This window comes from Rutilus rutilus (assembly GCF_951802725.1).
Source record: "Rutilus rutilus genome assembly, chromosome: 22".
Lineage (NCBI taxonomy): Eukaryota > Metazoa > Chordata > Actinopteri > Cypriniformes > Leuciscidae > Rutilus > Rutilus rutilus.
This window is the reverse complement of record NC_140227.1, coordinates 3,503,804-3,647,982: the sequence shown is the minus strand read 5'-3', so window position 1 is coordinate 3,647,982 and position 144,179 is coordinate 3,503,804. Positions and strand designations below refer to the sequence as shown.

At 38.5% G+C, this 144,179-nt stretch overlaps 5 protein-coding genes and 3 long non-coding RNA genes across 12 annotated transcripts in view; 1 reads left to right on the top strand and 7 right to left on the bottom strand.

Annotated features, from left to right (window-relative positions):
• Nucleotides 1-8,073, bottom strand: part of ube2v1 (ubiquitin-conjugating enzyme E2 variant 1) — a 12,173-nt gene extending 4,100 nt beyond the window's left edge. The window contains exons 1-3 of the mRNA XM_084394399.1: nucleotides 7,934-8,073; nucleotides 4,912-5,060; nucleotides 1,788-1,913 (exon numbers count right to left, since the gene is read on the bottom strand). Of these exons, the coding sequence (XP_084250525.1) occupies nucleotides 1,788-1,913; nucleotides 4,912-5,060; nucleotides 7,934-7,955 (297 nt within the window). The 5' untranslated portion in view covers nucleotides 7,956-8,073. The remainder of the gene's footprint in view (nucleotides 1-1,787; nucleotides 1,914-4,911; nucleotides 5,061-7,933) is intronic.
• Nucleotides 8,074-9,710: 1,637 nt separating this feature from the next.
• LOC311282016 lies at nucleotides 9,711-14,506 on the top strand. Its single transcript, XR_014625872.1, has 3 exons — nucleotides 9,711-10,844; nucleotides 11,365-11,435; nucleotides 12,449-14,506. It is a non-coding gene; the product is annotated as an uncharacterized lncRNA (long non-coding RNA).
• Nucleotides 14,507-18,195: 3,689 nt separating this feature from the next.
• Nucleotides 18,196-37,772, bottom strand: pip4k2cb (phosphatidylinositol-5-phosphate 4-kinase, type II, gamma b). Its single transcript, XM_084395702.1, has 10 exons — nucleotides 37,239-37,772; nucleotides 36,911-37,008; nucleotides 35,881-35,977; nucleotides 26,828-26,977; nucleotides 22,748-22,894; nucleotides 22,530-22,568; nucleotides 22,137-22,250; nucleotides 19,012-19,276; nucleotides 18,611-18,714; nucleotides 18,196-18,306 (listed from the first exon to the last, which is right to left on the bottom strand). The coding sequence occupies exons 1-10, from the start codon at nucleotides 37,383-37,385 to the stop codon at nucleotides 18,223-18,225; spliced, it is 1,245 nt and encodes a 414-aa protein (XP_084251828.1). The 5' UTR covers nucleotides 37,386-37,772; the 3' UTR covers nucleotides 18,196-18,222.
• A 6,129-nt stretch (nucleotides 37,773-43,901) lies between these two features.
• Nucleotides 43,902-45,255, bottom strand: igfbp6a (insulin-like growth factor binding protein 6a; the record flags this gene model as incomplete). Its single annotated transcript, XM_084394934.1, has 4 exons — nucleotides 43,902-44,015; nucleotides 44,244-44,363; nucleotides 44,497-44,531; nucleotides 44,919-45,255. The coding sequence occupies 4 exons, from the start codon at nucleotides 45,253-45,255 to the stop codon at nucleotides 43,902-43,904; spliced, it is 606 nt and encodes a 201-aa protein (XP_084251060.1).
• A 13,925-nt stretch (nucleotides 45,256-59,180) lies between these two features.
• lima1b (LIM domain and actin binding 1b) lies at nucleotides 59,181-87,670 on the bottom strand. 5 transcript variants are annotated; one of them, XM_084394947.1, is made up of 11 exons: nucleotides 87,505-87,670; nucleotides 80,104-80,221; nucleotides 78,309-78,354; nucleotides 74,799-75,170; nucleotides 68,196-68,253; nucleotides 68,021-68,118; nucleotides 66,021-66,104; nucleotides 65,071-65,107; nucleotides 64,200-64,261; nucleotides 63,408-63,541; nucleotides 59,181-60,514 (listed from the first exon to the last, which is right to left on the bottom strand). In XM_084394947.1, the coding sequence occupies exons 2-11, from the start codon at nucleotides 80,217-80,219 to the stop codon at nucleotides 59,311-59,313; spliced, it is 2,211 nt and encodes a 736-aa protein (XP_084251073.1). In that variant the 5' UTR covers nucleotides 80,220-80,221; nucleotides 87,505-87,670; the 3' UTR covers nucleotides 59,181-59,310. The 5 variants fall into 5 exon arrangements, with proteins under 5 accessions (XP_084251073.1, XP_084251074.1, XP_084251075.1 ...); XM_084394948.1 differs by lacking the exon at nucleotides 87,505-87,670 and adding an exon at nucleotides 85,187-85,229; XM_084394949.1 differs by lacking the exons at nucleotides 78,309-78,354; nucleotides 80,104-80,221; nucleotides 87,505-87,670 and adding an exon at nucleotides 76,548-76,644.
• A 4,574-nt stretch (nucleotides 87,671-92,244) lies between these two features.
• LOC311281456 lies at nucleotides 92,245-96,565 on the bottom strand. Its single transcript, XR_014625802.1, has 2 exons — nucleotides 95,677-96,565; nucleotides 92,245-94,108 (listed from the first exon to the last, which is right to left on the bottom strand). It is a non-coding gene; the product is annotated as an uncharacterized lncRNA (long non-coding RNA).
• A 9,104-nt stretch (nucleotides 96,566-105,669) lies between these two features.
• On the bottom strand, nucleotides 105,670-110,022 carry LOC311282353 (uncharacterized protein). Its single transcript, XM_084396063.1, has 8 exons — nucleotides 109,953-110,022; nucleotides 109,593-109,692; nucleotides 109,422-109,502; nucleotides 109,236-109,295; nucleotides 109,035-109,094; nucleotides 108,818-108,839; nucleotides 108,624-108,730; nucleotides 105,670-108,528 (listed from the first exon to the last, which is right to left on the bottom strand). The coding sequence occupies exons 1-8, from the start codon at nucleotides 109,980-109,982 to the stop codon at nucleotides 108,491-108,493; spliced, it is 498 nt and encodes a 165-aa protein (XP_084252189.1). The 5' UTR covers nucleotides 109,983-110,022; the 3' UTR covers nucleotides 105,670-108,490.
• A 501-nt stretch (nucleotides 110,023-110,523) lies between these two features.
• Nucleotides 110,524-112,768, bottom strand: LOC311282342. The gene is made up of 6 exons (XR_014625921.1): nucleotides 112,618-112,768; nucleotides 112,169-112,220; nucleotides 111,909-111,973; nucleotides 111,747-111,808; nucleotides 111,566-111,663; nucleotides 110,524-111,361 (listed from the first exon to the last, which is right to left on the bottom strand). It is a non-coding gene; the product is annotated as an uncharacterized lncRNA (long non-coding RNA).
• Nucleotides 112,769-144,179: the final 31,411 nt, after the last annotated feature.

Here is a 144,179-nt window from a genome sequence, read left to right as displayed (position 1 = left end):
GAGCTTAGGACCCAAGCAATCCGATTGGTTCAAAGCACGTTTTATGGGTAATCGTAATGCCTGGTTACAAATCATACAAAATCACTTTATTATAGAAGACGTTTGTACTACGTTATAACGAGTCATTAATGTATTTAAACTTATATATAGTTTTTAACCGAAGTGTAGACTGTAAAATTAAACATTTCTCGTTGTTAGTGTGTGTTTTTTTATTTTTTTATAAATGAACAACATATTTGAGCTTCAAACAACTACATTCTCGACTGAGAAACTCTTAAAACTACATTTCATGACACAATAACAGTAGTATTTTTAAATTTCGCGGTCTTTCTCCTCTGCTATTGACGCAACTTGAGATTTTAAATATTAGCTATAGAATATATACAATTTACATATACAATATACAATTTAATTTAATCTTACCTTGCATATAGCAGAGGGATTTTGCATTCTACATAAAGCTACCACATAATAACACTAAAATAGTTCACGTTAGCTACAAGTTGCCGCGAGAACAGATTTAGATCAGGCATACTACTGGCATACTAATGGGGTCCTAAGCTCGGACTCATCTCTTCAATAGGACTCATTTGTTCACCACACCGGTCACACCAACACTATTTAACCGGAGTGAATGAGAGGAGGCATGTGCGCGTCAACCATAGACGGTAAAAAAAAAAAAAACTTATGGACATAGTGTCCGTGACGTCACCCGAGTGTTTTTGAAGCCCAAAGTGGGCGGAGCCGGCCCTCGCCATCTTGGCCGAGGCGGATTAGCTGAGGTGACGTGACGCTAACAGACAGCAGAAAAACGGCTAGTATTGAAAGAAGCGGCAATCCATCTGTCACTCAAGTGGCCACGCCCTTAATTATGCATTTTTTTCTGCTGTAAAGTTGGGCATTTTAACATGGGGGTCTATGGGATTGACTCTTTTGCAGCCTGTCTCTAGTGGCCAGACGATGAATTGCAGTTAAAGCCACTTCCATGTTGGTTTCAAGAGAAATAGGAAGGTTGCTGCTTGGTGTCCACCCGCTGTCGGAGAGGAGAGCAAGAAAGCGCAGCTGGTATCTGTGTGTCGATACTGCAGAGAGGAGTATTGGAATCATTTCTGTATTTTTTGACAACACTAGTTCATATATTGTAATGAAATATTTACCATCTAATATTCTACGTAACTGTAATTTAACATACATGGGTAATACATCTAATATAAAGCAACATGCAATTTATAAAGTCTAAAGTCTCCTGGCCCGCCCTCGACCTATAACCACAGGCTCTACTCTTCACCACAATGGTAATAACCCAAAATGGCACCATAACCACTTTCAACCCAAGCTATAACAGAGATGCCAACAGAACTCATACTATATTCATTTTGAGCAAAACCACACAACAAACACTTAATTCCATCATATCAAAGCATGCTGGGAAAATCAGATTTCCCTCTAATTGTTAATTGTCTAACTTGCTGTTTTTAAAAATCTAAATTATTGATATGGAATGAGTAATAATTGTAGTTTTTGAAATAGAATTCGTTAGTCAAATGCTAAATTATTTTTGTCAAATAAACGGACAATGTCAGTTTTAGACTAAATTACTATTGGGTTTTTTGGCAAACAATTGGTGTTTTGATTTTTCAAAAACAATCACCAAATGATTTTTTTTAGCAATTCAGAATAGCACAATATGATAAACAAGGGAATAATGAAATGCATTCATTATGAAGGTCCCACTGAGACATGCAGATGAGGAAGAACTGAAGTATTCAGTACTCGGTTTTACTTACCACACCATTTGAGTTATGCACTCCATTCAAGTTGATCTTCGTCACAAAGCGAACAAAAGGGGGTGTTTCTGGATATCTTGGTCCACATTCTACTCTGAGGCTGTACATCCTGTTCTCATAGATAGTCTGCAGGAATAAACAAATATAATTATTATAACAGGTTAATTTGAAAACTTTTTAAGACCTAGTAAAGAAAATTGAAGGGAACACAATATGTGTCCTCTAGATATAGGGAGAAACACAATGAGTCTAAAAATACAACTTTCAACAGATATCCATTACTTTTTAAATTAATTTTACAACTGCTCCCAAACGTTTGCCGTACCTCCTGAACACACTGCTGATCATCAGTAGTTTTGTCTTGTTTTCCAGTGCAATTGTGTAGAAATCCTTAAATCAATTTACTCGAGATGCAAAATGATAAAAATATGAAGTCTTGTGAAACTGATTAAAATGAAGTGAGTTTATGATTAAAGCAAGAACAGATATCTGCCAATGGGCTCAGCTTAATTCAAAGGGAACTCATTGGCAGATATTTGTACATGTTTTAAGTATAAACTCAGCTAATTTTGTTACATTTTTCAAGAAGACTTTTCAAAATTTGACATATTTGCATGGAAAGCAGGTCAAAAATACTGAGGAATAATCATTTTTTCCGATGCCATGACTATGCATTTAAGATTTTCTGCTTAGATTTATGACGTTAAGACCTGCAGAAACTCTAAAATGATATCACAATGATGACTGACTTTCATCAGCCTAGCGAACACAAAGAAACAAAAAACAAAGAAATAAACGTTGACCAATGAGGATGCCAGGTTTGGCCCTGTAATGGAGCAGGATTGGACACCCCTGGATTAGGTCTAATTTTATTTCCACCAAGGTCATGATGCCCCAAAAAGACTAAAACACAAGCTCTAGTGCAGTTCATGAACACTACATAGAAGTCAAGCATATGTGGGCCTTCTTCAGTTGATGAGTGTGTTGGATTGCTACTGCTCTGCATAGTAAAACATTTAATGATTCTAGTCCCACTACAATTCTATGAATGATTTATATTATTAGTTAAATACAATACTAGTATTTTAGTAATGTCTTAACAAGTGTATCACATTTATTACAACAAAATGGGATCCTAAGTAATTACTTTGTTATGTGTATGCTTGGGTTTTTTGGGACAACCAAAGTCGGGGTTCTTGGTTTATTTTGAGTTGTATTTGATAGCTTCTGCTAAATGATTAAATGTAAATTGTTTATGATCAAATGTAACAGAAAAAACATTGATAATAATGCACTTGCACACACCCGGTCTGTAAAACATAAACTACTGCTACCAATATGAAGATAAGACTGGCCAAACGTGACATCAGACATAAGCTACAGTCACAATTTCGATTTAATTGCCATAAAATTGGCAGAAAGCCTTCTGTGTGAACGCAAACCAGAGCCAGAACGCTAGAAAACTTTACAGCCGAGAAACATTACCAAGATTAATCCGGAAATGCATCTAGGTGAACAAGAGCCAGAGGAAATGCTAGGAAGTGTGTGTTGTAGCGATGACACCATAGTTAGTTGCCATAATATTAATAATAATAATGGTAGCACTTTAACCTGGTCCCCCTGTATGTACTTATTACAGTAATTAACTGTGTGATAACTAGGTACTAATCCAGAACCTACCCCTAAACTTAACCTTGACCCATATAAGGTAAATATATTATCCAGTACTTTCTTAGGAAAGTACACGTACTGTAAAAAAGTGTAACCATAATTATAATAATAATAATATTTGATAGCACTTTTCCAAAACCCAAGGTCGCTTTACAAAGTTAGATTTCAAGAAGAAAAAAAAAACAGATCATGGACCAAGAGCTGAAGAATAATATACAGAGAATAAATGTGTTTTTAAAAGAAAGAAGCTTTACGGATGTCTTGAGGAAGAGCCTTCACTAACACTAAAGACCAGGCCCCGTAGTGACTAAACTACATTTGAGTCATTAACAATCCAGCACTAGACCTTAAGGAGTGAACAGGGGAGATAAGGTTGAAGTCATTCAGACAGACATGAAGGACCAAGGTTAAGAAGTGCTTTGTAAGAGAGGGTTAGTATCTTGAAGTCGATACATGAGGAAACCGGAAGCCAGTGAAGGTTATGTAGAATCGAAGCGATAGGCTCATTCTTTCTCTTGTGATCAAACGGGATGCAGAGTTTTGAAAATACTGTAGTCGAATGCGAGAGATATTACGTAGATTAAGTATCAGTATCAGAATAGTTTTATTTAAAGCCATGTCAGCATCTGTGGCGCTTACATAGATTAAAAAAGCTGATGTTGAAAAAAAAGTGGCTGTTGGAATTTGAAATGATACAAACTTTCAACAATTACACATGTATAAACCATATTTCACATGAAATGATGTCACCCAATTATAGGAATGGGCGTTTACATTGAAGTCTTAAAAGGACAAAGGAGACACACCCCATTTAAACGAAGTGTTCAAACCAGACAGTCAACAAAACAGGCAAGAAAATGGCCATTTATTTCTAAATTGTGACTGTTTTTGATTAACAAAATTATAAGTGGACTTCAGAGAACATTTTAAAAAGTGTAATTCATGACACATTATAATATTAAATTCTTGTGATAGTGAATTCAATACACATTTGCAATCATGCTACTATTCGAGAAAAACAGCAATCTTGCATTTTGGGCCATTCTCACAGGCTAGATCACGCAGTGAAAGTGTGAGCTCTGAATGCACGCTCGCAGTCGTCTACTCTGAAGGCGTGTTTGGGTTTTTAGAAAATAAGTGACATGCTTGATAATGTCAGCTGGCACATTGTTAAAACAACAATTACCATATTATCATAGATGATGCATATCGCACACCCCTACATCAAAGTGTATTAATGTGCCTTAGTTTTTCCCCTCAGTAATATTGTTATTGGCATATTCGGTTCTTTTCAGAGTCATGCACATTGCATTTTCTAATAGAATAAACAGAGACCTCTTGTTTTTGAGTAGAAAGATCTGAAAGGCTAAAAATATGATAGCCTTATTCATGCACAAGAATATGCATCTAAACATTTGAATTAAATAGAGCCCAGGAAGCTGGTAGAACTGACCCTCGGGGGTCCGATGATCATTCCTCTCCAGCGGGTGAGGGTCATGTCCTCGTCGTCTTCCAGACCCCAGCTCACTGTCCCATCTCCAACACCTTTCTGACCCTCCTCGAGCTCCTCCAGCAGCCGAAAGTTACGGGGGACTTTCACGCCTGTGAAAACACACACAATCGCATGAACATCTGCTGCTGCAATAATGTTCAAAACAGATACGGCTTCTTCTCGCTGATATAGAAACTCTATGGGTCAGAATATTTTACATATGGCTGGAAATGTAATCTTTTTGAAGAGTTTTATATCAAATAGGCCTGGTTTCACAGACAGGGCTCAGATTACACCAGGATTAGGCCATCGAAGTCGCTTTTTTTTATATAAACATGGGTTAGAAAAAACATCTTGAGACAAAACAATGACACTGATATATTTTAAGATATATCAATGCAAGATGCTTTCGGTTAAAACAGCTCAAACATGCATTTTAGTCTGGGACTGGATTAAGTCTTGTCTGTGAAACCAGGCAATAGTTTTCTAAATCAGCCAAAGCAAAAGATAATTCCCTATTATACGGTCTTTTCTCTGTCAATTGTTCAGAGAGTCATGAAACCATAAGGCAAATGGCAAAAGGTAAAGCACAGTTGTGTTTACCCTTAAAGTCAGTGAGCTTGATTTCCTGAAGGTGAGCTTAAAGAATGGCCTGATTTTGACTAACAAACACTGGATTAAGAACAAAGACTCAGTTGAGCATGATACCGATAATGAAACCAGGAAGTGCAGTCCCAAAGATATTTGTTTTTAAATTGGACTGCAAACCAGTAATGTTAGTATATCTATAGAGGATTGGTGAGGACTAGGTGGTAGTTAGAAGCTCAGATTTGATCAACTGTGGTACTTAGCCTGAAATGTATGCCGTTAAAAACACGAGACGCACAAAAGGTCAAGAGATGCGTTTTTTTGTTAAAGGTGCATTGCGCAAGTCTCTGAGTTTTTGCAGAACTATGCCCCCTTCTGGCGACACGCGAAACTGCAACCAGAGTTGTGCACGCGGTTACGTGGCGTTTGCGTTGGGGTTTGGGATGAACTAGAAGCCGGTCTCTTTGAATCCATCTTCTACTTTTGCAAAAGTCGCTTGAGTTGTCTTCGCTGATGCGGATAATGGCGGCGAATACACAAACCTGCCAGACATAGCCAGGTGAGCGTGAACGCGCATGACGTCACGCCCAGTCGATTCCGTCCCGAATCCCTCTTATTTATTTTACTGTACAGGATTATAGAGGCAATCGCAGTGATCATAGAAGGGCTCATTCAGCCCATCAGGCAATTGTTTAAGCATGTATGGGTTAGAAAAACGGGTATTTTTAACATGAAAAGTTGCTTAATGCACCTTTAAAGTTGAACAACTTTTAGGCTAACTTGTGCGCCACGTTTTTTTATTGAATGCCGTGTCATGCGCGAGACGCTGCAAAAGACGCGAGCGCACCGGTTAAAGACGTCCGTCTGGCATGAGTTTACATTGAAAAACAATGGAAAAGTAGAGCAGTGGTGTTCGGCGTTTCTATTTATTTTTCCCGTGTAAAGTGCTTGTGAAAAAGCTATAAGCTACGATGAACCAAAGCAACCGGACCCACAACTTTGATTTGAAGACAAAACGTATTTGAAAATCTGAAAAAAAAAGGAACAATACTGTGTACTTGACGTGGCTTTAGTGAGAGCACTGCACTGCAAATGACAATCAAATAGAAAATGATAGAGAACTATAAAACTATTGATGAAGATATGTTGATCGTGTATATAGGAACAATGTTTTACATTGATTGCAATATACACAAACATTTAAATAGTTTATAGTACAGCATAAGTAGACTATTACATCATTTGCAGTGCTTTATGCGGGCGGGAGGCGCTAAAAAAGGAGCAAGTTATTTTGGTGTAATTTCCTTGACGTAGTTCTCTAATTGGTGGAGATTGATTTAGCAGAATCATTGCAATTTTATCATTGATTAACAACCTGGGGGCTTAGTCTGTCTTTATTGGTTTATCTTTAAAATGTAATTCCCTTATGGAGAAAGTGAATGGCAGTTGAACACATAAACAAATAATACTATTAGCTCCCAATAATAAAAAAAAAAACTGAGTAAAATAACAAGCATATTGTGCATATGCTGTGTCAAAAAAAATTCTCATATGTGTATGTATGTATGTATAATATATATATATAAAGTCAGTTGTGTGCTACAAACCACTGAGCTAAGGGGTGTGACGACTGAGAAAATTATAATTATAGAGAAAAGGTTTTCAACCAGAGGTCTGCAAAGCAACTGACATTTGAATGGACATTAAAACAATTATATAGGCGGATAATTAATGTTAGATATTGTGCTTAAACGGAAGAGGTAATGAAGTGATAGGTTTCCAATTTTGGGTCCCCTGTCTGTAAAGATCACAGAAGTCAATGGCTGTGCCTCAAATGAACGATCTGCCTAACGTTACCTACACCGCACTTTGGTAAACGTATTCTTAAACCTAACGATCTGCCAACCTAGAAAGCACTTATAAAACATCACTGGCGTTCAATAACGTACTCGGAAGGCGTCTTTGATACACAGAACTGCAGTCTAGCTAGGCGGCTCAGCAGGTTTTGTGACACAGCCTGTGTATTGTGTTGTTTCCCTATCATGACGCTGCAGTTGAATAAGCTACATGGCTAACCAACAGAAAAGGCAGATTACATTAAAAACCTGTTGTACTTTCACCCCTATACATCAATAACCATGTATCTGAATCTTAAGCTACTTAAAACTGGCTAAAACATAAACTCCATCGACATTAAACGCGACAAATGCTACGGATTTGACAGGCTAATGCTGTGCAAACACACCCACATGAATGCTGAGACCCTAAACACAGCAACACGAGTGAATACTTCAATGAAAGTATACTTTTTACGCGATTTACCTTATCATAACACTCGCTGTGCATACTAAAGAAAGAAATAATCTAATACAACAGCAGTTTTTCATAAATTTACCTGATCCGGCGGCGGCCGCCATCTTGTTGCTCAGCAGCGGGGACGCGCGCCAACAGTGAACAATCGCCTCATGAATTATGCAAGTGAATAATCACTGAACCTGGATATTGAAGTTCTCTCTGGTGCGTTTATTGCTCGTCATATGCTCCTGAATCTAGTACATTTCTTAAATAATTGCTGATGTAAAATGTATATTTTTATTGTAGGTTTTGTTTTCAATGTATACAGTGAATCAGCAGAGTTTGTTTACATAATAGACTGTATAAAAAAAAAAAAAAAAAAAAAAAAGGTTTACATCATCTGAGCTTAGAAGTAGCCAAGTAGGCCTAACAATGTAGTTTAAGGTCTCGTCAAATCTTTTTTGATATGTCAAGATCTTTGTTCAACATCAGATCCAAAACTAAGGTTCAAAGGAGAGCTAACCTTCAACCCCAGGAAATAATCATATTAAATTATTAGATAATATTATTATGTGTAAACATACATTTACAAATATATATATATATATATATATATATATATATATATATACAGAGGGAATCAGAAATCCATTGCACCGTTCCGATGTAAAATATGGAGAACTTTGAACAAGTGATTTAATTTATTTTATTTTGCTCAAAACTGCTAATCCAAGGGTCTTCAATCGGGGGTCCGCATCGGTACTCCAATTAATGTTTGATCACAAATAATTTTTTGTTAAAATAATTAAAATAAAACATGTGTATAAAACATCACAAAGTCAACTTTAAGCACCCTGAAACGAAAGTAAGAGCACCCTCAGTTGATACTGTAATAATATAATATTGGCGAAACAGATTTGGCAAACACTCCCATTCTATTTTTGAGTTCTGGAGAAATGGCGAAATGTTCCTATTTGCAGCGTGTTTTTACAGCGGTGAGAAATGTAGCCAATCACAGACATGTTTGATGATCTCTTGAACGCAATGTCCAATCAGAGGTGTTTAAGTTAGAATCCACTCACCGCTCAAAACGCCTGAGTTTTTGTTCGGTGACGAGTTTTGGTTACTCTATGGTTTGGTTACAGACACGATGTAAGTAAGATATTCATTATGCAGTAATGGAGACAACATTATTGATTTAAATCGCTTTTTAATTGTTTTTAGTGATTGTAAAGTGTACGCTGTTTCGTGCTTTCATAAAAGTATTGTTTTTATGCTGCAAAGAGGACCGATGACCAATTACACGTTTAAAGTTTTGGAAGTGACATCTACACATAAATACAGAATTCATTCTCGAAACTGACATAGTGATAACTAGCACGGGACAAAAATATTACGTCTGATCAAGGTCTAAATATAGGCTATAGATACGTGCAATGTAAATGCAGACAAATTTTTATAAATTCGCATCAATACATTTTTTAAATTCCATTCCAATTATTTGTAAAACCAATGACTTTTAAATAATCTTAAATTGATTATAAATTGATAATCTCATTGCTATTCTTGTTATGGTGGAGCCGTTGCTACACATTATCTGCTCTTTACTAGAGAACACGCACTCATTTCACATAAGATTTATCTGACAGTCAAATTAAATTGTGCATTTTTAATAAACGTGTTGCTAAAGTTCAGGCAAATGCATAATTGTCCATCTGATTAATAAAAATAAAAAATGTATGACTGCAAATCCAATAAAATAATTTACAACTGCAAACAACAAATGATTGTTTATTATGATGCATACATCTCAATTTATCTCTATAAATCTATCTCAAAACTATAAAAGTCCAAAGATGAAGACGAGTCAAAAGGTTCCGATACGAGCGTATTTAATATTAAATCAAACAGACTACAAATAATCCACAAGGCATAACAGCATGCACGTAACAGTGAACTGAGGAAACACAGGAACTTAAGTATACAATGAGAAGAAGAGACTCAAATATGAACAGCTGTGATGATTAAATGAATATCCAACAAACAAGTGGCAGGAAACATGAACAAAGACAACAGGAAATAATGACAAACAAACTAAAATTCCATGAAAATGAAGTTTGTGACAGATATGTTAATGCATTTTATGTAAGTAGTCTGCTATACTGTTATATAGATCTCACTGATTAACATTTTAGGCCATATAAATAATAACTGCTCCAAATTGCTATTTTTGCTCAGTTTGGGCCTCTGAATAAAATAGTAAGCATATTTTATAAATGAGGCCCCGGGTGCGCACCGAACAAGCGGACTAAGACACATCACATTTTCTATGGGTCTGCTTCCAAACAAACCCTGGTGCAGTTCGACTGAAATATGAATGCAGCACAAACCAGACATCTAAATGAACCAAAAACAGGATATGATTGTATCGATTATGTCCAGTTTTGGTTTCGTTTTCACTTCGTTCTGTTCCTGTTTTGCCTGCCTTATAGGGGCTGTTTACACGACACCGTTTTCAACTAAAAACGGAAAACCTTTTATGCGTTTTGCAACATAAAAGGCAAACCTTTGAAAACGGGTTTCAAAGTGCAACTTCTTGAATACGACTGGACACACTTACAATCTCCGTGTAAACTACAAAAACGTGAATCTGTGAAAGCGGTGACGTCATGCATGTGTATTATGTGTTTAGTCTATAAGCTGTTTTTTTTCCAAAGCAAAGGATACTGATATCAACAGTAAGTAAGGGGGGCATACAGTAACAAGTGAAAAATTACACAAATAACACAATATAACATTTTATCATCATGAAAAATTCAAGGTTCCCTACAACAGACTTAAAGGAACTGTATGTAAGATTGTGGCCAAAACTGGTACTGCAATCACTTTCAAATTACTGTAGAGCAGTGTATCCCCTCCCCCTCCCCCCGACTCGAGGTTGCCAGATAGGCTGCAGGATCCAGCAGGAACGTAGGCTGACACGTTTGTAGCTGCAGCTGTGGTAACTATCCGTGTAAACTACAAAAACGTGAATCTGTGAAAGCGGTGACGTCATGCATGTGTATTATGTGTTTAGTCTATAAGCTGTTTTTTTTTTTCAAAGTAAAGGATACTGATATCAACAGTAAGTAAGGGGGGCATACAGTAACAAGTGAAGCTGTTAAGCTGTGGTAACTAGAGCTGAGCTGGTGTTGCGACCTAGAAGTATAGAAGTATTGTTTTATAATTTTATAATTTCATAATGGGTATATGTTTAGAATTCTGTAAGGGAAAGCATTATAATTTCATTGTAATTTCATTTGATAAATATTCTGGATATTATTCGGGTATATGTTACTGAGAGGTGAAAGTTCAGTTACGATGATGTCATCAGCCAGCGCACGCGCAGAAGGGGGAGAAACAGAGACGAGTGAAGTGATCGTCTAAAATATCACTGATGCATGAAGATTTTGTGTTGCTTTGTGTAAAAAAATAATTCCAACAGAACTGGCAAAATAAAGTTGCAAAAGAGAAGACGGAGTCTGTTTTAAGGGTGCAACACTGGCAACCCGGATGCTGAAACACAATTGACTTCGTGATTGGTAGATAGGTGGAGGGTAGTAGTGATGGGCATTCCGGCTCTTTTTCGTGAGCCGGCTCGTTTGACTCGGCTCACTGAAAAGAGCCGGCTCTTTTTGACTCACAAACGGCTCTTTAAAAATATATGTTTTAACTCGCTGAAAGTCCACCGCACAACTGTGCAACGTGAATATTCACATTTTTAATTGTCCATAACAACCCAAAAACGTGTCTGCTTGCCTTGCACATCTAATTAATGGGCAAAGTTATGACTGACTATTTTTCTTACCTTCTTTTTTTATTTTTTATGTGGATGTTATTGTAGAAGTTTAGCTCTTGCGTTCTTCTGAACATCTTGCCCGATGTCATTTCTGAGTCATATCAGACCATAATCTGTCTCTCTTTTAAATGCCTATTCCATGAGTGGTAGGCTACGACTGGCTGTTTTAAAATATAACTAATATCTAACCAAAATAACAAAATAACCCAGGCAGTCTCATCTAAGAGACGTTTAGGCCTCCTCCAATAGTGCTGACAGCTGGGCTCATAGCTTGCAGGTTTGCTTAGTGGCAAACTTTTTTCATTTGACTGGTTCGATCAACCGCCACCCGCCCGAATTTAATTAAAATATTTTTTTTTTTGTCACGTCATCCGCCCGATCCGCGGTTTATCCGCATCTCTAGTGTGTGTGTGTGTGTGTGTGTGTGAGTTAGCTAGCTCGGCCCTCCCTCATGCAGTTTAATTGGTTGACAACGTCGCGTGTATGATTGACAGGAACAGAATGTGAGGCTGATCAGACAGTCGAAACAAATGTGTGTGCGCCTTTAGGCCTATATAATGATGTTTTTGTTGGTTTTTGAATTAGTCAATTATTTTAAATACAATTAAAATCATTCATTATTTCATTATTAGCCTACATAATAATTGAATTTCTATAGGCTATATTTTTAAAAATAGAGTCGGCTCTTCAGATATGCGAGCCGGCTCCCGTCGTTCACCTACAAGAGCCGGCTCTTAGATCCGACTCATTCGCGAACGACCCATCACTAGAGGGTAGGGCTTCAGGCCAAAACACAAGATGACAACATCAACATCAGTTGAGGGCTGCAACTTCACTTTTTAAGTGACAATATCCTGGCCGGACTACTGTTGTCAGTGATATAAGTATTTGAAATGAACATGATTTCTTAATGTCTAGTGACATATCAGGGCCATTTTATGATTAATTGAAATACATTTCTTACATACAGCTCCTTTAAGGATGTTTTCGAAGCCTTTGTGACATTTTCTTAAAGGAAGTATAAAGGGACTTTATATCACAGGAGAACATTCTAGAATTGGGATTACAGTGAATGTTTCTGGCTTTGTGAAGATGAAATTTACCCAGAAGACAAAGTAATACTGTAGTAAAAGAATGCGTAGGCTATGTGCGCAGGCGCGTAGTGTTTCTTTACAAAGTGACATCGCCAACTACTTGTCTTGACATGCATAATACAGCGTTGTTAGTTGTTTTCACAGATCCGTGTGAACGGGGTTTTTGATAACAAAGATAAAAGATAAAAACGTTTCAGTTTTTAGTACATAGCTGTCGTGTAAACGAACCCTCAGTTCAATTAGTTTCCTTGGCTGTTGAACAGTTTCCACACCTGTTCCATTTGATCCTTGATTACAATCCCCATGAATTTAAAGGTGCAGTATGTGAGATTGACAGCTAGTGGTTGAAATAGGTACTGCAGTCCAAATTCAAAATATCAGAGATCGTTGTTTCCCCCGCCCCCTCCTCAGACTCGACGCTCACGCAAGTTGCCAGACTGAGGACACGCAACAGGAATGAGCGCAATTGACACTATGAAACTTACTTACTCGTAAGTTGATGAGTTGATTTATTGATTTATGAGTTGGATAGATACCGAGGCTTTTTAGGTCGGGTCTGCGATCTCTTACTAAGTTTGTTCGCTGGCTGCAATACGCTGTGGTGGCGAAATACTATTGGGTAAATCGGCAATGTGCGATATCGCACAGACCAAAACAAAAACAGACATTTCAACACGGAAAGTACTTTTCAAAGTAAAATAACTGGCTGTAGAAGTGTTTTTCAGAGAAACGAATATGTGAATTCAGGATGTTTCCTAAATATCTGCAAACACATTATGGTATTTTTATGCTTTAGTACAGTCAAAAACTTACATACAGCACCTTTAAAGGCACACTATGCAGTTTCCGTTTTTCTCAAACAGTGACCCCTAGAGTCGCTGTGGAGTACTTGTATTTAACGTTACTGTCGTAAATACCACTCACGCAGAGCCGTCGTTTTCTTTTCCTTGACTCTTCCGACCGCGCTTTCTTCGTCGACTCTGCCATGATTCACATCTGAAATGCGTGCTAGTGTCTTCCATAGAGGCTGCTTCATGTTGTTGATGTATGTGACGTCGTGCCGTAAAGCAAGTCGAGATTCTCGCAAGATTTGTCGGGGCACCACCTCTCAAACTTGCATGGTTTTGCCAGCGGCGTCCCCGCCATGCTTTGCTATCGGGATGATTCGCCCTACTACGAGTTCGTTTACCATCGAAATGAGTTTGAAGCTGTTATGTTAAGGTACAAATCTTGCATAGTGTGCCTTTAAGCCCTGTGTTTTGTTCAGTTTTTTTGTCTGGTATTGTCTGTGTTAATGTGGTTGTGTTTAAGTTTTCTCCTGCTATCTCCTGAGTGTTTCTGATGTGGATTTATTAAAAACTACTTTTGTTAATCATCTCCTTCGATGTATGCGCTTTACTACAACCACCCATGACAATGATGTCATAAGAGACAACGTTATAAAGACAGCATGCTTAAGCATACCTGTTTTTTTCTCATTATAGGAGCTACATTACAGTTTGGTACAGGCGTCAGAACCGTCGTCTTCTTGCAGCAGATCTTTGTTTGTGTGTGTGTGACGGAGCTCTTTTAACTTTTTCTTCAATACACTGTTATTTTAACACAGTGCTTGAAAAGCAATTTCACACTTTGATTACATTATATACATGTTTATGATTAGCCTATGTTTCACAGTTATGTCTTCACATCCAATTCTTGTACCAAATCAGATGGTTTTATTGTAAAAAAAAAAAATAATAACTATAATTGACATGATTTTTTTTACACATTTATTTTACCTAGAAACTAAAGGATCCATTTACAGGTTTTCTCAATTGCTAAAACACAATTTCTGAAACCTTGCTCCATTTTCTGAAAACATTAAACACAAAACCTCATCTTCAAGCACTATTCACAAAACCTCTGACTCCTCTTGCAAAATTAAACTTAAGCCTCAAAACAGTTTTACCTGTGTTCAAAATCAAACACTGCTCTCAAATCATAAACAAAGTGATCAAAATGATATACACTATATCAAGCAGTCAGAAAACAATACACCAAAAAATAGAAAACACATTGTTCAAAACATATAGTTCTCGAAAGATATCTATGGACTGCTATTCTGTTACACCTTACTGTACCATCAAAAAGTTCAGGGAGAAGTACATTTTTAATCTCAAAACAAATTTCATATGTTTCCGTCATTGTCTTTTGATGAACGAAAACATGTTCTATCATAGTAGCTCAATTTTTTTTTTTTGTTCTTCCTCCTCCTTGTACGTCTATTTTTACAGTTCTGTACCCTGCATCTCACAAACTTGTCCTTTGTCTCTGTGATACTGTAATTCTTGTTCTTTTTGATATGAACCTGCAACCAGTCAAAATCTATTGAGCAGTCAGTACTGTTACAGTTTTTGCCCGTTGCTTGAACACTATAGACACATGCTTAAGCCAAAGTAACATAACTTGAAGTTGTTGTTACTATACCTTAAACAAAGTGTAACCATACCTTAAACAAAAGCGCTGCTTTGCACTTTAGTTGCAATTCTGCAACACACTTGCTCCTAGACACTACACACTATTTCATACATAAGACACTTAGTTGAAAAATGAAATCTCAGGGTACCATTGGGAAAACACATCTATTCAAAATACAACACACATTGGTTAATTGAAAAGACGTAGACACACATCTGAAAATACTTACTTACAAAACTGACCACCAATCAGCCAGCTACAAAAAGGCCTCAGTTAAGCCATTTTGAGAACTTTGCAAGCATGGAGGCCGGGAGAGCTAGAGGCAGAGGAAGAAGACAGACAGACAGACAGACAGACAGAGAGAGAAAGAGAGGAGGACGTGGTCGAAGAGGCCACGCAAGGACCATTATTTCGGATGACATAAGAGCAACTTTGGTGGACCATGTCATAAACCATGGCCTGACTATGAGGGAAGCTGGGCAGAGAGTCTATCCTAATCTAAGCCGTTTCATCCATAATAAGGACATTCCGACTGGAAAATGGGTATGTCTTCAACGCTCTACTCTACTCAGACTGTATCTAGAGTATTTACAGTACTGTACCATATCACGTTACTGTATCACATGTATTGTATTCCAGGGTGGCTAATGCTCCTTTTCCAACAAAAGTGGTAGTTTTGTGAAACATACCGTGATAACGTGTTGAGATGTTTCAGTACTGTGTATGGTAAATACAGTAAAGTTCAGTATACACAGTACTGTAAAAAAGAAGCAAACGAGAACAATTTGTGGTTGCATTTTTCTACAGAATGGCTAGAAGACCTACTGGGGGTGGACGCCAACGCCTGTTCACCCGACGGCAGGAACTTGCCATAGTGAACCTAGTCAGAGCAAACAATGTCTCCACCAGCTACAGCAACAAATACTTGCAGACAGGCAAGTATTCAACAACATAAATCGAGTAAGCATTACAACTATCAGACTCATCTTGGTAAAGCACCATGAAGCATGAAACCTTGGTAAAGCACAACATGACCATGAAGCAATTGTACAGGGTCCCATTTGAGAGGAACAGTGTCAGGGTCAAAGAACTTCGACATGTATATGTACAGGTAAGTGTTTCAGTCCTTTACATTTACAATAAAGAATGGGTGCAGTCCAGTAATAGATGAATGTGTACCACTGGATTAGTACCACATAGATACATTCAGAAAGCTACACAGGTACCTGTGTGGTGGGGTGGGTCGGTTCTGTATGTGTAGTAGTGTAGGTGTGTGCTTTGAGTAAAGCCATCCACAATATGTATTTTTTGTTACAGAGAATCTTGGACATGGATGGAGCTTCCCAGCCGCATGAATGTATTTACATTGACGAGGCTGGATTCAACCTTAGCAGAAACAGATGACGGGGACGTAATATAATTGGCCAAAGGGCACGGAAATATCACATTGTGTGCTGCCATAAGTCTTCGAGGGCTACTGCACCATCATGCCAAACTGGGTCCCTATAATGCGCAACACATAACTTCATGATGCAGTTGTACAGGATGGACCAGAGCAGCCCAGGTTTGATGTTGTCTGGGATAATGTTAGTTTCCATCGGGCTGCTCTGGTCCAGAACTGGTTCACCAACCATGATCAATTTGAAGTTGTGTACTTGCCCCCTCACTCGCCATTTCTAAATCCTATAGAGGATTTTTTTTTCCGCTTGGAGATGGCGCGTATATGACCGCCAACCACATGCCCGTATGCCTCTTCTGCAGGCAATGGAACAGGCCTGCGGAGACATTGAGGTGAGGTCAATCCAGGGATGGATTCGGCACACAAGGGGATATTTTCCCCGATGCTTAGCGAGAGAAGACATTGCTTGTGATGTTGATGAGATCGTGTGGCCAGACCCCAACAGACGGCAGGATCCATAAGCCCACTTGCGCACAATTGTGTTTTTCTGTGTTTACAGTAGTGTATTAACTGAATTTACTGTACTGTAAAATATACTACTGTAATGTAATGATTTTGAATTCAGTATTTCATTTTTTGGTTGTTGTGAAAACATGCCCTCCTTGGAACTGAATAAAAACATTGAAAACAAAAGACTGCAGTTTTTTATATTAAGTAGACTAGTGTGTTGCTGCTGATCTGAAAGTATTCATATGATGCAAGTACGTGGGTATCATTTTGTCATCAGAGTGACATTTTGACAAAGGATTGTTAGGTTTTGATAGCAGAGTTTCAATTTGACAGATGTGAATGGTTTATTTCCCAGTGTTGTGTCTTTTGCTTGTGTGTAGAGTTTTGACACAATGAGCCAAGTTTTGCAAAACGTGTTCAAGCAACGGGCAAAAACTGTAACAAATGGAAAGCACAATGTTCAGGGACATACAATGTGTTCATTGTACAGTATACAGCCTACAATGCACTGTACTACAGTATACAATACTAAAAGGGACAAAAATCAAAGGAGTAAACATGTGATCAGTGTGCCTCTTCTTGTCTTTGGGCATCATTTGAAACAGGTTTGGAGTGGTTGTGTTCAATCAATGACATGTGTTCTCTACTTGTGTTTGATTGTTGCCACTTGTGTTTACCAGTGTGGATGACAAGTGCATTGGACTGCAGAATGTGTTTTGAGAATGACAAATGTGTTTAGAGTTTTGGTGAAAAGTCTAAGTGAGATCTGCAAGTTGTGTTTTACCATGTGAAATGGTTTAAGGTATTGACAACAGACTGCACAATTAGCTAAATGAGTTCAGGCAACTTAGAACTTTGTTCAGACAATGGGTTTTAGTGTTTTAGCAATTGAGAAAAACTGTAAAAGCATTAAAGCCATTCTCTGGTAAATCAGAGCACTAAAACACAATTTCATAACATTTTCCATAATTTATACAGTAAAAGCTAAACATTTTAATAATTAAATAATGATTTTGAAATAATTTAATAATGTGGTAATCGTACAAACCACTCAATCAATGTTCCTTTTGTCCAATAGATTTAAAATGCTCTCAATAGGCAAATATGTTTGCGATGAATTCTCGAAACCGCTTGGCATATTGTTCAGGGTGAACTGTAGAGATCTCAGCCCCAGCCTTTAAATAATAAAATAAAATAAAAAAATTAGAATATTTTGGCTACAGCTCAGTTTAGTCTTTTTACAACACTGTAAAAAAAGAAATACATCCCCAAGTCAAAATTTTCTAGTGACTGGTCACATCTAAATTTTTGAGCCAATGTTAACAGACTATTGCAACAAGAATTGCACTTTGGCCAATGTAAAAATTTAGATGTGACCAGTCACTAGAAAATTTTGACTTGGAGAGGTGAGAATTTCTTTACAGTGAATAAATGCGTAAAGAGCAAATCTCAGTTGTCGATTCATTAAGTTTCACTTACTCCATGCTTGACCGTTTTCGCTGCATGCGCTGCTTTCTTCTTGGTATCATACTGGGTCAAAATGTCTATAAGACCCATGAAGTACACTTCTCTGTGTGGGGCACCTAGATCAAGGACAGACAAACACAAGACTCATAAATGAAATCTGAGGATTGACCTGATCTGAAAAGACAAATTAGGTAAGAGGGGTAACACAAAATGAGTAATGGACAATTATTTTAAGAGAAATGCAAAAGCCATTACCTTCATGAAAAGATTACTCAATGCGTTCAAGATTATAGAAAAGTTGGGTACTGGTACGCTAACCATTTATTTGAGTTTTATTCCATTTGCATTAATTGTCCATTATGTATTTCAGTGTTTTCATGTAGAGTTTGACATGAGACTGAATTGTGACTCACCAACTGCGCTCTGGATGGCATACACGTCAACATAAGGGTCAAACTCTCCTGGACCAAGAGGTTTATAAGAGCTCATGTACCCTGCGATGCCCTCAGGGGACGAGCCGAAAGACCCCACGGCTGTAAGGCACAGGTCATTCTCTGAATCCTCCTCCTCTTCACTTAAAGAGTCTTTCATTTCTACCTCTTCTTCTTGCTCTGCCCTCCCGACATCATGAATGCCCAGCAGCAGGCTGTAGTCCATGATCCTCAAACGCACAAGAAACTGCACACAAACACATACAGATACAAAAACAGAGTATTAGGCCCTGTTTACACCTGGTATTAAGATGCGGTTTGGACGATCGGATCACAAACAGATGAGGGAGACACATTCCCGTTTACACCTGGTGTTTTAAACCGTCTCTTTTGTCCACTTTCAACCATTTCTGTCCTGATTTCTTCGAGGGGAGGGTCTCTGTGCGGAAAAAGATTTTTCAGATCTTTCGATCTAATGGACAAAATAAGCTCGCGCAATTTTCATATGAACGCGACCGGAGATGGAAAAACACATGGAGAGCAGCAGCTTTCGTTTCTGCTCTGAACAGCCACAAGACCAGCCGGACACTGAGTGTGTGTTAGACATCAGGAATGGTGAGAGAACATTGTGCTTGGTACATTTTTCATCTTCAAACCAGACGTTTGCAGAAAACTGTGAAAACGCGAGTAAACCGAGTAGACGTAGAACTATTTTCAGTTTAAACTAAAGGTTGGACTCGATATAGTGTTCCTTAAAACTTACCAAAGATCCAGTGATCCACAGATATTGACAATGCAGCCAGGAATTGTGTTTCCTGACATTTATTTGAGCCTGATTTCACGCCGGGGTAAAACAAAGCAAATTTGCCTGTGAACGCTTTATATAAATTAGGGTGACCATATTCCAGGTCATGTCCGGCCGGGATTTCGAGATCGCCCAAAATATCCGCGATTCGGCTTTTGCTTTCTCGTCGCCATTCATTTTGTTTACATGTACACCTTTTGATTCAGTAGTACTGAATTAATTCCGATTGGTTAATCTGAATGTAGTGTTTACATGAACGCTAAACAAGTGATCGGTTGATGTGCGTGTAAGCATTGCTAAGAAAATTCCTGTGTTTTCGTCTCGATCGGGATCCGTGTGAATCAGAATGCATGACCTGCAAAGCTGGCACGTACGTGTCAGTGTCAAATAACGTAATAATGTAAACATAATGAATGGTCACTGTAGAAAGCAAAAGACGAATCCCGGGCATTTTGGGCGATCTCGAAATCCTGGCCAGATATGTCCTGGTTAAACAGGACGTATGGTCACCCTATATAAATACAATATAGGTCTAAATCCATGTGATCACTTATGTCAATGTTATATATATCAACATATCGTAACATATGCATAAACTTGTATAGTTTTTTGTCAGTGTTTATTTAAAATCATCCAATTATGCAGAATATATGACCGTTAATATTTAATTGATGAGTTGTCAATACAGTAGGCCTATATAGGGTATGATTTTACCCATGAATTCAGCATATTGACAACTGCAAATCCACCTTTCTCTGCCTGGATCCAGTTGTTTCTATGAATTGCAGCGATCCATTTGCTTCTCTGTACTTTAGCTTTCGCCAGTCAGTAAAAATATACCTCCGACTTCTTGTCAAGTCTAGTTGTACAGTCAATCGCAAAGCTCTTTCCCGTTTTAGATGTGTTATTTGTGTTTTTCGAAGAATTCACGCTGAAAACCAATGCTGCCGCTCAGTGTTTCTGCCACTACACACAGTGTGTGTGACCGCAGTCACTCCGGCCGACAGTGACGTCACGCACATACCCTCTACTTGTCACGTTTTGATGTGTTGAGTTCTGTTCTGTGGTCTTGTTTTCCCCTGTCTTTGTGATTTTTGGTTTAATCCTGTTAGTTTTTCCCTGTTTGTTTAATTAGAAATTCCCATCACCTGTGTCTTGTTAATTATCCCGTTAGCCCCAGTACATTTAAGGCCACATTTACACATAGCCGGGTATTTAGAGAAACGAATATTTCTCCCCCTCCGTTTTCAAAAATAACATCGTGCACACAACCCGCATAAATACGCCGTCGAGCAACATCATAACTATGCCAAACCTATGGGCGGCAGTGTAGGGAGAAGGATAAAGCCATGCAAGCCAATCAGAATCCTCAAAATCGACAACAACGAATAGCACGAGCGACTTCCAGTTCCTTTCAAAACAACAGACTTGGCGCGAGGTTTGTTTGTGTGGACAGACAGCGAAGCAAATGCAAACAGGCCAAAAGCGTTTGCACAAAAGTAAAAATGAGTACCACCTTAACAGCATCCATGATCAAATAGTAGCCAAACAAACTCTAAACATAGGGCGCTCACATGACGTAAGCATTTTCTGGTGCATAATGTGACGTTTGAGAACCTAAAACCCTGTTTCTCCCAGTTGACACGGCAACACATAACCGGCGTTTTCAGAAATCTCTACTTTGGCCGAAGTTTTTAGAAATAATCGGTTTCTGGGAAATATCTGCGTTTTCCCATCGTGTAAACGGGGCCTTAAACCCTGTGTTTTCCCTCAGTGTTGGTTGGTCGTTGTCCATGTATGGTTGTGTGTACTGAAGTCCTGGAGTTTTTCCCCTTTGTTCCTGTATGTTTCTGGAAGCTTAGTTTGTAAATAAATCACCTACATTGAAGTTCCTGTGTCCTCGTCTTCAGCATCCTGCAACAACCCTGACACTACTGAGAGACACTTTTACTTAAGTACATTTTTTAGTACTCTTTCCACCACTGCACATTAGGTCAGTGAAGAGAAGAAGGTATTTTGCGGCTGTTCGAACGCGTTTTCCACTCTGAAAGTGGTCGAAAGTAGACAAGCTCAAAATGTTTTTTACACCTGTATTTAGTGCCGTCCACTTGTGATCCGATCGACCAAAACACATCTTAATACCAGGTGCAAACAGGGCCTTAGTTTCAGTAAAACCAGGTTGTTTGGGTCCAAGAAAACTTCTCGGTTTCGCAGTGGGTAAAATCAATCAATCAATCAATCAATCAAATTACATTTGACCCTAATGTAATATTTTGTCAATTTTGTCATTAAATCGTCTCACCTCTACATCCCTGTTCAGTTTATCCAATAGCTTTTCTTTCTCCTCTTCACTGATGTAGACTCGCTGCATGTTGTTTCTGAAATCTACATCCTTGAAGGTAGGCAGCTCTTTTACCTGTGTTTTCAAATTACTTTTAAGCAATTATTTTCAAGAACAAATTTTCAGGTTTGAGAAACTGAAACATCTTTCAAGAACAGCATACAAGAATGCCTTCGTATCAGAATGAAAACAAGAAAAGATATAGTGAAAATGTTTAGGATTTAGGAACCTGTTCTAAAGCAATTCTAAAAATAACCAATACAAATCTTTAATTTGAAGAGGCTATAAAACAAAATGTTTAAGATTCATAAATGTAAATGTTTTGGACAAACTCAACATGGTTGCTTCTCTTACCTTTTCTTTATCAGTTGCTTCTCGAGAAACCAACGAGCCCTATAATATGAAATATCCCTGATAATTTAGATCTTTCCATTTTTCTTTTACTTATTTTGCACTTATTGTTTTGAATAACATACTAAACTTGAGTAGTAACATATTAGTTGCTCACCATTATGGCTCAATAACAAATTCATTAAATAGTAAACAATGATTAAAGAATGAAATTGATCTACCTTGAGGTCATATTTTCGGTGGACAGTTAGTCGGTGGCTGAACATGTTCCTCATGACTAAAATATACGTGTCTTCATTGTCCACAGTGACACGGTACATGCCGAGGAATTGGGGAAGTAGTGTGTTACCATGGCACGTTACAATGTGCTGAGGGGAAAGAAAAGTAGATGTTTTAGTTCGATAGAAAAGGGAATAAAAAGAACTAGCCTTTCTAGGTCCAGGTGAGTGTTGCTTGTCAGTTGAACAATCAAGCTATACATCTCAATGAAACCAGCACAAACATCTTTAAAAAAAGTTTTACTTATGTAATGATATTATATTTTACTCAAATAGCATTGCAGTCAAATGTTACATAGACTTGTTCTCATCTTTTAAATAATAAATCAATGACTAAACACAAATAAGTGACTGTTTACCTCTGTGGCGTAGTAAAATAGACATAAAGCCTAGTTTATGCTTGGTTTGTCTGGGGAAATCTATCCATCCATACAGCATTCAAATACATCTCAATAGCAGTTGCTTGGTTTACGCATCTAGACCAGCTTGGCCAGGCGAGACCATCTCAAACCAGCTAAGACCAGTTAGAGTCTAAGTCATTTTTTAATTCAAAGTAAGCGGGAGAGCTGGTGGACCAGCAAACCAGCTCAGATTGCTTGAGAACAGCATGACTATGCTAGTCCATCAGCTTGACCAGCACTAACCAGCTCTAACCAACATACACCAGCCTGGACCAGCATGCTGGATTTTTCAGCAGGGAAGCCTACCAGCCAGTGCAACAAAGCAACTACATATTATCCAGAATGCATCTGGTCTTCAATCAGTCAAAGACCTCTTCTTCTGATATCACTTCCAATAGCTGGCAGAATCAGGACAGCCACTGGAATACAACAGTTGTATTCAATAAACAAGCAGCACCTTGTTGTTCCTCCACAATGAGATTCAAAGTCACTCTCCAAAACCTTCCCCTCTTTGAAGAAATTAGCTACCAACATTCACTCGATCTGCTGAGACCATCACATATTTCAAGAAGCAACTCATCCGCAAGAACTTAATCAGTCCACAACCTTAAAGGGATACTCCACTTTTTTCGGAAATATGCTCATTTTACATCTCCCCCAGAGTTAAACAGTTGAGTTTTACCGTTTTAAAATCCATTCAGCCGAACTCCGGGTCTGACGGTACCACTTTTAGCATAGCTTAGCACAGATCATTGATTCTGATGAGTCCAGTAGCATTTCTTTTAAAATGACCAAAGAGTTTCAATATTTTTCCTATTTAAAACTTGACACTTCTGTAGTTAAACCGTGTACTAAGATCGACGGAAAATGAAAAGTTGCGATTTTCTAAGCCTATATGGCTAGGAACTACTCTCATTCCGGCATAATAATCAAGGAACTGTGCGGCTGTACCATGAGTGCAGCAGGCGTAATGATATGACGCAGCGCCTGAAAATAGGTCTAATAGGTTAGACAAACTTAGTCCCGGTCACGTTGGAAGAAGTTACCGAGCTGGGGACTATTTTCAGGCGCTGCGTCATATCATTACGCCTGCTGCACTCATGGTACAGCCACACAGTTCCTTGATTATTATGCAGGAATGAGAGTAGTTCCTAGCAGTGTTGTAATGTAACGGAGTACAAATACTTCGTTACTGTACTTAAGTAGAAATTTCACGTATCTGTACTTTACTTCGTTATTTAAATTTATGTCAACTTTTACTTTTACTCCACTACATTTCCTAGATAAAATGTATACTTTTACTCCGCTATATTTCCACTAAGCATCTTCGTTACTCGTTACTACAAAATAAAATCAGAAGAAATGTGTGCGACTACAATAAGGGAGGTTTGGCGAATCACTGCTCCTAGATTGCAGTACGCACGCTCCGCACGGCGCGCGCTCTATTACAGCGTAATGCTTGTTTGTTGCCATGCCAAAGGAGGAGGAAGCACAACTGAAACCGCCATGGAAGCACGAGCACCTGGAGCACGTTTAACCAGAGCTGCCAACTCTCACGCATTCACCGTGAGACACACGCAATTGACATTTTTCACACGCTCTCATGCCACACATGCATTCTCTCACGCACAGAAAAATCGCGAAGCAAAGAGGACACGGAGACCGACAGACTAGACAAAGCAAGTTACTTTATGACAACTTACCAAAATGTATCTAGGCCTATTCCTCTACATAATATCGATCAATAAGTGTTTTTCATCAGCGTGAAGAGGTCAATAACATAGCTGAAGGACAATTATGTCACATTTACCTCAGGGAAGCCATTTAATAAACATAGGCTAGCCTATAGCACAGTTGGCAAGAAAAAAAATAGCTATAGAGAGTATTTTGCTAAATATGTGTTCGATATTACATATTTACTATATTTTTACTTATATCATTAAAGTTTTTATTATAATAATAAAAAACGCATTATATTTAAGTATTATTTATTAACCTTAAATAATAGCCTACTACCAGCTGATAGGGCTCTCTGTATGTTTACAGCATTAGGTGAGTTGTTTTTATTGTTTGGGTTTTTTTGAGAAAAATTAAGGCCTATCTTGTGTAGCCTACCTAATATTTATACAAATGAGTCAATATTAAATCAAATCACAATTGAATTGAAATAATAAAAAAGCGTAGCTTACCAGAAATTGTTCCATCTAAACATTGTAACATGTCACTAAACCTAATAAAATTCAGTTTAATTACAAAAATGTTAGTGACAATCACAATACACTTATTGTGATGCAATTTTTTTTTTACAGCTAAAGGTACATGCAGTGGGAAATAAACGATAACACAAGTAGCCTACAGTACAGGCTACACAGTCCCTCCAGTTTTCCGCGTTTCCGTGATCGCTGAATTCAACGCATTATCCAAAAAATAAATAAATAATTGTTTTTACTTTTACTTCAATTACTTAAGTACATTAAATATCAGAAAATTACTTTTGATACTTAAGTACAGTATATATCAGATACTTTAAGACTTTTACTTAAGTAATATTCTAAAAGATAACTTTCACTTCTACCGAAGTCTTTTTCTAGTACGATACTTGTACTTTTACTCAAGTATTGCTTTCTAGTACTTTATACAACACTGGTTCCTAGCCATATAGGCTTAGAAAATCGCAACTTTTCATTTTCCGTCGATCTTAGTACACGGTTTAACTACAGAAGAGTCAAGTTTTAAATAGGAAAAATATTTAAATTCTTTGGTCATTTTGAAAGAAATGCTACTGGACTCGTCTGAATCAATGATCTGTGCTAAGCTATGCTAAAAGTGGTACCGTCAGACCCGGAGTTCGGCTGAATGGATTCTAAAACGGTAAAACTCAACTGTTTAACTCTGGGGGAGTTGTAAAATGAGCTTATTTCCGAAAAAGTGGAGTATCCCTTTAAACAAAGGCACTTACTTCCAATACAAATAAGCAATCTGCAATCTGTTTTCTAACATCGCCTTCTAATAAACATGGCATTGTATAGTATGGATTTTGTTGACTGCAGTGAAATTCCTTAAGTTCCTCATTAGGAAGTCAGCCTGTCTGCTAAATTTCTAAATGTAAATATCTAGATTTATAGAAGAAAACTGATAGCAGTTGAGAGGCAGTTGAACTCCCTCCCTATCACCAAGACCAGCCAACCTACTTGGACTGGAAATGGGCCGGCATTAGGAATAGGAACAAACAACTAGATAACTGAACAACTATACAGAGCATTGAAGACATGAGTGTGCACCTGATGACTTCCCCTTGTGCATCGGAGAAACAAGCACCATAAAAGATGTGCACTTCTGCACGTCTTCTGAAGCAATACGATAGCTTTGTGTGAGGAACAGACTAAAATGTAACTTGACATCTGTGCTAGCTTTCTGTGATGTTCATGATAGAAGAAACAATATCCAATTTGTGAACCAATAGTTCTTTCACTAGATCTTTTCAATGTATCATAGTACTGTATATGGTAGATAATGACAGAAATTTCTTGTTTGAATGAACTAATCCTTTAAATGTAATCAGGAGACTACATTTTACAAAGGTTAAATTAAACAACTTGACTTATGAAACAGTGCTCTATACCTGGTGGTATTCTGAAAGGATGTTGTGCATGTCCTCCACCTCCTCACTGGAGATTTGCTTGACAATTAATGTGCAGTCATATGATGTCAGCAACAATCCCGCTTCCTGACTCCTGCATTCCTTAACTGGAGGACTACGCGTTAGAGAGACCTAAAAGGACACATGGAAATTTGGAAATGTTGGAAAATTCCACTTTAAATCTCTCTTACCAGCAGGTGTGACCTAAACAGTTACTATAACATATCAAAGTCATTCAATACAAAATCATATGGTAATGGTCTTGGAGGGGGAAACGGGGCAGATGAGAACTGATAAAGGGAAACAGGTGGGGTAAGTGGGAGTTAACAAGGGGTGTGTGTGTGTTTTATATGGCATTTCAAAGTCCATACTGCAAGCAGAATCCAGTAAAAGTGCTATTATAAAGATAAGCATGAATTCATGCAGTTTTTAGAACACAAACCATGACATATACTTTAACCTCAGATTTACTTTCTAAAATGATTGTCTTAAAACTAATCTATACACAATCGTTCATTTGATCATCATCCTTGCTCAAAACCCCCAGGTATGTTAAGTCCAAGAGAGCTTGGATAAGAGATGGATGGCCAGGCCTGAGACTTTGGGACAGGATCCAGCATCACCACAACCCTGGGACAAGCAGTTTGGAAAATAGATGGATGTGAAGTCCACCCCCACAGTCAAGCAACCCTGTTAAAAGACTAAGATAAATGATCGGTTTTCTTGATTTGCTCTCCGCTAAGGGCACAATCCTCTGTGGTGAAGCATGACTCTTTCCATATAGAGACTCTCATTTAATAACATGGACGCTGAAAAAATATGCGCTGCTCGCAGTAAAAATGATTTTGCAACTTTCACAGTTATGTTCTTAATGAAATTCATATCTGTGAAAAGACTTCATCCCAGCCTTTGCCAGCTAGTGAAAACCTTTTGGCTTTGACTAAACAGTGCATGCCATTACTGTTATTAACACTGCCAAATTTCATTTTATTGTCATTTATCATTCACCAGGTAAACTAGGCAATATCCTTGAGGAGCTGTCACGGTTTATGAATTCACTGTCTCCTTTCGTCTCGTCTCGTCTTGCATTGTGTGTGTGTGTGTGTGTGTGTGTGTGTGTGTGCATGTGGGCGGGGTCGCTGATCACTGCAGCTGATCAGCTAACCCTATTTAGTCCCTCTGTTTTCACCTTGTCTTTGTCAGAGCGTTGTGGATGTTCCGGTGTGTGTTCCCGCTTGTCGCTGTCTCCTGTGTTCATCGTTGTTCCTGCACTTCAGTTTTCCACGCCATCCACTTCCTGGTTGCCGGTTCCCGCTCCGTCTCTGTTTCCTATCATCTTCGTCATCATCTTCACCATCTCTTCACCGGAGAGGATCGGGCTGTTCTCAGCATCCCTGTGCTACCAAGTGCCTTCACTGGACTATCACCCATCATCACTCAACCTGCATCTGACCAACACTCTAAATAAACCTTTATTTGACTTGCACTTGAATCCTCGTATCATTTCCTGACACAAGCTAGATAGCCTCCTGTTCTCTTTTCCTGAGGATGGCACACATGGCACATGAGACATGGTAGTCCCGGGGTCCTGGGTTGTGCTGAGTAACAATGCAGTCGGAAAGGAGCCGGAATCCCTTTCAAGCCTTGAACACCTGGAGCACGGAGAGGGTCCTGACCATCTGGAACATGCAGATGAAGGTACCTTGAAGTGAATATTTGTCTTCTGGATGGAGACTCAGAACGTAGTCTGTCTGGTAGTGTCCCTTTCCTCAAAAACCAGAGGCTCAGAAAGTGTAGTTATCTGATGTTAAAGGACAAGTTATGGTTAACAGCTCAATGGATGGCGAAATGATCAGGGAATAACATGCTTTGAGGTGGTGGCCCATTTTAAAGCACACCTGGGGAGGGAGATGATGAATGCTAATTTTGCTCACTGCGTAGGGAATCTGTGGGGCTCTCCATAGTGAGTGTAACAGCGCAGCGCAACGTCAGAACGTAGGCTCACTATTGGCCGACGCTGGTCATGTGTGATGCGTGTGATGCTGGCCAATAGTGAGCCTACGTTCTGACGTTGCGCTGCGCTGTTACACTACGTCAACTCGCGTCAGAGGCCCACACAGAAGAAAATGAATAGTTGAATAAATTCATTATTTTTGTTTGTTTTTTTGCGCACAAAAAGTATTCTCGTTGCTTGATAAACTTATGGCTGAGCCACTGTAGGAACAACATGAGGGTGAGTATTTACTGACAGAATTTTCATTAACCCTTTAAATCTGGATGAAGGAACATCACCTGCAGCTCAACCTGGCAAAGACTGAGCTGCTCGTCCTCCCTGCCAATCCGTCTCTACAGCACGACTTCACCATCCAGCTTGATTCATCATCAATCACCCCATCAAGGTCGGTCAGAAATCTGGGAGTAACGTTTGATGACCAGCTGACCTTCACAGATCACATTTCAAAGACAGCTCGATCATGCAGGTTTGCGCTGCACAACATCAGGAAGATCAGGCCTTTCCTAACTGAGCACGCAACACAACTCCTCGTCCAGGCCCTGGTCATTTCTAGGCTTGACTACTGCAATGCTCTTCTGGCCGGACTTCCAGCATGTGCAACCAAACCTCTTCAGATGATCCAGAATGCTGCAGCTCGTCTTGTCTTCAACGAGCCCAAGAGGGCCCACGTCACTCCTCTGTTAATCTCTCTGCACTGGCTACCTCTCGCTGCTCGCATCAAGTTCAAGGCATTGACGCTTGCTTACAGATCTATCACACGCTCAGCTCCCTCCTACTTTCACTCACTCCTACGAGCCTACATCCCTACCAGACGCCTACGATCAATCAACGAGCGACGTCTCGTGGTTCCATCACAGAAAGCCACAAAATCACTTTCCAGATCATTCTCATTCACAGTTCCATGCTGGTGGAACACTCTCCCCACCCTCATCCGGAATGCAGAATCCCTGACAACATTCAAAAAACAGCTGAAAACCCATCTCTTCCGTGAGCACCTAACAAAAAAAAAAAAACCTTTCCCTTAAAACCCCACTTATCATGCTTATGCTACTCTGAATAATGCCTGAACTTCGTATTCTGAACACTTCTTGCGTTGTTGTTGTTTTTTGCCTCTTCATGATGACTCGCTTAATTTAGTCCTGATTTGTAAGTCGCTTTGGATAAAAGCGTCTGCTAAATGACTAAATGTAAATGTAAATGTAAATCTGTTTCTCCAACTCCTTCATTACCTTTACTTACACAGTGGAGATTTCGCAGGTGGCCTCAACATTTCCTAGTTGGTCTTGCTCATGTTGAGCTCACTGTGCTCTTCAGAATTTCACCATTTAAGAATGCTTTTTGTGTTAAATAAAAAAATGAGAGGCCCTGAAAGAAGCTTGAGTTCAGTTTGCAACTTTCTTACTGGTTTGGTTCAAAATAAATAAAAATGATTGCTGTCTGCTTTCAATTCACTGATGTTACATCCAGAGCTGTAAGGTTTTGTTTGTGTGTGCCCAAGCTGTGCTCTGTTTCTCTCTCCTCCCTGTCTCTCTACGTAGGACAAATGGTTTCCACCTGATGTCAGTAATCAATGCCCTGCTGTGATTGGATGCTGGGAGGGGAAGGAGAGTCTTTAAACTGCAACCATCGTCAGAGCTGTGTTGGGTGAGACTTCTGGAAACGTCGTTTGGCAGCTGCTCCCTTTCTGTAGTGTGATGCACGTGTTAGGACAGTAAAAGAGGTTTATTTTGAACTGATTTATTGGATTAATCATTGGACACTGGACTGAGGACTTTTTTGGACTTGGTAACAGTAGGTCGGTAGTGGAGAGGAGTGTGGGAGTACCAGCCGACGGCCTGTATAGGTCCGGTAGCGGTGCTCCTCCTCTACTTCCCATCGACTAAATAATATACAACTTTTCTGGATGACGGAAAGGGAATCAGGAGATGAAAACATCAACATAGAATTTAGAGATCAAAGTGAATGGGAGGAGGTGATAAGGGGATCCAGAAACAAGAAATTGGCTAGACATAAAAGAAAGAAAAACGCTATAAATGACAAACTATAGACCTATAGCATTAACATCGCATATTTGCAAATGAATGGAAAGAATGGTAAATGAGAGATGAATGTATTTTTTGGGAAAAAAATAGTTTTTTATAATGGAATTTCAAAGTGTGTTTAGGAGAGGAAGGGGCACAATGGATGCAGTGTTGTGTTTAGAGGACGATGTAAGAAAAGCTCAAATAAATAAAGAATATGTGGTAGCAGCATTTTTTGACGTTGAGAAGGCGTGTGATATGTTATGAAGAGAGGGATTAATGATTAAACTACACAAAATGGGAGTAAGAGGTAAAGTTTTTAAATGGATTTTAGATTTCCTAAAAGGATTCAAGTTAAAATAGGAACAGATATTTCAAATAAGCATAAGGTAGAAAATGGAACATCACAAGAGAGTGTTATAAGTCCTACACTTTTTTCCATTATGATAAATGATATATTTAAGAATGTACCTAATGGCATGAATAGATCATTGTTCGCAGATGATGGGGCGCTTTGGAAACGTGCGCTTTGGAAATATATATATATATTTCACTAATAAGATCTAGGTTGGATTATGGGAGTCAGGCATTTGGATCAACAGCAAAATCAGTATTTGCGAGGTTGGACAATCTTTAGGCACAGGCATCAAGATTGTGTCTCGGAGCCATGAGAACATCACCAGTTTGCTCATTGCAGGTAGAGGCAGGAGAAATGCCTTTGAGCCTAAGACAGAAGCAGCTGCTTGTAAATTACTGGATTAGTTTGAGGGGACAAATAGATAGTCACCCAACCAAAAGAGTGTTACAAGACAATTGGGAAAAGGGAAAGAAAAAAAGGTTTAGTTTTGGTTAGACAGAAGATGATGCAGCACGTGACTTGGGAGTATATGGAAAGGAGTTTTGTAAAACTGTGGTATGGCCCAGTATCCCTATGTGGAAGTTTGACACTCCACTAGTGGATTTGGAAGTATTCCAGACCAAAGTGGTAAACAATCAAGTTGATGTGGTGAGTGAATTTTATAGACATGTGAACCAGAAATACATTAATTTTAAGTAGGTTTTTACAGATGGATCTAAAGACCCGATAACAGGAGTTACAGGTGCTGCAATTGTAGTTCCCAGCCAGAAGTGTGAGATGAGCAGGAGAACATCAGATCATTTAAGTGCTGTTGAGATGTTTGCCATTTTGATGGCATTGATAGAAGTTAAACAAAACTTTAATTTGCAGCGACTCTGTCTCTGTACTGCAGAGTCTTAAGAACTGTCATATTTATATGGGTCCAGCACATATGGGTATTATAGGAAATGAAAAGGTAGACAAAATAGCTAAGGAAGCACTGCAAAAAGAGAGTATAGAAGCAGTCATCAGCCTTTCAAGATCAGAAGGAAAGAGTATAGTGTGGGGAAAAATTACTAAAGAATGGCAACAAAGGTGGGACCAAGAATTAAAAGGAAGACATTTATACTCAAACAAAAAAAAGAGTTGACACCGTGGAAAATAAGAGAGGAAACGGGGAGAGAAGAGACTATTGTAACCAGATTAAGAATAGGGCATAATAAATTAAAGGGGTGGTATAATGCCCTTTTCACAAGATGTAAAATAAGCCTCTGATGTCCCCAGTGTGTATGTGAAGTTTTAGCTCAAAATACCCCACAGATATTTTTATATAGCATGTTAAAATGGTCACTTTTTGAGGGTTTTGTGTCTGTTCCTTTAAATGCAAATGAGCTGCTGCTCCCGGCACAGAGGGCGGAGCTTCAAGAGCTTGCACTCACACAGACATGCACTGAACATTTCAAAAACTTTAAGCCTTTTATGTTCAAACCGGATTCAGACAATGATGGAGAGACTCAGGAAGAAGTGACAACATGTAGTTTCTGAATGGTTGATGAATTTATGTAGCTTATGTGTAGTTATCTTCTAGTCATTGATTAGTATATTCTGTCTTGATAATCTATAATCGTGTTCCAGGGGCGGGGTTTATGTAAATTTTAGGGTTGGTGATGTCACTAACCCGGGAGGAATGTCGTGTAGTCTCTACCAGCCGTTTGTTGTAGTCCTTAAAAAGTGATTTCTTTAAAAGCAAATCTCTCCCTTTGCTTTAAACTTTGAGCATCGTAACTTTGCAGATGTTGTTTATGAACAAACAGCAGCATTACACACTAACTAAAGTTAGAAAAGTGAAATCATAATCAACCACCCCTTTAAATAACACTCTTCATATAATGGGGAAGCATCCAACTGGGTTTTGTGATCAGTGCCAAATACCTAAGACTGTGCTTATTAATTGTTCAAAATATATGAGTTACAGAGGATAGATATGATAAAAGACAATGGAAAAAATAGGACTAATAGGACATGGAGTGAAGAGTATAATGGACTGCAGTAGGAGTGAACAAGGAATGAAATATTTGATTTGCTTTCTGACTAAAACGGGACTAATGACAAGAATATGATGACTAAAGTATATGGGAAATAACTAGAGCCAGAAGATGGCAGTAATGCAACATCGAGGATGCAAGCTGCCGTTAAAACCCAAAGAAGAAGAAGACAAGCTGTGTTGGTGGCTTGACTGTGTGCAACCATAGACAGTATATAAACTGGACACATCGACCCCATAGGTTTCAACGGAGAGAAGTGAAGCAAATTAGAAGCCCTCACTTCCTGATGGCTGAGCGTACTGCGCAGACTCAAACTGAGCTTAACGACGTGGATGTGACGTCAGCAGCCTGCCTGACAGTTGTACGTTTTATAGTAGCTGTGCCAACAAAATCTGAACCATTCCCTTCCGAATCTCGCAGAGACGGAGAGCGTGAGTAGGAGCTGTCCATGAGCTAGGAGCAGGAGCAACGTCATGACTCTCTATGGGCTTCTCCCTTGACTTTATCGGACTTTATGCCTCCACATCCCCCCGATTGACTGCGAGCTTCTCCTCCTGTCTATACGGTAATTTCCAGAGAGTCGCGTGGTTATGACGCAATCGTTAGCCTACTTTTACAAAAACTGCTTCTACGGGGCCATAACGTAAGATACAAGGTAATGGAGCCTTTTATACATTGTCGTGTTTCTTTAGAAATAAACAATGGACAAATTGAGCCTCAGATGTAAAGTTATTCGCTGTCAAAGTGACGCCAAAATGAATGGGAGTCAATGGGATGCTAACAGCAGGTGAAGGCTTGTTAGCCAATGGCGGCTCCCGGGGGTGGTACGGAAATCGAGCGCTCGATTACCCCCCCTGTGTGCAACAGCTTTAAGGTCTCATCTTCAACCCCAGACTTGATGTTGTGTTGAAGCAAGTAGTTGGTGGTGTTGTGTATCTTTCTTTACCTCATTTGTGTTCTACTGATTTAAGTAGAGTTTTCTCTCCTAGTCTCTTTTGATCACACTCTATGATTGAGACTTAAAAGGCAGAAGTGAGGGTTAACTTCAATGATTATTCATTGTATGGTTTAATTCATCTTTTTTCTCTTGGTTTACTTGAAGTTTGCTAGTTAATCATTTTATTTCTTTATTTGTGGGGTAAGTAGGGAGGTGGGTGCCATTTATTTTGAACTTGACTTTTTCTCCTGTTCATGTTAGCAAGGGACTTAGCTTATTTTGCTGTACTCTTGTTTTCTTTTCTTTTCTTTTAGTTTAAGTAGTTTGGTTAATAAGGAGTTAGACTGATTATGTTTGTTGTTTTGGCAATACCCCCTTCTGAATCTGATACCCCTCTTTTTCTTTTGGCTTAATTTGTAAATAAAAACTACTTTCTTTCATGAAATGTTATTTGGGTTGTTGTGAAACAATTCTGGGTCTGGAGACGGGTTACATTATTTAATTAATATATTTTATTATTTTTTGTGTTATATGGAATTTTACAATAGCAAATTTTATAATTTCATGCAAGTATTATAAGAAAGGAAAATGTCCTTTCGCGATGTCACGTGTTTTTTAGGCCAAAACATTTTATATCACAAAAAGCAAACATCTCCTCACTATCCGCTAGCTGCCTGTCCCCTGAACACACTGTAAAAAAACGCGGTCTCTGTAGACACCACAGGCTCCACAAACAGCAAGAAAAACAAACTGGCCCAGCCTGGACCACGAAACATAACAAACAGTGTTCCAGCCAATAACCGACAAGAATGATTTGGGGGTGGGGGGTTAGTGCGCGTGCACATGAAGGGGGGTGTGGAGGATAGAGAAGCATGAAGAGGGAAGTTAGCTAGAGGAGAGATGACCTGGACAACGACTAACGTTAAAAATTTATATTCTTGAGAATTTTGATATGGCCGACACACGACCAAAAAGACGACGTTCCGATGAACAAATAACAAAGAAGAGGGAAAAGCGTTAAAAAGGTGGCGAGAACTCCGCCGGCAGAAGCGCTTCCAATCCGACATTCAAGTGGCTCTGTTTTTGCTGGACAGGTGTGTAAATCCAGTTTGGTTTTTCTAAATGGTTCATGACTGTTTCAGGAAGCACGGAAGGGAGGGGGAGGGGACGGGATGAGGAGGAGGGAGGGTCGAGCTAGCCTCCGTTTTGTTTGACAATACTTCGAACGTCAACAAGAAGTGACGTCACCCAACATCGCTTAGAGCACCTTTAAGACTTAAGGATTGAAATAGAGGCTATTTATAAAATATGACCTATGGGCAAATTGTAGGATCCATGTGGGCCACTTGGTGCTCGAAGTGCATCATGACATAAAACTCTACTGTCAGGTAAAGAATTGGCATATTTTGAAGGTTTAAAGCGCACATATGCCGAATACTACATTGGCAAGAGCCTCATGCAAACATAAAAGCAAATGATGGCCACCATTCAAATGAAGTTGAGCACATGTGCTCTGTCGTCAAATAGGCCTGACCCGATCTATGCAAATAATGAAATATTGTCTGGAACAGTTGTGACGTTTAACCATGATTGTGACTGATGCAACTATGCTACAAAACATTACACAGGGAGCTTTCAGCCTTTTATGCTTCCAGTCTTAAACTATACAGAAGTTTCATACCTGATAATCTTGATGTTCAACTCCAAATCTCTCTCTCAGATTCCGGAACACGAGTGGGCAGTACTCCTTAAACTTAAAATGTCCAGGGAGGTTTTCCCTAAATATTTAAACATAAATAAATAAACATTGTGGATTTTAACAGTGTAAGAGCTTAAATAACTAAAGCTAAAACAAGGAAATACGAATGAATATATATTTAACCATTATCCTTACAGTTCAAGCGTTGCTTTACTAACATACCAAAAACATAATTGATTTATTACACAAAACTGGATCATATTTATCATGTGCATTAACTGTAATGCTAGAGTCGGAGAGCTTCTCCAGACTTCCTTTTAAGGTTTTTCCTCTATTAGTAGCTATCTTTTTTTTTTTTTTTTTTTTTTTTTGCTTACGACATTAAGGCACAATTGTTAAAAAATCTAAAATAATTGCAAATACTTTGAGTGCATGCATTTGTGTACGAATAAACACATTTTTTTCTTGTTTTGTTTTTGCTTGACAATTGTGGTGATTGCATGTAATCATAAGAACTGTGTCTAAGGTTGCATTTCATTGAGGTCACAAGTCTGGACTGTTTGCCAGCAACCCCCACCAGCACCAAAAAACAACCCTGTCTCCATACCACAACGGATTATGAGTTTTACAAAAGCTTTGTGCAGTTCATTGTGCACAAAATAGTCTAAAACTGTGACAATGAGAACAAGTATTTTCTAGATATCAATATTTGTATCACTTGTATCTCTTTGAAAATAAGTGGAATTTAAGTTAAATAGAATTGTCTCCATCAAAACTAAAGGAACAGATAGGAGGTGAAAATTAGCACTTTATTTGTATATGTATATTTATATTTATATTTATATTTATATATGGTATATATAAGCAACCTTATCATGTCTTCTCAAACTGTATCCAAATATTCAAACATACTAAAATTGACATTGGCTTTCATCTGTCAGTCAAAAAATCTTTCTGTTGAGTTTTATTGTCCAGAAAGTATTTGTTGCAGAGTGTGTTCGATAGACCATACTTGTTGAATAAATGGTTGTTGACTTTCATTTTTATGTTGGCTTTGAAGTCATCTGGAAGTAGCATTACTGGCATAGGCACTTGAAACAGGTCATTTATCTGTAAAGGTTAAATGCAGGAAGGTTAAAAGTTAAAGGAAGACTGACATCTTTTTTGTTGTTTTATGTTGTTTTTTATATGACAGCATTCTCCCAAGCACATAACAACAAAAATAAACAATATACATTATACTTTAGAAATAGGGCAACATATAATATTTAGGCGTTACAGGAAACTAAATAGATAGTTTTTTTTTTTTAGATTCAGAATAAAGGTCAGTAGTAACATACCGTGTGATTGATGCCCCACATAAACACAGTCAGGACGGGGTCGCTGGCCCAGAATATCTCCACTTTTTGATGCACAAAATGTTTTTTCTTGCTTTTTGTTCGTGAAAGTCTTCTTGAAATAGCCCCTGTTTTACCAGGGGAAGACATAATTGCAGAAATGAACCCAGGTAATCTTAGACCAAAACAACAACTTGCCTCCTCAGTTGTGATGATGAATGTCTTGAAATGCCTGGAGACATTAACGATTGCAATGAACCTATACAGTAGAGGATAAACTACTCCGCTGACTTGCTCCGAAATAGCTTGAGAGAATTAAACTTGTTATAACTTGATCCAAAACAGTCACATGCCTGATCAGCATTTCTGTCGGAGGCGTGTAGTTTTTCTTGTAAATGAAAGCTCCTCCTAAGTCTAGCAATTTTTTAATAAGAGCTTTTCTGATAAGTTCAGTGGTGAAAGAGCAAAATAGATGCATTGTTGCGCATGTGTGTGCTGAGGTGAGGTGGTTAGTTGTGTTGACACAGTCAAATGTGTGCTCGCCATTGCTGCAGTGACCGAGTTTAGCTTACCAACACATTTAAAGGGGTCCTATTATGCTTTTTTACATCTTAAACGTGTAAAAGCGTGTAATGTTTAGAAAATCATAAAGTTCATTTTATAATATTTTCATGATTTATAGTCAAATTTAGAAGATTAGGGGCTAGAATTACTAACAGGGAAAATTAGAGTGAGAGTAAAAAAAAAAAACCCAGATGAGTGGAAAGTTCAGAGCGTGATCTATCAACGGTGCGCACATTTCCATAATGACCAACGCAATCTACCAAGAGCAGTGCAAATTAGTTTGAGACGTGCTTTTTTGGCATAAAATAATGGCGCAAATACCAGTAAACCTTAGTAAATCACCTTGCATGATTCATTTAAATACTCTCCTCCCATAAATTTTGCGTCTGACAGGGAAACTCCTACAAATGCTTATGCAATAAGGTCAACCGCAAAAATAACCCTGTCTAAATCTTTTCAGTGATATTTTTTCACTGCGTGTCTTTTGTAAATCCCGACAGTCGTTTTTAACGGCAAAAGAGGGTTTGCGCTGGCGTAAGCTGTTAGTAAATCTGGCCCTAGAGCTGGGCGATAATATAGTTTGCATTTTGTGATGATATAAACAATCAAGCAGTTGAGATTTGTTTTATAGTATACAGTATATATGATCACTTTACGTGAGTGGATTGTGTATATTGTGTGAGTCAGGGCAGTCGCTAACAGGGTGAAAGGTGGTGACTTAAAGGTGCTCTAAGAGATATTGGGTGACGTCACTTCTTGTTGACGTTCAAAGTATTGTCAAACAAAACGGAGGCTAGCTCGACCCTCCCTCCTCCTCATCCCGTCCCCTCCTCGGGACTTCGCGCGTTCCTTCTCCTTTTCCCCTCTTCTTTGCTATTTGTTCATCGGAACGTCGTCTCTTTGGTTGTGTGTCGGCCATATCAAAATTCAAGAGAATATAATTCTAACGTTAGTCGTTGTCGTTGTCTAGGACATCTCTCCTCTAGCTAACTTCCCTCTTCATGCTTCTCTCTCCTCCACTCCCCACACCCCCCTTCATGTGCACGCGCACAATCCCCCCAAATTATTCTTGTCGGTTATTGGCTGGAACACTGTTTGTTATGTTTCGTGGTCCAGGCTGGGCCAGTTTGTTTTTCTTGCCGTTTGTGGAGCCTGGGCTGTCTACAGAGACCGTGTTTTTTTACAGTGTGTTCAGGGGACAGGCAGCTAGCGGATAGTGAGGAGATGTTTGCTGTATGTGACAAAAATAGTTTTGGCCTCAAAAAACGCGTGACATCGCTTAGAGCACCTTTAAGGGGGCCCACTGCAAAAATCTGCTCTGGGGCCCCAAATACCCCAGCTACGGCCCTAAACTGAGTATACAGTGGGTACGGAAAGTATTCAGACCCCCTTAAATTTTTCACTCTTTGTTATATTGCAGCCATTTGCTAAAATCATTTAAGTTAATTTTTTTTCCTCATTATTGTACACACAGCACCCCATATTGACAGAAAAACACAGAATTGTTGACATGTTTGCACATTTATTAAAAAAGAAAAACTGAAATATGACATGGTCCTAAGTATTCAGACCCTTTGCTCAGTATTTAGTAGAAGCACCCTTTTGATCTAATACAGCCATGAGTCTTTTTGGGAAAGATGCAACAAGTTTTTCACACCTGGATTTGGGTATCCTCTGCCATTCCTCCTTGCAGATCCTCTCCAGTTCTGTCAGGTTGGATGGTAAACGTTGGTGGACAGCCATTTTCAGGTCTCTCCAGAGATGCTCAATTGGGTTTAAGTCAGGGCTCTGGCTGGGCCATTCAGGAACAGTCACGGAGTTGTTGTGAAGCCACTCCTTCGTTATTTTAGCTGTGTGCTTAGGGTCATTGTCTTGTTGGAAGGTGAACCTTCGGCCCAGTCTGAGGTCCAGAGCACTCTGGAGAAGGTTTTCGTCCAGGATATCCCTGTACTTGGCCGCATTCATCTTTCCCTCGATTGCAACCAGTCGTCCTGTCCCTGCAGCTGAAAAACACCCCCACAGCATGATGCTGCCACCACCATGCTTCACTGTTGAGACTGTATTGGACAGGTGATGAGCAGTGCCTGGTTTTCTCCACACATACCGCTTAGAATTAAGGCCAAAAAGTTCTATCTTGGTCTCATCAGACCAGAGAATCTTATTTATCACCATCTTGGAGTCCTTCAGGTGTGCTTTCATGTGTCTTGCACTGAGGAGAGGCTTCCGTCGGGCCACTCTGCCATAAAGCCCCGACTGGTGGATGGCTGCAGTGATGGTTGACTTACTACAACTTTCTCCCATCTCCCGACTGCATCTCTGGAGCTCAGCCACAGTGATCTTTGGGTTCTCCTTTACCTCTCTCACCAAGGCTCTTCTCCCCTGATAGCTCAGTTTGGCCGGACGGCCAGCTCTAGGAAGGGTTCTGGTCGTCCCAAACATCTTCCATTTAAGGATTATGGAGGCCACTGTGCTCTTATGAACCTTAAGTGCAGCAGAATTTTTTTTGTAACCTTGGCCAGATCTGTGCCTTGCCAGAATTCTGTCTCTGAGCTCTTCAGGCAGTTCCTTTGACCTCATGATTCTCATTTGCTCTGACATGCACTGTGAGCTGTAAGGTCTTATATAGAAAGGTGTGTGGCTTTCCTAATCAAGTCCAATCAGTATAATCAAACACAGCTGGACTCAAATGAAGGTGTAGAACCATCTCAAGGATGATCAGAAGAAATGGACAGCACCTGAGTTAAATATATGAGTGTCACAGCAAAGGGTCTGAATACTTAGGACCATGTGATATTTCAGTTTTTCTTTTTTAATAAATGTGCAAAAATGTCAACAATTCTGTGTTTTTCTGTCAATATGGGGTGCTGTGTGTACAATAATGAGGAAAAAAAAAGAACTGAATGATTTTAGCAAATGGCTGCAATATAACAAAGAGTGAAAAATTTAAGGGGGTCTGAATACTTTCCGTACCCACTGTACATGAGTAAACTATGTCCTTTGCAAATCCTGGTGCTGTGTCTAGCCATTTTTTTCCTCTGCCAGCATAAACTCAAGAAGCAGCTGTACGCCAGACGTCAGGAAAGGACAGAACTCCTAAAGAAGCATACTGACCAGGGGTGTGTTTCCCAACATCATCATTATCCAACTATGGTTGCAAGTTCCATCGTTATCAGCACAGTTCAACGAGTCGGTTCATAGTTCTTACAAACATTTGCGAAAAGAATTGCAAAGTTGTGTGTTTGGAACGACAGCTCTCGACCTGTGTTTAGAAGTAGTTTCTTGTTTGCATGACATGTGGACTCAATAAATCCTTATCTTGAGCCAAATAAGCAAGCTGACATGCAGTACAATCTATGTCTTTTATTTAGAATACATACAAATGTCATTTACATCAAGAGATTTAAAGCGTCCTTTTTGCAGAGTGCCCATGTGCGAACGTGCTCTAGTACGTAAGAACAAGCCTATGATTGAATCTGGAAATAAAGCAAAATAACTGAGAAAAATTAGAAATAGTCCTCAGATGCCATGTCCGAAATTTATAGCAAAACATCTAGCGTTAATCCGATCTCAAACAGATTCATTAAAAGAAGTTATTATTCCACCACGTGCGTGACATCATTAACCAGCATGGTTGAACGACCAATTTGCGACAATACGGTTTCGGATGCGTTGATTTCTTCAACGATGCATCGTACTGTGGTTAAGCAGTAGTTCTTTGACATGTTATCTAATTGATGACTAGTCTATTCTTGGGCTATGGTAAGAAGTCTATTACATTTGTACTGACAGCCCAAATTTTGCCTTGTTTTAGCCTAGACGTCTGGGCTGTGTTTGGACAACTATTAGACGTCTTTTAAATGCAATATTGCTTGTGTGTGTAGAAGATTTTATTATTTAGAAAATAAGTAATTTAGCTATATATTTGTACACTATTATTGCCTTTGGGTTGACTTTTGGAAGTCTGAAAAAAGGCGTGGAATGTTGCCATTCTATTCTGAGAAAGTCACATGGTACAAGACCCCAAAAATAATCTATAGGGTGTGTTACCATCTTTGGAAAAAGATGTATATATGTGTAAAGCTGGGCAATGATCGGGAGTGATCTCCTGCAGGAGATGCTCGGCTTTGTTGTACAATAAAGTCTAATATTTCTGGCATCAAAGATCTCTGAGAAGTGATTTCACAAAAGAGAAGAAACCACAACATGTGTCAAAAGACTAAGCTTTTGCCAAACTGTGGCCTTATCCTTTCCTTTATCAAAAACCCATCTGCATTAAATCGATTCTCTCTCTTTCATCAATACAGCTTACAACAAAGATCAACTGGATCTGGGGAAGGCTAGAAAAACTAATTCTGCTGCATTAATAGCATCCAAGAACACCGTGGCCTCTATAATTATTAGATGGAAGAAAGCTGGAACCAGGATTCTTCCTAGAGCTGGCCGCTCAGCAAAATGGAGTAATTAGTGGAGGAGGTACAAAAAAACCTGATGGTCACTCTAGTCAAGCTTCAGAGATCATGTCTGGAGATGAGAGAAATTTGCAGAAGGCCAACCACCATGCCGATTTGGGCCTTACGACAGAGCGTCAAGACGGAAGCCTCTCTTCCGTACAAGACACATGAAAACCTGAATCCAGAAAAATGCAGAGATATCCCTAATGAAAACCCAACCCAGAACTCTCAAGACCTCACGTGTGAAGGATTATTTGAAAATTACAGGAAGGTGTGTTTAAGCAGAGTCTACAAGAATTTGGAGACTCAAGGATAACTCTGTGAATGAGTGAAACGGACCCCCAGTTGGACATATGTGGAGAGACCTGAAATGATGTCCACTGATGGTCCCCATCCAACCTGACAGAGCTTGAGATGATCTGCAGAGAAGCAGAAAATCCTCAAATCCAGGTCATATGCATCATACACAAAATATTTGAGGTTGTAATCTCTGCCAAATTTGCTTCAACTAAGTACTGTTGAATACTTATGTCAATATTTGATGATTTTTGTAGTATAGTGTGTGGAGATGTATCATTTTTGGTTCCATCCATTGCTGTTGCTATGGTCAGAAAATCACCAAGCTTTATTTGGAGGTCTTTAGGAGTTTTATTTTTGCCCTGACCTGAACCTTGGGGTGAGAGTCAGTATGGATGAAAGGGAGTTTGTTCATAAGAATAACCTTTGGACCAATGAAAAATCCACTCCATCCCCGGGTCTAGTACTGGGGTATTAAAGTCAGTGTTTACGTGTTCATTTACATGTAAGGTGATGTGCAGTGGAAGCTAGCGAATTCAGGGGCGAGAGTAAAGAGAAAGAGGGCACTTTTTTATTAATTTATTTACAATACAGTCGCTCAAGTTGTGCTTGTATCTGTTACCCAAAATTATAAGTTCCAACACCTCACAGTCCCTCCCGTGACTACCGTCCCAACTATCTTCAATATTCACAGAAGAACTACCGATATGTTACATATTTGGAGTGACTCCCAGCAGCGCAGAACAGTGATGAATGAGGGATGCAAAACTCAGTTAATCATTTCATGTTCTGAGTTGCATTGTGTTCAACATTTTGTTGATTAAAACAAAGTGTTACAATATCTTGAGCAACATTTATATACATTCTTTAAAATCACACACACAGAGTTTACTTTGTTACATATATATATATATATGTCAAAAGAAAGGACAGTTAATATATATTAATATATAAGAAGTTAATATATAGGCAACATAAATATATTAAGTAATTTGAAAAAAATACATTTTCCACTTTCTGCAAGGCTCTTATTCAATCTAGACATACAGCACATTAATGGGAGATGACATTCACTTGGAGTATATCATCTTTATATCTTTCCATCAAGCATTTAATAAGATTAAAAGGATTTATAACAAACAAAATTATTAATATAAAAGAAAACAAAGGTTTTTAATTCAGTAACTGTAACTGTTCAGACTGTTAAATGAATGCCACATAACGCTGCAAACATATTAGTCACAACCAGAGGGAGATGAAGGATTGTACAGGATTGTGGTCATAGAGTTCTCAGTGTATGTCATCTCTTTCGCCTTCCTAAACACATTTCAGGTCCAGATTTCTGTCACAATTCTCAGACACCGTTACATGAGATAGTTCCATCATTTCTTTTACGGGATGAAATCTTTGATCCTTTGTCATCAACACACCAGCACTGGCCTCTTTGCATTCCCCTTGATGAGCGACACTGTCTCAAGAAGAGCAAACTACATTCTTACAATCATGGCAATGGGGCAAAACATACAGAAAAATTGATTAATTGGAACGGTTTTAAGTAACAATTCAGATTGGACAGTGCAAACATGTTAAATTTGTTACAGTGATGTGCAGCACGTTTATTCATCTGCTTTAACAATCCTGACATGCTTTGCCTTGAATCTGCATTGCTAAAACACCTTCCTTCTTCTCTACACACCTGTTTCCTCCTGAAGGACCCTTGTCTGTCACAGTTGGGGATGTAGATGTCCTGAATTGAATGAATGATTGTGAGTTCAATGCTCTGGAGGACTGTGTTTAACAGTTTGCGACAAGGACCCTATAGAATGAAACAACAACGAAAACATGATTAATGCAAAAGTTTTCATTTATGACTCACAGTCAGACAGTATGAACAGTATATTAATATTCATGCAGAACATCATTTACAGAGCCATAAGAAGATATGTTACCTTTTCATTGTTATCAGTGGTTGATGGTTGATCGTCTGGAACATAAAACTTACAGTTTTAATATGATTACAGTAAGGCTTTTTGGCAATTAAACAGCACTTACTTAAAATACTCAAGAATACCTTGTACTGTATTCTTACCATTTTAGGAAAAAGGTCCTGCTCATTGTACAAAGTACAGATAAGCCTTTTACATTAAGTTTGCTGGTTTCTTTTCCCTCTTAAACACATGCAAAAATAATTAAATAACTTATAAATCATTGTTACACATTTTCATATGAACAACTCAAAATTGAACGTGAATTGGATTTTCATTCTAGTATCTACATGCTCAACTTTTAGGTTTAGTTTGTTTAGGTTAGCCAGTTTTAAACCAGACAAAATCCATATGAGAAAAGATGCCATGAGGCAAGACCATCTTACCTGTAGGTGGAGGAATGTCAGTGAAGGTGCTTTTGATGTTTTTGCAGACCCCTCGTCCCTGAAGCAGTGCCTGAAGGGGGCTTTGCTCCCCGAGAAGAGGGATACACCGAAGACCCTGAGCACACGGTAGGGTGTAAACCCCACAGGGTTCATCTAATGCCAACGTGGATGTGATCTCCTCCCCGGATAAACTTTCAGCTCGGTGGCCCTTGAGGTCCCCTGAGGGCCCGTTGCACAATGAGCAGATCTTCCTCAAGCCTAATACAAGGGAGTTGGAGCCAGATAAGCTGAGTTGAATGGTAACCAAAATGGTTAGTAAAAAAGGAAAAGAAACCATCTTCGTCCAGTACAGAAAAGCTTGTTTTCAGTGAATGCTCTTCTCTCTTCCAGGTCTCTCTGATATTCAATGGAAGTAGTAGTAGTGTGAAATCAGGTATCTAAAGACAGTAATTAGATCAAATTGCCCAGAAATGCAACATGGGCTGCTTTTAAAGAGCTGAGATGCTGTAGGGGTGGGAGACTGAGAGATGCTGGGCGTTAAATAAGAGGTGGAGTTACTGGATAACTCTATCCCTCCCCATTCTGCCACAGCTATCAAATGATGTACAAATTCAGCTGGTTTGAGTTCATGAATTATGTGAACATGCAATATTTTGTTTCCACTGATGCACATAAAGAATAATAGGTATTTCTCCAGGTATTATTAAACTGAAATGAGTCTATCTTCCCAAAGCATTTTGCATATAACTTAGACATTGATATTGTGGGTTTCCCAAAAGCATTATGTGCCAGTGGTTTCTATAATCGACTTATTTTTACGTAAGATATACTTGCAGAAATAGGCAGACCCTGTTTTAAAACGAGAATGATTCTTCATTTACATTAGTTAATTAATTGATGATGAGCCAGACAATAAATCTGATTGTCAGTCTGGTACTTTTAGAGAGGCATCTCTACATATGCCATTATTAAAATGGAGTCATTCTATCAAATCGTATTTATCACTGATACCCTGGAGAGTTTGTTTTGATTATCTTTGAAACCTTTGCTGCCTCACAAATGCTGGACAGTGTTGTGGATAGTTACACATGATGAGAACTGATGAGTAACTACACCGTAAAAAAGCAGTATATGATCAATAAGTTATGACAACATATGTTTTTATATTGCTTTATATTGCAATTTTCATCTTTTTTGGTTAGTTATACAAGATTCAACAATTTCCTTAAGCCAGTGTAATGTAATTTAAGTTGAAATTACTTAAACATCCAAGTTGATTGTACTTATATTACAGTGTATATATATTTTAGCTCTGGATTGGTTTAGAAATTAGATTTAGTCTGCACAAACTTTGTCAAATAAAAGATCATAATCTAAGAGATTTAAATTTCACTCATAACTTAGTTTTGACACAATGTGTAGTTACTACATCTAAGTCTTTTTGCCAAATGGCTTCTTTGTCTGTGTTTCTCCTTTCCTGGATTTTCAGACTTAAGTGCCACTTCCCTTAGGATGTTGTGATGGCGTATTTTATTAGTTGATTTGGCAGCAGGACAAAAATTTCCTACACCCACAGCAACACCCACATGCTGCCAAGACTTGGGCTACTATAACAAATTACTCTATATTGCAGTGTATCACTTTTTTCCAGTTGTCTCCATCTCTTTTCCTCCCAAATCACACACACACACACACACACACAAACACAAATTAGCACAATCCTTTTTCATGAAGTCATGGATGATCGCTTAATGACTTTAAGCCTGTTTTTCAAGAACTTCACCCTTGATCTGTCATTGCACTGATTTCCCCATCGCAATGATGTCATAATTAATCGTCTCAAGTAGGAAAATGAGCACCACATCACAGGTGTTTCTGAGTGACATGGGGAAAAATTAACAAGGGCTTTCCCCTCTAACCAGAAATTTTTTAAACGCTTTACTGATATCCAAGGAAACATTCTGTGTATGTGCTTTGTCAGACAATATCTTCTCACTAAAGTACAGGGGAAATAAGAAACTTCCAGTGCTGCCTCGCTCTCCATCTGCATCTTTGACTTTCCATACATTTACATGTTCATTTAATCATTTAGCAGATGCTTTTATCCAAAGCGACTTACAAATGAGGAGAGCAATAAAAGCAGTTAAATTAACAATAGGACAACAATATGTAAGTGCTGTGACCTTTCCCAGTTTGGTCTAACACAGTATATGTAATGATCTTTTCTTAATAGATATAGTGTGAAATGAAAGTGTTAGTATTAATGGATCAAGTGTTGCCGAAAAAGATGTGACTTCAGCCTGTATATAATCTGTTAGTTCCCAAAGAGACTCTGCTCCTGGGACTGTGCTGTCAACCTGCCTCTGCTCCGGGATGAGTTTATCTAATGCTGCTACCTGAACACAACTTGAAATTACTGTCAAGTTCCTATCGGTATCTTCTCCCTTTGATTACAGCCTCCCTTGAGATCCAGAGTGGTGTGACCGTCTCGATTTAAGTAGTGCATACAAAATTGATTGGTTTGTAATCCTCTATATAGATCAGTGGTTCTCATCTGGTGACCCACAGAACTGCACATGATTTTTTTGTCTCTCTTATTGACACACCTGAGTCAAATCTTCAGCCCAGCAGCAAAAAGGTAAGGGTAAGGGAGAGATCTATACCGTGCAGTGCTATAGGTGGTGAACGTGATTTCACTAAGTACAACAGGTTCCTGGATCAACATCTTTGAAGATCCTGGAACAACATTACAATCAACCAATCAGATTTGAAGGACAAGTTTACAATTTCTGTGAAGTTTAGGGTTACAATCAGGGTTAGGTGCTTCTACATCTGTGTTATTCACCTATCATTTTCCTCTGATTTTAGGGAGAAGTTATGGGTAGGGTTAGGTTTAGGGGTAAGGATAGGGTTAGGACTACATTTTCGAACAGGAATGCTGCTCCAGGATCATTAAAATCCAGGAACATTTCTTACTTGGCAAAATGACAGTGACCATATACACTCACCTAAAGGATTATTAGGAACACCATACTAATACTGTGTTTGACCCCCTTTCGCCTTCAGAACTGCCTTAATTCTACGTGGCATTGATTCAACAAGGTGCTGAAAGCATTCTTTAGAAATGTTGGCCCATATTGATAGGATAGCATCTTGCAGTTGATGGAGATTTGTGGGATGCACATCCAGGGCACGAAGCTCCCGTTCCACCACATCCCAAAGATGCTCTATTGGGTTGAGATCTGGTGACTGTGGGGGCCATTTTAGTACAGTGAACTCATTGTCATGTTCAAGAAACCAATTTGAAATGATTCGAGCTTTGTGACATGGTGCATTATCCTGCTGGAAGTAGCCATCAGAGGATGGGTACATGGTGGTCATAAAGGGATGGACATGGTCAGAAACAATGCTCAGGTAGGCCGTGGCATTTAAACGTTGCCCAATTGGCACTAAGGGGCCTAAAGTGTGCCAAGAAAACATCCCCCACACCATTACACCACCACCACCAGCCTGCACAGTGGTAACAAGGCATGATGGATCCATGTTCTCATTCTGTTTACGCCAAATTCTGACTCTACCATCTGAATGTCTCAACAGAAATCGAGACTCATCAGACCAGGCAACATTTTTCCAGTCTTCAACTGTCCAATTTTGGTGAGCTTGTGCAAATTGTAGCCTCTTTTTCCTATTTGTAGTGGAGATGAGTGGTACCCGGTGGGGTCTTCTGCTGTTGTAGCCCATCCGCCTCAAGGTTGTGCGTGTTGTGGCTTCACAAATGCTTTGCTGCATACCTCGGTTGTAACGAGTGGTTATTTCAGTCAAAGTTGCTCTTCTATCAGCTTGAATCAGTCGGCCCATTCTCCTCTGACCTCTAGCATCAACAAGGCATTTTCGCCCACAGGACTGCCGCATACTGGATGTTTTTCCCTTTTCACACCATTCTTTGTAAACCCTAGAAATGGTTGTGCGTGAAAATCCCTGTAACTGAGCAGATTGTGAAATACTCAGACTGGCACCAACAACCATGCCACGCTCAAAATTGCTTAAATCACCTTTCTTTCCCATTCTGACATTCAGTTTGGAGTTCAGGAGATTGTCTTGACCAGGACCACACCCCTAAATGCATTGAAGCAACTGCCATGTGATTGGTTGATTAGATAATTGCATTAATGAGAAATTGAACAGGTGTTCCTAATAATCCTTTAGGTGAGTGTAGGTCCTCAGAACGAAAGTTGAGAACCACTGATACAGTATATATCACATCCTCATCTATTCATCCTATCTGACAGACCACCTCCGACATGGCCACATCCACCAGTCCTCCAATGACATACAGATGGATCCTGTCAAGGTGCAAGTCATCCATCACCCTGTAAGAACTGCAGTGCTTCCGGGACTTTTCCTGCTTCCATTCATCAGAGGCTTCAGTGGTGTGGTTGCTCCCCTTAGCAGTCTCTTGAAAAGTAAGCCTAATCATGCCTCCCATACTTCGAAATCCAAACCTTGATCTCCCGTTTATCCTACTACCACTGACATAGGGGACATCCTATCCCAGAGATTAGGTACTCACACACACACACACTGACTGAGTGTTTTTGACCAAAGGGTTTGGAGACAATTAGGATTAAAAAGCATATGAATGTTATTCCTGCAAGAAAAATAAATGTTAGTTATGATTAATTAAAAAATCCATCACAGGATCATCAGAACTTGGAATACCTCTGTGATGTCAATAGGCTGAATCTTCACCAAGCTCAATAGGCCTTCTTCACTCATTTTACTTATTGACCTGGGTCAAAAAATATGAAGGCAGATGACCTCACTCAGCTCCACTTGCTTGATGTGGAAGATCAAACCTCAATGGTTCTTGCGAAAGATCAAACATGCTTGCGTGACATGCAAGAATCAACCAGATTTTTGGGTGAACTAACCCTTTAAGTCCCTGGTACAGTGGTCCATTCACCATCCTGCAACAGATAAATCCAGTCACTTATCAGCTCTAGCTCCCTTCACAGTAACGTATGTTTCCCTTTTGAAGCCTCACCTGCCTTCACTCTCTAATCTCGACATAATGATTGCTACTGTAGATATCTGAACTTTTCTAACAGGAAAAATACGATTTCTAGGCCGGTGAAAATCCTTTGAAATATTGCAATTGTCAATCTCTGAAAAGCCAGTCGGATGTTGTCTGACTAATGACAAGTTGCATCTTTGCTTGTAAACTTCTTCTTTGAATCAAGTTTTGTTTGTTTTAGAAATGAATGATTCTTCTGAGACTAAAATGTCTCACACTATATATTGTTTTAGTAAGTGAGGGAGAGTTTCTTTGTATCATCAACACTTTTCTCAAACAGATGCATATAAACGGTGGGTGGATTATTGCTGTCAGAATACTGCATTCGGTAAGACAAAAGCAATGATCATTATGACATGACAAAAAAACAGCAGCACACAACACTAGTACACCATCTGTAGTATCAGCTAGAGTATAAAATATGCCACATATGCGAACACTGGCCATGATGAATGCAATTATATGCATTGATAAAACATGCATATGAACATCAAGGTGCGTTCATGCCATATGTCAGAATTACCATAATTATGTGATTCTGAAAAATACATTTGCATAGCAACTGTTAGTTCATTTTGGTGTTAATAGTGTTGACAAAGAAACGCATTATTCTGTGTCCGAGGATGTGAACAGCTCTAGTAATTATGGTATAATTACGTTGCGGCATGAACATGATACGAGGGTGAGCAAATGATATGATTTTTATTTTGGGTCAGCATAGGTCCATATCACTTAGCCAAATGATTTCAGTTATTTTAAAGGTCCTTACAGCCTACAACAGCACCAAACAACAACAACAACAACAACAAAAAAACACACACACCGACACTAAACAAGCAAATGAATATAGCGAAGAATAGGATAAAAACATTACGTTCATTTTGTTTTATTGTGTACGGTAAACACATACTCTCTTTTTCCTGCTCTCACTCGCATACATTCGCACAGAAACATAGTTATCAGAATTTACACATAGAAAAATATACTATAACTATAAAGCTACATGAAATTTCTAACTAGCGAGGTAATAACGGTGCTGTTCTTGAAGCAGGTAAACTTACAGTTTCGCTACCAGTAGAGACGCTGCTGCTGAACACTGTTGAGAGACACACAGACTCAGGTAATTCACACTCGCTAAATCTCTCACTCTCTCTCCCTCTCTCTCTGGCTCAAGCCTTCGTTACCAGCTCTAAAATTATGTTTTGGAATTAGCAAAGGAGGCGTGGGATGAAATACATAAGTAATTAGTCCTATACACAAGAGGCAAAAACCTGACAAATGTCTTGAAATACAACATCTGAACAATGTCTTGAGGTGTGAAAGCCATATTTGTATATTGAAAATGTGAGTTTTCCTTTTTCTACATTCTTCAACATTGATAATGTGGGCATTTACATCACGGGTGATTGGCTTAAATCCTGTGGCCACATGAACAAAGATGGCAGATCAACTCAGCAACATCCAGATAAATGAGAATACAAAAAGATAGTTGCGTGGATTAATTCAACCTTTTGTAAATGTCCTTTTTTAGAACTGGAAACTTTGAAACACCACTGACTGTTATTGTTCTTGAAATACCTTATTTTTTGCACTGCATGAGAAGAAAAACAGAATGAAGGTGGCAAATTTTATTTGGGGGTTAACTATTATTTAAAGCGCATGTAAAATACATCAGAGAAAGTGTTCTTCTTCGTTTTTAACAGTTTATAATCACCCTTACTAGTTCACTTTAAATGATCCGATAGTGTGGCAAATACATTTTTAAAAGTATACTGTATATTCTAATGCATGCACAATCATTTAGAATAAAGCAAAATGCTGTTTTAAAATAGTATTAAATAGAGTATAATATGTCACACCACTGGAGATCTCAACTTCCCTGAAGTATTTCATTTCAACTACCCATTTTTAGAATAATTGCTTCCTTGCTTTGAGCATGAAAGCTTGTTCAGATGGGGTTCCTGAGTTGGTGTTTTGAGTCATTTCCAGTGATTTTTCTTGATCCAACTCCATCTCCCTAGTGGAGCAGCACAGCATTTCGACTAAATGGATAAAACAATACCTCTGTTTACTCTTAACATCAATACACCATGCACTGGTCCTTCCACTGGTCATACACTCCATGTCTCAGGAATCTCCCAATATGTCCTCCATTGGGCTTATACAAATAACAAATATTTTCCTTGGATATTGTGTTTCATAGTGGTCACGCTCCTCATAGCAGACAGAGTGACATTATTTAACAATGGAGCCAGTGACCTCAGCATTCAATAGCGAATTGCATGTGCCATGTGTCAAACAAATTTAGCACAAGGAAACTTGACTCAAAGATGGTGTAAGGTGGACTTTATTTGGAGCTCTGTATTGCATGTTGCATACTTGGACTGTAGAATCACCAGGGAGTTCACCTCAGTCTGAAGTCTAAAGGATCAGGTCTACTTCAAGCAAAAGACAGTTTTTGGGAACTCCTTAGAGACAAAACTGAAACATCGTTTGTGTTATCTACGTTCACAGATTTCGAGATGGCATGGTCAGAATGCGCATGCAAGCACACACTCATGTATTATTTTCACTAGCATTGAAATAACAGTTTTTAGTCTTGATTAGACCAAAGCCATTAACGTGTCACTCAACAACTCAGACAAGGGTCAACAAGAACCCTATTAAAGTTTGAGTGGCACGTAGTGGCACACATTCATTTCAGCGTGATTGAGTGAATGTCCTGAAATGCCTACATGAAAAGAAATGACACTTGCACACTTAAACATACAGTACAAAAAAAGGTCAAAGATGAAAAATAATCTGGCTGATGCAGTGCTCTTGTTGCCAGGGCAGCAGGTCAACAAAACAAAGCCAAGCTCTGTCCACACCTTACATCTGTGGTTAACATTAAAGATAGAAATGCAGGGATCTGTCTGCACTGTTGTCTAATGGGTTTGAAAGGTTGGAGGAGAATCTAACAGGAGAAGACAGGTAACCTTAGCCTTGGGAGGACAGAAAGGTGTGGTGAGTAATAATCAGATCTCTGTAATTCTGTATTACACCATCATCTGCCCTGCAGTGATGGCTTTGGGTGTTATGGGTGAGTGAAAGGGACAGAACCAAATCAAGAATCAAACAATGGAAATTTGCAGAAGAATGTTTCTTTCTTTCTTTTAATTAATGGAGATAAAAAAAAAAAAAAGAAAAAAAAAAGAAGAAGATTCAGCTAACAGGGAATGTTCTCAGGACTTTGTCTAACGCTCTGGCAAGGTTCTCTCAAAGTTATGAACAAACGTTCTTCAAATAACGTAAATGTTCGTTCAGAGTAATCTGGTCTGTAATAATGTTCTCAAAATGCTAGCACAAAAACATTATTTATACATTGTACAATGGAACAGTGTACGCAAAAAAACACTTCAAAAAGTTCATAAAAGAGATTGTAAAACTAATCCATATGAATTTTTAGCGGTTTAGTCCAAATTTTCTGAAGAGATTCGATCACTTAATGTGGTAAACAGATTTCATTATTCAGAACGTTAGCAGATTATTTTTTTTGTTAGCTGGGAGTAGAATATGGGAGATAACAGTAACGTAAATTGCGTTGCATTGTTTTAAACAAGCCAAGATCTGCTAGTCTGGTGTATTTTAGGGTTTTATCAACAAGAACTGGAAAGGTCCTGGATAAAACACATCTCTTTGCAGTACCAGATCTACACACATGTGAACAGGATGAACTGGAGCCCCAACTGTATTGCCTATCCTCACTGATGGGAGCAAATCCCTGCAGCAATGTTTCAACACCGCATGAGTGAAACAAAAAAACAAAAGACAACAGAAGCTTTGAAAGAAAGGGAACATCGGAAAAGCCGTCTTCATGTATTTGAATAAAGTACTGTACTGAAACACAAAGAACTTTTATTAACTTCTATTATCTGCACTGTTTTATGCTCAATGTATTCCCTACCTGACAGTACGAAGCCCTTGCATCTATAAATGCCACTCTCTGCAGACTTATGCGGACTTAGGAGTTAATCGAGGATTGAAGGGAGAAAAGGAAGGAAGGAACTGGAAATAATAACAGACATGAAACAGTCGGCAATGGACATTTAACAAATTTTGCCCAGCAGGTCAGTCTGTGTGCAATGATATATAAACATTGGTATGTGGAAAGTTTGATTGAACGGATTTCAACCATATTAATGCTCCCGAATAAGGTTACTGATCCTGTTATAAACATACTGTTAATATTTTTATCCCTAGTGGATTAATAATGCAATGATGGATGACACTTGAAGTATTGCAGGCCTGAATGATTTTGTTGCTCAATAAGGAATTAACATTTTGCACTTTTAGCATTTTAAGGGCTGCTGATTACCTATATGGCAGATTTGGGACAAATTTTGGTTACATTTGGCAATTCTGGTTTAGATCTGGCATCAAGTTTATAACAGCATTGTGTCAGGTGTGAGTGTGGCTGACCACAAATAAATAAATACATAAATAAATAAATAAAGAATAATCAAATAAATGAATGAATCATTAAAATATATATATTTTTGCCTGAACACAACAAAGAAACAATAGCTTTTGGATGAAACCCCAAAGTCTTTTTGGCCATACTGCAAAGTTTGTTGACATTTCTGTTATGAACCTCCACATTTCTGTATATGAGATTTGAACTGAGCTGGACGTTGACATCACTGTTTTCTTCAGAGCGGCTATGAACTAAATTAATAACTTTTTTACAACAAAAATGAACCATTACTGAACTTACTTAAACTGGATTATGACGCTATTTTCTTCTAGATCTGTTGTACAGCCGAAACAAACTGTTGCATTATTTTCTTGCTATCATTGTAAAGCTGCTTTGAAACAATTTGCATTGGAAAAAGCACTATATAAATAAAAGTGACTTGACTCTCTCTGTCATGGAAATGGATATGACAATATTGATATGTTATATCGTGTGACACACACGACACACTGCTGTGAGCAAGTAAGACATGCTGCTGCTGTACAATATAGACTAAGTACACAAATGACCCGTGGCAGATCTATACAGGTGGAGCTGGGGAAGGTGGAGGGTTTCTGAAAGCGCACTGCAACTTCTACAGCAAATGTTGACCCAGAGTTTGAATGTTGAGCATCGAGCTCATTGGCTGTAGATACAGCAGGAACCAATCAGCTGTGCCCTTTAGAGAATGATGGGATTGCAAGAAGATTGAGATCAAGGAGTCATCAGCCAGCGCCATCTAGAGTTTCATGACAGAATTTGTATTTAACTGATGCAGTCATCTAAGTTTATGATGACAGACGTTACTTGAAATTCCAGATATAGTGCTGAGGGCTGATTAGATTGATTTAGATTGACAGCAGTATCATAGAAACACGAATGCAAACCATTAGGCATAGCTGTTTATGTCCAATGTAATATTAGATTTCAGTATGGCAATTATTAGTAAACTGCAGGTGATTATTTGTATTTTGTTTTATTTGTGTTGCAAAAAAAACTCTAAAATGTACTTGAATGTGTGAGTATATTCTACTTAAGAGTCACTGTCTGTTCATGAATCATTCAGTTAATTCTGTTCATCCCCCCCCCCCCCCCCCCCCCCCCCCCGCATTGAAAATGCTACAAAAAAGTAGCATTTTCCAAGCTTGGCCGACCAATGTGAAAGGAAGAATGTCCTCTCACATCTGTAATGGAAGATCAGGTGAAGTAAATTTGGTACTGTATTTGGATCTTCCAAATTGCTTGTGGGCACTAACAAGTAGAGACGTCCTCCAAACACACATGTACTGGGGGCATCTAATGACTGGTAATGAAGTGCATCCCATTGAAATAATCAGTGCTATTTTGTTTTAGATGGATTCAAATTCTGATATCAAACTTTACAGACATTTTTTTAATGTTGCAAAATGATTTGCTTTACCATGCATGCTGAGCTTTAATGAATGACGAATGGTTGCACACCATTCTGTCACTCTGTTATTGTAGTGACGTTTACCAGCCCCTAAACATGACAATGAACAAAACAAACATGCTTTACATGTCAGACAGATTAAATGCAAAACTAAACTAAAGCTAAGCTCAGGCTATAAATTAACTTCAGTGTCACTATCATTTACACTTTCAGTCTTTATTTAAAAACAATTTCCTTGAAAGTTTGAGCTAGTTTGCAAGAGTGCAATTATAAAACACAACGAGGCTGTGAAAGTGGACTAGTCGATGACAAGTTCAGTATGGAGTACAGCAAGGCTCAGTACTAGGACCGTTGCTTTTCACCCTGTACATGCTGCCCTTGGGAGATATCATTAGGAAGCATGGCATTATTACGCTACGAATAAAACATGAAAACATCTTGAGCTTGTGTTCACCATAGACCTTATTTCAGGTATTTAACCAAAACCCATTGACTTCAGGGCGAAGAAACCATAAGTGCTAAAATGCAAGTTGTTTCCAGATTTTGACCTACAAAAATACGTACATCATCCCTGCAGCCTAGACTTCATGCCTGCAATTAAAGGTCTGGCACGTCGTGACAAACGGTGCCCGGAAAAAGTAGGATGCGTGAGTTTCAGTGTCCGTCTCGCTTCACAGAGCTGTTGAGCAGCAGATTGCGTGATCCTATACTGTAACGCTAACCACAGGATGTGGGGAAAATACATTAGCAATATTACTTCAGGAATTAAAAAATGAATGGAAGAGGCCTGCAGTGATTGTGAGGCATATGCGTGACGGGCATGAATTCAACATTCACACCATTCTTTCCTCGGATGCATAACTCAGGAAAATATATTGAGTGATGTGGATTAAGTTCTCTGTACGCTCAGAAATGTGAGGCTTAATGAATGCATAATTTCCAGTGGCATCTGCATTTGGGGGGCTGTGGTGCATCATTATGAATGCTTTTTAAAGAATAATATAATTTGTTTAAAAGATAAACTTATTATTTATCCTTACTCATGACATCAGAGGTGTTTTTGTGGAACTGTAATCATTACTTTGTGTAAAGCTGTTATATAACTGTAGTCATTTCTGAACAAAGAAAGAAATAAACTGTCTAAATCTGTATTGGTGGGCTCCTAAAAACATCACTTTCATTAATAATAGAAAATATATATTATAATGTATGTATTTTATCTTTGGGACAATAGGCTATGTATACAGTACTGTGATGCTATCTTCTCCCACACTCAAAAAAGTGAATAAACAGCTTTATTAATGTAATAATTTTATGTGGAAATTTGCCACATGATTAATATACATTCAACTGATGAGGTACTTTTTTGAGTGTAAGGATAGTAAGGAGGGACATGCTTGGGCTTGTTTTCAAGGAAGGACCGCGCACATTCTCATGTTGTGAGCATTGTGAGGACACAATTATCTTGCGGCTATAGCAGAGAATGCTCATGGAGCAAATATGGGAGCACTCATGGAGCTGAGCAGATTTCATCTCCAACCGGCCCTCAAACACACCTGCCTGGAAGTTAGTAATACTAAACATCTTAATTAGTATGGATTTTTAAAAGAAATTTGTATTCAAAACTGACCCGAATGCGAAAGTTGAGTTACAGTGGTAAAGATGGATCTTAAATGAGATGTACAGAGACAGAAATCACATAATGTTAAACAATTTGCTACTGTAACTTCTGATTGAGGCTGTACACATTTTCTTTATATTTTTCATATTTACATAATTATGTAGTTATGGGCCAAGCACCAAAGGTTCTGTAGTTACTTGTCTTATTATTATTATTATCATTATTCCTCCCCAATGGGAGTCCATGGCAGCCCTGTGAACTCTGACCACTTTCACAGGTAAGGTTTATAACTGTTCACCAAAGTTTAAGGTTCACATGTAACTAATATTGGAATGGAATGATTAATAATATCTCATGAATAAACAAGTTGTGGCCTTTTGCATCACAACCTGTCTTTTAACAGAGGATTCGACGTAAGAAAAGTGACATTAATGAGCCTAAACACAAACACAACACCCTTCAATCTCACTAGAATAGAATATTTCTGCTGCATCATGATTAAATAATGAATCTGATTTCGATTCAAATAAGTATGAATGATTTATTAAGCATTTATAACATGTGAAAGTCCCCATTTTAAAATGATGCAGTTATTACGGTCTATAAATTATTTTTAATGCAAACATGTTAGCTAGTTGTATTATGTTGGGATTTAGAGTTTCATTTACACAGTGAAGACAGGTTCTGCTGTTTTATTCAACGAGCATTTAATACTCAGTCAGTATGTACAATTTTTATTTGTTTAGTTTGTTAGATGGCAACGACAATCTTATAATTGTGTGCGCGTGTCAATTTATTCTAGATAGCTGTGAGCAATCCTGTAAAAAGTGCAGCTTATCCTTGTTCATAGACTCCAGAACCATGATTGAGAAACACTGATCACTTATCAAAAAACATATTCTCTGCTCACTCCTGTTACTGTACAATTTTCTTCTATTTTGCCTAAAATAAAAATAGCAAGACAATAAAAAATATGACAGAATTGCATTACATGGTCACTTAGTCAACAACCAGAAATATTGTTTTTGACCTTCTAGCTTCTGAAATCAGTCCTGGGTTCAACTCGCCCTGTTTTGGCCTGAGTTTAACACTAGATGGCAGTATTAGAAAGGTTGCAAATTATGTTTTATAAGCTTCATAAAACTGTGTGACAAGAAAACTGGCAAATTGGGTGACAAGAAAATGCTTGCTGGCATTATGTATCTTCATTTATGTACTCTTTATAATTACACATATTATGCTCAATGACTTAAACATTCATCATTCAACATAAAACTGAAATTATGCACATTATACCTCTAGTTTGGTAATGTTTTGGAAATGTTTATTGTGTAATTGTCCAATAATCTTTAAAACAGTGGAAAAATGCTTTAAAATATGGGCTAGAAGACTAATCAAAATGTGTTTGGCTAACTGATTAACTGTCAAAGGCTGAGAATAATATGATTCTTTATATTTGTTAATTAACTGGGATCAACACAGATTCTTAGATTAAGGAACAATAATAGTGATTTTCGTAAACAAGTCATTTTTATACAGCGATCAAAATAAAACATAAATGGTAAGGAAAAAAAATACTTTCAAGCTCTTATAAGAAAGAGGTCCAGAGAAAAAGATGTACAGTACCACACACACACACACACACACACACACACACATACAGTATATATATATATATATATATATATATATATATACTTACTTGGTTATAATAATGTACTTGTTTTTTTATTATGTTGGTTTCTCAACCATTTATATTTTCAGACTAATTAAAAGTTGGAAGGGATATTGTCAAACTATTGCCACTTCCTCCTCATCGTCATCTTCATCTTCATAGTAGCGATTCCTCTTGATCATCTCCTCCACGGTCAGGGCCTCCTCGGCCTCCTCCCCGTCCCAGAAGCCCACGTCCTGGGATTTTTCTTCCACAGGTGGAGAGGATGTGTCCTGGAGCTCAGGGAAAGTCTTGGAGTTTGTCATCAGTTTCTCCTCATCCTCCACACGAGCTTTCGAACCCGTCTGCTGTTGTAGCTCGGGCTCTTTTTTTGTTAGTTTTGGCTGAGACTCCTTACTTCTTTGTTGTAGATCAGCTTCATTTTTTGATTGTTTTGGCTGAATTTCCTCTGGCTCTTTTTTTGTTTGTTTTGGCTGAGACTCCTCATTTGTTTGTTTGGGACCAGCGTCTTTTTTGGTTTGTTGTGTCACTTTGAGAATGGAAGAGGGCACCTTCTCCTTACTCTCCATCTTGACAGGACTCTCCGCATCCTCTTTGAATTGGCTGTCAGTGTCCTTTGTCTTTTTATCTGGGATTTTCACCTCTTTATCTGGGATTTTGACTTCAGTTTTGTCTGTTTTCGCCTTGGACAGCGAGCGAGGCTCCTCCAGCGAGCCTCGTCTGACTGAAGGAGCCTCTTGCTGTGGATTATTGGTTAATGTCAGGCTTGGTGCCACAGAAAAGGGCCGGCTGCGCTCTCTGAGGGACGAGCTTCGTCTCAGGCTTCTCAGTTCTGGTTTTTCTGAGCTCTTCTGAGCAGGTGGAGCTTCTTCCTCCGGAGGCCACTTTGCTCGGAAAAGCTTGGATGGACTCTTCGCGACTTCAGCGACTGGACTGGAGACTTTGGCGCTTCCATCACTGTCTGCAGGAGGTGGCCACGCGACTCTCAGTTTTCTGGTTTCCACAGAGGTGGTTTGTGGTTTTTCCGTGGAGCTGGTCACATGACTCCTGGTCTCTTGAGCTGCAGTCGTGTCAGTGTATTTGGCTTGTCGTGACTCCTCCGCTTTGGGCTTTGGTTGTTCTGTAGGCTTCACAGGCTCTGCCACGAAGGGCTTTGAGTTTTCACTCCCCTCGGGGTCCTCGTCGTTTGTTCGCGGTGTCCACATTTCCTTATGCGGTCGGTGGCCAAAGCCCTCATCATAGTTGCCCTTAGACTTGAAAAGCTGACTGAAGTGAGGTTTGCAGTAGATGCTGCCATGCAGGGAAGCATAAGACAGCAAGCTGAAATGACAAGGACATTTGATTTTTACATGCAGGATATCTAAAATCTGACCTCTTCAGGAATTTAACTAATATTGACTAATTATTTTTATATATATAGCCCTATTCGGACGGGATTAGTTTAACATGGAGAGGTGGGGTAAAGTAATTATTACCAGAGCTTCTCAGTGATTTTAGTCCCGTCCGAATGTGCAGTCTCAGTTATCATTATGGACAATACCAGTAAATATTACGGCAACTTTTACCTTCTGTAAAAAGGTCCGGAAATATAAAAAACTAAATAAGTTTTCCGTGGTTTTCAAGTATGGATGCACTTGAAAAGCATTCAGTTGCATTCTAGACGCTGAGATGTCAAGTCTGTGTGTTTTCCACACACCATTCTGATCAAAAAGAAGGTTTAATGCACTTATTAGAGGCACGAAACTTCGTTTAGCGTTAGGTAAGTGCCTATTACCAACATAATCCAATCTGAATTGAATTAATACATCATTCGACCGGACCTAACTGTCTTATCTATACATATATATAGGTTATGGGCCCTATCTTACACCCGGCACAATGTAGCACCAAGCACGACGCAAGTGTTTTTTGCTAGTTTCAAAAAAGTCTGACGCAGTTTTCATTTTCACGTCCTGCGTCACGTTGTGTAAATAGCAAATGCATTTGCGCCCATTTGTGCGCCCATGGGCGAGCTGGTCTGAAAACGAGGTGTGTTCTGACGCATTGTTGGCGCGCTGCTATTTTGAGGCAACAGAAGTAGACTGTTCTCATTAAATATAAAAAAAAATATTGCGGCATTTTTTTTTTTTGTTATTTAATGAGTGCGTTAGTAATGTGCGCCTATAGACGGGTCCACACGGCAGCACACAAACATGCCAAATATTTAAAATAAAAGGATGACAATGTAAAAGATTATTATTGTGTACATAAAGATATGGGGCCCTATCTTGCACCCAGCGCAATTGACTTTGTACACTGACGCATGTATCATTCCTATTTTGCACCCGCGCAAAGCGGATTTTTCCCTCCACAGATGCACGTCGGTTAACTAGCAAATACACTTGCGCTCCCCGGGGCGGTTCAGCGCAAAGAGGAGGCGTGTTCCGGTGCAAACGTTCCCTCATGCTATTTTGCAGGTTTAGAAAACAATTCCGCCAGTGACCAGGAAAAACCTAGTCTAAAGTCAGTGGCGCGTTGCGCATGTTATTCATGCTATTTTAAGCGCATGCTTGGCCATTATCAATGTAGCGTGTGCACAACGCGCTACAATTTGAAGCTCTCATCTACACAGAAGCAGCCGTTTTCATTTTTGCAAATCATACATTATTACAAGGAAAAATATTAGGTCTTGTAGGTCTTGATAAGCCTAGGGCTTCTACGTATCCCTTTTCGAACAGTGTGATTATTATGCAAAAAAAAATAAATAATAATTTTGTTTTTCTTGATTTTGTTTTATTTTTATTGATGGATATTTAATGTGTTGCTGTCTTTGGTTTAATTTATTTTTTAATTGTTCGAAATAAAGATTTCATTCATTTATTCATATTAATACACGAGGGAAATCATTGTTGTGTCCATGAAGATGTGAAAATAAAATAGGCATAAATCTAGCTTACACATTTAATCATACGCCCAAATTATCATACGCCTGTTTAACCGAAGCTAATTTGGGTGTGTTTGTTTCTCCATCCCCAATGTCACTTCTCTGTGTTTTACGGCCGTGACGAGGACGTCGGTCTCCTCGGCTGTGAACCGCTCCTGGCGTGCGCCTGGCAAATCCGCCGTTATAATAGGAATCCGCTTAGAAAAAACGCGCCTGCTCTTAAAGGGAATGTGAGATGTCGCTCTGATTGGTTTATTTCACGTTACGCCCAAACCACACCTATGAATAATGAAGCTACTTCAGACCAACCCCTTTTAGATTTGCGTCGGGCGCAAGAGTCATTTATCCCGCCGGGAAAATAGCAACAGCGCCAAGACCCGCCCACAAAGTTACTTGCGCTTTGCGCTTTGACACTTGCGTTTCAGATCGTTAAAATAGGGCCCATGGTAGAATCTGGCTTGTCTCGTAGATGTTCTGCTTGCGCTTTAACCTCGCGCACGAGCAGATCCGTTTGCGCTCTGGAGACACGTTCGGTCTTTCCACTATCAAATTCCGTCATGTAAATGGCGAATCCGCGAGCGCAACTGGCATTTAAAGGGACTGGGAGATGAGACTCTGATTGGTTTAACGCACGTAAATCCCAAAACACACCCATTACTCGTTATGAGAATATGGACAACCCTTTTAGACCATGCGCCGGGAGCGCCGACCATTTTTCCCGTCATTAAACTAGCAAAAGTGGATTCAGACACGCTCAAAGTGCACTTGCGCCGTGCGCTTTAGACCATGCGCTTAGATCGTTAAAATAGAGCCCTATATGTGTTTGCGCTGATATCAGGAAGCAACGTAATACACACATGACGACAGGAGGGGGGCGGCGGTGCGGAAATCGAGTTACCCCTGCCACTTCTGCTTGTGTTACTGACATTTCTTATCCAGTGCGAATTGGCCATTATTATTAAAGACGTCCTGTGGTGAAATTACATTACTCCATCTACCCTTGTAAATCTAGTCCCGTCCGAACAACTAGGTACCTGAGGCTGTCAAAATGAATGTGTTAATATATATGATTAATATGTTTTTTGCTACCATTTACAGTTTCTATTTGACTTTGTTCTATTGCAAATTCATAGAAACACGTATACTAAATTAGGCAAGGGTGTAGAGTAACATTCAAGCTATTTTAAGACATAAAGAATTTGTTTTCAAGGAAAAAAAAAGATTAAATATGTAATTTTGGTGACAACAGGGGGACTTTAAAATAAATAAATAAATAAGGACAAAAGGTACCTGAGTTTGGTACTACAAAAGGCACAGCGGAAGCAAGTCTTGTGGTAAATCTGCTGGTTGGCAATAAGTTTTTCCACCGGATAAACAGTCGTTTGGCAGCACACACATCTTTCCTGGATAGGCGGATTAAATTTCTGTCCAGGGAAACACAAGAGTTATAAACATCTCTTTTGCAATGCAATCAGTATGAATATTAGTTTTCTATGGCATAAAATCTTATATTTCATACTGGCAATTAGCAGACTGTCCCAAAATCTTTAAATTAATTTAATGTTCATATTCTACTCGCTACCACCAGGGATGTATTTAAATACATTTAAGATGAGTATTTTTGTATTTTCAAAATACATCAAATACTTTTTGCCAGTCAACCTCTTTATCAGGGTACTGGTTTCATTCATGAATGACCGAGAGGGCAGAGATGTGGTTAGGAATGAAAAGTCAGTAGGCCTATGTAGTTTCTTCATTCACTGTGACCTATACCTGCACTGGATGTATTTTGTGTATTTTCAAAACACTGTATTTGTATTTAAAAATGTTTTTTCACACAGTATTTTGTATTTGTATTTAAATACATTTTTACACACAGTATTTTGTATTTTTATTTTAAATACATTTCCATGTATTTATGCCCATCTCTGGTTACCACAGACCAACTTTAGTTGACTATTAGTTATCAGTTGCTAAATATAAAAAATTGATTTCCCCAGGTGGAATTAAATCTGCGTATGCACATAAAATCAATAAGCATTTAAAAATCAATAAACAGAAATGAGTTTGTAGTCCACAGACCCTGGGCACTTTCGGAGGGTCCTTGCTCTCTGACGCAGGGTTTGCAGTGCGCACATGCTCTCCTAAAGCAAACACATGACAGATCACTACATAGTGCACACTATATACTGTGCTGATTTTCTGATAATGACTTGCTTACAGCAGTTTAAATCTAACTGGTAATCTCCATCCATGACAAAGAAAAAATGAGCACTTAAATGAAAAGCAGAAGAAAGTAATCTTTATTCAAGTCATTTAGTTCAAACGTTATATTTTAGTGAGGTTTTTCTAAGTTTAAAATCACTGAGGATTGGAGCAATGACGGGTATGAAGTGGAATATAAAATTCTCCTGAAGTGAATTAATGCAAAGGGAAAAGTCCATGCACACAAGTGTTTCAGCAGCTGTGGAAATGATTGTAACTATACTCCTGTGTCATTTTCCCATGCCTTTCCTCCGAATTGCATGCAAAAGTATCAGGTGCATCTTTGCTTTTTTAACTCCGCGTCCTGCAGCTGCTTCTGTAGCCTTCAGTAAATCTCTGAAAACCTTGATTTCATAATGCGCTCCTGTTTTTCCTCAAAAACGCCCTACCAAGTCTGATCCGTCCACAAATGTTAAGGCAGCTCTCTAGATAGAGTCTATAACTTTGGCTTTAATGAAGAAACACCACGTTCGTATTTTTCAGATTGGTTGAAAGAAAAGACGTCAAAAACACATTATGAAATATGTTTCTGCTCTCTTTTCAGAAGCCTACTTATTTATTTCTGTCTTCATTTTGTACGATTACATGGTTGCAACCCTGTCAAAGCAGACCAGCAACCCGTTTTTGTTGATAACTCACTATTTATAAAATCAGCTACTGAATTATAATGGTAAAAGAATAGACTCACCATTGATCTTCGCACAATTTGATGGAGGGAGTGTTTTCTGTAGAGAGAGAACAAACAGTGATGACAATGACAAACAGGAGTCTTGTTAAATCTTAAGGTAAACTATTTAATGTTGTGACAAACATATTCATTACTGGTCAAAAGTGTGGAATAATTACGATTTTTTTTAAGTTTTTGAAAGAAACTCACCAAGGCAGCATTTATTTGATAAAAAAAAAAAAATAAAAAAAAAAATAATAATATTGCAATTTAAAAGAACTATTTTCTATTTTAATACATCATAAAATGTAATTTATTCCTATGATCAAAGTTGAATTTCCAGCATCATTACTCCAGTCTTCAGTGTCACATGATCCTTCAGAAATCATTCTAATATGATGATTTGCTGCTCAATTATTATTGGTGATCAAATATTCATAATTCTTATTATTATCAAAGTTGAAAACAGTTTTTGATACATACGTAATAATTTTGTTCCAGGATTATTTTATGATTAGAAAGTTAAATTAAAAGCTGTTCTTTCAAATACATTATAAATGTTGCTACTGTCTCTTTTGATCAATGTAACATGCTTGTGGAATAAAGGTATTATTATTATTATTATTATCATTTTTTGAACGATTGTGTATCACAGTTTCCACAGAAATATAAAGCAGCACGTTTTGAACATTGATAATAATCAGAAATGTTTCTTGAGCATCAAATCACCATATTAGAATGATTTCTGAAGGATCATGTGACACTGAAGACTGGAGTAATGATGAGCACAGGAATAAATTACATTTATAATATATTATAATATATATGTATTCACATAGAGAACAGCTATTTTAAATTGTAATAATATTTTTAAATAACAGTAAATTCAGTCTGAATACATCACTGAAAGAAATGAGACTTTATTGGTATATTTAAATTGTAGTTTAAGGAAATGAGAGCACGTATCGTACCGCTGTCTGTCTATCACCAGCAGGAGGCGGACTCTCCTTATGATCCACGCAGGGAACACTGTCCTCGCTTTCTGACGGCTTTGCCTGAATCAAAGTGACAATTGCTCCACATCAGCACACTTTAAAAATAATCCAACAATATATACATGAAACATGATAGTGTGTTTGTTACACGTTTTTTTTACCACACATTTTCTCAGTATTTACAGTACACCTACTCTCTTCTGATTCTTCACTGTAAAGTGACCGTTCTCATCCCAAGGCGTCATATACTGACGCTTTTGAAATTTCTTCAATATCCGACGCACAGGGCACCCTTAAGGCCTCATTATACTTCTGCGTCGGACCTACGCCGGAGCCTATACGCCGTAGGCAACGTGTTGGTTTTAATTTATACTTCTGTGTCGTTGTCCGCGTTGACGCGTACCTAGGGAGCGTGTGAAACCCCGAGGGAGGGGTTCTGGCAGACCAATCACTGCGCTTGTGTCCGCGTAGAATTGACGCGTTGTTACATTTTTGGAGAGGTGCACGTCAGGGTACGCCGTAGGGTACGCGCGCTACACACAGCCTACGACGTAGCTACGGCGGCAGTTCGACGCAGAAGCATAAAACAGGCTTTAGGCGTCAATATGAGACGCAGATAAATATGAGCCTAGGAGGCGCCTCCTAGTGGTCTAACCCTAAACCTACCCCAGACCTAAACCTACCCATAACCCGCGTCTCATATTGACGCTAAAGGGTGCACTTTGCGTCGGATATTGAAGAATTTTCAAAAGCGTCAGTATATGACGCCCTAGGATGAGAATGCGTTGAAATGTGCTATATAAATTATTATTATTATTATTTATAAATTATATGAAACTTACTGAAAAAGTTAGTTGCAAAGTTACTTAGTTATTAGAATGTCTAAAGTAGACTATAGACTACTCAAAATTTTTCTATATCAAGAAATGTAAGATTTTTTTTAATATTTCTAAGTAATATTTGTAATTATGTGTGGCAAATAGTTTTAAAGGAAGTGTGAATTATTAATGAGTTTTTATACTGAACAACTAATTTATGCTTACATTTGTATTTGAAATGTAAACTATTTCACAACATACTCAACTTACATGTGCTATATAAATTATTATTATTATTATTATATGCTGAGGCATTAGTTGTCCTGGGGAAGGATGATTCTATGAAAGAAGGGATGTTTATCTCTGTGGTAGAATCATTCCTATCATGCAGTTTATTTTCAAGATACCGTTGTTTATCATGACAACTCTCAGAAGAGGTTAGCATCGGTAATGGATATGATAATGATAATGTATTGGGTCTTGGTGGACTGTATGCTACGCTGCTGCTGCAGAGCAAGTGCTTAGACTTGCAACTGCCGACAGACTTACTGCAAGACATACAATCGCATGCATTAATGAGCCGTAGCAGATCTAGACAGGTGGAGCTTGTGTGTTTCTGAAAGCGCACTGCAAGATCTGCTCACAGCACACACTGACTGAAACTAACTATATAACTATAAATATTGATTAGTAAGTTCATTAGCTGCAGATGCAACAGAGACCAATCAGCTTGTAGTGATAGCTAGAAGGACCTGTCATCCTGCGCAGACATATATTACAAAAAATTTTTTATATCTAAATAATACAACTACTAATTTTCTTGGACCATGATATTGTTCACAATTAAGAGAGCATGATATTTACCTGTGCATATGCAACTTCTAAATAAAAAAAAGATTTAACAATAAGCATTTCAGGAATGGTATTAATTTTTCCTTTCTCTAATTGAAACGACAGTTACAGACTTTAGTAAGCTAAACAGATCAAGAACCAAACATGCTCAAAAACATGCTTTTCATTTCTACTGATTGCATAAATTACAGAGAGATCTGACTGCACTTACTCCAATGTAAACCGTATATCATCTTTATATGTATCAGTAAACCATCAGCTAAAAGGTTGTTTTTTTGTGTGTACACACACAGTGATCATACTCACAGAGCGTGGCACAGTAACAGGAGCCTGTCTGTTGACCGCTAACTGATATTTGGCCATCCGGTCCCTGACAGAGGCGCTGCGCTTCAGACTCGGCGTACCTATGACAGAATATATCTTTTTACCTTTTCTTTTCAAAACAACCTTTGTTTGACTGTGTGTGTTTCTTGCTATTTACCTTTGTTGGCCATTTGTATGTCCATGTCCTCTGAGGTGCTGTTTACTTCTGTTTGCTCCTGAAGAATCAAGTACAAAGTACAGTATGTAAACCAGTGACAGACTGAAAGCATCTGATACAGAAATGTGGAAATTTACATGTAGGCATAGAAGGAAACAGCACCAACTAAGCTTGCCCGCTCCTCCCTTCCTTTTCCCAGGAAATATCCACTTTACTCTTTAAGATAATTCAAACACAAAAACAAAAACAAAGCCACCGCTGGCAGCACTAAATGAGTATTGGAGTGGGAGACGTGGCTTTGGTTCACTTGCAACAATATATTATTGTGTCCGGTCCAATACAAAATGGTAGCACTTCGTTTAGACATGATAGCCCACTTTAGACATGTTACTTATACCTGTTAGGCCAAAACATTTTTTGTCACATACAGCAAACATCTCCTCACTATCCGCTAGCTGCCTGTCCCCTGAACACACTGTAAAAAAACCGCGGTCTCTGTAGACAGCCCAGGCTCCACAAACGGCAACAAAAACAAACTGGCCCAGCCTGGACCACGAAACAGATGGTTCCAGCCAGTAACCGATAAGAATGATTTGGGGGTGGGGGGGTTAGTGCGCGTGCACATGAAGGGGGGTGTGGAGGAGAGAGAAGCATGAAGAGGGAAGTTAGCTAGAGGAGAGATGTCCTAGACAACGACAACGACTAACGTTAAAATTATATCCTCTTGAATGTTGATATGGCTGACACACGACCAAAGAGACGACGTTCCGATGAACAAATAACAAAGAAGAGGGAAATGGAGAAAGAAACGCGAAGTCCTGAATTTACATCGGAAAAAGCGTTCAAAAGGTGGCGAGAACTCCGCCGGTAGAAGCGCTTCCAATCCGACATTCAGGAGGCTCTGTTTTTGCTGGACAGGTGTGTAAATCCAGTTTGGTTTTTCTAAATGGTTCATGACTGTTTCAGGAAGCACAGAAGGGAGGGGGAGGGGACGGGATGAGGAGGAGGGAGGGTCGAGCTAGCCTCCGTTTTGTTTGACAATACTTCGAACGTCACTAAGAAGTGACGTCACCCAACATCGCTTAGAGCACCTTTAATATCTGATAACACTTTATTTTGAAGCTCTACATGTCAACTTATTTTATTAACTCATAGGCCATAAAGTAACAGTCTCCTAATACTCTAATGACTAGTTGTAAATTAATGAGTTAAAAAGTTACTTAGTTATTAGAATGTCTAAAGTAGACTATTGGACTATCAAAATAAAGTGTAGTTTTAGTAAACGTTATTTTTCTATATCAAGAAATGTAAGATTTATTTAATATTTCTAAGTAATATTTGTAAGTAAATACAAATTATGTGTGGCAAATAGTTTTAAATGAAGTGTGAATTATTAATGAGTTTTTATATTGAACAAATAATTTATGCTTACATTTGTATTTGAAATGTAAACCATTCATATATTTCACAACATACTCAACTTACGTACCGTAGAGTGACACAGCTTACCCTTACCCATTTCTCTATGTATTTATTTATTTTTGATGCTATAATCCCATTTCTCCTTCATACAAGACGACTTCATTAAAAAGAAAAGTGCAAAGTTTACCCCTACCATAAATGCAACAAGATGGTTATGAAGACGTACAGCACTTTTAAAAACAAAGACAGGCTCTGCTAAATTAAGACTGATTTCATCTCTGAGCAAAGAAAATGCAAGTTGAAATCCAGCAGTGGCTGCATTCAGAACATGAACACAGATGTTTTGATAAACAAGAGAGGAGGAAGGCAAGGGTACGGATGGAGAAACAAACAGTGGAAGGTTTTATAGTCCTCCAGAGACCTGCTGGGGTTTAAAGAGTGTGTGTGTGTGTGTGTGTGTGTGTGTGTGTGTGTGCATACCAGTCTCGTGACATCATCACCACACAGCACACAACAAAAATGAAGCAAGCAGACGGGACTGCCATAGCTGAGTGTGGCAGAACATGTTTGTGTGTGGTAAGGTGAAAAAGACAGTGTGCATACAACAAAAAGTTTTTTTTTTTCAGAAGCCCCCCATGAGTTTATACTCATCTCTCAGTTTATTAAAACAAAATTAAACACCTAGTAAGTGCATAAGTCTGAACAATGACCAGAAACAATTACGAAAGAGCAGACACAAGCACTACCGATGCGCTCTTGTGTTAGTTTGACGATTTAGGTTAGATTAAATCAGACGCGTTGATATTTAGGTGAGTAAAATGATTATTTTTAGCAAACATTTCAGAAGACAACTGTCCATGAAATCGAGTCTGCATTTGCCATTCACATATTTGGGTAGAAGGTGTTTTGTGCTTGTTTTAATTTTTTATTTGGTTACGTTTTATTTTAATGTGACATTGTTACAATGTAATTACACATAAGGAATGAGTAAAACATGTACTTACTGTAGGTTTAGGGTTTAGCTTAATGTTAGTTGCATATATGCATTATTCAATGTTTATAATATAGTAAATCCGTGTAGCATTTGTAACAATGCCACATTAAAATAAAGTGTTACTTGGTATTTTAGTAGGTTTGCACAGGTAAGTAAGCATTTTTATAACACTAGTCTTAACACATAGGAGTCTTGTGTCCTATAGAACTGTGTGTATTTTAACATTTATTCTGGTGCAGTGTGGATTACTGTAAATATGTCTTTTCCTCGAATGTTTTCGCAAACTAAACGACTATGTGAAATGATTGTTTGTGCTAATCGACGGCTTGTCACACAGAATCCGTTTTAAGAATGTAACTTGTATTGAAGAGTGTTTTTAATGTGTGATGGTCAAAGAGGGACTCATCTACTGCATCTCTCCAGCATTCTCTTGCCTTTGTGTTTTCAGCCAGCGTTCAGGAGGCAGGAAACCACCAACAACCGCCTCACTGTGCTGGAACAATACACACACTTGTCTCTGGTCTCGGCTTCACACCCCTTTGGATCGGGGAATTTTAAAGAACGTGACACAGAGCCGTAGTCACAAACTCCACCTAAGTAAGATACTTGGACCACGTTAAAAATACAAATAAACAGCGAAATCTCACGAACCGGCGAAGAACATGACTGGGTCATTTTTCACAACAAAATTAACTTTGAGAAATGCAAACTAGTATTTTTTTCTATTGTGACATTTTTAAATCTGCTCAATTTTCATTTGCAAAATGCAAAAAAACGTTATAATGTCTGTTAAATTTTTCTAACATTTTGGGCCCTATCTTGCACCCAGCGCAATTGACTTTGTACACCGACGCATGTATCATTCCTATTTTGCACCCGCGCACAGCGGACTTTTCCCTCCACAGATGCACGTCGGTTAACTAAGAAATACACTTGCGCTGCCCGGGGCGGTTCAGCGAAAAGAGGAGGCGTGTTCCGGCGCAAACGTTCCCTGGTGCTATTTTGCGGGTTTAGAAAACAATTGCACCACTGACCGAAAAAACAAACAGTTTAAAGTCAGTGGCGCGTTGCGCATGTTATTCATATGCTATTTTAAGGGCGCATGCTTGGCCTGTGCACAACGCGCATACACTTTGATTCTCTCATCTACACACAGACGCAGCAGTTATCATTTTTGCAAATCATACATTATTACGATAGATAGATAGACATTTTATTATAAAAGCATACATCTAGCTTACACATTTACCCAAATTATCATACGCCTTTTAACCGAAGTTAATTTGGGTGTGTTTCTCCATCCCCAACGTCCCTGACGTCGAGAACGTCGGTCTCCTCGGCTGTGAACCGCTCCTGGCGTGCGTTTGGCAAATCCGCCGTTATAATAGCAATCCGCCATGGAACAAGCGCGCCTGCTCTTAAAGGGAATGTGAGATGACGCTCTGATTGGTTTATTTCACGTTACGCCCAAACCACACCTATGAATAATGAAGCTACTTCAGACCAACCCATTTTAGATTTGCGTCGGGCGCAAGAGTCATTTATCCCGCCGGGAAAATAGCAACAGCGCCCAAGACCCGCCCACAAAGTTACTTGCGCTTTGCGCTTTGACACTTGCGTTTCAGATCGTTAAAATAGGGCCCATAATTTCAAAATATATCTTTTCAGTTTCTTAATCTGTTAATTTTACAATATTAACAGAATAAAGTCAGGAGCCAGAAAGGAAAGGCTCTTCCTTCAGCTGTCCCTATAGACATCACACCCCTTTTATCCTCCTAAAGAAGTGGAACTAATGATTCACTTTCAGTGAAAGTATTATATTGTATTTTCTATTGCAAGACTAAGCTTTGAATTTAGAGGCCTGTTGCAGTTTCTACCCAGGAAAGTTTGAATCTGGTTTTTCAGGCTCAAGAAGGTGGATTCGTTTTTAGCGATATTCATTACCATTGTAACTTACACTACACGGCTAACCTTTATACTAGGTCAGAGGTCGCAAACCACAACCGGACCAATCAGCTGTGAGCAAAGGACATATATTTGATCCCTATATCTCTGGCCCAAATGACAGAAGTTCACAGTGAAAGAATTCTAGGGACTTTTTCTGAATGCTGTTTATTATTTATTATATTAATTATAATTATTTGTAATTCATATAATTATTATATGAATAGACAATTAATATTAAACTTTGCATTTAATATATACATATAAATACCAGCTTTAATATAGCTTTTAAATGACTGTAGCTTACATTTTCTTTTGAGCTCTTTGTGAACCTAAACTATTATATAAATTCAGTTGATTCACATGCATTGATACAGTCAGATATTTTCTTTCAGCTGCCTTCTCAAACTTTCCTGCCTTTTTCATAACAATCTCTTCTCGCAAGAAGTCAATCAAACTGATGTTGGCAGCACATGCTTCAGAGTTAATCACAAACCCTAGATCAAACCCTGACAGAGAACGCTTTTATCTAGTGTTGTGAACCCGCTGAACCTGACCTAAACCAGGTTGGATTTGCATGGTTTTGTTAACTCTAAACCAGCACTCGTTCAGCTTTATGCATCATGCCACTGATGTTGTACAAGTACCGGAGTTGTAAAGAAATGCATGAATGATCAAAGGAAGAGGGGAAGCTCTGAAAAAAGTTCTCTCTCCATTAGCAAAGACGGTTTCAGCAGAGTGGATCTGTTAGGAAAAGAAGGAGGCTTTTGGTAATTCTTTGTGTGATGAACATGACTGACAACACGGGTTAGAGAAAGAATGATAAAAAGCACACCAAAAGAAAGTAGGTTGAAAAGAGAATTGTTTCCCTGTAATCTAGGCTAGATACAAATAACCCCTTCAATTTAATCAAAATGTCTTTGCTTATCAAAATGTACAGTTAAAGGACAGCTTTTATTCAGTGCTAACTTGTATTTTACTGCGCTTCCGTTAACTAATAACTGCAGATTATTATGAAGACAATGTTAGATTCGGTCACTGTTTCAGAGATCGCTAACTGAGACATTCCAAAAGATTCCAAGGAATCAAGTGGGAATGTGAGCACATGCCTGGCCTCTGGATATGACGACGGGGGATGGGCACGTATATCCACTGACACATATCCATGTCAAGTTATGTACAGGTTAGCTGATGAAATGACCCTTAAATTGACTGTGTTCACACTTTTATGTGAAAACAGCTCAAAACAGCTTTTATGACGTATTTTTTTGTTATGGAACTTACTGAAAACGATGCTGTTGGGACTAAATGTTGGACAGCCGAGAGCTTGTGAAGAGCTTAGAAAATGTGTAAAGGAGTCAAAACCCCTTCGTCACTCACAGAAATGAAGATCTGCTGCAAGGAGGCGGTGTTTCCGACGACTGCACAGAACTAACGGAGCAATCGCACCAGAGTTCGGTTTAATTGAACCAAACCTGCCAAGTGTGAACACACCCTTATGTACCATTTAAAACAGAAGTAAAAAGCCGCTAATATGTCTATTCAGAAATCAGTGAGTTGGTTTAACGTGTTGGCCAAAACAATATCATCAAAGATCCCGCATTTAGAAAGAAGTTATACCAACTTATCCTGCATCATTTCTACATTAAGCAATGCAGCAATACATGTAAATTGGGGTTTGAGTAATTATTCCTCTGGTATTTCCGTATACTTAATATGAGGTTCTGCCAAAGACTTTAAAATCCAGATATTTTTGGAGACAAACATATATATTCTGACACCTTCAAAATTGAACATCTACATTAAGTTTCAGATCATGTTGAACCGGGTTGGAAAAGACTAGTGAAGGGTGCCAGTGTTTATATGCTAAGTGTAAACAGCTGCCTTCAGGAGTAGATTTACTGTCATTAATTAATGTTTACTTACTGTACTACAGTACTGGGAGTGAGATTTCCCCCTCACATTACGCTAATGAGAATGGGATTTTTTCACTTTACAGTAATGTAATTTGCAGGGAAAATGTGTTTAAATAAATTGTCCAAAATAAGGCTTAATTTCGGATTTCTTTCTTTTGATTTTGAGGTAAAATAGGAATTTCTTTGTAAGATTTGGCATGTAAGTGAGAAAAAAGCCACTGTTATAATTATGATTATTCATTATGTTGGGTTGTTTCACAACATACCAGGAAATATAGAGAATACAGAGGCAGGTACAGTAATGTATTTCATCTGTGACATTCTCACCTTGCTTTTCCCCTTTTCAAACATCATTTTGAGGTTATTGAGAGGCAAGACTGGTTTCTCCAAAGGGGAAGATGGAAAAAATGGATCGGATGCGGATTCGTTTTCTTCCTTCTCTTCCACCCACTTCTTTTGTTTAGTCTCCATGTCTGCCTTTGTTTTGGCAGGTCTCTCATGGGACGATGGCTCCTGGGTCAGGCTGTCCAGGCGCACGGGTTTGCTGGAGGAAGCAGGTGGTTCTGGGAGAATGCGGGGTTTGCGGGGAACAGAAGGAGCCACGCTCAGCTGAAGACCAGATTTCTCCTGAGGCGGTCGTTCCCAGCGTTTCTTCAGCACACTCAGGTTTCCCGATCGCATGGACAAACTGTCAACAGACTGAGAAAGAGTGAGAGAGGTTAATTCATGTAGACATTCATTTCAGACATATAATAAAAAACACAACACCCGTGTTTTATTCCAACTACTTTTACTAGTTTACTTACAAGGCAAAAGAGCTCAAGATTCTGGTCTCTAGATGTGCTTTGGGTCCCTCCTTTAAAGTAAATCTAAGAGAAAACTAAGTCTGATCGCTTAAAAAAAGTAATAGTTCACCTCTCCTCAACGAGCTGCATTATGCATATCATCAATTTCTGTAAATTCCTAAATCAAAATGACTTTATATTCTTCATCGTAACCCTCTGCCTAGATCACAGTTTTGCATAATCTAGGCAGTCTTTCAACTAACTTCACTTGTCACTTGTTGAAACTTCAAATTTAGCCAGTCCAAATAATCCATCCTATAATTTAAATGTATGCTTTGTAAAGAAGGTTATACTTTACATCTACAAAACTAATTTCAAGAATTTAAGCATAAACCTTTCAGGGTTATTATCGCTAACAAAAAATAAAATTATTTAAAAAACTAAAATATATATATTTTTAAATGTTACATTGACAATTAACTGAAATAAGTTAAAGTTAAATCACTAGAATGACTAAATGAAATAAAAAAAAAACTGAATCTGAACTAAAACTTGAAAAAAAAAATAATAAACCTGAATAGTAGACAATTAAAATGACAAAAGCACAAAACGATAAAAAATTTAAATAAAAAAATACATTTAGTTAAAATGAAAAAGATAAAAATGAAAGCTAATAGTAATGCTAATAGTATATAAAATAGTAAAATAACACTGAACCCTTTAGATCAAAAAATTGTCCGTCAAACATTTGATGGTTAGTGTACACAAAAGAGTTGTTACCCCTAAACTAAAATAACATGTGAAAGTTTAATTTAGGATATTTTGTCTGGAACAGAAGTGTCAAGGTGCGTCACACCCACAGAAACAGACATGAGAGAATATCTCCACACGAGGATAATGCAATAATGTAGGAAACAGCTGTTCGAAACACAGTCAGGGTTTAATCGCTACTAGAACACTCACCAAATGACAGACTTCCCCTAAAACACTATCATTTCATCAAGCCACCAAACATTGCTTACATCAGCTTTTTTGCGGTTTCTTTTAAAGTGTGTTACATCACCGCTATCAACATACCGAGGAGACTGCCAACACGAACTCTTCTCATATGAGTTAAAGCAGCCCAATACACGATTCAAACAAAGAACAGCTGTTTTCTATTGCACCCTGTGTCTCTACTCCAAATCAAGACAAGCTCAGTATAGAGGACTGCGTTCATGCAACAGTCTCTGTGAAAGCATGCTGAAACGAGACACCAGAAAGAGAAGTTGTCGGAGATGAGAGGAAAGACCTGGATGGACAGTTTCTCTGCTTCGAGCTCCTTGTGCGCTGGACATCAGTGATAAAGCTCTACCAGATGTGAAGCAGGCAGGAAACTTGTAAGAACTAGTCCAGCCCCCGTGAAGGAAGGAAAGAGAGAAGTGAAAGGAAAAGGGGGGAAGAGGGAATGAATGTGTGTGAGATGGAGGGGTCGGAGATGATTAAAAGGCGCCTGCAGTGAAACCTGCATACAGGAAATGATGCATGTGATGAAATTTAACTCTTTCTCGTCTGTTTTCCTAGTTCCTCTTACATGAAATTGCAAAAAAATAAATATAGCTCTGTTAAAAAAATCCTTGTCACAGTTGTCATTTTACATCTTTGGCAGTGATTTTACTGTTGTGAGAGGGATGTTGTTGATGTCTATGGTATTTTGTAAGGTACTTTTGTATTTTTGATGTTTGTCTGTATTTGCCACAGACACAAAAATAATTTCTGAAAGGACAATAAACTAAACTTAATAATAACTTAACGAACTTAACGTTCGTATAACCAAGAAAAACACTTTTGAAATTTGAAACTTTGAACATTCAGGGAACATTCAGAAATAATGTTTTCATAACTTAGGAACGTTAGCAAAGTGTTCTTAGAATATATTTTTGTTAGCCGGGTAGCTACTGAGAGTTAACAGTAAACCACTTTACACCACAATGCCTACTATAGCCTTTCAGTTTTCAACAGTGAAGGAAGTGAAACAGACAAACTTCTGCTTGGATTGATTCTGAAGTTTAAAGAAAAAGTTAAAACAAAAATGAAAATTCTGTTATCATTGACTCAATCCTCATGCTAGAGCTGCGCGATTCTGGATAAACTCAGAATCAAGATTTTTTTGGTTTAAAATAGAGATCACGATTCTCCTACGATTCTGAAAAGACAACTACACAAAATATGTAACGTAATTTACAAAAGATTCCTACATAATGTTAATTGCTGCAGTCAATTTAAACATTTCATTAATTTGACTTGATTATTTAAAAAAAAAATGGTTTAAGTGAATGATTCAATGACTTCACTTGTTTCATTACTAGATGAATCAGCATTTTGTAATGAATCTCTTGAATGATTCAACGACAAACCCATTTTTAACAGTCACTTGTCGCCACCTACTGGTGTAATGATGCAATTGATACAATCTTTATTAGAAGCACCAAATTACGTGCAAAAGATGATTTACTTTTTGATGGCTAACATAGACATCAGTGTTTATATCTGACCTATGAACTTTTATCCCAGCACTTGTAATATTTTGCATTACTGTAACAGAAATAACGATACTGTGTGGTTGAAAAGACTGTTTGTGAAGCTGTTTCATACCTAAACATGACAACTGACAACAGCGCAAACACAGATCTGAATGTTCGCTGTGTGTACTTGTCAAAGGTTTAATATACAAGTGAATAAGTGAATAATTGTCATTTAGGAATAAGATGGCGTAGGTGTTTGAATCGAGATCGCAATCTTTTAACGATTAATCGTACAGCTCTACCTCATGTCATTTCCAAACTTGTACATCTTACTTTCTTGGGTGAAACACAAAAGTATAAATGTCAAAGAATTTTTTTTCATATAATGAAATATCAGTACATTTCTGATTCAATGCTCCATGGAAGAAAGTAAAACAGGTTAGGAATGAGGTTACATTTACATTTGTTCATTTAGCAGACGTCCAAGAGTGAATTGAAAAAAATACTTAAAAGTTTCCACGACGACACATTACATTAATAATAGTTACCGTTTTTTTCTTGTCTGCGCTCGCCTCCTCAGCGGCTTTCTGATATCTGAAAAGAAAGAGAGGGAAGAGAGGGAAGAAAAGTATAAGTACATGTTAAAAATGGTATCATTATCATATAACCATCTAAACATGTTCCAACTTCCTCTTTCAGTTTAAAAAGCAGAGACAACATGGTTTGATTTCTCTGAAAAGTATAAACACTGTGGCTCATCCAAAACATTGCTCTGATTTAAAAAATGTTTTGTCCCATTCAACACAACATGAGTTTGGTGTGGGACTATATTTGTCTTATCAATAGCAGATTGTGTTCAGAAAACCTGTTTGAAAACCATTATTTTCATGACTCTGTTTGATGCCATTAAAGGCAAAGAAATACACACTTTGGAGAAAGACGAGGAACTGCCTAGTTGGTGTAGTTAGTTACAACTCACAAAATATTTAGTGATATCAATATCACAAACTTAGGGCCCTATTTTAACGATCTGAAACGCAAGTATCTTTGTGGGCGGGTCTTGGGCGCTGTTGCTATTATACCGGCGGGATAAATGACTCTTGCACCCGATGCAAATCTAAAATGTGTTGGTCTGAAGTAGCTTCATTATTCATAGGTGTGGTTTGGGCGTAACGTGAAATAAACCAATCAGAGCGTCATCGCACATTCCCTTTAAGAGCAGGCGTGCTTGTTCCATGGCGGATTGCTATTATAACGGCGGATTTGCCAGACGCACGCCAGGAGCGGTTCACAGCCGAGGAGACCGACATTCTCGTCAGGGCCGTAAAACACAGAGAAGTGACATTGGGGATGGAGAAACACACCCAAATGAGCTTCGGTTAAACAGGCGTATAATAATTTGGGTAAATGTGTAAGCTAGATTTATGCCTATTTTTTTTCACATCTTCATGGACAACATGTGTTAATATTTTTCCTTGTAATAATGTATGGTTTTCTAAAAATGAGAACTGCTGCGTCTGTGTAGATGAGAGAAGCAAAGTGTATGAGCGTTGTGCACACGCTACATTGATTATGGCCAAGCATGCGCCCTTAAAATAGCATCTGAATAACATGCGCAACGGGCCACTGACTTTAGACTAGGTTTCTCCTGGTCTGTGGCGGAATTGTTTTCTGAAACTGCAAAATAGCACCACGTTTGCGCCGGAACACGCCTCCTCTTTGCGCTGAACCGCCCCCGGGAGCGCAAGTTCATTCCCTAATTTACCGACGTGCGTCTGTGGAGGGAAAAGTCCGCTGTGCGCGGGTGCAAAATAGGAATGATACATGCATCGGTGTACAAAGTCAATTGCGCTGAGTGCAAGATAGGGCCCTAAGTGTGAATCAATACACAAATAAAAACCAATATGGTGAATTACTGGAAAAGCAGTTCATCAACAACACTGCTCAGTTGACAATTGTGTTCAAAGCTTATGGCTCTCAGGTGAAAGCAAGGATGGAAAGATTATGATTGTTGGTCCAAATGGAGTTTGTTGCCCCCTACTGGCAGTCACTCTCTGCAAACATTCATCACCTTCATGTTCTCCTTGTTCTCACCTGAGGGCCATAAGCATAAGAGTTGTGCAACGGAGCCAATATCTGTACCCTCAAGAAAAAGTCAATAGGATTTTTCCATTGATTACTGTTGAAAAAAAGCTCTGTGACCAACAAAAGTTTATGACGCTTACACGTGACGATTCTTTCATCAAGATAATCACCAAGTCACCAATCACTTTTCTTCAAGTACTCCCCATAGCCATGTGATAAGCCATGTTAATAGGAAGAAGTAAAGGGAATAACACTCACTTGGAAAAGCGCTCAGTGATGGCATTGTTCTTGCCCCCAACCAATGAGAGCTCTTTGGCCGTGATCCGTAAGGACTGTGTCGCCCACTGTCTCCTGCTAAATGGCCCCGCATCCATCTCTGGAAAACAGTAAAAGCAGATATGAAACTCTGAACAATTAATGGGACCGTAAACATGCAAAAGGTACCAGTCAGAAATCTCCAACTATTGTTGTGACAAACATTCTAATTAATGGTTTGGCCCCAAAAAATGGTTGAATTAATAAACAGTGTTTTAACATTTAAAACGCGAATGGCAACTTGCCTCCATTAAAATCTAACATCAGTCTGTAGCTGACCTGCCTGAATGTATGAGTGTGGTTTTCTTTTTGAATATACTTTAATTTATTTCTGTGATCAAAGCTGAATTTTCAGCATCATTACTCTTCAGTCTTCAGTGTCACATGATCCTTCATGATGATTCATATTCTAATATCCATGTTAGAAACAGTTGTGCTGCTTAATTATTTTTTTTTATAACGTGATAATTGTCCAGATTAATGGATGAATAAAAAGTTTAAAATTTTTTTTTATTTATTTAAAATAGAAATCTTTTGTAACAATAATAGACTACTGTTCAAACGTTTGGGGTCAGTCATTTTTTTCTTTCTTTTTTTTTGAATTAAATTAATATTGCTTTTATTCAGCAAGGATGTGTTAAATTGATAAAAATGTATAGTAAAGTTTTATTTTGTTAGAAAAGATTTATATTTTGTTGTTTGTTTTATCTATTTCCACTGTGCTGTTCTTTTGAACATTTTATTAATTAGTGAATCCTGAAAAAAAATATCACAGGTTCCAAAAAACATTGATAATAAATCATCATATTAGAATGATTTCTGAAGGATCATGTGACACTGCAGACTGGAGTAATGATGCTGAAAATTCAGCTTTGACTCACAGAAATAAATTAAAGTATATTCAAATAGAAAACCATTATTTTAAATTGTAATAATATTTCACAATATTTATGTTTTTTTCTGTATTTGTAATCAAATAAATGCAGGCTTGATGAACAAGAGACTTTCAAAAACATAACAAAAATAGTTTCCAAACTTTTGACCGGTACTGTAGGCGTAGGCCTACATTATCCTGAATATTACACAGCTACTTCTCACATGAGTAACGTTATAGGCTAACTTAAAATAATTGTGAAAAAAAAGAAAAAAAAAGAAAAACCTTGCTAGCAAAGCAGCTTTAAGCCAACGACTGAAAAAAAATCAAACTAGATGAACATTTAAAGTATAAAATACAGTCATATCACTTATTTCACGGCTTTTCACCACATAAACAATTATGGGGACAACTATATTGATATTGATTTGAGATAAAAAAAAATGCTTTGAAATCTTACCTGTTTATTGTTTCATAATCTCATAATACAGTACAAAACAATCGTCTTAGAAAAATGATGAACACAGCAACAATATTACTGTAGTTAGTACTTAATACTTATTAGACTAAGTATTAAACTTACTTAATAGTAACGTTACAGAACAGAAGTTCTCCGATTTCATTTTCAGTGCAATCGATAAACATAACAGGACGCAAGATGGCAGCAGTTGTGTACGAAACAAGCGAGCGAATCCGCAGTGTGATGGATCGATCCTGAAGTATCGATCTTTTCGATACTGACGTGGTATCGAAAAGGATCGATCCTCACATGAAAATATCGATCCAAATGTGTGTGTTTTTTTTTTTTTTTTTTTTTACCAGTATTTTTTATTAATTTAGCACGCAATTCAGTGTGTAAAATAAGCTTCTAAGTGGAAAAATAAGCGAACGTTAGCGAATAATTGTGTAGGATAGAACTATTTCTCCTAGTCATTTGGAAACAAAACGAAACCAATCAATCACAATCAATCGCTGTGAGCTCATCGAAACACCAGCATCAAACGCTCTCTGTGATTGATTGGTTTCATCTTGTTTCCAGGTGCGTTTGGGAAACAAAGCCTTGCTTGGATGACAGAGAAACAATCTGGAGTTATTTCGCAATAAACAAACTAAAAGTGTACATAACGGTTCAAAATGTTGACGTCAGTAAGATTTTTTTTTAAATGAAATTAATATTTTTATTCAACAAGGATCGATGCATTAAACTGATCAAAAGTGACAGTCAAGGGTTTTACACTATTCAAAACAAATCTATCACGCCTCTGAATGGAATGTAGCGACTGACCAATCAGAATCAAGCATGCCCTTAAATCAGGCCTACCTGTTCATGTTGAGTGATGTCATGTGGTTTTGCTACAAATAATCCTGTCAGTTTGACTAAATTAGCGGTAGGCTACATGTCCCATCATGTTTTATCTTTATCTGTCAGGAAAATCATGTAATGCTTGATATTACAATGTCAATCTGTTAAGATATTTCCAGTCCAGGAAATATAAATATGAAAAAAGTCACATGACATCAGGTTTTGGCCAGTCAAACCAGGATGAGCTGGTCAAGCTGGTTTTTCCAGAAAGTAGGCCAACAAAGTAGGCGTTGCATCAGATGCTGGCTCTGTCAAAAATCGTCCCCCATACCCAAACTAAAGTGGACATTTCAGGTAAACTGAGGGTGTTTTCACACTTGGTTCAATTGCATGATCTGAATCAGAGTTTGATTTCTCCCCCCCTCCTCCGTTGGTCTCTGTTCACATTGTATTATTTGGGTTCGAACCACGGTATCCTTGCGTCATCAACCTGGAGCCGCAAACCCATTTTGCTAACGGATGGATTCTTTTCCAAAATGGATCGTTGCTCACATCACTTTTGTTGTCCTTATTTTTAATTTTTTTACCTTTGAATTTGTTTCCAAAATGCCAACACATAACGGCACTTGTGTCTGTCTGCCACGAATGTACTGCAAATGTTTAAAGAGTGTGTTCACTTTAGCAGTGAAGCATACCAGAGTTTACATGAACCGTACACCTCACCACCTTTGTTATGCAGACTCAGGTACGGTTCATGTGCGCGCACCCGAGTTCGGAAAACATCGTTCACATCATCCAGACAAACCGAACTCTGATGTCAATTGAATCCGTGGTGCCCATCAAAAAAGCACCCTATTCACTTCCAAAATGTACTGTAATAAGTGTACAAACACTGCATACTCAATGACTAAACTACCCATAATGCATTGTGAGGATCTTGCTGAATGAATGTGTGCACAAGGTGTTTTATTTACTCGTGATGTTTATTGTTTGAGTCTTTTTGAAATGACTAAACCCACTGGCAAGTGGCAACATGAAGAAGCCTGTGCTAAATGAGTTTTGAGTGTGTTTTCTGGGAGAAAACCAGTGCACTCTACTATTGCGAGGGTTTTCTGCGTGGCTATGATGCTTACTTAGACAGACAAAAACATTTGGAAGATTAGGCTGAAAACTCGGAGGAGTTAAAGTCACATGGTCATTTATCATTTGATATAATTCACTTTTAAAGTGGCTTTTATAAGTAACATATTATGGCAGTTGAAGCATAAAACGACCAAATTGCTTGCCGAGGGACATTGTTTTGGTCATTTTGTGGGTTCTGATTCGCTATTCGGTGTGTTCTTGAGGCACACTGGTGTGTCCAGGTTACAAGTGATCGCCTTATCAGGGCGAATGTCACTAATGACATCAATAATCCTGTCGGAGGCACAGCTGTGTGGGAGAGAGCTCCGGTTGCATGCGGTGCGGTTGCACTTTAGGTGACGTGAGTTGGATTCCTGGCTTGAGCTTCTTTCCAGGTCTGATTTCTTTCTCTCCTCTCCCATGATTTCCTGTCTGTCCTTATTACTGTCCTCTCGAAATAAAATATACCAAAAAAATCGAACTTAAAAAAACTCCCTCACTCCAAAAAATAAGCAAGTCAATAAATAATGGAAGACGACGGATATCTGAAAAGATGCCGAGCTTATTTTGTTGACTCGTTGAAAACAATTGCTGTAAAATATCTTTACAAAAGGTGCAAATATTGCTATTGATAACAGCTGGAAACTAAACTATTGCAAATTAGTCTGCATTATATTTGTAGGATAACGGATCAAAGTACTAACTAGATTAGAGACATCGGTCCATTCCCAACAGAAACAACGTTTTTAGTGACACTTTGAAAAACCAAGCCAATGCTGATTTGTGTTTTATTACGAGTTGAACGCTTTTGCTTTCTCTTTTCTCTATTTGGTTGAGGTTCATTTGTTGTGGCTTCAAACCTTCTACATGTAGCCTGACTGAACTTCTTTCCTATTTACTGATAGGATGCAATCCCACACGGTTTTCTAAATAATAATTAATTTTCAGAAGATAATGTACTCATTCAATATTTAAATGTTGTTCATTTCAAACAAAAAAAAGTATGTACTTTAAAAATTGTATGAATACTTGCAAAGCAATCTCTATTGTTATCAATGTATTGTTTCTGCTTATGGACTGATTCATTCATCAAGTGAATAGTGTTACATAATCACAGCCACACCAACATGGGCAGCGGATATTAACAGAGACTTTGACCTGAGAGGTGCGACTGAAAGACTAACCCTGACCTTATATTTCAACACAGATTTAAAAATGCATATAATAAATACATATAAACCATTTGTTGATTAATATAGTTTCAGAACAACAAATATGAGAGAACAGGATAAATGCATCAGAATCTGTGCATGCGATTTTCTTTTACTAACATGAAAGTGATTCATCTAAATTTACCTTGCAGTGTTTTGTCCTGCTGTTAATATCTGCAGAATCCTGATATTCTTTAGTCTGAACGTTTTCTGTGTGATTTTTCTTTCTTTGTGATTCTATGTCTGACTTTCCTGGCTTCACAGCAGTGAAAATACTTTCCAGTCTCACTCACTTGCTCAGTCTCAAACAATGGCCAAGAAAAGCATCAAATAAAAGTCTACAATCCAGCAAAAAAAATAACAGGGTGAATATAAAAACCCAAAGTCATTTTTATCAATACACCAATATACCAGAGATAAAGACAGAATAAGGATACTTTTTTGATTTACTAAACCGAATGAATAATTATAAAAAGAATTAGATTGAGAACCATCACAACCAATGTCTATACACACCTTGAATGATACTTGTAGGATCAAACGTACTGCATATCAGATTTCCTGCAAATGATGACCTTTGATCGTTCACTTTGATAATGATTGACATAACCAAAGCAAGACCTAAACACTGAATCATCAAAAACACAACAACCTGAACACACAGTACGATGTCAGTATGATGTCATGTGCATCGAATGGTAACCAGGATGGAATAAACAAAACACTAAATTCACTTCTCAGACACTACTTGTGTTCACCTATAAACAATGAATGGACCCAATATGCTTATATACATCTTGTTATATTGTAGTTACGTTAAATGTAGCTCCGTGTAATTACAAATATAGTTACAGTGCAACCCTAAAGGGGTAGTTCACCCAAAATTATGTCACTTGCTTGTGCTGTTCCGGTTACACTTTATATTAAGGTGTCAGTGTTACAGTGTAATTATGCATTCGGTACTGTGTAATAATAATGAGTGTCCTGACTCTAGGGTTAGGATTAGGGTTTGGTTTAGGGCTAGTTGCATGTAATTATGCATAATTTATAGTTATTACTACAGTCACTACAAGTAACAAGGGGACTGTAAAATAAAGTGTTACAGCTGTTCCAAACCCATAAGACTTCTGTCCATCTTCGAAACACAAATGAAGATATTTTGAATGAATCTTAAAATCACCCTGTAGTCAATCATTTTATGCCTTAATACTCACAAAATTACATATTTAGACATTTTTTCCTTGACAATTCTTCATGCCTTAAACTAGCTTAAATGTAACTCTATAACCTTGCCTCATTCTATGAATATGCAAATGAGCCCCGCCTCCACTCACTCACTCAGCTCAGAGATCCACTGGTTGACGACCACACGTTGATCTGATTGGTTACAAGGTAGTTTGTGACGTCAGAAACACCAAAGCGTGTTTTTGAGACTGTCTTTGGTTCACTGCAGTTTTAAGGAGAAAATACTCAGCAATGGTGTCACCTTATGAATTTACACATGGTTTGTCTTAAAGCATATTAAAAACACCACATAGACATTTAAACAACATTAAAAAAAAATATTCACCACAGGGGGACTTTAAGAGATTTCTGTCCCTCCACAGATTAAAGTCCACGCAACCAAAATGAGCAGCCACGATCTCGGTTGATCTTCCATATTTTGATGTGCTCTATACGTGTGTTGATAAATTGTTTATATGTGTATAAAATCCTATTTTAAATTTGCTCATCAAATAAAGTGATCGTGTCTCTGCAGAAGACCGCTTGTTTATATTAGTTTAGATGTCTTTTTGTACTTTGTGGTTGCATGGACTTTCAATGGATGAACAAAAATGATGAGAGAATATTGAAAATATCTTCATTTGTGCTCCGAAGATCTTCAAGCGGAAATAAATAATGACAGAATCTTCATTATTGGGTGAACTATCCCTTTAAATCTACCCTTAAACCTAGCCCTACCTTTAATCTTCCTTCTCACCTGTATCCCAAAGTTAATAACAGCAAATGTTGGTTTGTGTGTGTTTGCAGAACAACATGTATAAATAAGCAGCTTACATTTCTAATTAATTCACTTTTAAAGATGATAGTAAAGCTGATAAAATAGACAGACATGCAACAACTGTCAGATTACTTTACCGTTTATATGGGAAAATAGAATATTCTATACACACACACAAAAAAAAATTCTGCGATTTAAAAACACAATTCTAAACCATTTCTTTATGACTTTTGGTTTACAAACCAACAATAATATAATTAAAAAGGGAAAATGGAAAGGTGTTACTTAGTCTTCATTATTTATTAGACCTTTTGAAGGAGATACAACAAAAACCAAATGTTTTAGTACTTGGCAAGTGAAAGAATTTGACGTAATGTGAAAGTGAAATAACCTTTGTAAGATCATTGATATGACCCCTATATGCTGTGCATAAAAAGAAAAGAAAAAAAAGAAGTCAAATCTAGATAATATTTGGAAACCAATAGCATTTTTGTCTAGTCAAAACGTGTGCAGGATTATCTGTTCAGTTTTATGACATTTTAAGACACTTAGCATATGACATGCCTCTCTGAACACAAAGACTTCCTTCTTCCTGGAAGGTCTGGTGGTCAAACTGGATCTTCACCTGACTAGGTGAGCGCCGGCTGACAAAGCTGCTAAAATCCCTCTTCGAACGCCTCATCTGCTTGTTAAATGCTAAATGATATGCTTGAACCAAAGGTATAATCTGGCAAATTTGTAAATTTAGCAGTTGCCACCTCTTTTATCCATGAAATACACAAATGTTTGAAGCTCACCTACATTCATCACAGGTCAATGATTAGAGACCCACCTCTGTAATTCAAAAGGAGTTCCTCCTATCTTCAAGAGTTTCGGACTTCAGCGTCTTTTTCTTAATCCAGCCAGCAAGTTTCGATTATGAATGATCACTACAGAATTTCAATGTGTCACCTGATTCTGAAGAAAACTCTGTGATATCTGACACTCCTTGTGCTTGTGTAGGAGTTTGTCCCATGTGACTTTACAAAGGGTGGAGTCTGGAGAAATGTCCACCAGGACTGGTGGAACTGTCATCATGTGACAATACGCACCAGTGAACCCAGGCATTGTATGTCACCTGGCAGGTGTGTTTTGAGTGTGTGTGTGTGTGTGTGTGTGTGTGTGTGTGCACTTGTGCTATTCCTGAGTATCTACTTTCCTGTTGGTCTTGGCAAATGAGTTAACTGAGCAAGTCAAGTCAAACAGTAAAGCTTCAGAGACGATGGACTCTTTCTGTGTATAAAGTGTAAACTTATACAATGGGAGTAAAGGGCTGAAATGCACAGTGGACTTTTGTTTCTTTCAGATCAATGTATTAAGCTAACCAAGAAACAAAAAACAAAAGGAATTTACCAATCCATATTTTAATACCATCCATTGTTCAGAAACCTTTACTTAGATTATGCAAGAATACACCTCCCCATTATAAGTGATGTTTGAGAAGGCATCACCATTATTATTGCTTCTATAGTGTGGGTTTTGCTCAAATCCATAATTCAAACAATGTAACTATAGCGTACAACTTGTCATGTACCATTTGTGTTACGGGCATGAATAACACTTTAAATTATTTTTGGCAGACATTTACATTGAGGAAGGGACACTTCTTCAGATATACATCAGGTTGCATCATGACCCGTCCCCCCCAAACTGGTTAAGGACAAACCCTGCCCTGCAGTCATCACACCTGTTGACACCCGTCAACAAAAGTTCAGACTTCATGGATTCAGTTCAGAGCTCAGAAATGTCTTGGATGGATCAGATCTTGATAAACAGTAATGTTATCTATCAGGTTGTGCCACCAAGGCTATACCAAGGTAATGCCAGTCAGGGGTATCCAATCCTGCTACCGTAGGGCCGCTTTCCTGGTGCATCCCAATTCTCCTGCTTATACTACACCCTAAAAGTATGTACTGATTTTGTGAAGAAAAGAACATACTTTTGAGTGTGTAGCAGAAGACCAGGCAAGCTTTGGGACAAACTACTTTGTCACAATTGCGTCTTTATCGGACCACTCTCATTCATCCTGTCACCTTAAACTGCCCTGTCAATCATCTTGTCACAGTTAAATTCCTCCACATTCAATTTAATTTAATTTCCTATACCGTATCACAGAGAAATGGAGTAGCGCGTTGATTTGCCAACGGTGGCTCTTCCATGTGGAGACTCTCCTCATGTGTTTGAATATGATGCAATTAAAAGTTAAAGTCCCCCTGTGGTGAAAGTCAAGCTTTTAATGTTGTTTAAATGTCTATGTGGTGTTTTTTTTATATGCTTTAAGACAAACCTTATGTAAATTCATAAGGCGACACCATTGCTGAGTATTTTCTCCTTAAAACTGCAGTGAACCAAAGACAGTCTCAAAAACACGCTTTGAAATCGCTGGTGTTTCTGACGTCATGCAACGTGTGATCTGTGAGTGGAGGCGGGGCTCATTTGCATTTAATTTGCATAGAACCACGTATACTAAATGAGGCAGTAGAGTTACATTCAAGCTATTTTAAGGCATGAATAAAATCTTTTAAGGAAAAAACGTTTAAATATGTCATTTTGGTGATCAAAGATGAGTTTTAAGGGATAAAATGATTGACTACAGGGTGACTTTAATGACCAAACGCATCTTTAAAAAAGTTCGCAATGCTGTTGCAGATTAAATATAATGTGGGTAACATTGTATAAATATATTTTAATCATTATTAATCACTTAAACCCCTTTATCTAAACCTCGATACGCAAGCGTCGGACTCGCACATCTGCCATGCTTGTAGTTTTTTGTTTGTAGTTCTAATCGAATCCTCATTCAACTCGCAATGGGTTTTGGGCAATATCAGCTGTCAGAGTGTGCACAGATCCACACTTTGGACTCTAAAAAGTAGACCATCCGTGTATCTTTGGAATACTCAACTTACTAGGTTTTGGGACACACTAATTCTAATTTCGAATACTATTTAGGATGGATAGTATGCGAACTGTGACATAGCATTTCACTAAAACACACCAGATCCATCCTGCGTCTCAATGTCCATACTTTCCATCCTAAACAGTATGCAAGATTAAAATAGGTGTGTCCTAAAGAATAGCATGTTGAAAAGAGTGTGCCAGAAGTCTACTATTTCCGATGGTTTTTGCGAAGTGTGGATCCGAGCTCACTATAACAGCTAATATCGCCCACAACCCATTGCGCTTTTTTGGAGGAGGAACCAGTTCAGAACTACAAACACGAGTAAAGAGGGTAAAAAACTACAAAACATGGCAGATGTGCGAGACTGACAATTAAGTAGAAGGGTTTGAAAATGACTAATAATCAACATTTAAGCTAATAAAAATATTTATGTAATGTTCCGTATTATAATCCATGTTATATTTCATCTGCAACAACAACATGCTTTTAAATGCATCATTATCCATTAATATGAGGAAAGTCTCTGCATGAAAGACCCGAGACTGCAACTGCATTTCTCTCCGATACGGTAGGAAATTAAACTAAATTAAATTAAATGTGGAGGATTTTATCTCTGAGAAGATGATTGACAGGCCAGTTAACTGTGACAGGATGTGACAGAGAGCAACCGTTAAAGACGCAATTGTATAACTTGATAGTGTGTCCCAAAGCTTGTCTACTCTTCTGCTACACTCAAAAGTATGTACTTTTTCGGGCATAGTATTATTAGGTGAATTGAGACGCAGCATGGAAGTCTAGTGATGCTAAAGGCCTGCTTGATTAGCTGGTTCAGGTGTGTTCAATTAGGGCTGGAGCTAAACTCTGGATAGTGGCCTTCTAGTAGGAATGGATTGTGTATTTTTGTCAGCGTTGTGTAGGCCAGTGGTTCCCAAACCTGTCCTGGAGCACCCCTAACACGGCACGTTTTCTTTGTCTCCCTAATCAAACACATGATTCAACTCATCAGCTCATTATCATATGGGTGTGTTTGATTACGGAGACAAAGAAAACGTGCAGTGTTGGGGGTACTCCAAGACAGGTTTGGGAACCACTGGTGTAGGCAATTAGCACTGTGATGGCATTTGATTATGACCAATGAAATCTTTGGAATCAGCAACAGTGTGGGGTTCAGTTTAACTGGTTTGGGAGAGGGAGGAAATCCCGCATCAGGTTCATCAGGAATGGCCAACACTGTTCTGCAGAGTTCAGATTCAGCCTCAATAAAAGAAGATAGATAGAATCAAGGTTTTCAGGGTTAAATTACAAGCAGTTGTGTTGGGCTGGAACTGAGGTCTGCAGGAGCAGGGTTGGGGGTTTCTTTCCATACACTTTCATTATATGTAAAGATTATTTATTGATAGTAAATGGTTACTGAGGTAAACATTTTGCCTATAGGATCTCCTTTTTCAGCAGAAAAAAAAAATCACATGGGTTTGGAACAACATGAGTAAACAAGTAAACAAGCTTTTTGTTTTTGTTTTTTAAACATGTGTAACAACATTTTTTTCATAGTCGTTCCTCCCTATTGTGATGTACAGTGGGTACGGATATTATATTTGTTATATTGCAGCCATTTGCTAAAATCTTTTAAGTTCATTTTTTTTCCTCATTATTGTACAAACAGCACCCCATATTGACAGAAAAACACAGATTTGTTGACATTTTTGCACATTTATTAAAAAAGAAAAACTGAAATATCACATGGTCCTAAGTATTCAGACCCTTTGCTCAGTATTTAGTAGAAGCACCCTTTTGATCTAATACAGCCATGAGTCTTTTTGGGAAAGATGCTTTTCACACCTGGATTTGGGTATCCTCTGCCATTCCTCCTTGCAGATCCTCTCCAGTTCTGTCAGGTTGGATGGTAAACGTTGGTGGACAGCCATTTTCAGGTCTCTCCAGAGATGCTCAATTGGGTTTAAGTCAGGGCTCTGGCTGGGTCATTCAGGAACAGTCACGGAGTTGTTGTGAAGCCACTCCTTCGTTATTTTAGCTGTGTGCTTAGGGTCATTGTCTTGTTGGAAGGTGAACCTTCGGCCCAGTCTGAGGTCCAGAGCACTCTGGAGAAGGTTTTCGTCCAGGATATCCCTGTTCTTGGCCGCATTCATCTTTCCCTCGATTGCAACCAGTCGTCCTGTCCCTGCAGCTGAAAAACACCCCCACAGCATGATGCTGCCACCACCATGCTTCACTGTTGAGACTGTATCGGACAGGTAATGAGCAGTGCCTGGTTTTCTCCACACATACCGCTTAGAATTAAGGCCAAAAAGTTCTATCTTGGTCTCATCAGACCAGAGAATCTTATTTATCACCATCTTGGAGTCCTTCAGGTGTGCTTTCATGTGTCTTGCACTGAGGAGAGGCTTCCGTCGGGCCACTCTGCCATAAAGCCCCGACTGGTGGATGGCTGCAGTGATGGTTGACTTACTACAACTTTCTCCCATCTCCCGACTGCATCTCTGGAGCTCAGCCACAGTGATCTTTGGGTTCTTCTTTACCTCTCTCACCAAGGCTCTTTTGTTTGTTTGTTTGTTTATTTATATTTGCACCTTAAAATACAAAATGACAAAAATAATAACAAAACATAAAATATATGAACAGAACTAAAACAAATATTATCAATTTAATGATGTGCAGGAAGAGGCAAAAAACCCCAACTGGGCTTATTTAACGCCTCCACCTATAGACATAATTACAATAAAATCAAAACAAAAAACATAAAAAACAAAAACATTTTACTACATAAAAGTAACAACAAACTAGTGAAATACATATATCCATAACACACACACAAAACACACATGCACATACATATATACATACACATCACATCAACAAATTTTGATGACGATTACAGTAATGAAAATAATAATCAAAAATATGATCATAACATAAAAATGAAATGATTACTATATTAAAAATGTAGAACAGCAGTTAAATGGGCTTTTAAATATCTTTTATAACATTTTAATGAGGAGGAGTTTATTGCTAAATGGGAAAAACTGTTCCATAATTTGGTACCCCTAAATCTGATAGTAAATTGACCTCTGCACGTAAGAAACTTTGGAAGATGAAGATCTAAGGATTGACGAGTTGAATAAGAATGAACCTGTGAGTTAAATTTAAAATAAGTCTTAAAGTGCTCTGGGATATTTTCATAATTAAAATATACCTTATAAATAAAAACACATATTTGAGTGATATTAATGTCATACACAGTAAGTATCTGAAGATTCTGAAATAGAGGCACAGATGAAGAATGTAACTCAGATCGGGTTGCAATCCTAACAAAACGTTTCTGAAGAACCAAAATTCTATGAAGTGTAGAAGGAAAAGTGCTTGCCCAAACTATATTACAATATGAAAGATATGGATAAATTAAACTGTAATAGAGTGTAAGAAGACAATTTGTAGTAATGAGATTGCTAATCCTCCTAATTATACCAATAGATTTATTTATTTTCTTGCTAACCCAGTCAATTTGTGTTTTCCAATTCAAGTTCTCATCAACAAAAATTCCGAGGAATCTTGTTGTTGAAACTTGGGATATCTCCACAGTCTCCATTTTGACTTTAGAGAGGTTCTTAGAATATGATTTTTTTCCACTAAAAATTATATAATTCGATTTTTTTGTATTCAGCGATAACTTATTTAATCTGAACCATGTAGCATATGCAGTTAAACCAGTATTTACATTTTTAATCAGAAAATTAAAATTTGAATGAGAATAAACTAAAGTTGTGTCATCTGCAAACATTATTGGGAAAAGAATATTTGACACATTTGATAAATCATTAATATAAATAAGAAATAATAATGGTCCAAGAATGGACCCCTGTGGGACCCCACAAAGTAGTCTGGCTTTGTTGGAATAGCATCCATTAATACAAACAAACTGTTGTCTGTTTGAAATATAATTTTTTAACCATTCAAGCGTAACATCATGAAAACCATATTTTTGCAATTTTTTCAATAGAATATGATGGTTGACTGTATCAAAAGCTTTTGAGAAGTCAACGAATATACTACAGGTAAATTCATTATTTTCTAATGCAGAGGAAACTTTGTCAATCAAATAAAGCAAAGCCATAGATGTGGAATGACTTTTCCTGAAGCCATACTGATGTTTATAAAGAATTAAATTAGAATCAAGATGGAATAAGATCCTTTTATATATAACTTTTTCTAATATTTTTGAAAAACAAGGCAATATGGATATGGGTCTATAATTATTGAAGCAAAAAGGGTCATCTGCTTTAAACAGAGGAATAACTTTGGCAACCTTTAAATCCTCTGGTACAACTCCTGTTTTCAGAGAAAGTGAAAAAATGAAAACCAGTGGCTGCAAAATAAACTGCTTGATCTGTTTGACAAGGAATGAAGAAATATTATCATGGCCGGTTGAAGATGTTTTCATTTCATCAATAATATCACTTATTTCTTGAACATCAGGAGGCTGAAAAAGAGAAATAGAAGGATAATTCCTTATAATATAATCTAGTGGATTACCATTACAAGCAGGAACTTTACTGGCTAATTCATGTCCATTATTAAATAAAAATTATTAAATTTTTGAGCTATATCAAATGAGTTATTAAAAGAATTATCACCTTCATAAAAAACTGAAGGTAATTCTGAATGAGACTTATCTCTATGCAGCAACTGATTTATAACTTTCCATGTGGTTTTAGTATCATTTGAACACCTCTTAAATTTCTCACAGAAATATTTCTTTTTTGACGATCTAATGTAATAAGTATATTTATTTCTACAAGATGTATAAGCACCACGGGTAAGGGGTGTAGGATTTGAAATATATTTTTTTGTACAATTTATTCTTTTTCCTCAGCAGCTTCAACAAGTCAACTGTAAACCAAGGCTTACTAAAGGCCTGACTATATTTCCTAGTAGAGCTAATAATTGGAAAACATTCATTGAAACTACCGCTAATAATTTTCATAAAATTTTGATATGCAAAATGAGCATTTTTTTCTTTGTAAAGATCATTCCATGAAGTACTGGCAAGCATATCTTTAAATTTAGAAACATTTAGCTTGCTCATAATTCTTTTAAGCATCTTTTTCTTTTTTTGTTTGGTTGTATTAAACTTGATTAACGAAAATTGGAATATAGGGAAATGATCAGACAAATCCAAATACAAGACTCCAGATTTCATTCCTTCACTCAAATTATTTGTTAAGATGTTATCAATCAAAGTTGCTGAGTTCTCCTTTACTCGAGTAGGTTTATGAATAAGAGGGAAAAAATAACTAGAATAAAGTATATTTAGAAAATCTGCAGTAAATGTATCTGGATTATTTTTTAAAAGATTTATATTAAAATCACCTAAGATATAACAAAGTTTATCCTCCTTGTTAATCAGATCAAGAGAACTGGATAGACATTCATTAAAATCTTTGACAACAGAATCTGGTGAACGATAGATGACGCCAACTATGACGTTTTTTCCACCAAAAACACCAGAGAGCTCCACAAAAACAGATTCTACTGAATTCAGTGATAAATCATCCCTAACTTTAAATTCATAGTTGTCTAAAAAAAATAAAGATACTCCACCTCCCGATCTAATTTCTCTTACATAATGAACTGAATTGTAATTTGATAATTTAAATATTTCTCTAGAGTCTTCTGTAAGCCATGTTTCAGATAAAGCAATAACAGAAAACTTATGTTTAAGTAAAGATAAATAATGAATAAATTTGTCATAGTTACAAGGAAGACTTCTTATGTTCAAGTGAAAAGTGGAGAATATATTAGAAGGCATGGAAACATACAAGTCATTAAACTGAGTTTCATCATAAAATCTGCAAAGGTTTGTGGTATCAAATGATGAAAAAAAATGCAAATCTGGGTCAACATCAAAATTAAAGAGGAATCAAAAATATTAAAATCAGAATCAGATGTATTGTAGTAGTCCATAGAATGTATATTTACTGTAAAAAAAACACACAAAAAAACACAATATTGTATAAAGAAAACACGGTAGGCAACTATTGAACCAACCTCTAACTGTTGGTCCTCCTTTGTTGAGGAGGATTTTGTGTTGGTGGATGGACAATAAGTTTGTCATATCTCAAATATGCAATGTCACCTCTCTCTCGAGCCGCCTTCATTGCAGGGAGTAGATCTTTCCTTCTTTGACGGACGGTTTCAGAGAAGTCCTCATTGATGAAAATGCCTGAGCCCTTCAAGTTCTTTGCTTTATCCAGAACAGCCAGTTTGTCCTTAAGCCGCAGAAATCTGACCACAATAGGTCTGGGCTTTTCTGAAGGTGTCGCTGGCTTCCCAGTTCTATGAGCCCAGTCAAGCTCTATTTTCAAGTGATCCAACTGTAACTTTTCACTGAATAGTTTTCTCACTTTATCTTCAGAATCAGACACTTTTTCTCTCACAGACTCTTTAATGCCGTCCACAACAATATTATTCCGTCTTGACTGGCCCTCCAGATAGTCAGTCTTCTCTGTGATAGAATTGAAACTTTTACAGATTGTATCCAGATCTGACCTGGTTTCACTACAGATCTTTGACCAGGTGCCACAAGAGATTTTAAAGTCATCAAATTCTTTTTGAGTCATTTCCAGACTCACCTTGAAGTCATAAACTTGCTTTGACAGATCGTCAATCCTCTTATTAGAAGAGTCAACTATGATCTGTACACAAGATTTGAATTTTTTTTCTTGCTGTTCAAGCAAAGTTCTGTAGAAGTCCTTCTGCTGATCCAATAACTCACGCACTTGAGCCATGGTAACATAATCCTCGGTGGTGTGGTTAGAGGCTTTTGGTGGCATTGTTTAATGACCAAGGCCCACTAGGCCCGAGGATTCAGCAGTAGTGTCCCAGAAACTTCACAAAATACAAACAACAGCCACAATTTTGCTTGAAGATTTTTGATTAAGCTTTTCTTACTTCAAACAGCAGCTAATATTTTGAGATTTAAGAGGGATTCCTCCGATTTTTTATGGATCAGAAAACCAGCAGTAAGATTCTTCTCCCCCGATAGCTCAGTTTGGCGGGACGGCCAGCTCTAGGAAGGGTTCTGGTCGTCCCAAACGTCTTCCATGTAAGGATTATGGAGGCCACTGTGCTCTTAGGAACCTTAAGTGCAGCAGACATTTTTTGTAACCTTGGCCAGATCTGTGCCTTGCCACAATTCTGTCTCTGAGCTCTTCAGGCAGTTCCTTTGACCTCATGATTCTCATTTGCTCTGACATGCAGTGTGAGCTGTAAGGTCTTATATAGACAGGTGTGTGGCTTTCCTAATCAAGTCCAATCAGTATAATCAAACACAGCTGGACTCAAATGAAGGTGTAGAACCATCTCAAGGATGATCAGAAGAAATGGACAGCACCTGAGTTAAATATATGAGTGTCACAGCAAAGGGTCTGAATACTTAGGACCATGTGATATTTCAGTTTTTCTTCTTTAATAAATGTGCAAAAATGTCAACAATTCTGTGTTTTTCTGTCAATGTGGGGTGCTGTTCAAGATAAAAATTTTTTTTACAGATTACAATAAAATAATGATGTGCACGGATAAATAATTTATAATAAACACCCTTACAGAAAAAACACATGAACCTCACATGTGCAAAAAAGGTTTAAGATAGTCTCAGACTAAAATGCATGTTTGAGCTGGTTTAACTGAACGCAGCTTGCCTTGCACTGATATATCTTAAAATATGTGAACGACGTTACGGTTCTCGTTACAGTGTCGTTGTTTTGTCTCAAGATTCACACCAGTAATGTTTTTTTCTAAGACATGTTTATATTGTATTTAAATGTCCTCATTGAACTAAGGCCTAATCCTGGCTTAATCTAAGCTCTGTCTGGGACACCAGGCCTTAATGTTTTACTTTTAGTTTAAAAGAAATATAAGTAAAAAAAAAACTGACGACAATATGTAGAACCAGGTTGGACATGGGAAGCATGTGTCAAAATGTTGCAGTGAGACAAGCTTATAATGTTACTTTTGTACTGCTGTGGAAGTTTTCATTGTATTATGTGTTTTGGCCTCTAGAGGTCCTCATTGTACTCGTTTGTAAATCAGTGCCATCGCCTTCATCTCTTGCCTCATTCACCTTTGTGTATTTAAAGGCCCACTGAAGTGTAGAATACAATTCTACAGGTAATGGGTTTATTTCGATTTATTTATTTTTTGCTCTTTTATTTTATTTTTCAGTGACATTTTGATATTCTAAGTGAGTTGTTTTGTCAATTCAGTTCAAGTGTATTTGTGACAGAGACAAATTCTGTAATTTATCACGGGCTATTGCATTATCGGTGTGATATTGTGTAAATTTATGATTTAAAAGGAGTATGATTGTGTGAATTTCTCTGAACAATCAATGACAATGACAATTTATTTGTATAGCACAATTAAAAACAGCAGCTGTTGACCAATGTGCTTTCCACTTAGACTCACAAATAACAACATACTGTATAATGAGAAACGTAAAAAAAACAAAACACATGTAAGCACATACAAAAAGACAGTGTTTAATCGAAAGCTTTTGAAAATAAACATGTTTTAAGTTTGGATTTAAAAGTAATAAGAGAATCAGTTAATTTGAGCTATTTTGACTCTTTAATCCTATTCTAATTAAATCCTTATCCTTTTGTTATACTTTCACAAGAGATTTATTCTTTCAAAAGAGTTTATTCGTTACAATTTAATAATACATTTTAATTATAAGTAATTTTCTACGGGAGAAGTATTATTTAGTGACATTAGAGGGGCCTAACTTCAACAACTTCAACATACATGTATCATGCAAAAGCTGCACCACATTCATATCAAGCCCTGACATGAATATATGAATGTGGGGAGCTTCAGGAAGACACGTAAACAAACACCTAAAGGAGGCATTGCCACAATGATGACTAATGATGACTGACTCATCGTCAGTGCAATAAGGCCCACCGGCCATGTTTTCTTCATCATAATGACGCATTTAGACGTTTTACCTGTGACGAAAATGACTTTAAGCCTTAAAATAGCTTGACTCCACACCCTTGCTTTATTCAGTATACTTCATTTTGCACACATGAATATGCACATTAGCCTCGCCTCCACTCACTCACACCAGCTCAGAGATCCACTCGCTAAACTTTGCTCAAGTAACTGCAGTAAATACTGCACAATGGTATCGACTTTTACAACGTCGGACACATAACTGTAATTAATATGATTAGCCTTTTGCTTGACTATGTTATCAAACAGCTAATAATGTGTTGCCAATGATACACAAACCATGTTCCCGTTCACCATCTCTGTCTTTCTTCTAAAAATCAGCATCCTTAGAAACAAATTGAAACTAAAACCTAATCATGGTTTAATCTAAACCCTGTCTGTAATTAATTATGAAGGAAAAAAGACTACTACATTTGATCACTTTCTCTCACTATACCGTTTTATAGCCTATTATTGTTTTATATGTACCCCCGGTTTCACAGACAAGGTTTAAGATAGTCTCAGACTAAAATGCATGTTTGAGCTGTTTTAACTGAACGCAACTTGCACTGATATATCTTAAAATATGTGAATGACGTTACGGTTCTCGTTACAGTGTCGCTGTTTTGTCTCAAGATTCACACCAGTAATGTTTTTTTCTAAGACATGTTTATACTTAAATGTCCTTATTGAACTAAGGCCTAATCCTGGCTTAATCTAAGCTCTGTCTGGGACACCGGGCCTTAATGTTTTACTGTTAGTTTAAAAGAAATATGAGTTAAAAAAAACCTGATGACAATATGTAGAACCAGGTTGGACATGGGAAGCATGTGTCAAAAATGTTGCAGTGAGACAAGCTTATAATGTTACTTTTGAACTGGTGTGGAAGTTGACACCTATATTAAGTACATATGATACAAACTATCCTAAATTCATATTTTTCTCATGATACCTAAATAATAACTGAATAAAAATCAGTGTTTGTCATTACCTGGATGATCCATGACCTTTTTTGTTTCTGAGTCGTTAAACTGACTGCTGTTCTCCAGAGAAATCCCCGGGTCCTGCTCATTCTTTTCTTTTCTTCCTTTTCTCCCCTCATTCTTTGGTTATCTTCTGCTTATTTTAGAGAGTTTCTATTATTTTGTTTGAAATAATAATTATGCTCTCTCTATATGGCTCTGGCGAATCACAACACACTGGGCCAGCTAACCAATCTGAGCCCATAGAGAGCCAAAGTCCCGCCCCTCCGCTTCCGGCTCATGGGACCTTATTTCGGAAAAAATATGCATGTAAGTCAATGGCGAGAGACAACTTATCTTTTTATTCCGTCTGAACTGTGCCCTGAACTACACATGATGTTTGTCAATTTAAAAGGTAATTATGAAAGTCAAGAAAGTCGCAGTTTGTCATAAAACAGAAGAGTAACGTTTAGTTTTATGTGAAAATCGCTCAATGAACTACATCTCTCGTCTCGCACTATGTACGTCACAAGATCCGTTGCTCGTATGTGTATTCTGGCTCAAAACACTCAGGCATGACGGCGTTACGTTACGATTATAATGTAAGACTATAGAAAAAATGACAGATGTTAGCTTCATTCATTGAAAGAAAAGGTATGAGGTCACATGTGCGCCTTCTGGGTTTGTCTTTGTAATTACGTATTTTCAGTCTTATACCTCAGCAGTTTTACATCAAGCTGCGAGCCTGCGACTTTCTTGACTTTAAAATGTATCTTTTAAATTGACAAACATCATATGTGTAATTCAGGGCACAATTCAAACGAGATCAAAATATTTGTTGTCTCTCGCCATTGACTACCATACAATATTTTTCCGAAATAAGGTCCCATGGTGGTCGACCGGAAGGGGAGGGACTTAAGGCCATTGCACACTGAGTCCGAAATTCGCATCCGAAATTTTCGCACGTTAAAAAAAAAATTCGACCTCACGTTATATCAATCACGCTTGCACACTGTCTACGAAACTTTCGTCCGTAATAAAAAAAATTCGGATCTGGTTCGATTTTCTGCGTTTTTCGCATCCACAGCCAGTATTTTGAGAGGTTTTTTGACAATTCAGAGCCACCGTACAAGCGAACGACAAAATCCAGAATGACGTCTGACAAGTTGATACACTTCGTCTCGCAGCACAAGTACTGTATGAAAAACAAAATGCGGATTACAAAGACACTGAATAAAATATAACCTGTATACAGCTGTTCTGTCTGCCCAGCGCTTCTGCTGGCCGTGTGTGTGTGTGTGTGTGTGTGTGTCCGTCCATAGACATGCCAGTCTCTGTTCAGGATCGATTGGTTCACGGAAATTGGTGGTCTTCTTTTTAATATGTGGCTCCAGTATCGCTAGGAAAGCATCAAACTGTTCCACTGACATTCTGAGGTAAATTTTGAATCGCTCTGGATAATTTCGCAACTCCTTGATAAGGAGGTGAAACTCTTCTTCCTCTCGGCGCAATCTCAGGATTGGATAGACCCAATATTTCCTTTCTTTTTCTCTTTTTAAGAAGAAAGAGGGCAACAAAATCATCCTCACTGCTTGACGAATCCATTTTGTATTTTTTGCGTTTTTTTCCGCAAAGGTTTAATAAATACGCATCGGACTCAGTGTGCAAGGTTTCTGTGCGTGACGAATTTAAAGGCTGACGAACACGAAAAACGCATACGAAATTTTCGGACTCAGTGTGCAATGGCCTTTAGGCTCTCTATTGCGTATTTTTTGGGGGGGGGGGCTTCATAGAACCCGGAAATTATCCGACCGTTTTTAAAAAGGGGGGACAGAGCAGTGTAGAATAATGGTTAAATATGTGAAAAATAATGCAAATTTTTTCAAACGAAGCATGAACACATGTTACAGTGCACCCCACAAACACAATCAAGCCTTCGAAAAAAGGTGTTTTACCCCCCCTTTAAAGGCCTACTGAAGTGTAGAATACAATTGACCCTTCGCTAAGCCCCGCCCTCCTTAGTTACTGTTGCTACGACTGACAAGCTTTCACACCTGGCACGTCTATTCGCCTTATTCACCTCGAACGTTCCACCGAGCCTGAGGGGTACACTTACCACTTCCGGGAGTTCTCACAACGCGATTTATCTCAGTGCAATGGCGCCTCACGGCTGTGTTCCCCAATGTAAAAAAAAAATATTGCATTACAATAAGTGTGTTGTGATTGTCAAAACATTTTTAGTAACTAAACTGAACTTTATTAGGTTTAGTGACAACATGTTACAATGTTTACATGGTACAATTTCTGGTAAGCTACGCTTTTTTATTATTTCAATTCAATTCAGTTATTGTGATTTGATTTAATATTGACTCATTTGGTATTAGGTAGGCTACACAAGATAGGCATTACATTTTCTCAAGAAAAAAACAACTCACCTAATGCTGTAAACATACAGAGAGCCATATCAGCTGGCAGTATTATTTAAGGTTAAAATAACTCAAATTAAATATAATGCGTTTTTTTATTATAATAACAACTTTATTTAATGATATAAGTACAAATATAATAAATATGTAATATAGTAGGCCTACACATATTTAGCAAAATACTCTCTATAGCTCTTTTTTTCTTGCCAACTAACGTGCTATAGCCTCGACAATGGATAATACACATCAGAAGGGATCCTGGTCGTAATTTTAAGGTTAGTTTTATTATATGTCTGGAGCTGCTGAATCTTCTATAGAAGATCGTATGCGTCGGAGTCAAACTTCCGGGTTTGTGTACCCCTCAACGGCGTTCGAGTTTTCAAAATGGCCGCCAGGTGAATAAGGCGATTTACAGTATGAATGCACTTGTGTCAGACATTCCCAAGGAGATAATTCGTAATTTTTTGGCGAACAGGTGAAATATCTGAGAGAGCAAGACAAAAGGGACTGCAGTATGCATTCGAGGGATAAATCCACAACATAATATGCAACCGATTAGAGAATAATTGAATCAAAATTGAAGCTAAAGCCTATAGGTCCCAGCACAAGCAGCAGCCGCCTCATACGCTGACCATTCAAATGGGAAACGCACAAACTGAGGAACAGCTATGTGCATGCACAGCAGGGTGAGTGAAATTTGAAAATAATATAATAATTATAAATCAAACAGCTTATCCATAAATCTTGTGGAATAAACACAAGACATTAGCCTGACCACTTTGCAATGATAACATTCTCCCGCTTATATTTTTAGCACGTCAGGCTACTGATCACACGTCGTGGAGCAAACGTAGGTGTTTTTGTTAATCCTGTCATCTAGGAATTTCTCCCCATGGGTTTTAGGTTTCGGGAAGGAAGAAAATTCCACCCCCGTGTCCAAACTTTTAGGATACCGGGTATCAGATTTGCACAATCCATACGCACAATGCTTCGGCAAGTTTCCCTCGCGCCTAGTTACGGTTGCTAAGCCACGATTGGCCTATGGCGGTTTTCGGGCGTGGCTTAGCGAAGGGTCAATTCTACAGGTAATGGGCTTATTTTGATTTACTTATTTTTGTTGTCCAGAGCTAAAATGTGAACATACAGCAACGTATTTAGATTTTTCAGTGACATTTTGATATTCTAAGTGAGTTATTTTGTCCATTCAGTTCAAGTGTATTTGTGACAGAGACAAATTCAGTAATTTTATCACAAGCTATTGCATTATCGGTGTGATAATGTGTCAATTTGTGATTTAAAAGGAATGTGACTGTGTGAATTTCTCACATTCAGAACAATCAGTCAATTTGAGCTATTTTGACTCTTTAATCCTATTCTAATTAAATCCTTATCCTTTTGTTACACTTTCACAAGAGATTTATTCTTTCAAAAGAGTTTATTCGTTACAATTTAATCATAAATTTTAATTATAAGTAATTTTCTACGGGAGAAGTACTTTATTTATTGACATTAGAGGGGCCTAACTTCAACAACTTCAACATACATGTATCATGCAAAAGCTGCACCACATTCATATCAAGCCCTGACATGAATATATGAATGTGGGGAGCTTCAGGAAAATACATGAACATGTAAACAAACACCTAAAGGAGGCATTGCCACCATGATGACTAATGATGACTGATTCATCGTCAGTGCAATAAGGCCCACCGGCCATATTTTCTTCATCATAATGACATATTGGCCTTGATGGGTGAAACTGGTAAAAATAGACAGAAACCACTCACTTACTCTAATGTCAGAGGTATAAAGAGTACCTGAAACCCATACTTAAGTAAAAGTATTTAAGCGAAAATTCACCAATTATGACTTGAGTAAAAGTCTTACCCCCCAGTTTCACAGAAAAGGCTTAAGCTAGTCCCAGACTATATGCATGTTTGAGCTGTTTTAACCCAAAGCAGCTTGCACTGATATATCTTAAAATCTATTTAAATGTCCTAATTAAACTAAGTCCTTATCCTTGCTAAATCTAAGCCTTGTCTGTGAAATCAGGCCTTAGAGTATCTGATTTTAACAGTATTTTATTCAGACTGAATGTAGGCTCAGAGATGCACTAGTGCTCAACCGATATCCTTCAAAACAGTCTCTTCATTATAATATAATTATAACTTTTAAAGGCTTGCATATATGTGCTGGTTTCGGCCTCATCAGTGGCTGCAGCCATGTCCTCCTCATCTCCTATATGAAACACCTGTGATTCACAACTACCTGCTAATGCACTTGCTCTCGTGTAGGCTACAGTAGCCTATATATATTTAAAGGGATACTTCACCTCTGGGAAGATGAATGTGTATTTAAAATAGGTCATTTAAGTAGAAGAAATGTGAAGAAATTTTTGAATTTGGAGCTTTCTAGACCGAGAAAAGCCAGAAAATGCATTTTTGTCTTATGTGGATGAAAGACAACAACTCCCAGAATGCACTTGCTTCGCTGCCTTAGGAGGCCACGCCTACCGGTAAGAGTGCGTAGTTGAAAACAACAAGGCTAGCCTTCGTGATGGGTTTGCCAGTGATTAAGATGGGCCAAAATGTCTGGGATTCGGTTTTTGCGTTCTACAGTCGCCATTCATCATGTTTACTGTGGCGAGCAGGACGAGGCTTGAGGACCGCGGGAGAACGGCGCGAGGCCGGTGGTGTCATTACTAAGACGCGCCGGGTCTCGCATCTCTCACGGAGGAGCGGGAATTTTTCTTAGCAATGGTAAAACGCACATCAACCGATCACTTGTTTAGCGTTCATGTAAACACTACATTCAAATTCACCAATCGGAATGAATTCAGTTAGATTGAAAGGTGTGCATGTAAACAATGAATGGCGACCGCAGAAAGCAAAAGCTGAATCCCGTACATTTTGAACGATCTCGCCCGTCGGACAAGTCCGGGAAAAGGAGGATGGTTACTTACTCAGCTTTCTCCTACTATTCAGCTTTCTCCACAGAACAAGAGCCTACTAGCTTAGCTTCCAAAGAAGGACGGCTGACACTGTGTACATTCTGACTGAGTGAGATCCCACCCTGTATGGGCGGGCTGAAAACATGCGGAACAACGCCATCTACTGGCTGTAGTCTTTAGCCTCTGGCCAGAAAATCCTCCGATGACGCAAAATGACGATTTTTGCGTCATCGGAGGATTTTTTCCAGACAAAAAATACATAAATCTCTTGTCTCAGGGGGATATGAGGGTGGAAAGCATGGTAATTCGAAAATACTACAGGTTTTCTACTAATACAAAGCTTAATGCTAAATCCTGAAGTAACCCTTTAAGTTAATATAACTTGTGCGGTTTTACCCTTACCCAAACTTGCCAACAAGGCTGTACGCGAATGCAAGTGCATTGGCAGGTAGTTGTAAATATATATATAATATATTATTGGCACCTAACATTTTGCATGGCACCTAACTTTTGCAGCAGTTTATTTCTGGTACAAAAGGAGCAATATTGCCATCTCAGGGCATTGAATAAATGAGTAAGACATATGTCTTACAGTTCAGTCTATTGTGTTTCATCGTCATCTAACAGCCTGGTAGCAGAATACAGCGTTTTTAGTCTTTTTTGCGGAAAACTCAAAAGGAAAAACTACTGCAATAAACCACCCGCATCTGAGTTTTGCATAAACCAACCAGTATATTACAAGACACACATACTGTACATTACTGGTTACTGGTGTTTTTGAAGATATTTACAGTCAAACTGTCATGTGCATTTGAACACCCCTATAGCACAGTTTACTACAGTCTTTAACTACAGTCTTTTACCCTTCTACAACACAAATACAGACAAATGAACACACAAGGACCGACTTAGTAAAAAAAAAACTTTTCTTGGCAGTCTACACTTCATAAGTTATAACAAACAAATGTCCACAATTACAGTTCCCTTTGCATTGTTACATCACTATTAATTTATAATTCATTTTCATGAGATAAACTTCTTTACTATGAATTTGTAAACAGACTGCAACATAGTTATAGGTGTTTGTCTTTTATTAACTATTATTAACACCAAAATAAACCATTTGATACAATGCACTTATTGTTTACATGTTTTTATATTGTACTTTTTTTTTTACTGTATTTAAAAATAGCTGCATATAATTTGTAATTCTAAAACAATGGCTATATAACATTCAAATAAACCATTTGATACAATGCCCTTTTAAAAAAAAGTACTGTATTTAAAAATAGCTGCATATAATTTGTAATTCTAAAACAATGGCTCGCAGGTCCGAGGGTGAGAGGAGCCAAGGCGAAGCCGACAGGATGATGGGTCGAGGTGGAACAAAGGGATCACCCAAAGGACCCTCTTGTTTCAGTGAGGCTGGTGACTAATACCTGACGCTCAGCTGCACCACAAGGTGTCAGCGGGGAAGATGAAGGGCTGCAGAGAACCAGCTGAGGTGAGGCTGAAGGACTGGCTGAGCTCTGCAGTGGAGGTGGGAGAGGGAGGCTGGGTGGGATTAATGATGACAATAGAGTGTCTATACTGGATAGACCCAGCAATGATGAAGTCACAGTCTCAATACAGGGTGATGTAAAAGTTTTTATGCTGGACAGGACCAGCAATGATGTAGACAGTGATGAGTCAGGACAGGGTAGGGAGAGAAGCAATGCTTTAGAGTCCCAATCGATCAGCCAGACGTTCCCAATTTCAATCTCCACCAAAATACCCTCTGGTACGGTGGTTACTGGCTCATACCCCTGGTCAGACTCACGTTGGGGCTTTGGGTCCGGGGCGATAATTGGCGCTGTAGTCAGTGACTCTGTCCTCGCGGCGGGTAGAAGCTCTCAGTCTGCCTGGTGCCGTCACCATTGTGCAGTGTGATGGTGGGCTGAGCTCTGAGTCTGGCTGCGGGACGTTTGGAAGGTGGGGCTGGACAAGGTTAATTTCATCCTCCGCTTCGACCCACTGTGAATGCGGATCCATTCACCCACAGTGCAAAGTTAATATAGGCCTCCAGGGATCCAGCAGGGATCACTGCAGGACATGACAAAGCAGATCTCAAGCCCGCACCTGAATCCCTCCATTAAACAGGCATTATCGCAAGTGGCAGGTGGCAAGGGCGGAGCAGGCCGGGCTAAGACCATCTCTAGAGATGGAGGTTGTGCAGGACGCCAGGGTGGAGCAGGCAGTGCAAGTGACCAGGGTGAAGCAGATTGGGCATGTTGCCAGGGTGGAGCCGGCCGGGCTGAAGACCATCTCTGAGGAGCCACGGTGGAGCATATGACCACCACAGCAAGTAGTCCACAGTAGTGGTCTGAAGATCCCCACGGGACGACCTCCGTGGTTGTGTCAGGGCAAACAGGAAGCTCATGGGCAGGCACCGCTTCACCTTAACAGCGAGGACAATCGACAGTGGGAGAACCTCAGACTCCCAGATTTGATACGACCGCAGAGATACCAGCTGCTCGCACCGACATTGACGGAGTGTCAGCCAAACTGGAAGCCGGCCTTGAACGCCTAGGAACTGCCTTGGTAGCTTCAGATGCAATGTTCATGATGGATGAAAAATCTGGCGTGGCGTCCATGACAGCTGGGGACTCTGGCGTGGCGTCCATGATGGCTGGGGACTCTGGTGTGGTGGCCATGATGGCTAGGGACTCTGGCGTGGTGTCCATGATGGCTGGGGACTCTAGCATGGCGTCCTTGATGGCTGGGGACTCTGGCTTGGCGTCCATGATGGCTGGGGACTCAAGCGTGGCGTCCTTGATGGCTGGGGACTCTAGTGTGGTGTCCATGATGGCTAGGGACTCTGGCGTGGTGTCCATGATGGCTGGTGACTCAGGCATGGCGTCCTTGATGGCTGGGGACTCTAGCGTGGCGGCCATGTTGTGAAGAGGCTGTGGTGTGGCAGCCATGTCCTGAAGAGGCTCAGGTCTTGGGATCACCGGACTGGAAAGAGCTGAGCAACGTACTTGTAATCACCAGACTTGGAAGCGCTGGAATCCGTGTGCCTATTGCATCACCACTAAAAATGTTTAGGGGAAGCATCCTCCTCTACCTCCCCCCAATGAAGGAGGAACCACTGATCCGAAGGGCATAGTCTAGGAACTCGGCGATCGTCGAGGACCATCACGGATGAGTGTGGATTGTAACAGGTTGTTTAGCCCATAGAAAAATAAGTAAATAAGAGCAAAGTCTTGGAGGTCAGTGAAATTAGCAATGTCTAGGAAGTCCTGGATGTGGTCGACAAGAGAGAAAGTTCCGTTATGAAGGCGGAAAAGATGTACTGCTGCATCCATGTCGGTGAAGTCTGTCACAAACTGCTCCGGGACTTAGGTGAAGATCCAAATGCAGTTTTATTAGGGTAATCCAAAATTGTCAGAACATGAGTCCAGGCAAAGGTTTATGGGAAATGTAGTTCATCATGGAATGGCAAAGGACTAGAGGGGAGTGCCCTGCTCTTTCCTGAGTTAAGATTTTCTTTAGACTGTCTCTGTGTCTTTTATATTGAATGGTTCTCCTGAAAAACACAATCAACACACATCTGGTCAATATATCATTAGTGTTTGTTTCAGTACACAGAAGTACAATATGAAGAGCAGATTGGTTATTTACCTGCAGAGCTTTCATCAGATTCACCAGATTTACTGATTCTGATAAAGCAGATTGCCACGATCACAGCCAGCATGAAGACAGCAACTACCACATATGAGCAGTCATACCTGAGGATTGGTTCAATATTGTATTACGTTTAACATGAGTTCAGTATTCACAAAGCAAAGAGGTTTAAAAAAAGAAGATAAACTCACAAGGTTATCTGTGGCAGTTGTCCTATGGGGGAAATGGGGGAAAGCAATTAGCTTATATTCATATATTTTATATAGCCTACTGTATGAGAAAAAGAATTGTATTCTCAGAGCAGTACTGAAATTAATAGCCTAACATTTCAAAAGTTGTTTCAAAAGCATAAATTATTGAAGCTGCAGTAATATATGAAAAATTGAAGAAATTAAGTAATATTCTCACCAATGGCACACTGTGTGTCTGCGAACTGCGTGCAGTTGGAAACAGTTATCTGTCCAATTTCTATCGGTTGAGAAAAAGGATTGTATTCTCAGAGCAGTACTGAAATTAATAGCCTAACATTTCAAAAGTTGTTTCAAAAGCATAAACTATTGAAGCTGCAGTAATATATGAAAAATTGAAGAAATTAAGTAATATTCTCACCAATGGCACACTGTGTGTCTGCGAACTGCGTGCAGTTGGAAACAGTTATCTGTCCAATTTCTATAGGTTGAGAAAAGGGATTGTATTCTCAGAGCAGAACTGAAATGAACAGCCCAGTCTGGTCTGCAAAGGCATCTAGTCTATAAACGCTGTCATGTAAACGGCGGTGAAACAGTTTTTACATACCTTCACAGCTGCGGCATTTATTACAATCCACACCAATGTAGACTCCAGGTCCTTCGGAGCAGTTATTGACAACATACCAACCTGTAGATTTGCATTGAATGAGTATTTAGTGATTAACAGTGGTCACTGCAATATATTCAGATGTATTATTATTATGTCAGTGGAGCTCACCTTCTGGGCAGTTAAGGCAGCACTGCAAATCTGGAAGTTGGAAATGGTTCTCTGGGCATGTTTCGACACATAGAGTACTGAGCGTCCCAACAAATATTGCCTAGAGTTACGAGAGTACTGTTTCAATATATAACTCTCAAATTACAAATTAAGTTCGAGACAAGAAAATGGAAACCAAATATAATTTTTGCAGAACGTAAAACATGAACAAAATCCCTTTCAGTCATTCTAGAGTGAAAATATTATCTTTACATGCTTGGTAATGTTTACTTTATCATATAGATTAAAACATCAACCAAAGACTTTTTCACTGTAGTTAAAATTTGTTGTTTGCACATGACGCACAGTTCCAAGACTTACCAAAACACATTTGATGTCTGTTTGCTTCATTGTAGGTTGTAGACTGAAACAAGTGTTTCTTACCAATGTCTTCTGTAAATCCATTATACACAACTCTCTGCTTTTAACCAGCCTGAAATAATGACGCATTGAAGGTGTGGCCTCTAGGAGATCCAGGCTATATGTCTCAGCCCGGAAATGAAGGCGAACCATATATGGTTTAGAGCGGGTTTTATTCAGGGCTGCCAACTCTTACGTATTTAGCGTGAGACGTGAGATTGACGCAATTGACTCTTTTCACATACACTGTTAACTTTTCAAGGGTTTTTTACAGTAACTTTGCCAGTAAGTTACTGTAATTAAGAGTTACAGTACCAAACCGTATTTCAGTTTTGTGTAATACAGTGCATTACTGTAAAAAGGAAGCTAATCAGTACAGTGCATTACTGTAAAAACTAAGCTAATCAGTACACTACTGTAATTATTTTTATTTGTACTAAATATAAATTAGATTTGATAATTTTGATATAAGATTAATTTTATTTTTATCCTACATAAGTACTACTTTCATACAAACCAATTAGACAAAGTTATCACAAAATACCATTTTTTTTATTTAAAACATTTCATATATATCACAAAATAAACATGCCAAATGCTGGAAATGATGTGTGAAATTTTTACACATTAATGGGTGAGTTTAGAGACAACATTTTTTGTGTTAATTTTAACTCATTCATTGTGTTAATGATTTTAACAAAGTAAATATGTCAGAGAGGTTAGCACAAAGATGTGTAAACGTGTTAAATTAACACATTATGTGCTGTTCTTCACTGCAAACATTTTTGAAAACATACATAAAACCATAAACAAAACATTAGCATTTGACTAAATGAATGTAGAGTCATTGGTTGTTTAGCTTATACAAGTATTATAATGAAATATCAACCATTACATTCATAAAACTGCAGAATATAAATACATTTTTAAGCATTCAAAAAGGAAATGTCCAAAACAGGACAAAACACAGTTCTTTTCACAATACAAGACACATAACCCCATCTTAAAAATAATTTCACTTATTTCCAAAAATGTGTTGGATTCATGTACACTGGTGGCCAAAAGAAGTATTTAAGTGTCGTAATGTTTTTGAAAGAAGTCTCTTTGATGCTCAAGAAACATTTCTTATTATTATCAATGTCTGACTGTCTACTCCATCTTTTCTACAGCATAGGAGTAAAAGTCATCATCAAAATAATCTTTAAAAAGCCAACACAATGTTTTTGTCCACCTTTGTGAATAAACGAACTTCTCCAAAGATTGGTTCCTGTTCAGAACTTGATTGACAACATCAGAGTGTTCCCTGGTCTGCATGCGTGCCCACAAACACAAATGTACTCAGTCCTTCAGAGGAGATCCCGCTTCCAAAACTATATGAGAGAGAGAGAGAGAGAGAGAGAGAGAGAGAGAGAGAGAGAATATTAGTGTCACATTATTTTTAACCTCCTTTTTTGTTCATTTTTATTATTATTTTCACAAAAACTTAAGAATATATATTTGTAAACAGCTTTTGTCAATAAATAGCATACAAAAGAACTAAATTAAATTATGCCAGATTAAATTTTAATATTTACAAATCCTAAATTCTGTCCAAAAATGCTGAGATCCATAGAGAGAAAGACTGAAATCGATGATTTTAGCCCATTTCAGCTTGTCTGCAGTGAAGGAGTACCTGTTTGAGACAAATACACAGTAAGATACATGCAAGAAATCACTGTGTGATGATCGTTCTCCTTCCTACAGTAGTTAACCCACCTGTGCGCTAAAATTAGGACCTTCCTAGTCAGGTGGAACTGCAATGGTAGAGAGTCTTCTGGCTAATAAAATATAAAAATAATGCAAAAATATAAACTTAAGTTGTTTAGAATGCTAGATTTGGTCTGAATGAATTAGTGAGAGTTTTACTGCAGTGCTTACCTGGATACATTTAATCAGGTGAGACTGAACAAAGACAATGGTCCATCTTCTGATTGGTTCATTTGCTGTGTAATAAAGTTAGACATAATGCAAAGGTCACTTATTTGATATAAAGTTAGCCAATTTTATAGAGATTTTATGAGATATTGTAAGCTACCTAGTCTGCACCAGTGGCTCAAAAGCAATTTTCACATACCGTATGCTAATCATTTCAGTAAACTTATCTAAAAATATATCACAAATGGGCTGGCCTAACTTACCTCTGGAATCTTACTAAGTCACTGGCGCGAATTGGTGCTTTGTTGCAGTTGCCTTTAAACACAAAAATGGAAGTAAATATTAAATTCCATAAAAAAAATAAAAAAAAACTATAATATGGTATAGTTTGCAAACTAATGCTAAAACTATAAAGGTTCTCATCAGTAGGCCAAACATTAGGCTATAAACAGAATTTCACATTAGTTTATTCACATTTATTGTTAATGAACGCGTTGCTCGTTGGCATATTTTAACTCGACAATTCAATAATCTAACAAAGTGTGTAAAATGAAACGTTAGCTCAGTTTACCATGGTAAAGTTCGTTACCGCCATGTTGACGACGAGTAACGTCAGGCTAACGTTAACGTTATAACATACGTTAAACTGGGCACAATCCTGTCAACACCCAGTCTATGGTCAACATACACAGAATGTTTTTTTTTTTTTTACCTTGCTTGCTGATCCCTCTCTCGGTGAAGTGAATTCCGTCTCTTCCCCGGGCCAGACACGAACGTCGCGATCCAACAAAAGACAGACCCCATTCAACATTATGAAGCTGCAGACTCGGAGCCTGCATCTACAGTCCCGCACCCAGAGTCCCGCATTCTCAGACCCCTCATTTTTCGAGACAGCGCCTCCTTGCTGTTCGGAAAATCGTATAACACCCTTATCCAAATGCCATTGAAAACAATAGGATGCAATACGGTCTCGTTTTATTTAAAGTTATCCAAATAAATATTTGTGTTCCCTGCTTAATGCATGTGCCAAAAAAAACTCATTGTGTTCTCTGACTAACAAATTACCCAGTAGTTATTTTTTGAGCGTGGGTGTAATTGAAAGAAAATTACTGATGGAAGGGATACAATTACTATGGAAGCTTGACTCCGCCACTGAATAATAAATAAATAATAATAATTGCGACTTTTTATCTCACAATTCTGATTTTTTTTCTCACAATTGCAATATATCAAGTCAGAGCTGTGACTTTTTCTCAGAATTGCGAGATATAAAGTCGCAATTCTGAGAAATAAAGTCGCAATTGCATATTGAATATCTTCTGAAAAATATTATGTGATATTATACTGTATTGCTACAATGTTTTTTTTAATTCAAATTCCAATTTTTCTTTCAGTTCAATAATGGTCTAATTAACATTATACCATTCTAACATTACAAAACCTGTTTTTTGATATTTTGAATGCAAAGCAAAACTCAAATAAGAATAGACAAAACACCAATAATAAACAATTCTGTACTTTATTTAACGATCACCTAAGCATCATCTTGCTGTAAACAGGACAAAGGAAAGAAAAAAGGAAAGAATTGTGTTAGTGACTTTACTTTTCGTCTTCAGTTGCATTAAAAAAAAAACTCCTCATTTATAAGTCGCTTTGGATAAAAGCGTCTGCTAAATGAATAAATGTAAAATGTAAATGCTTAAGGTAAAATAATTTCTGGTAGGCGAATGTTCCTTCTTTTTGCAATAGCTCTGTCAAATTCCTCGACTTCACTAAAATAAAAGATGAATGCCATTGTCAAAAATATTGTGTAATAATAAATAATATTTTTTCTGCAAATGCAAATTACAAGCATACCTAGGGTGATAAGTAGGGCCACGGAGGAAATGGCCGGCAACAACTTCATATCAGTTAAATTAATATTGATTCATTTTAATACTACGTTTTATAATAACTAATTTAAGTAGTCTACATAAATTATATAAAGTAAAATAATTACTCCGGCATTAATTAATTCAACTTAATAGTTTTAGGAAAAAAGGTCCGGTAATTAAAAAAAAAGGTAAAATGGTGAATCTGATTAAATAATTAATGATGACATTCTTTGATATTAACACACTTAATGTATTTAATTGGTCTACTTTAATGTCAACTAATTTTAATCAAATTTTTACAATGGCTTGTAAGTCCAAGGTTAAAGGCTAACGTAAGCTATCAAAATATTTTCTGGGAAAAAAGGCGAAAGAACATACATTAACGGCTCAAATTTTGTTACAAACTACTTTACAAATATTAAATGGACTATTCATATGTTGGTGTATCGATGAGCTGTAGTTTGATTAAAAAAGAAACCGAATGAGGTAGCCTATGATTCGCTAAATAAAATTGACGATACTCACGTTTCGGCTTAAGTTCTTCACATGTTTATCCGATCTAATTTGATAGGAGGCGCTGTCTCGAAAAACGAGGGGTCTGAGAATGCGGGACTCTGGGTGCGGGACTGTAGATGCAGCAGGCTCCGAGTCTGCAGCTTCATACTACTCACCCCATTACCTACACTGGATGTCTGTCTGACGCGACACGACAAATCCCAGACAGTGTAGTGATGCGCCGCGGCCGTTATATTTCAGACGTAGTCCGATACGAGTCCAAACGCTCGTGCTAGTTCTTACAAGGGATAAACAGGTTTGCATTTAAAGGTCCGGTCGCTTCAATGTGTCCAATATAGACAGCCTCTGGCTATTATAGCGTTGTAGACACGCGGTGTAAGGCAAAAATTAGGAAATAAAAAGCACGGTGGAATGGTGCCAGCCAGAGAGGCAGTTACGTCAAATACAGTAGTATACTATACAGCAAATTTAAAAAATACAGTAAGTCTCTGTATGTGGTGTTAGACGTCACAGAAAATTCCCATGATGCAATTGGAATCACAGTTATTTACTGTAAAGAGAAATAGCAGTATAATACTGGGGGATTTAAAGTAAATAACTGTAGAAATTACAGAAAAGTCTAACAGTGTATGTACAGTACCAATCAAAAGTTTGGAAACATTATTATTTTTATTGTTTTTGAAAGAAGTCTCTTATGCTCATCAAGCCTGAAGTAAAAAAAAAAAAAAAAAAAAAACTGTAATATTATAAAATATTACTACAATTTAAAATAATGGTTCTCTTTTTTAATATCCTTTAAAATGTAATTTATTTTTGTGATGCAAAGCTGAATTTTCATCAGCAAGTACTCCAGTCTTTGGTGTCTTATGATCCTTCAGAAATCATTCTAATATGCTGATTTATGATCAATGTTGGAAACAGTTGTGCTGCTTAATTTTTTTTTTTATAACCTGAGATACTTTTTTCAGGATTATTTGATGAATAAAAAGTTAAAAAGAACTGTATTTATTTAGAATATAAATCTTTTGTAACAATATACACTACCGTTCAAAAGTTTGGGAACAATAACTATTTTTTTTTTTAAGAAATTAGTACTTTAATTCAACAAGGATGCGTTAAATTGATAAAAGGTGATGGTAATGATTTATATTGTTAGAAATGTTTTTATTTTGAATAAATGCTGTTAACGTTTTACTCATCAATGAAACCTGAAAAAAGCACAGCACAAAAATTAAACAGCACAACTGTTTCCATCATTGATAATAACTGAGTATCAAATTCATATTAGTAATCATATTAGAATGATTTCTGATGGATCATAAGACACCAAAGACTGGAGTACCTGCTGATGAAAATTCAGCTTTGCATCACAAAAATAAATTACATTTTAAAATATATTAAAAAAGAGAACCATTATTTTAAATTGTAATAATATTTCATAATATTACTGTTTTTTTATTTGTTTTATTTTTTTTAACTGCAGGCTTGATGAGCATAAGAGACTTCTTTCAAAAACATTAAAAATAGTAATGTTTCCAAACTTTTGACTGGTACTGTATGTGTATGTACATGGTACATACACCCTTCACGCTGAGAAAAACCGCAAAGAGGACACTGACACTGACAGACAAGACAGAGCAGGTTACTTTTGATATGAAACAAATCCTCAGCTCTCAGATTCTGTCAATTTTATTATGAAATTCAAACAATAAATACTGTTTTAGCGCTTATAAATGTGATGTGACAGATCACTGTAGCGCCTCAGTTCAAGCGGCACGTGAACCGATCATCTCTTACTCTTTACTAGTTTTAGAAAATAAACACGAATGAGGTATGTTGAAAGATACAGTACAACTTACCGAAATGTATATGCCTCTTACATAATATCGATCAATCAGTATTTTTCAACTGCGGAAAGAGGTCAATAAAACAGCTGGAGAACAATGTCACAAAACGTTACATTTACCTTTTAATGACCATAGCACGTTAATTGGCTAGAAAAATTAGTTATAGAGAGGAGTATTTTGCTAAATATGTGCACCATATTACATATTTATTATATTTTTACTTATTAAAATATTATAACATTATTATAATAAAAAACATTGAGTTATTTTAAACCTTTAATAATAATACCAGCTGGAAGGGCTCTCAGTATTTATGTTTACAATATTAGGTGATATTTTTTTACAGAAAAATTTACATGAGTAGAAATATGCAGTAGCTTGTGTCAAAATGATTTATGACTCCCTTGATTTATGTTTTTATGACATCTGTTTATGACAGAATGTTTGTTTATATGGGGGTTTTATGATTTCCGGAATTTTTATGGTTGTGTGTTTATGATTGTAATCTGCTTGGTGTGAGAGGAACGTTTTTGCAGGAGGGGTGTTTTTATTATGGATAATGTTCACAGAATGATGAAATTATGAATATGAAGAGATCTGTCATGGATTTGTTTTTCAGATGTGTTTTGACTGTAAACTGCTTGGTGTGACAAGGAAGTGAATTTTTTTTTTTTTTTTTTGCAGGGATGTTTTTTTTATTGGTGATGGATAATTTCCACAGATTGGTGAAATGGAAGTGAATGTTTTTGCAGGGATGTTTTTATTATTGGTGGATAATGTTCACAGAATGGTGAAATTATGAACATGAAGAAATCTGTCATGGATGCAGCTTCCATAATGTCTGTGGGGAGAATAAAACCGGGTGAATGAAATTAAGAAATAGCATAGACAAATTAAAAAGCAGATAAAATAACAGATATAAGATGAAATTTATTTAACTATTTCTAAAAGTAAGTTTTAACCTTTTAAACACCACATTATATGAGTTAAGAATACAAATGTCTGTCTGATAGTCTCTCAGGAGTGTATAAATAGCCGATCGTAGAATTTTCTGCGCCGAAGAAATATGTCAGAGTGAATTGTTTTCAGATTACATAGTCACATTGTCAGGGACCAATCAAGCTCGGTCCCATCCACCACTCAACAATCACTCTCTCCAGACTACTGATCACACGCACCTGTTCCCCATCAGCAACCTAATCACAAGCACTACAAAACACTCACCACTACCGCAGTTCCTTGTCAAGCCTCCAACGGGAACAGACCATGATCCATTGTCTCCTGAGTCTCTGATGCATCCAGATTTCCGAGAAGTAACGTATACTTACCTGTGAAGCACTAACCTCTGTATCATTGTTCCGCTGTCTCCAGAAATCCTGCTTGATTCCATGTTACCTGTGATCCTGCATCCTCCCGAGCTTCCGATGTTTCCTCCGAGCTTGTTTGCTAGCGACTGCATCAGAAAGAGAAAAGACAAGTATTAATGAACTGTGACTGCTTGACATTAACTAACCTGAAGAGAACATGCTCACCTGTTGTCTGCCCCGCACCGAGTGATCTTCACCGAATCTGCACCTGAACTCACTGAATACTCACCTTGCACTCTTGTTTACTTGAATAAAGCTGTGTTTGGATTCACTTACCTCTGTCTCCGTGCCTGTATCCTGACAGAAGGCTTGACCAACACCGCTATGGATCCTGCACAGCCCGAAGACGACGCTTCCGCAAATCCCGCTCCTACACTGGTCTACATTGCAAATTCCGCCACCCGACCAGCGGCCTTCTCAGGCCGGGCGGAGGACTGCAACGGATTTTTGCTGCAATGTTCACTCGCCCTTGAAATGCCCTCGAAAATCTCCTTCATCATCCAACAGTTATCTGGATCAGCGCTAAGGTGGGCTGAAACACTGTGGCTTCAAGAGACGGCGGTTACATCTTCATTGCCGAACTTTTTAAATCATTTCAAAGAGGTGTTTTACGGTTGCGTCAAGGTAAAAGATCTGTTTCTGATTATTCCTTGGAATTCCGAACTCTAGCATCAGCAAGTGGGTGGAACAAAAAAGCTCTTCTTGCAGTTTTCCGAAGAGGTTTAAATCCCAAGCTTCGTCTTCAACTCGCCATTTATGACGATACTCTAGGACTTGAGAAATTTATGCAGCAAGCTCTCCGAGTGCATCAAAGATCCCAGAATTGTTATCTAGATGTTAAACCATCAGCCTTTGTACCTCCTCAGAAACCACCTGAATTCGACTCAGAACTAACGTCAGAGAAAATGCAAGTAGAAACCCATCGACTTTCTCAAGCGGAACGCAACCGCCGCAGAGAATTAAGACTGTGTCTATATTGTGGAACTGAGGGTCACTTCCTACGTATGTGCCCATTACGTCCTCCTCGTCTACTTGTGAGTTCAGTTCTTAACCAACCAGTGGTATCAACTCCGTTAACTATCTCAGTAACCCTGAAGTCTCAAAATTTCCACGTTTCAGTCTCGGCCATCGTTGACTCCGGGTCGGCAGCCAATTTCATATCAGGAGGTCTCTGTAGTAGAAGACTCAAACTCCCGAGATCCAACACATCCAAGCCTTACTCCATCCATGCAGTAACTGGTGAAGTTATCAACAAGGGGTACGTAACATCTCAAATAACACCCATTACATTATGTGTTGAAAGTATTCATCAAGAACTGTTTGAACCTTTCATTCTCGAGAATAGCAAAGCTGATATGATCCTTGGACGTCCATGGCTCATCCTCCATCAACCTACCATTGATTGGAGGACTGGCAAGATCTTGAACTGGGGTTGTAGCTGTTCGTCAACTAAAGCAGTACTCCCTGTCTCGTCATCTGTAAAAACACCAGAACCTGTGTCAGTGAGTCAACGTCCATAGAAAGCCCCACTGAAAACCTGTCAGTGACCATTCCTCCATGCTACTATCAATATATTGTATTCAATCCTGTTGCTGCTTCCAAGCTACCACCACATCGACCATGGGACTGTGCCATAGACTTGGTTCCAGGGGAGTCCATTCCCAAGGGTTGAATTTACTCCTTGTCCATTCCTGAACAAACAGCCATGCAGAAGTACGTCAAAGAGGCCCTCCAACAAGGATATATCAGACCTTCCACCTCACCTGCTGCCGCCAGCTTCTTTTTTGTCTCCAAGAAAGATGGAGGTTTAAGACCATGTATTGATTATCGAGCACTCAACAAGATCACTGTAAAATTCAGTTATCCACTCCCTCTGGTTCCATCAGCCCTTGAACAACTCCGAGAAGCCAAAATATTTACCAAGCTAGACTTGATAAGCGCATACAACCTGATCAGAATCCGAGATGGGGATGAGTGGAAGACCGCATTCATCACCCCCGCAGGTCACTACGAATATCTCGTGATGCCATATGGTCTGGTAAACGCTCCTTCCGTGTTCCAAAGTTTCATGGATGAGGTACTACAAGACTTCCTGAATCGCTTTGTGTTAGTCTATATTGACGACATTCTGATCTTCTCAAATGACCCAGCAGAACATCAACGTCATGTCTCTCTTGTACTCCAACGACTCAGAGAATTCTCCCTGTTCTTGAAGGCTGAAAAATGCACGTTCCATCAAACCACAGTCGAGTTCCTTGGATACCGTCTCAACGAACAAGGAGTTGAGATGGATGACCGAAAGACCCAAGCCATCACCTCCTGGCCCACTCCCCAGTCGGTAAAATAACTACAAAGATTCCTAGGCTTCTCAAACTTTTACCGAAAGTTCATCAACAATTATAGCATGCTTACAGCTCCGCTAACTTCTCTTCTCAAGGGAAAACCCAAGACCTTACTTAGGAACTCTGACGCCGAACACGCCTTTCTATCTCTCAAGACTGCATTCACCACAGCACCCTTGCTTCGTCACCCGGATCCTGAGAGAGTATTCCTAGTCGAGGTTGATGCTTCAACTACTGGGGTAGGAGCAATCCTGTCACAATACACAGAAACTTCTTCCAAACCCCTGCCATGTGCGTTCTTTTCACGCAAGTTATCCACTGCTGAGATTAACTATGACAAAGGTAACCGAGAACTCCTGGCCGTTAAGCTCGCCCTGGTAGAATGGAGGCACTGGCTTGAGGGGGCTAAGCATCCGTTCATCGTTCTCACAGACCATAAAAACCTCCAATATTTGAAAGAAGCCAAGAGACTCAACCCCCGTCAAGCTAGATGGGCTCTGTTCTTCACTCGTTTCCATTTCCAGATATCTTACCAGCTAGGCTCAAAGAACATCAGAGCAGATGCTTTGTCACGTCTCCATGCCCCTGAAACACCCCAGGAAGAACCTGAACCCATTCTACCAGCAAAACTATTTGTTAATCCCATCCAGTGGGACCTCGACGAACAACTCCTCGAACTGTCACAGCGCTTCCCGGGTCCTCCAGAGTGTTCCGCTGGTAAGATCTATGTCCCAGAAGATTTCCGTACCTCTCTAGTCTCCTCTGCCCATTCGTCCGTTGGGACAGGTCATCCAGGAGTCGCGAAGACTTATTCCAGTCTCCAACACAAGTATTGGTGGCCAAACATGCAATCCGACATCACAAGATTTATTCAAGGATGCACTCCCAATTATCAACCTGGACAACTGGTATGGCTGTCAACCCGAGATATCCGCTTACAACAACCCTGTCGAAAGCTTAGCCCTAAATTCATCGGTCCATTCCCAATTGAGAAACAAGTCAACCCAGTCACTTACCAACTTCGCCTTCCAGCTCAGTACCGCATCCACCCCACATTCCATGTCTCTCTCCTGAAACCACATCACTTACCTGTACCTGTTCCTTCTGCAGATCCGGTCCCTGACGAGAACCCCCCGATACCGCCCATTGAAGCCGAGCCCATCTACACGGTAAAGGAGATATTGGACTCCCGACGTCGGGGTGGTCGACTCGAATATTTGGTGGATTGGGAAGGTTACGGACCGGAAGAAAGATGTTGGGTACCTCGTAATGATATCCTTGATCCCAATTTGCTCTCTGAGTTTCATGATCAGCATCCTGGAAAGCCTGCACCACGACCTCGAGGAAGACCTCCACGGGTCCCCCCACGCTGGCGCGGACCTTGGAGGGGGGGGTAATGTCAGGGACCAATCAAGCTCGGTCCCATCCCATGATCCATTGTCTCCTGAGTCTCTGATGCATCCAGATTTCCGAGAAGTAACGTATACTTACCTGTGAAGCACTAACCTCTGTATCATTGTTCCGCTGTCTCCAGAAATCCTGCTTGATTCCATGTTACCTTTGATCCTGCATCCTCCCGAGCTTCCGATGTTTCCTTCGAGCTTGTTTGCTAGCGACTGCATCTGAAAGAGAAAAGACAAATATTAATGAACTGGGACTGCTTGACATTAACTAACCTGAAGAGAACATGCTCACCTGTTGTCTGCCCCGCACCGAGTGATCTTCACCGAATCTGCACCTGAACTCACTGAATACTCACCTTGCACTCTTGTTTACTTGAATAAGGCTGTGTTTGGATTCACTTACCTCTGTCTCCGTCCCTGTATCCTGACACACATCCATAAATAAAACAATTTAGATTATATGAAATAAGATGTTAAATGATCAAGTATAAGTATTTAAATAGTGAATAATAGTTCATATTATTTGAAATGTTAAATTATCAAGTATGAGTATTTTAATCTAATACACAACAAAACACTGACTTACATTGATAAAACAAAATAGTTTGTGTTGTTTGAAATAAGACATTGAATTATCAAGTATTTTAAGGTTTAAACATGTGTTGAAGTGAACTTACCATCGGTGAAATTAGGAGGTCTTTTTGAAACTACATAAGTTTCATGTAGTCATTTTCTTGCATACACATGGCATGTTCACATCAGTGGTTAGTACCTTATTCAGTCCACTAGGGATGCATAGTCCGGGCAATAGCTACTGATAGCCAGTCTAAGACAGGCCTCCAAATGATTGTCGGTCAGGGTGGAGCGGTATTTGGATTTGATCAATTTCATGTGTGGAAAGGTTGATTCGCACACGTAAGTAGACCCAAACACTGCAGTCAGTGATGTTGCACATTTTCTCATGTTGGGATACTTTTCTTCTGTGAGTAAACTCCAGAATTGTTCATGGGCCCTAGACTTCAAGTTAATATCCGCTTGCAGTGTCAAGATCTCATCCTCAACTTCAGCAGAACTGAGCTGAAACATTGTTGCGATTTTGGAAGCGAGGACATCGACCTCAGCATTCTCCCAAAAAGGGAAGCATATAAACGTGGCAACTGGCTCGAGTAGAGCGAAGTCTTGAAATCTCCTGTCAAAGTCTGACAGGACGGTGTCGATCTGTTCTGCATAACATGCACTGTCAATCTCCGTTAAGTCCTACCCTTGATTATTTAGCTCAGATGCAAGGTTTCTAAAGTTCCCCAGATCATGGCGTTGGATCTTTGAAAAAAGCAGTATAAGTTTTCCCTTGAAGGCGTTCACTGAGCTTATCATATTGATCACGGTTTTCTCTTTGCCCTGTAATTCCACGTTCAGCTCATTGAGCAAGTTCGCCAGATCAGTTAAAAACGCCAAATCAAGCAGCCAACGATCATCATTAAGTTGTGTGTATTCCGCATGTTTTTTGTCATGTAGGAACTGCTTTACCTCGGGAAGGAGATCGCGGAATCGTTGCAGGAATTTCCCCCTACTCAACCACCTTACGTCCGTGTGAAGCAGTAGGTCTGAGTGGTCGCTGCCAGCCTCCTCAAGATGCAAGCGGAACAGTCGTCTTTGAAGAGATCTAGCACGGATAGAGCAGGCTACTTAGTTTGCTACGTCCATGATCTCTTTCATGTTCAACATTTTCGCACACAACGCTTGTTGGTGTATGATACAATGATAACTTAAAAAGTCAGGAAACGCTTCATCCTCTCGGCATTTGGCAACAAATCCATTAGAGCGGCCGATCATGGAAGGCGCACCGTCGGTGGTGATTGACACCAATTTGCACACTGGAATCTTATTCTTGTCTATAAAGTTTTTGAATATCTCAAAGGTGTCATCCCCTCGTGTGTGTGCGTTAATATGCAGAACTGCTAAAAGGTCCTCTTTTGCAGTCATGTCGTGGAAGACCATTCGAATAAAAATGCACAATTGGGCTTTGTCTGTGATGTCCGTAGACTCGTCCATCTGTAGCGAGAAGCACTCGCAACAGTCAGTGTCCTTAGCAAGCTGCTGCACTAAGTTGTCGCCCATCATTTCGCATCGCCTGGTCACTGTATTTCTTGTCAACTGAACAGCTTTGACTGCAGACATTATTTCTGTTTTGTTCGTAAAGTCTTTAAACAAAGAATCCGCTGCCTCAATGAAGGCTTCCTTCACCATAACTCCATCCTGGAAAGACTTTTTGTGCCTAACGATCGTCCGACTCACCCGGAACGATGCCTCTGTTGCGGCCTTCGCTTTCGCTGTTGGCCGAGTGAAAAGAGACTGCTGTCCAAGAAGCTGAGACTTCAACTCCCTCACCTTTCTCTTTCTCAATTCACTGCTTGGAGGAAAGTCTGTATCAAAGGTTCGACAGATCAGACAGACACACTTTGAGTATGACATCGTGAATAAGAAGTCATCTTCCCATTCCTGATGGAAATGGTAAGTCTTTGCTTTTTTGATTTCTTTCACGCCCTCATTCATTGTGGTATAATTTTTGTTTGTCTATACAGATAATAAACGAGCAATAGCGAAAACGAAAAGCAACGGTAAAACGAAAGCAATGCCGCTTTTCTGTAGTGTCAACTGTCGAGATCAGCTCTACTCTAGAATCTTTGGTAGATACGTTTATGGTTGTTATGGTAACGTAACGTAGTGTAAAAAACTTTTTAGCAACCAGCAGATTGGCCTGTCTACACGTCAATCAGCGGGCACATGGTAATGTAATGACATGATAGGATGGATTGCTTTTCTGAAAAGGCGCGTCTTTTTGTTCTGTGAGCTACCGTCATTGGCTCTGCGATCGACATATTGGGCACCCCTGTTCTAGGAGAACGCGTGAAAGAAAGATGAAACCCAAAAATGACACCTCAATTCTGACACCTTTTGAAGATCAGATATCTTTTTCTAACATTTAAACCTAGAACACATTATAGAACACCCTTTGACTTTATGAATACACAAAAATGACAGCTTAATGATTTTTATATTTTGTGCATTTACTTAAAGACTGCATGTATGCCTACCATTTTGATGCTTGTGTTACCTTACTTCTTTGGCAATATTAAAGGTTTTTATGAAATATTATTTCTATTTTTCAGCACATGTAGTCAGAGTTACAGAAAATAATAATAGTGCAACAAATAAGGAGATTATGTTTTATTTATTTTAATCAGGTTTGTTAAAAGTATGCTTGAATGATGTTAGTTCATCTGCGCTACCATGTATTTGCTATAACAATGAAAATATTTGAGAAACCTGTTAAAATCAAGTAATGATGTAACCCTTTAAATCTTAACTTTGAGTGCATCAGAATTAAATGGATGTAAAATTATTATCATGTGACATTTTATTTTACGTGACAGAAAAAGACAGTGACACCAATGACACAATGAATCACCGATGACAGACCAAAGATCATTATTCTTCATAATTCTACAACTCCCTAACAGTAAAGTGGGTCATACCAGTGAGTTCAACTAAAGCTTCATATGAAATCATGAGATAAATGAGAAGATTTTTGATAACTGAAAAGAGGCCATGGGCCTTTCTTCATAGATATTCATGAATTTGGAAGAACGAAGTCGAGTGATGTCATCAGTATGATTTTTATTTTAAAATATTAGATTTTTGTTGAACGGTAACGCCAGTGACACAACTCCAGGGGACCATTACTTTCAAATATTAAAAATTAAATATTGCCACATAGATGGCTCAAGACGACGTAATTGTTCAAATAACATATTGTTTTATTTTAAAATGTGAAGAAATTGTAACCCTAAAGTGTTTTTTTTTCAAGTGTGATATTTCTGTAAAGGCTAGGGACAGAAAATGGACATTGCCATAAAATGACCCAGAAATGATTTTGCATAAATCTTACCCAAGCTATTATTTTACATAACAGCATCTGTTCAAAACTTAAAAAAAACACTTTAGGGTTACAATTTCTTCACATTTTAAAATAAAACAATATGTTATTTGAACAATTACGTCGTCTTGAGCTATCTGTGTGGCAATATTTAATTTTTAATATTTGAAAGTAATGGTCCCCTGGAGTTGTGTCACTGGCACACGTTCAACAAAAATCTAATATTTTAAAATAAAAATCATACTGATGACATCACTCGACTTCCTTCTTCCAAATTCATGAATATCTATGAAGAAAGGCCCATGGCCTCTTTTCAGTTATCAAAAATCTTCTCATTTATCTCATGATTTCATATGAAGCTTTAGTTGAACTCACTGGTATGACCCACTTTACTGTTAGGGAGTTGTAGAATTATGAAGAATAATGATCTTTGGTCTGTCATTGGTGATTCATTGTGTCATTGGTGTCACTGTCTTTTTCTGTCACGTAAAATAAAATGTCACATGATAATAATTTTACATCCATTTAATTCTGATGCACTCAAAGTTAAGATTTAAAGGGTTACATCATTACTTGATTTTAACAGGTTTCTCAAATATTTTCATTGTTATAGCAAATACATGGTAACGTAGATGAACTAACAACCATAATTAAGTAGATCAGACTAAATTGTTACATTTGGCATACAATCTAAATGAATAGCTTTGAATAAAGTTTATCTATAAATGGGAGTCACCGGTGTCACTGGGGTTCTCCCATAAGAAAAGAGACACCAGTGACAGTAACACCAGTGACAATTTTCATGAAAAATAACACATCTTGTCAATCATGGTATACTAACTAAATTAAGCTGTTTATTCCATAAGTATTCTAGCTTATTTTTATTTTTTTACAACTCCCTAACAGTAAAGTGGGTCATACCAGTGAGTTCAACTAAAGCTTCATATGAAATCATGAGATAAATGAGAAGATTTTTGATAACTGAAAAGAGGCCATGGGCCTTTCTTCATAGATATTCATGAATTTGGAAGAAGGAAGTCGAGTGATGTCATCAGTTGTCACGGTTCATAAATCCTATGCCTCTTTCTTGTCTGTTGTTGTGTGTGTGTGTGTGCTGATTGTGTGGGCGTGCCGGCTGATTAACGCTCGTCAGCGATCAAGCTCATCACTGCCGTCACCAGCTGCAGCTCATCTCACCACCTATATATACTCACTCATTTCTCATCTCCCTTGTCAGATTGTTGTTTGTGAGTTCCGGTTGTGTTGATCCCGTCTACGTTCCAGTCTTGTGCCTTCTTCGTTTCCTGTTCGTGTTCCTGTGGATGTTCACTCTGGATTCATCGTGTCACTTCACCACTTCTCATCACGGCACTCATCTGACCATCGAAGTCCCTGCGCCACTAACCTGTTCTCTCTGGACTGTGTCTATCATCAATTCTGTTACTCAATAAAGAGAGAGAGTTTTACTTGCAACTGCTTCCGTGTTTCCCTCATGACATCAGTATGATTTTTATTTTAAAATATTAGATTTTTGTTGAACGGTAACGCCAGTGACACAACTCCATGGGACCATTACTTTCAAATATAAAAAATTAAATATTGCCACATAGATGGCTCAAGACGACGTAATTGTTCAAATAACATATTGTTTTATTTTAAAATGTGAAGAAATTGTAACCCTAAAGTGTTTTTTTCAAGTGTGATATTTCTGTAAAGGCTAGGGACAGAAAATGGACATTGCCATAAAATGACCCAGAAATGATTTTGCATAAATCTTACCTGAGCTATTATTTTACATAACAGCATCTGTTCAAAACTTTACAATTTTAAAGCAAAAACTGTGCTTAGTCGTCTTAAATCTTATTTATCCAAAGATATTCAAACAGTATTTTGTCCACCGACACACACCAGCATGATGTATTCGTGGCGTGCGTATGTATTTGTATATGCGTGCGTGTATGAAAGAGTATCCTAAATGAAAACAGTGCAACCCAGTGTCACAAAAAAGACTTGAATGCTATATATGCATTATAATCAGATTTTTCACTTTAAGCGTTAGTTTCTTTTGTTCATGATCTTTAAAGATTTTTTCTAAATAAAAATCTGTACATTTATTCACGTTTCTATTATTTTTGTCTATTTAAATTCTATTTAGGATACTTTTTCATACACGCACGCATATACAAATATCTTTGGATAAATAAGATTTAAGACGACTAAGCACAGTTTTTGCTTTAAAATTGTAAAGTTTTGAACAGATGCTGTTATGTAAAATAATAGCTCGGGTAAGATTTATGCAAAATAAATCTGCTTATTTTCCATTTTTAAACTTCACATAATTCTGTATTTGAGTAGACGCGCTGACTACATTAAAGGCAGGGTAGGTAGGATTTATTAAAAATTAAAGATCCAAATTTGTTAAAACTTTCTATATATATCAATACATAATTAAAATGTAAGAACTCTGAAAAAAAGAGTATAAAAATCAAGTGACTCTAGACCGTTTAATCTGTATTAAACACAGCTCATTATTTCGATTCGGGACGAATCAAAGGATTGGCTTAGGCGACTGTCACTCTCTCGCAACCATGGCAACCACCCTTTTGCCACACAGCACCTGCCTACTTGCGCGCGACCGTTTGATTTGAGGAGTGCGAGAGGCACGGAACCTGATCACACCTCCGTCCAGTAGATGGCGGTAATGCACTATGTTTGCAAGCTGCCAATAAAATCTATCGAAGAAGAAGAAGAAGGCACTGAACCTAGGAATACCAAAACAATGGCAGAGAAAGAGCAATCTAAATTTACAGTACCGGCATATGCAGTTAGTGAAGGCAAACCAGGCAAAAAAATGCCCCTTCCCCTCCGCTTGTCTCAGGTAAATAATGCGTCCTCTAGCTCAGCGGTCGGAGTCGCGCGTTCATGTGTTTTGGGGGCGTGGCTTTGGAAGAAGCACAGAAATGAGGGGGTGGAGTGAATGGAAATAATGAGATGTCTTTAAAACAGTCGTGAGAGGTCTACAGACACTCGATTTTGATACTTTCTTTTTCAGAGTACTTACATTTTAATTATGTATTGATATGTACATAAAGTTTAAACAAATTTGAAAAATAAAATTTTTAGACCATTTCTACCTACCCTGCCTTTAAACAAAAGCCGCGAGTGAAAATTAATATTGCAGTCTAATTTGCACTTAAGCCTTATTTGCTCTCAGCAGTTTCGATTCGGCACATTGTCACGTTATTTGACTTAATTGCCCGAGCGAAACAGCTGTACTCACTCAAGCGGTGAAGCATTATCTGTATAACTATGTAATTTGCGCGCTGTCGCGGAAGCGTCAGCGGAAGCGTTCAGCTCTCGTGTTCAGCCTCCTCGTGTGAAGACCGACTCGGGTAAAGACCAGCGACTCTACCTGCGCGACTCCACCGAGCAAGGACACTAGAAAGGCACTTACGTATCTCCTTTTCCCCTCTTCTTCCCTCTCTTATCTTATTGTTGACATTAATCAACATGTGCTTTCAACACATTACTGTTATCTCTCGCCAACGCCCCTTCATCGCGCGCAAAAGACAACGCAATACTGCCAATCTGCGTCCAATTCTCTCATCCACACACTTCACTCTCTCTTTCCGTGGGTCTATGGAATTGTCAGTCAGCAGTCAATAAAGCTGACTTCATTCCAGCCTTCGCATCTCATTCTACTCTTAGTATCTTGGGCTTGACTGAGACCTGGATTCGTCCAGAAGACTCAGCAACCCCTGCTGCTCTCTCTAGCAATTTCTCCTTCTCTCACTCCCCTCGCCAGTCTGGGAGAGGTGGGGGAACAGGGCTCCTCGTTTCTAACAATTTCAAATACTCCGCACTCTCTTCTCTATGCAACAACAACTCATTTGAATATCATGCTATTACACTTACAACTCCCATTAAGATCCATATTGTAGTCATTTATCGTCCCCCTGGTCAGCTGGGAAACTTTGTAGATGAGCTGGATGTGCTGCTGTCCACTTTCCCTGAGGACGGCACCCCACTTCTAGTCTTTGGTGACTTCATCATCCATCTCGAAAAGCCGCATGCAACAGACTTCACCTCTCTCCTAGCCTCTTTCGATCTCAAACGACTCATCACCACAGGTACTCACAAATCAGGCAACCAACTGGACCTGGTTTACACACGCAATTGCATCACAGACAACATCCTGGTGAGACCTCTCCATGTTTCAGATCATTTCCTCATTACTTTCAGTCTACATCTCTCTACCCCTTCACCACCAACACCCCCACCAGTCACTTTCAGGCGAAACCTGCGCTCACTTTCTCCCTCCCATCTTTCCTCTGCCGTGTCATCTTCTCTTCCCCCACCCTCACAATTCTCATCTCTGGATGTGAACACAGCAACGGACACCTTATGCTCCACTCTAACCTCTTCTCTAGACATTATCTGCCCTCTGTCCTCCAGGCCAGCACGTGCTACTCCCCCTAACCCCTGGTTATCTGAGGTTCTTCGGGAACACCGGACTGAACTTAGGGCAGCGGAGAGGAAATGGCACAAATCAAAAGACGCATCTGACCTGAGTATGTATCAATCTCTCCTCTCTTCCTTTTCTGTGGATGTTCATGCTGCAAAATCTTCATACTTCCACAACAAGATCAACAGCTCCTCCAACACACGTTCACTCTTCAAGACATTCAACTCTCTCCTCTGCCCACCTCCACCACCACCCTCCTCCTCCTTAACTGCTGACGATTTTGCGAACTTCTTCACCAACAAAACAACATCTATCAGCAGTCAGTTTTCAGCTCCACACACACAGGAACCCAGACTGACCGCTTCCACAGCCAATATCCCACTGTTCTCCTTCTCCTCGCTAACCGAGGAAGAAGTATCTACACTTCTCCTCTCCAGTCATCCTACCACCTGCCCTCTAGACCCCATCCCCTCACACCTTCTACAAGCCATCGCTCCGACACTTCTACCATCACTCACACACATAATCAACTCATCCCTCCATACTGGCACCTTCCCTACAGCATTCAAGCAGGCTCGGGTCACTCCACTGCTTAAAAAACCAACACTAAACACATCATCTGTAGAGAATTACAGACCTATCTCTCTCCTACCATTCATTGCGAAGACACTTGAAAGAGCTGTTTTCAACCAAATAACATCCTTTTTGTCTCTAAACAACCAGCTGGATGTTAACCAATCTGGCTTCAAGAAAGGGCATTCAACAGAAACTGCATTACTGTCAGTCACAGAAGCCCTACGGATCGCTAAAGCTGCTTCCAAGTCCTCAGTCCTCATTCTCCTGGATCTGTCTGCTGCCTTCGACACTGTGAATCATCAGATCCTTATGTCCAGCCTCTCATCACTGGGCATCACAGGAACTTCACTCCACTGGTTTGAGTCCTATCTCACAGGTAGGTCCTTCAAGGTCGCATGGAGAGGTGAGGTATCCAGAGCACATCAACTGACCACAGGGGTTCCCCAGGGTTCAGTTCTTGGTCCCCTCCTCTTCTCCATCTACACTACATCACTGGGACACATCATACAGGCACACGGCTTCTCCTACCACTGCTATGCTGATGACACACAGCTCTTCCTCTCGTTTCAACCAGATGATCCCACAGTAGCTGCACGGGTCTCAAGCTGTCTGGCGGACATCTCCACTTGGATGAAGGAACATCACCTGCAGCTCAACCTGGCAAAGACTGAGCTTCTCATCCTCCCTGCCAATCCGTCTATACAACACGACTTCACCATCCAGCTAGAGTCATCATCAATCACCCCATCAAGGTCGGTCAGAAATCTCGGAGTGACGCTTGATGACCAGCTGTCCTTCACAGATCACATTTCAAAGACAGCTCGATCATGCAGGTTTGCACTGCACAACATCAGGAAGATCAGGCCTTTCCTAACTGAGCATGCAACACAACTTCTCGTCCAGGCCCTGGTCATCTCTAGGCTTGACTACTGTAATGCTCTTTTGGCCGGACTTCCAGCATGTGCAACAAAACCTCTACAGATGATCCAAAATGCTGCAGCTCGTCTTGTCTTCAACGAGCCCAAGAGGGCCCACGTCACTCCTCTGTTCATCTCTCTGCACTGGCTACCTCTCGCTGCTCGCATCAAATTCAAGGCATTGACGCTTGCTTACAGATCTATCACAGGCTCAGCTCCCTACTATTTTCACTCACTCCTACGAGTCTACATCCCTACCAGACGCCTACGATCGATCAACGAGCGACGTCTCGTGGTTCCATCACAGAGAGCCACAAAATCACTTTCCAGAACATTCTCATTCACAGCTCCATGCTGGTGGAACGCTCTCCCCGGCCTCATCCGGAATGCAGAATCACTGGCAACATTCAAAAAACAGCTGAAAACCCATCTCTTCCGTGAGCACTTAACCTCATAAAAAAAAAAAAAAAAAAAAAAAAAAAAATTTCCTTTGAAACATCACTTATCAGACTTATGCTACTCTGAATAATGCCTGACCTTTGTATTCTGAGCACTTCTTGCGTTGTTGTTGTTTTTGCCTCTTCATGATGACTCGCTTTATTTAGTCCTAATTTGTAAGTCGCTTTGGATAAAAGCGTCTGCTAAATGACTAAATGTAAATGTAAATGTAAATGTAAAATCATTTCTGGGTCATTTTATGGCAATGTCCATTTTCTGTCCCTAGCCTTTACAGAAATATCACACTTGAAAAAAAAACACTTTAGGGTTACAATTTCTGCACATTTTAAAATAAAACAATATGTTATTTGAACAATTACGTCGTCTTGAGCTATCTATGTGGCAATATTTGATTTTTAATATTTAAAAGTAATGGTCCCCTGGAGTTGTGTCACTGGCGTTACCGTTCAACAAAAATCTAATATTTTAAAATAAAAATCATACTGATGACATCACTCGACTTCCTTCTTCCAAATTCATGAATATCTATGAAGAAAAGCCCATGGCCTCTTTTCAGTTATCAAAAATCTTCTCATTTATCTCATGATTTCATATGAAGCTTTAGTTGAACTCACTGGTATGACCCACTTTACTGTTAGGGAGTTGTAGAATTATGAAGAATAATGATCTTTGGTCTTATGTGTGTCATTGGTGATTCATTGTGTCATTGGTGTCACTGTCTTTTTCTGTCATGTAAAATAAAATGTCACATGATAATAATTTTACATCCATTTAATTCTGATGCACTCAAAGTTAAGATTTAAACTGGGTTGCATCATTACTTGATTTTAACAGGTTTCTCAAATATTTTCATTGTTATAGCAAATACATGGTAGCGTAGATGAACTAACATCATTCAAGCCGTTATTTTGTCACTTATTGGGAGCAGTATGCTAGCTGGAGCCGTTTACCTCCAGTCTTTGTGCTAAGCTAGGCTAGCGGCGGGTGCGTCAGACAGAGTTACAGCACGCATGGAGATGAAAAGGGTATGTACTGTATGGACTTATCTAACTCTGGGGGATACGGTGAATAAGCTAAAGTCCCAAAAAGTTGGCGTGTTCCTTCAAATCAAGGCAATCATATTGGCCAGTGAAAGCCTATTACATCATACTAGTGCGACTAGGAAGTATATAAGGGGCGCCTAGGGAACATAACAGCCACTTCTCGCCTGTGCAGGCAGCCCAGAGGCATGGCAAGGAGAAGCAGTGTCTTGTTCCCTGTTCTCAGGCCAAAACAATGACGGAGACTATAAACATAATAATGGCAGCTTCCAGCAGAAGTGCCAAAACCACTCACCCCTTCTGGTCACACATAGACTGTCAGTGACAATACTCCCTATGGCCACTGCCCGAGATATCATGCCACAATGAGCTCAGTAGTGCGGTGGCTTCAGCTTAGAGAGACTCTCTAGACTAGAGAGAGGAAGCTAACTCACCCAACACACTGATGACATATCACTATCTGGGTCAGATAAGCGGAGGCTCTATCAAGCTTCAAAGGCCTGTCAAGGGCTTGGAACCAACGTCTTCACTGGGAAGGGATTCCTTTAATGCCTAGTTCACACTACACAACTTTAAACGTCGGCAGATCGCTGTGCTGTTTAGACTACATGACTTGTGTTGTGGCCAATTCTCAGTCTTTGGTTCAAGTCTTCAATGTCTGGTTCAGGTCTCAGAAGAAATTGATTGATTTGGTGTCCAATTACCTCACTTGGTGTCCAATTAGCATTCATACAGTTATCTTTTTCTCTTTGCTCCTCCTCGTCACTTCGCCACGATTAGAAACACCTGCATTAATGTCTAATTTCTATTGGTGGCCATACTGGCGCATGCGCTTTTTAAAATATGAGTTCATATATGGTTTTTTGGGTACTTTTCCACTCTCGTCCTTGGACAACCTTTCACCCAGTTTTTATCCTGTCCTCACACAACCTTTTTCCCCGTTCTTATCCTCACGTACACTTTTGACAGGTTCAGTGTTTCCCATCATTTTGTCCCCTTTAACCTGTTCTCTCTGCTTCCCGTAATTTTGGGCCTCCCATATTTTAGGCCTAGTATCCCTAATATTAATATCATGCATTTTGGACTCAAGTATGAGACAGATGAAATTCTCCAACACATTCCCCCTTTGGGACTAACTCTAGTCCCACCCTCAAATATTTTCTTCCCAGAATGTACCTTCATGAGTAGGTCATTCTTCTTCCTTAACCTATTCAATATGGTCAATATAGACCATCCATCTTTTACCAATAGACCCCCATCACAAAGGTACACTCTGGAGGAAGAATGAGACCAAACATCTCCACCCCCACTTGGCTAGAGTGGAGTAAAAGATCTCACCTTCCTGTCATATCATCATTTTAAGGGATGTGTTATTTCAAACATCAAACTTTCAATACTTTCAACCCATCTTGTTGTATTAACTTGGAGTTTAATATCTATCCATCAGTGCCAGAGGAACTGCGCAGGCGCTTCCGGTGGCCTGGAGTGCTATCTGGGTTGCTCCATCGTTGCCAGAGGTAGACTGGTCCTGCCTAGGGCGCTATCTGGTGTTGGAGCAGACAGCGGGTTTTTAAACCACCAGTTGAGTCAGCTCTTGTTTCTTCAACAGTCGATGACCGCGCTTGCAAATAATTCCTCTTTTGTACTATACTATATACATGTTCCAGTGGCCTAATGCATGTACTTTTCAGGTTTCTAACTTGTTACATGAATGCACTAAAATATTCAAAATGTAAAAAGCAAAAAGTAAATAAAGTGATTATTAGTAACAAAAACATTCTTATCTTTTCCCTTTATGTTTGGTTGCATTACCTCGTACCACGGGCAATGACCTGCTTTCAACCTTCTATCGTCCCCTCTCATGTACAGATTATATAAGTTAGCAGCTAATGTGATTATATGTAAACACATTTTTAATAGGATTATATCGGCATAATATTCAGGAAGATTATATGAGTAAATTATAATCAAAGAGGCTATATGAGTAAAATATTTTCAGGAACAGGACCCTTATGAAAAAGAACAAAGAAATACAAAAAACCCTTCTAACTAACTCCCTACTCTACCCATATTCTAAGCATTCTGTCTATTTTTACCCCAAAATAAAATACACAGTGGGGCTATCTCCCTTTCTTACCAAAAACAGAGTCATACATTTATTGAAAGTAATCAGGTATCCTTATTCCTTACTCTTCCATCCAGACCCTTACAGAAAGTCATCCAGCTCATCCATGCCTGGGCCAATTGAATGCACTCTTGAGTTGGTGCATCCAGTGTCAACTCCTGATTGTCTCACTAACACATTGATCATCTGCTTGGCAGCTGCGTTGGCTAGCATGGATCTGAAGAAAGGCACAACACAACAGAACAATAAAAGAAAAATGACAACAGCTATTAATAAGCAAATAATAACGGCTATTATTACTATTATCCAGGATCCAAACACAGAATCAAACCAGTTTCCCAGTTTTCTGTCTCTCCCCGCATTGTCAGTGGCGTCTTGTCTCAGGTCCTTCAGCTTCTTCATGGCCCTAGTAAAGCTCAATCAGAGGCTGTATTATTTGGAATAAAGGTGCAACAGTCAATTCCAAACATCACACATACCCCTCCTTTTTCTGCCAGTAGCCAATTCAGAGCTTGTCTGTTTTGCCATGTCATTTTGCTGGTGTTTTTTAGCTGATGGCCTAAGGCACAGTTAATCATTGCGCGGCTCGCGTGCGGCTCATCAAGCTATAACTGGCGGCTCGCATAGTAGCTTACAGTATCACACTGCCACTTGCCTTTGAATGCAATCCACTCCATTGTTTACCGGCAATGCTACAGCGGACTTAAACTGCCATCTCGTGGCGGTAAGTTGTAATACAAATTTTTTTTTCAAATGTGTGCATGTGACATTGTTTACAAAACTTGACCGCAGCGCACGTTTGCAGGCAGGCGACGAAAGCTCTGCTAGCTAGCATAAAACACAAAATGGACCGGTTTTTAATAAAAAAGGGACAGAAACGAGCTCAAAAACCAGACAGACACGCAGTGTTGTAACGAATAGTGGAGTGGATGAGGAAAATGAGTCTGAGGAAGCAGCAAACAAAAATCAGCACAAAGATACCGGAGAGGGGACGAGCAGACAAACGACAGGTGTAATGTTACCCAGCAAGAAACGAAAAATACGAAGCATACAAGATGAGCACAGAAAATTTCAAGACAAGTGGACAGACGAATTCTTGTTTGTTCTGCATGGCATGAACTCTCTGTGCTTAATATGCAAACAAACCCGTGTCGGTTTCAAACGAAGCAACTTGGAGCGGCATTTCAAAACGGCGCATCCACAATTCAATGAAAGTTACCCGTCTGGCAGTGAACTAAGAAAGAAGAAAATAGCACAGCTCACTGCTTCACTTTGTGAGCAGCAAAATCTTATCCACCGGACAACCTCTACTGCAGAGCGTTTAACAGAGGCATCTTATGAAATAGCGTGGATTTTGGCTGAAAGACGATTTTTTGGCTTCAGCAGAAATACTGTTCGCCGACTTTGACAACAAAGACGCCATCATTAAACAAATAAAAGGGTTACAGCTGTCTGATTCAACAATGAGGCGAATGGAAGACATCGGAAAGGACATACGTGACCAGCTGTTGGCTGATCTGCGTGCTGCACCTTGTTTCAGCATCGCAGTGGACGAAAGCACAGACGTCACTGACGTTGCTCAGCTGTGCACTTGGGTGAGGTTCCCAAAAGAAAACTCTTTTCAAGAGGAAATGTTGTGCTTACTACCACTCCATGGCCAGACAAGAGGTGAGGATATTCTGAATGCACTTTTAGTATTTTTTGAGGAAAATCATCTCAGCTGGTCCAAACTTGCAAGTGTGTGTACTGATGGTGCTCCAAGCATGCGAGGCAAAGAGAAGGGTCTTGTTGGCCTCATGAAAAAAAAGAGATGAAATCCCCAATTTCATCAGCTTCCACTGCATCATCCATCAGGAGGCACTGGTATCAAAGCTCAGAAACAGTGAATTCCAAAATGTGATGCAAAGGGTTGTGCATGTGGTCAATCACATTGTTTCAAGAGCACTACACCACAGACAGTTCAGAGAGTTAATCCAGGACTATGACACAGAGTACAGCGATTTAGTGTTGCACAGTGAAGTAAGATGGTTGTCCCGTGGAAGGGTGCTGGAGCGGTTCCTGAGCCTCCTTCCTGAAATCAACAGTTTCTTGGACACCAAGGGGAAACACCAGCCAGAGCTGAAAGACCCAAACTGGATCATCCAGCTGGCCCTCCTTACTGACATTACCTGTCACCTGAACACTCTCAACTTGCAGCTCCAAGGGAGAGACAAGCTTCCAAGTGACATGCTGAGGGCAGTCAGAGCATTCCAAAACAAAATAACTGCTCTGTGGATACCTGACAGACAACTCATCCACTTCCCTAAACTCAGAGCAACAACCACAAGTGACCCATCTCTGCAGCAGCACTTCAGCTACAGCAGATTTGTTGAAGTTTTGGAGGAGCTGAAGGGTGAGTTTGAATCCAGATTCAGTGATGTGACTGAACATAAGGAGATTTTCAATTTTATTGAAAACCCCTTCCATGTGAATGTGTCCTCCCTCACTCCAACCATCACACAGCTCTGCCCTGGTAATCGTGCTGCTCTGGAGAGTGAAATAATTGAGCTGCAAACAAATAACATTCTCCAAGTTGAACTCAGAGCAGGTGTTGGCCACTTCTGGAGTTTGGTTTCTGAAGCAGACTTTCCCACTTTGAAACCACTTGCACAGAAAGTGATGTCTTTCTTCATGAGCACATACACTTGTGAGTCAACATTTTCGACCATGAACACTATCAAGAGGAAACAGAGAAACCGACTGACCCATGCTCATCTTGAATGCCTCACTGTGATTGCAACAACAAACTACAAATACAACATGAAGAAAGTCAAGGACATGCATGCCAGCTTCCGCTCATCCCACTATTAAAGTAAATCTGGTCTTAAACAAAAATGTATTGGCCGTGTTATTTCTTTTTTGTGGGATGTCCAATTTATATGTAGAAATGCACATTTGCAAAGGTGACTTAGTATGTTGTCGTAAAAGTGGCTCGCCTTTTGATTTTGCGCTGCCAATGTGGCTCTTGTGAAAAAAATTGTGAGGATCACTGGCCTAAGGCATCCATTGCTTGACCTTAGTCTTAATTGTTCCGTTGATTGTCAGAGCTAATCTGAGATGGGTATGCCAAATCTTGGGATGACTTCTTTGGTTAAATTTTTTATCAGTTTCTGCTCCTTGGTCTGCTGAGGGTTCTGCTTCGACCCATCTGCTAAATCTATCAATGAAAATTGTATCTGTATCTTTTTCCTCTTACTGATTTTATCATGTCTACACAATCCATCACTAGATGTTTGAAGGGTCCTTCTGGAACTGAGATAGAGCCTATTGGAGTTGCTGTTCCTTTTCATTATTTTGTGAATCTTTGTCTTTTTTATTTTTCTAATTTTATTTTTCTAATACTCTCCCCCCTTTGCGCAATGGTCAAAACCATGCGCATCTGAAATTAAAATAGTAAAAAGGGTTGCTAGTGTATTTATTTGTCTTTTAATACCTCATTTGTCCAATTGTCTGAAGTTGAGGGTTTTGCTTATGTCTTCTTGACTAATGATAGACTTAATTTTATATTCAATTATCTATCGAATACAACCAATTGTAAATTGGTAACACAACTCTGTTGACAAAAGCTGAATTTAGGCAATGTGTCATTCCCCATGTGACAGTGTCTAAATGTTTTGAATAACACAGTTGGTCGATATCAGTTGCCATTTGATTGTGTTAACCACTGCTGTCATAAACCCCACATTTTTCAATATCTAATAGATAAAAATTTCTGGTGGGTCTGGACATGCTGTCGTTTAAAAAAAAACCCACTATCAATTTCTCTTATCTGATTTGTCATTCATCTGTTAATTTCATTTCTCTTCATAATCTTTTCGTCTGTTGCTTATGAGATGCTCTTTTATGACTGGAGATTTCAACATAATCCCAAATTCATAACCAACAATATCAACATCGTGCAATCCCTGGTAATGACAGCACTTGTGACATCACATGTTTGTAATTTGTGTAGGCACTATTTTTATTTTTAAACCTAATCAAATGTTTAACTATTGACCAAGATGGATTGACCAGCACCATAGCTTTATCATCCACATTTTTGTTGTTGAACATATTATGTCCTCTTTTTTCCTGATAGAGAGCTCAGTATCACTCAAGTTTATATCAGCTCTGTCTTGAAAGTAGAGCCCAAAAGTTCTCTGTTCAATGGACAACATCATCAATTATCTAATTATGCATTACCCCTAGTTGGTTAACCCCCTGAGGTCGGCGGTATCGCCGGCGATACCAGCTCGCTTTTTTTTATCAGTGTAAAAGAAACTCAGAAATACTCTGTTGACTTTGATTTTCCATAGGAGTTTCATACATCAATCGATTCTGTTAAATGTGTATTATTTTTGTGTATACTCACAATAAAAACAAAGTGTGGTGCTTTTTGCCAAATAAAGAAAAATAAACACGAAGCTAGGTTCTGCCTTCTCTCTGTCCGTGTAGTCCATTCTGAAACGCGTCCGAAAATGAATCATAACTCAGCGAATACTTCTCACACAGGCATGTGAGTTATGTCTTTATGAAGCTTGAAATCTCTTCTTTTAAATGAAGTAATTTATATAAAACACAAATGTTTTCAACTCATGTAATCCGCTTGAAAGCAAGGAGAGTTACCGTTTTTCCTTCTCCCTTCATTATCTCTAAATGAGCTGCGGCCGCCCCGCCCCCGGCGCGATTCACATGTAAATAGTTTAGGTGATCTAGTATGCATCGCATACGCCCCCCGATCAATGCCATAAAAACACAGTTTCTATCAGACTTACTGATAGTTCATCGCGTTTTGAGTATGGCACGCTTCTCCGGTAATAAAGACGCCCTTCAGATGATTCTGGACAGCGCCGGGTTGTTTCCTCAGAGGAAGATTGTAACAGACGACGAACGGCAGCATATTGAAGAGCGAATTCCGCCGAGGACACAATTTCGGAGTAAGTTTTACTTAAAAGTCTTTTGTCTTTTATTTTTCGTGTTCGCATTTATGAGGAAAAAAACAATATTACCTGACAGTTCTCCATTATGGACGCGAGCGCTCTAAGCACTAAAATACTTTCAAACATTCACAGAGACCTCAAAACAGAAAGTACAAATCCTTTAAAACGAATTTCGTTTTGTATCAATTGTATCTTAATTTTAATAATTTTTTCATTAACAAATTTCCTGGATTTAAAGTAAATATAGGCTAGCAATCACAACATAAGGTCTGAATGGGTTAGATTTGGGTACAGTTTTTACTGTAGAATATACTGCCACATCAAATAAGCTTTTGTTTAGCAATTTCTATATATAAAATAGCCTACTATTTTTGTCAAAAATAAAGTCATCAACTAAGATGTTAGCTGTTCCAATGTTGGCTATATTCAAAGTAATGAATACATAGATAAAATGTAGGCCTATAATCTTTTTTTTTTTACAAAAAAAGAGTACACTTGAAATATTGTTGAAATTGTAATTATTGTTGTTGTAACCTTTTTAACTTTGAAATATGTATGATAAAATGTACACTTTAGTTTTTACAAAGAAAGATTACACTTGAATTGTTGTTGTAATTGTAACCTTTTTAATAAAAATATATATTTACAAGGTAGATGTAAACAAACTTTTAAAAGGTAAATATAAGCCTTTTCTTTAAATAATTTTTATTGTGTTTTATTAGTGACAAATTTGGGGAGAGGATAAATATTCCAAAACTGAAAATACAGTATGAGAATTAACTGCACAATTACTAGACATGTTTTCCTTGGATATTATAGGCCAAATTGCAAGCACAATATGTGGAAAAATAAAAAAGAATTGAGATGCTTCCAACTGTTGCTCTTGCATTCTTGTGGCTCAGTGACTCACCTGAATGAATGGCTAATTAAGTATGCGGTCCCCATTGTCTCCTGAGGTGTGAACCACTACATATGCATGATCTGTGACGCCCACTCCGCATATGGCCTTTCCAAACAGAAAGTGCTTTGCAAAATTCAAATCAATGTATTGTGTTATGTGAATGATTAGGCAGGGTGATTTTCACATCATTTTGAAGAAAAAACACTAGGCAATGACATCTATTAGACAAAAGTCTTATTGGCACATATTTAGTATGTGTTTTATGGCCTTATTTCAGAAACTTTAGTTTTTAGTTTTTTCAATAACCACGCATAAACATTATTCTCTCAAAAATGCAGACATGTACATTATTGTTGCTCACATATTATGGTAGCCCTGTTTGTGCTAAATAGTGTGTAATTTTTTTTTTGCCATTAATATGTTTATAAGCAACTGAAAAAAGCACAAATGTCAGGGCATGTCAGAACATCTCAAGGACCCCAAAAACACCTCAGACCCCAGAGGGTTAATGCAGTAGTCCCTCACTATGCTAAGTCCAGCGTCAGTTGTAGTTAATTATTTAGTCATTCAAACACTTCCCCTCCCATTTTTTTAATGCTTAGAGCTGGACTAATGTCTATTTAAAGCAAATGGAGAGTGTCAGCTTCACAGAATATAGAGTACTGCTGTTGGACCAGTGAATAATCAAAATACAATTAATATGGCAATGAAATTTGAAGCGGTCTCTGTAGTGATCATTGAAAACGCATCACCTGTGCCCACTCAGTAAAGGATGAAGTCCTTCTGCTTGGACCAGCGATCAGTTAAACTGGTTGGGCTGCTGTCTGAGTGTTTCCCTCCTCATCCGATGCATTTGATCTGTCAGTCTTTGTTGGCATTCAAGGGTCTGGTGTCATGTTGGGACATAGTGGTTTGACTCTGGATGCTGTTGTCTCTCTGCCTCCCCTCAGCCTGGCTTTCGGCCAAGCCACGGATGAGGCAATTTTGCATGATGGCAGGATGTTTTTCTTGGTTGTTTCTGCATCAACACAGTCTTTGTCCATACCAGCCCCTCAGAAGTTTCAGCTTCCTCTTTCAGAGGGGATGAAGGCCCACCAACCAAACGCCTCTTCTTTTCTCTGCAGCCGCGTCCTTATGTTTCTTGCTCTCACTTGTTGCTGTTGTTTATGTTGAAGCAGCCGTCCCAAAAGCTGTCTGGTGTCATCTGGAAATTGAACACTCAGAGATCCGCATGAATCAAATTCATCCTTTATAAATTCTTCAACCATCTCTTTCAATTGTCCCTTAATTTCAGAAGTCTCATCTGGTTGATAACAGCAGTTTCCCCATGCAATTTTAATAAAGCAAGTTCTTCTTTGCAGAAAAGAGTAAGCATTTTTCTTCTTTGCAGTATGCAGAAAATAGCAGCCTTTCAGTCTGTCTAAGTTGCCTTATTTTCAGTATTTTTATCACTCGCTATATCGATCTCTACTCCCTCAAGCATTTTAGGATTAAATCAATGAGTCTCATTACTGTAAAATGTGTATAATACAGTATGGCTGTTAAAAAGTGTCTGTTTAGCTTGGTCTCCCAATCCTGCTCATTCAACACAATGCACAAGTTATTTTAAGTAACGCAATCCAAAGATCTCAATTTCTGCAATAGCTCAAATTTAAAACTGTCCCAGGGACAACAAGATGCAAACACCATAGGCTACGTCTTTATATAACAGATCAGTCATACCCACATCTAGCATGTCTCTCTATATATACATATTTTATCTCTAAATGTCAGATATTTCAATAAACTTTTTTATCAATTATTTGATTTTCCCCTGGGAACTACACAAACCACTTATACTAAGGAGAAAACTCCAGTGTTTTTGATGGCCACCAGTTTGCGCAATCCTCCATATCAATCCCTGTTAGGCCTGCTTATTAATTTAATTCCCCCATAGACCGGTCAACTAATATTTAAGCAATTTTTATATTTTCTTTCAGGTTAATTTCTTATCAATTATTTTTATTGGTGTTTTCTTGGGATTTGTGAAATTAGTCTACTTTTAATTCTGACTGGATTAGCAGATTTCACCAATCTTACTTGATCTCTTAGTCAACTGTTTTTGAACACCTTTTTATTTATTTATTTATTTTTACGAATGTTTCAGTGTCTCTGCACATAGCCACATCTAATGTTACCTCGGCTGGTCATTTTGTTTTTAGGCTTCTTTCCCCATTTTTGGAGGGTTGTCCTATAGTATCTCTATTTTGATCTTGATATCTCTAGGTGTTGATGCCATTATAATCTTAATTATTATCGGTGTGTTTCACTCATTTTTAGTGTACCTTAGTAACCCCAGCTTGCATCTATTCTTAACTAGTTTTCAGGAAGATGGTCAGACATTTATTAAGATATCTGATTAGTCTTTCTCAGGTATTTTAAAAATGCAGTTCCTCTATTACAGGTCCACTGGTGGGGATGACAGTTACAAATAAAATCTCTCAATGTGTTGTTCAAAGTGTATGTTGGAAATGGTTACTCACTCTCTGGTTTATATGCTAGTCAGAACTAGGAAAGGTGAACTCTTTCTCTCTGTCTCCCTCCTTTCCTTCCTCACACACACACACATGCAGTCTCACTTTCTTCTTGCAGCCCCTCCTCTCTCTGTCAGAGGCAGCCCCTCCTTTCTGCCTCTCTTTCTCAGATTACAGCAATTCCTGCCTTTGTCCTTCCTCATTTATAAATTCCTTTTCCAACCAAAAATGATTTTTTATGCCTTTTGTTAGTTCCAATGCCTGTCTTAATTTTTCCTCTTCTCTTTGCCTTATATCCTACCTCCTATACCTGTCCTGTTATCAGTGAGTCCGTTCCACATTTATTCTCTTTTAACTTACTAATTTCTTGAAGAAAAAATGTATCAGTTGTCTGTATGTCTTCTCTTCCTTCTGCCTTCTTTGATTCTTCGCTTCACACACGATTATGTTTGTTTTATTCCACTTCACATTCATACACCCGGGATTTCATTCACACACTTTCACTTGTTCGTTTAAAATCTTTATAATAAATGCAGAAACAGCGCTTATTTTCTTTGTGTGGATCACAGCGTTTACAGTCTGGTAAATGGCCAAACAGTCGACAAAACCAATTTCTTGGAATATTTCTTGTTTTTTTTTATTTATATCTCTGTACTCTTTTTTCACTAATTTGTTTCTCACCATCCATCCAATTTTAATAGTTTTATTCCTCCGTTTTATCATTTTTATACTATTTTCTAAATCAAATCCTCTGCTTAGTTTTTGCTAAATTTGATTTTCACTTGCAGCTCAACACTATAAATTGTATGGCTAGTTAAGTGCCTGTTTGGCAACACGCCCAGAATAAACTGGCAATATGCCCGGACCGGACAGCCGGTACCCCCTCCTCTCTGCTCCTTCAGATTCTCTTGTAATACAATAATGATTATTTTATATCTTCCATTCAGTTTTAGTTCAGATCACTTATTTCAGCTTGTTCTTTTTTCTTCAATAAAAACTCATTAGCAATTTTACTTGAAACAACGCTCTCTGTG

Excerpts from the sequence above, each read along its gene's own strand:
- pip4k2cb (XM_084395702.1), bottom strand. The coding sequence starts at position 37,385 with ATGTCTTCCCCTGGTAAAACAGGGGCTATTTCAAGAAGACTTTCACGA. Across the intron at positions 37,009-37,238 it reads TGTGGGGCATCAATCACACG|ATAAATGACCTGTTTCAAGT; the intron begins GTATGTTACTAC and ends TAACCTTTACAG. Across the intron at positions 18,307-18,610 it reads CGAAAACGGTCAAGCATGGA|GCTGGGGCTGAGATCTCTAC; the intron begins GTAAGTGAAACT and ends TATTATTTAAAG.
- lima1b (XM_084394947.1), bottom strand. The coding sequence starts at position 80,219 with ATGGATGCGGGGCCATTTAGCAGGAGACAGTGGGCGACACAGTCCTTA. Across the intron at positions 68,254-74,798 it reads TTGAAAAGGGGAAAAGCAAG|GAGCAAACAGAAGTAAACAG; the intron begins GTGAGAATGTCA and ends TTGATTCTTCAG. Across the intron at positions 68,119-68,195 it reads CATACAAATGGCCAACAAAG|GTACGCCGAGTCTGAAGCGC; the intron begins GTAAATAGCAAG and ends ATTCTGTCATAG.
- LOC311282353 (XM_084396063.1), bottom strand. The coding sequence starts at position 109,982 with ATGAAGCAAACAGACATCAAATGTGTTTTG. Across the intron at positions 109,503-109,592 it reads CTGCCTTAACTGCCCAGAAG|GTTGGTATGTTGTCAATAAC; the intron begins GTGAGCTCCACT and ends GCAAATCTACAG. Across the intron at positions 109,296-109,421 it reads TAAATGCCGCAGCTGTGAAG|AAATTGGACAGATAACTGTT; the intron begins GTATGTAAAAAC and ends CTCAACCTATAG.